This window comes from Strix uralensis, chromosome 14 (assembly GCF_047716275.1).
Source record: "Strix uralensis isolate ZFMK-TIS-50842 chromosome 14, bStrUra1, whole genome shotgun sequence".
Classification (NCBI taxonomy): Eukaryota; Metazoa; Chordata; class Aves; order Strigiformes; family Strigidae; genus Strix; species Strix uralensis.
The window spans coordinates 18,685,272-18,829,450 of record NC_133985.1 but is presented as its reverse complement, the minus strand read 5'-3'; the positions used below and the strand labels follow the sequence as shown (position 1 = coordinate 18,829,450).

The 144,179-nt window shown below is 43.8% G+C and overlaps 2 protein-coding genes across 3 annotated transcripts; both read right to left on the bottom strand.

The window, feature by feature from the left end:
* Window positions 1–26,059: 26,059 nt before the first annotated feature.
* On the bottom strand, window positions 26,060–38,312 carry CLK4 (CDC like kinase 4). Of its 2 annotated transcripts, XM_074883318.1 has the most exons (14): window positions 38,187–38,312; window positions 36,053–36,112; window positions 35,252–35,409; window positions 33,984–34,209; window positions 32,702–32,792; window positions 32,248–32,314; window positions 30,584–30,700; window positions 30,305–30,471; window positions 30,108–30,202; window positions 28,898–29,027; window positions 28,482–28,564; window positions 27,905–27,984; window positions 26,495–26,582; window positions 26,060–26,412 (listed from the first exon to the last, which is right to left on the bottom strand). In XM_074883318.1, the coding sequence occupies exons 2-14, from the start codon at window positions 36,104–36,106 to the stop codon at window positions 26,275–26,277; spliced, it is 1,494 nt and encodes a 497-aa protein (XP_074739419.1). In that variant the 5' UTR covers window positions 36,107–36,112; window positions 38,187–38,312; the 3' UTR covers window positions 26,060–26,274. The 2 variants fall into 2 exon arrangements, with proteins under 2 accessions (XP_074739419.1, XP_074739420.1); XM_074883319.1 differs by lacking the exons at window positions 32,702–32,792; window positions 33,984–34,209; window positions 36,053–36,112; window positions 38,187–38,312 and having other exon boundaries at window positions 35,252–35,316.
* Window positions 38,313–43,589: 5,277 nt separating this feature from the next.
* RASGEF1C (RasGEF domain family member 1C) lies at window positions 43,590–127,101 on the bottom strand. The gene is made up of 14 exons (XM_074883581.1): window positions 126,880–127,101; window positions 78,411–78,593; window positions 76,652–76,774; window positions 73,960–74,097; window positions 68,596–68,808; window positions 66,382–66,456; window positions 62,506–62,601; window positions 61,312–61,414; window positions 61,131–61,210; window positions 60,404–60,499; window positions 55,170–55,265; window positions 53,728–53,851; window positions 51,858–51,930; window positions 43,590–51,468 (listed from the first exon to the last, which is right to left on the bottom strand). The coding sequence occupies exons 1-14, from the start codon at window positions 126,913–126,915 to the stop codon at window positions 51,444–51,446; spliced, it is 1,461 nt and encodes a 486-aa protein (XP_074739682.1). The 5' UTR covers window positions 126,916–127,101; the 3' UTR covers window positions 43,590–51,443.
* Between the last annotated feature and the right edge of the window lie 17,078 nt (window positions 127,102–144,179).

The window sequence follows — 144,179 nt, the reverse complement described above, 5'->3', positions numbered from 1 at the left end:
TTTCCTGAACTCTCAGTAACAATTGGAGATCTAAGTTATTGCCATGCAAAAGAAACAAGTTAAAGCTGTTCAGTACAGCAGGTTCCCATTCACTTTTTGCAGATTTGCACTGGAGTCTGCAGCCTTGCAGTAGGATGCTTAGAGTAGACTCACAGGATCAGAATAATGCACTCGAAGCCAAAGAACGTAAATACTCAAAGTTGTAGGAATGGGGGGTGGGAGGTTTTGTTGGTTTTGGTTTTTTTTAAATACATCACAGGGACACCTCAAATCCCAGCAGGCTCATGGTTTCTACCAGCTCTTCTATGCTGGTGTGAGCCGCAGAGGAGGTGCAGAGCTGGGACACCAGGAGCAGCGTTGCTCCTGCTTCCCTGACATGACTCAGCAACCTTCAAGTCCAGAAGAACCCAGAAAGCAAGAGCAAGCTGGGTTCCTACAGGACCGTTTGCTCATTTGGATTGTCTGTTTCTATGTAGCAGGGGAGTGATGAATTCAAGCTTAATAAAAGTTTCCTTATGTCAGTGTTTGAGATAACATTCCAACATTTTCAAATAGAGTTTCCACCCAATGATTCCGGGGGGAAAAAAAAAAAAGATATACATGTTACACACACCCCAGTTTCTACCAAAATGTAATCAATTTATTTCCTCCAAAAAGTCCCTCCTCCAAAGCAGGAGGTATCATAGACCAGCCCGATGGCTGTACAGGGACACAGCAGGTACTTAGTGGAGCCCTCCAGCCCCCATGAGAGCAACCAGCACCACTGCATTTTCCTAAAGAGGATTCACCGCCTGCCTCGATCGCATCATGTAGGCACCGCATCCTGAGCTGCCCAGCACACACTGCCATTATCCAAACAAAACCAAAATAATTTAAAAAATATACTCCTCACTGATGGGACTACTCAATCCTGTATCTCATTTTTCCTGGTACTTCACCTCAGGTTGTGCAAATAATCACGAGTTTCATTGAGCCTGAGTGAAGACCAGATTTAGATAGTAGTGCCCTTACCAAGAAGTAGAACTAATGACTTTGCAATTTGATAATGCGAACCAGAGTATGGAGGAAATTATTTTGGCAGAAGAGAGTAGAACTAGAACCAAAAGGTCAATCTATTTAAGGAGTGGTACCACAACATTACAGAATATACAGTTAAACTGCCTGCAGGAAATATGATCTTCTGGGTGATCTGTTCAACAAGAAACATTGCAACAATTGAACAAATCAATGCATACACAAGACTAATAAAAATCTCTACGTCCTAATAAAAAACTTTCAATCCTAATAAAGAATAAATAAATCTGTTAACAATAACCAGAACCAATACTGACCAACAAAAGCTAGAACCAGGACTGACTGCAACCCAAGGATTTAAAGTTACATTCCCATTAGGAGCTACCTTAAAATTACAACGGACTTGTTGCATACAGCAGAGAGACATGGGATTAACTCAACAGTGTAAAGTAAGGCAAGGGCTCAGCAAGCGTGGGCTGCACTGATGGCTGTTGGAGGATGATGGGCTTGCTGACTAAATCAATGTCCTTAAGCAACTTGCTGCAAAAATACATATTCCTGTCTAGTTTAGTCACTGTGGCTCTCTCCTGCTCTTTTGAGAGGGCATTCAAAAAAGGGCAGCAGGTACAGTAGAACATTTGGCAAGAGAAGATAAGATGGGAGAGGGGCTGGAGCTGTAGAGCAGGTTCCCTTTCATGCCCAGGTAGTTCACCTGCAATGTTTGAATTACAAGCTACATCAGTCATCTTTCCCCCCAAAGTCCTGTCTTACCCACTGTGTGAAAGACATCTATGATGGAGATTTGACTCCTTTTGTTTTTAATTATTCATATGCAAATCCATTTTGGGAGGGTAGGAAGACCACGAAGGAAATGACATGTCAAGATACATAAACTGGTGAGGAAGACAAGTGAACCATAGAGGGCCCCTCCAACCAAATATATCCACAAAGAAAGAACTTCAGTTTGCTATTCACAATTTAAGATGGATTATTTATAGATGAGAGCCGAAGAGTCACATGTGAACAGAAATTAGAGACTTAAATGATAACACATTAGTGATATTCAACATCTAGGCTGATCCCTAGAAAAAGATACAGACAGTGGGACTTGTTCATCTCCGATGTATTTCTACTAGATGAGCTGGAAGAAGCAGATTTTGGCTGCAGCTCTCCAGCTGATCAGAGCTGTGTGCGATGTTTGGCACTGGAAAGCTTCAGCTCAGCCCCATTTTATACCACTTCTGGCTCTAACCAGCAAACCAGTTTGTGCTGCTTAAAAAAACAAATGCTTTTTGAGAAAAAAACCAAAACGGAACATCCAGCAATGTTTAGCTCTCTTAAAACTACTGGGAAGGACCCTTTCTCTGCAACAGTCCCACAGAGGTGTCCAAAATACAGACCTCCCATTTTCCCTCCCTGGAAATGACAGCCCCGATTAGGACTTGGCTGTGCAAACCCAATGAAGCGAAACAAAAACATTTCACAGCCCACAGCATTCCTGGCTCCCTGTCAGAATGCTGGCAGCCAGGAGAGGGAAATCAAACCCGCTGGTCCTGGGCTGAGCCTCTGTCCCTTCATCATCCTTCTTCCAGCTTTTGCACTTCAAGCTATCAGATAAGTACAAACTGCCTTTAACAGGCATTATTATTCAACATCTCAGGTGCTAACGGCTGTATCATCCACACACCCTGTCAGTGTGTCCTAATTTGAGTGGAAACAGCTTCAGTAAGTGGCCTTGATCAGAGGGGTCTCCCATCAGTCCCCCAGCTGGGAGCTGTGTTTCAGCTGGCCCTGTTCATTAGCCTGTTTGTTACTCCTTGGCAAGGGTACAGCCCAAAGCAGGAAAGATTAATGGCTTAAACCCAGGGCCCCATTTTACATTAAGCCAGGCTATTGCTAACTTCTACCAAGTACTGAGGTTTAAGAGCAGAGAGTTTGGCACCGACCACACCAAAGCTGGCACCCATCAGCAGGGACCTCTGTGCCCACCAGCCCCACCAACACTCACCAGCTCGTGCTTCATCAGCGCAGATGGGCAGTGGAACAGCAATTAGAAGATGCCCTTCCAGACTGGAGCTTCATTTGGGGTTTTTGTGGGGTTCCCCCCCCCACTCTGTGTTCTGTAACACCCATCCCAGACAATGTTTCCCTCATTCATAAAGGTTTGTCTGACTCTACCCTGCCCAAATATAGACATTACACACACACAGAAATATCCCAAATACAATAGTGCAGTCACATAACCGTGTTGGAAAGGTTGCCAAAGACCAAAGCCAATTAGTGTTATTACCAGCTTCTCCCCCCAGCCCATCTAGAAAACCTCTTTGTCTCTAGGAGTCGCCTTTTGAGATTACAAGTACTTCATCTGCTATTCTTATACAAACCCCTCATTCCTGTTCCACCAGGACCAATGACCAGCCTCAGTCCCTGCTCTCCACCAAGCCCCAACCTCCACTGAATGAAATGGAAGCCTGGGATGGAGGATTCCAGGAGCTGCCATCTCAACAAAGTTTCTTGACTACTCAGACACCTCTTCTTTTACAGAAAAAACAGCTGGGTTACAAGTAGTGGCTCACAGGAACCTTCAAGTGAAACCACTTGCTTAGGAGGGTGGGGGAACACACACAGGCTCTGCAGCTATTCCAGAGTAAAAGCAACACTTTACATAAGCCAAGCATTAAAAAAAAACAGCCAGGAAGGTGAAGACCCCTCAAAAGCATCCTCAGGTTTAACATCTTGAAGCTGGGCTGCTTCACCCTTCTATGAAGGATTTCTCCTTAAGGTGCATATTTGTTAGACATTGCTCACATTCACTAATTACAGCATGGTCTGCAACAAGCAGGCATCCAGCTCCGAGGGAATGAGTTAAAACAGACTTCAAAATAACACACTTATGTCCCCAATAAGAACAAAAGCCCCCCTGGGGCAGCATAGCACCTCCTGCCACAAAGAGGGCACAGAGAGCCCTTGCTACAGCCTCACACCTCCAAAATCAAAAATATAAAGGACTTCTCAACACAGCACCCAGGCTGCTTCAACAGCTGCCCATAGACCAGACCTTACAGCTCTTCCACACACATGCATGTACATAAATATACACACACCTCTGCTTTCCTGATGGCTTGCAGTGAGTTTCACTCCACACATCTTAATCCCTCTCCTGTATTTTAAAAGGCAAGAGGATTCAGATATTTTAATGACACTTGTACATAACACTCATTCCTAGGCCAAAAGGCAATCCCAACTAACATCCCAACACCCACAAATTGTCCCTTTTGCTGCATATTCCCAAGAACTGATAAAGCAGCAATTGCCACAAGACTCACCTCAGCCATAGAGAGCACAGAGCCATATCCCACCAGCCTGGAGCTCCATCCATGCTGCTGAAAAACCCCTCATAGCCTCAGCTAATCAACATGAGACCTTCCAGGAATTTAGCGAGCTCACACTTTGCCAGAAGTAGGGGAGGAACCCCCCCCCAGACACACCTGGGATGAGGGTGGTGCATCAGGAGCAGCAGCTGTGCACAGTTACCAGCAGAGCAGGTGACAGCACTGGTTTTAATGAGCTGCGTGGGCAGGGGGAGAGAGCACCCACCAAGCAATGCTTCCTCCTGTAAGAAGAGAGGGAGCAGCCCTATTGCCTTTTCTGTCCCCCTCCCTGAGATATTGAGAGGAGGCAGAGATGCTCCTGATGGCCCCCCTTGGCTCCTTGGGAGGAGAAGCAGCAGCCAGTTTTGGGGTCATTCTTGGAGACAGGAGGGACACGAGAAAGGAATGAGAGAAGAATCTGGCAATACAGGCTCAGTGTTACGGTTTTCAGCCTGCAGACAGTGCCTCTCAAGCTGCAGGCAAGGTGAGGAGGTCCCTCACCCCAGTCCCTCCAGGGTCACAGCCCTGGAGCAGCCCATCCCCACCACTTCCCAGGCTGGCAGTGGGCACTGCTCTTCCTTTCACTGTGAAAAAGGACTCTGAGCTCTACAATTAAGAGAAGAGATGTTGCTTATTTCACACTTTTTAAAAATGCATTTGGAATTTTTTTAGTTGTATTCAAAGCTTCAATATAAATAAGTTTTAAAGTCTACCAAGTATTTTTATTATTTTGCCCTGAGAAGGATGCTGCGAGGCATTTAGAGGTCCAGGGCTCCCTGCTGCGGCTGACAGCCCGTCAACCATCAGGACAGCAGCTAAAGAATAAAACACTCCTCTGTGTGATGATGCTACAAAATGGGATTTTAGATCTTAAATGACACAGCTTCAGTACATGAGTTTCCTCCCCAGTGGGTGCGCACAGTCTTACACCCAGGAAAAAACAAACATTTTCAGCATTTGGTGGCAAAGGCCAAACTCCTCAGGGCATCAGTACCAGGTCTGACATTGCCAGTTGATTACGGTGGCTCTGCAGGGGTCTCCTGCCAGCGGCACCAAACTGGCTCTGTAGGGTGGCTGAAATTCAGGGTAGTAATGGCATACAGACACGCAGCAGTGGTACAGCCATAGGGAATCCCCAGCTACAGCAGGAAAAACATCCAAAATTAGGTATCAAATCCATTTTAAAGCAAAACAGTTCAACAGACTGTTGGGTTCAAGCAACACATAATTACCAGCTTAAACCAGGATGAAGCCACCCAATTTCACCATTCCCCCCACAATGAAATCCCCCAGGGATGAGCTCTCGGCACAGAGCCATCAGTCAGGGCCAATCTGGAGCAAAGAGGATCTAAAACCTGCAATAAGCAAAGCCCAGAATAAAACCCAGTAAAACTCAGTAAAACAGGGTGGGCGTTTTATTCACTAAGGAGGAGGAATGTGTTTGTTACGCCGTGCTCCTCTATTTTCATTGCATTTTGCTTTGCCACTTAATGAGCACTAAAGAGTATATGCATATATATATGGGATTATTATGGGATAGGATATATATATATAAAGCTGCCTTCCTTATAAACACCACCATGGGTCTGAGGAGGTGGTGGTGGTGGAAGTTGGAAATGTCCGCTGACCTGATGGGGTGGGAGGGATGGAGAAGGGGTGCTTCCAACTTCAGATCCCCTTGTAATTCAAAAAAGTGAGATTTGAGGTTTTCTCCTTGCTAAATCCCAAGTCCCTACTTTAACAAAACACAGCCTCCCCTTCTCTGCTTTTTGGTTTGGGTTTTTTGTGTGTGTGTGTGTGTAAAAGCAGAGAAGCCTGGCTTTTATCAAAGGCCTGAATGTGCCTTTGTGTCACTATAACCAAGGGGAACCAAACCAGGGGGGTGATTGTGCTGTTGTTCCTCCAGATACTCCAGACCTCATGTGTCTGATCATCTCCAGCACGGCCGTCTGCCCCCAGCACCGGGGCACGACCGAGCGCCCAGGGATGCTGCGAGGCACTGATGCACTCTGACCTTATGTCTGTGTGAAGAAATAGTTTTAAGGACTGTGAATCTTTCCACTCTGAAATGAAACGGAGTTCCTTAAAGTTTGGCTTAATTCACATTAAAGCAACCTTCAAGAAGCTAAAATACAGTGCTTTTATCCTTAAAGTCAAAAGTGGTCTGCATAAACTCCTGAGTCAGAGTTGAACACCCCTTCTTGGGGAATTTAACCATGTCTTTGGAATTAAAATAAGACTTTCATACAGTCCTGATCTACAAAATGGATAGATCCAAAAAACAAAAAAAAAAAAAAAAAGAAAAGGCAGCAGAAAAGAAAAGCATATGAATCTTCTTGCCAGGGTCAGGGCATCTCTGCCTTCACATCATGCTCCAGCGCGGGATCGACCTGTGCCCAGGACGAGGGCAGGGGCAGGCCCACACAGAGCAGTCACCCCAATAATGAGGATGACCCCTGATTCAAGCCCTTCAGGGGTGGAAAAGCTGTGGTTTAGGATGCAAAGTTTAGAACACAAATTTAAAGAAGCAAATGAACACAAGAAATCCCTGCATCTGGGGCACAAACGAGCATCATCGCCCACACCAACAGCACACAACCCACTATCAACAGCATGTTTCCCATCTAATCCCTCTCCGATACATAACCAGCCATTTTCAGACAAGCTAACAGCAGCTGCCAGTAGCCAAAAAGTCAGGCTTTCTCTTAAGAAATGGGATATACTTTCCTTACAATTCCTTATCAGGACCTGGTTTTGCCCTCAAGTGCCCCACGGATGGCACATTAGTCTCTTGACAGGGTCTCTGCGCAACACAGTTGAACATATTTAAATGTTTGCACAATAGGGACACAGAAGCATGATTATTTGGTAGTAGTTACTGCCAAAGCTTCCCAAAATATGAAGCAGATCATATCAATACCAACTGTTCTCATCTTCCAGACAGATCCGCTGGGGGGGGAAAAAAAAGAAAAAGAAAAATCTGTTCAACATCTCATCCAAGCTCTTCAATCTCTCTTAGCAGTGAAGCAGCACAAACCTGCTCTATCCTCCTGCACCAAGTGCGCCGCGCACTGGAGTAGCACAAATGGGGACTGCTCAGAGACAGCACAAAACGGGGAGAAAACCCAGACAAACTCGAGCCAGAAACATTTCCAGATGTATTGTACTGATAGACCTCATCTCTACTAGTGTTGTTTTTTTAGAAGTCTGACCACAAGCATACAGATGGTTGGGAACTCCATCGAACCTGTTTAATTTTTCTTTGTAAATACTTCCCTCTCCATGACATACTTGCTGGGAAGCCGCCCAAGAGCCGGGGGCATGAGGGGTAAAATTCTTCTGTGGTGCACAGGGCTTGAGTTTAAGAGGTCCACCCAGGGGCCGCTGGCCTCCACGTGCTGCTTGTACAGACATCGACCATGTTCGTGCTACGAAGAGCCAGAAGCAAAGGGAGAAATGCGGGACTTCTTGCAAGTGCATAGGAAACATCAGACGTGGGCTGGAGCCAAGTCCATCACTGGAGTTGTCTTGACATAAATGGTCCCAGTCAACTTGTACCAAAGGGGACCTTCTGATGAATGAAGTCCCATGCCGTCGGGGGTCGGTTGCTCTTGCCATAGGGTCACTCAGGGAGGTTAAAAAGTAATTTGTGTTACCCAACCATCCCCAGGTTTTTCTTGGCCTTCAAGTCTTGTCATGACTGCAGTAATTTTGAAAAAATAAACCATAAAGGGCAGCTGCCATTCAGCAGAAGCCAAGTTCTCTTAATGTCTTCAATAGTTACATAAATACACCAAATTTAAAAGTGTGCCTGAAACATGAACAACATTTTCATATGCAACCAGCGCAGCCCCAGATCCCTACCCCAAGATTCAGTATGGCCTGCAAGACGAATGTGAGGTCTTTCACAAATACCTCCCCAACTCCAATTTGTAGAAAAAGATGGACTTCTGGCACCAAATTAAGCATTTAACCCAGTGACAGGCTCCCTGGAGCCCCCTTGGTGAGCCCCATGGCTGCACTCAATTCATCCTGCACATGCAGTTTCTTCTCTTTCTTGCCCCACTAGGTCACCTGAAAAAAAACAAATGAGCACATACTGGGGGGGGCAGGGGGACATTCAGGACCTGCCATCCCCTGCATGTCCATCAGCTCTTTGCCTCGCTTGTACAAAAGGCTGTGAGCTCAATCCATCTGCCGCAGGGATGAAACCCAAGAAGCACATTGTATTTGCACAGGCTGCCAAATCCGAGTGTCCAGGCGTATCTTGGCACCAGCGATTCTTCTGCCACACGATAAAACAAAGACTGATGGTGACAAACGAAGAACAGGTGGAGGTTTAATTAGGTCACTAAACCACATGAATGCAACCTGCAAGGCGGCATTAACGCAAACGCGTGTGCCCACCATACTCGTGCTCAGGGTGGAAAGCCACAGCCTGCAGAGATGGTCACCTCCCCCCAGGGCTGGGCGCTGCGTACAAGTGGTGGGATTACCATGGGGTCATAGCTGGGAAATGACGAGAATTGTTGTCTCTTGGGTCTGATTTAGAAAAGCAGAAAGAAATCCAGCCTTTTCACTGTCTAGTTTATCATGGCAGGACAGGTGCAATTAAAAAAAGATCAGCAACTGAATCTGTCTCCTCATGCTCCTTCTCCTTGTAGTGTGTCACCACGAGGACCCGTCACTCAGAGACTGGTTGGTGTACCTTGTGCACGTGCGTGGCGGGGTCAGTTCCATGGTGGGTTCCTGCACATCCAGCACCAACTCCAGCCAGGTACAGCCACCACGGCTCTGCCCCCCCCCCCACCCCAGCACCCCAGGGCCAAGGGACCCCAGGGACACCACTGCAGCAACGCTGTCTCCAGACTCCTCACAACCATGGATGGACAAACCCATAGCCAAATCCTCCCCACTGGCTGCTTTTAAAATAGCTTTTCAGTGATTTCCTACAGCCAGACTGGCTTCATGAAAAATGGAGGTATAGGAGTACTCACTCACACGGCTGCAGGAGAACTGCCACCTCCTTAACACACCTGGGGACAAACCTGCTGGTGTCACACTGCCTTCCCATAGAGCAAGGTCTGGGTGCTCGGCGTATCAGACATGATACGTTAAATAATTTCACTGCTGATCTAGTTGCTGCAGTAAAGGTAAACTCTGGATTAAGACTGGGATGCACCAAGATCAGCAGCTACTAAAGACTCTGACAAAAATTTTCATGCTGTGAAATTCCCACTCACCTGGGTTATTGCAGCTTCAGCAATGAAACCCTTTGGAAAAAGAAAATCCTGCCTCCTTCCTTCTCAAGCCAACGTCCCAAGAAGTTGTGTTATAGAAATGTTTCATGATCTAAACACATTTTTTCCCAAACTTTTTGGAGGTGTGACCCACTCTCATTCTTTGCCTTCACTGACTCCAAGCTGTGCCTGGAAGTTATTCACTGTATTTACAGGTTTCCCCCTTTAACCTCTTTGCATCTTCCCAGTGAACTGTGACACATATTTTGAGAAAATAGACAAAAGTTTCCTGCTCTCTCTTTGTTTTTATGTCCAAAATAACACCTGTGGCCTTAAGTATGATCCCAGCCTTCTGTTTGAGGTTGGTGGTGGAGGGGCAAGAGAACTGCAGTGACCCATGCTCATGGCTGGTATTTGGATTCACACTCTGATCCTCATAAGCCAGGCAAGCCACACTTCTCAGTGAGCAACTGTTCCAACATAATTACTTGGTTAAAATCCTATTAGACTCTCAGCTACAGCCAGCTGTGGGTCTCACTCTCCAATTCACTTTCCCCTGAAAATATGATGGTCAACGGATGAGCAAATTTGGCAACATAAAGGTATGCTATTCAGGTGCTGGAGTTCAGAGGAATACTTTCCTTTAAGGAAACTATTTAACAAGAGCTGAAAGGGACTCTCTTGCCCAGAATTCTGTAAAATAACCCAAAAGCTACTGATAGATTTGCCCCTTGGGGATTAATTCCAGCCTTTGTTGCAGTGACACAAGTGATGGAGATTTGGCTTAAAGTGCACTACACCTACTGCCCCTGCAACCCTACAAAGTAAAACAAATGACCGCGTCTTAGAGCAACAAAACTGGAGCAAACAAGGAGCACCAGGGTAAGAGCAATGCTTCTGGTCTTTGAATGGCAAAACAAGAGATAACACCGGGTTTATGGATAGTCCAGGACTTCTCAAGTGGGAAGCCAAGGGCAGAGGTTGATGGGGCAGATGGGGCTGTTTGTCCAGCCTTTGCCTGGGCTGGTGCTCCCAGAGAGAGGCCAGAGGGATGGTTATCTAACAGTATCTGTTGAGGAATGAAGCAACACCCACCCAGTGCAGTAAGAGCAGAGGCGTAACAGTCATACGGCCCCTCTGCTCCGGTCTGATTTTGACTGCCGTTATCTACACGCTCCCAGACGCATGTGCAGGTGATCGTGCTTACAGTGCAGTGTGTATTTGTGCAACGCAAGTCATGAAACATCAGTCTGGAGCTTCTTGGTGGCAGAGAAATCAGGCAGCTCTTGCTTCAGGAATACCTCAATGGTAGCTGACTGCCCAAAAATCATTTCTGTGCTAAAACCTGCTTCTATCAACACTGCATGAATGATAAGATCAACCTAAAGCATGCTGGGTTTGAAACACATTCCCATCCTGTTACACTCAGGATAGACAGGAGACAACAGCACTGCCAGCTCAATGAGACAGCATGGACGTAGGTACCATGCCAAGCGCAATCTATTTTCAATAATCAGTTCTGCAAAGCCAAGTCGCTGCTCACGTGGGTGACATTAATCCATCATTCGAACAAGAAAGAGGAGGAAACCAACTGGAAGCTGATGGGAAACTCCCAGGTGAGTCAGTCCATGAGCACTGAACCAACCTGCTTCAGAGTTTCCTCTCTGGAAAGGCAGCGCTGAAGGGGCTGGCAGCAAAAAATATCTGTGCCTAGATAAATGACTTCATATGTCGAGACAAAGATAAAGTTACACAGAGCCTCTCGCAGAGGATATGGTCATCAGGTTTATTTTTGTAGTTTTCATTACACTCAAAATAACTTTGGCAGACTTAGAAAAAATAAATTTTCAAAGCCTTCTGCCATTGATGTCACCAGTTTTAATTAATTTTTGCTGACGTGGTCTAAAGATGAATGCTGCTGGGAAAGGGCTGGTTCCTGGTGTACTGCTCTGGGCCTCCGTGTTCAAATGCCAGAGCTGCACCAAACGCCACCAGGATAAATACTGCCGCAGTCTCACTGGGAGATGGCTCCAGCCCATTTTCCTGCGCCAGTGGTTTTGAGGCCAGACTGCTTTGTAGCTCACACCTCTGACTCCGTGTCAGAGGCGCTGCCAGCTCTGGGAATAACACTGGTACCACGCTATTTCCTGCCTCGGAATGTCCTGGCCACATCCAGCATTTAATGTCACCTCAGTAGGACATTAAATGTCACTGCTGGCTGACACAGCAGCTGATCTGGTAGGGTATTGTTTGGATGGGTGTTGAGCAGAGGACATGCCTTCCCTCGGATGCCAACGTGCTGGGGAGCTCGGTTTGAGAGCAGTCCCCAAATTCCCAGACTCAAACCTCCCCTTTGCTGCACACCTGGCTGCCGCTTGCCGCTCCCTCCACGACCATGAGCTCCTCAACAGGGGTGCAGAGCAGTGCCAAAAGTGGCTTTGTAATAGAGAAAAGCAAGCCAGCGTGAACAGAAGTCCCCCTGCCACTGCCATGACACACCTGGCTGCTGCCACAGTGCCAGCAATCCTCTCTGGGCACTCGGCAACCCACAGGGCCATGAGAAATCATTCTTCTACTTTCAAGAGGGACTTTGGGCTCCTTCCCCCTTGCTGGCTGGCACCCTCCAGTACACAACACATACACGAGTCATGTGGCTGGGAGGAGATGCCAAACCAAGCAAGACTCCCTCTCCTCCATTTATTTCCATCTATTGCAACCCCCTGACCCATAGGTTTCGATTAACAGAGAGTCCTGAAGCCACAAAATCAGGGCTCCCAAGGATGAGATGGGGGCCCACCACGCTGCAGCAGCTGCTTTCCGGGACCTTCTAGTAAGAAGGTGGAGGGTATCGTGCCCATCCCAGGTAGCTCCCGGGAGAAGGCAGCTGGCGGCTCCCGCACATGTGGCGTGCAGACACAGCTCCAGATGTCCTCGGGGCCTTCCACAAATATCCAAAAGGGACTGGAGAGCGGTCACCAGGAAGGAGCTGATGGAAGGTAGCCAGCAGTGATTTCTATGCTCAAAGAGCATTTTTCCAAAAGCTGCTAAGATCTGCAATCAGTTTGCGTTATTGAAGGGGTAAGATTCAAAAACATGTTAAACAGAAAAGTAAGTACCTGCATTTAAATGGCACCATTTGTCAAAAGTCCTTCCCCGCCAGTTGTTCTTCATTATTTAGATGCTTTAATGCTTGGCTTCTGGCTCATTTTTTAAAATCTGGGCACAGGTTTTTCTGTGCAGGAGATAATTCTGATTGTGTTTGTAAGTTTAGCGCAAAAAAATCCTGTTTATACTAATACTGTAATTATAAAGTCCGAGCCTCCTGCGGGCAAAGTCAGACGGAGAAAGTAAACCCTGCTGAAGCAAAGTGACTGTCAGGGTATGGGAAAGTGAGGCAAGGAGGATTTAGGAAACATTTTAAATCTTGAAGAAGTTGTAAAGCTCTTTGTCTCCTAAATCATAGAAATTACAGAAAAATACTGAGTTTTAATGGCTTCAGTAGGCAGAAAAGCATCTCTTGAGGTGACAGTAAGGAATACCTCAGACGTTTAAGCTCAGTAGATGCAAAGCAACTCAGAAAAGCAGAGATCACCACTAACTTAAAAAATAAATACTTGCTTTCATTTGATATTTTTCCATATCTATTTAACTATTTTGAAGGACTCATGACTCAGATACGCAGCACTACAGACCCAGATAGTGAAGATGTAAAAAGAGAGCAATAATAGAGAGCTGCTATCATGCAAGAGCACGAAACAAAGAGCCAGCATTAACAGAGCTCAGCGCATCCCATTTGGCCTGCTGGAAAACATCTGCCGTTTGTCAGGACTACAAAGCAAGCAGAGCCCTCTCCTCCTTGATCTCTAGCAATTAGGGAAATTCTGTTGTGCTAATTACCTGGGGAGACAACGTGGGGAGAAGGCAGATAGCGAGTGACACTTGAAGACAACATTTACACCAATAAAAATTAGGTAGATATTTCAAGTTGCTAGGAACCACAAAAAGTACCGTGCCAAACTTCCACAGCAAGCTGGAGAAAGCAAATCCCTGTGTATAAAGTTAGGGCAAAAATAATAATAATAATAATAATAATAATAATAATAATAATAATAATAATAATAATAATAATAATAATAATAATAATAATTTTATATATATATATATATAAAAATAATAATAAGCACAGCAAGAGAACTTCTGGAGTTGCTGAGTCTGCAGAGGTAGGGAGGATTTCAAATGATCGGCTTCCCCAACTACACATGGTTTGAATTGCTGAGAAATGGAGCAATCCGCCGTCCTGCAGGCTGGAGTACCACTCCGCTCTTCCCACTGCCAAGCCATTATTGGGAAATATTTGTCACATATTAACTGGAACATCAGATTACTACACTGAACATTTCACACTGTTTTGTAATATATATACGTTCAAAAGCATATGACACTGTCTCGGTGTGAATTCAAGATGAAGACAGGGGCATGCATCATCCAGCAGCCAGGAAATTTGGAGTTAAGGCTCTGGAGCGCAAAGCCTGTGGAGGTGCTGTTAAATAAAAAAGCACATGGAAACACAATGCGTACGTTGAAATACACACTGCAAGAGCAGCCGAAAGAGATGGAGATTTTCACACCCTCTGTCTGCAATATAGCAAGGACCAGCTGCTGGGCAGGGCATTTTCTGCGGACTGGGGCTTGTTTTAAGCCTTTTAAAACTGGATTTAAGAGGAAACATTTGCTCTCAGGCTCTAGCACGGTGCAACCAGCACCTCGAGCTCTTGAGGGACCTCCTCATAGACCCTGAAGACTTCTGGCATGGCAAATACTGTATTTAACGAAAGCCTTTTGCACCTCAGGTTTCAAAAGACTGTGCGTAAAAATACAAGGGGGAAAATAAAAAAGACTCCTTAAAAAAAATAAGAAGGCAGCCAGAGCCACCCAAATGAAAAAGTGTTTTCAAGTGTGGAGTTTTAGTCTTGCTTTCAACCCATCTCCCAGTGCTCATCAGCTGAAGGCTGTCCTAAATGCCATATAAACAAGTGTTCCTGCACCTGCTGGATTTTATCTTGCAGCGAAGGCTGTGCGAGGATCCCACCAGAGAAAGAGGCTGAACATAAGGGGACGAGGTGCCTCCATGCAAAATATTACAGGCCTGTCTCAGGGAATGACAATAATAAAAATATTGAGCTGCTGTTTCACAGCAAGCCAACATATGGGGACAGCCTGTCCTGGGCCTGCCCAGTGCCAGCAGCACGCAACCGCTGCAGCCCCATCCCAAATAGCTGGGGGGGCCAAAAGGCCACGTCCTCACCGGAGCGGGGTCACCACCCCACCCCCCCCCCATCACAGCATTCTGGAGCCCAACCTGCACCTGGTCCAGCTGCTCCAGATCCCCGAGGATGCTTTCCTCTCCCTCAGCCACAGAAATGCCCAAACCACAAAGGAACCAAAGTGACACAAAGTTGTTGTCATCATCTCCCCCATCGCTTTGGTTAAATAAATAAAGCAAAACAACTCAACTCCAAGCAGCACACAGATGCCGAGAGCAACTACGGCGACACCTTTTTGCAGTATCTCCCACATCAGAGCCAGAGCAGTAATTTTTTAAGCTTTTTAAAAAAATTATTAGTATTTTTCTTGGCAATTGAGATATCTCCATCGCCCTGACGAAATGGCTGGGCCCCCTCTGCCGGCCACCACCCCTCTGCCGGCTCTGCGGCGGCTCTCCGCAGTCCTGCCTGCCCCAAAAAGCCCTGAGTGTCCCATTTTAGAAGTCAGTGCTGCTTTGTAACAACCCAGTTGAGCCCTATAGCCAAATAGGTGATTTACTGCAGAGCACAAAACTATGGGTCAGTTTTGGGTTTTTTGGGGGGATATTTGTTTTGTTTGTGTGTTTTACAAACACTGATTTAGGACTTCGCTGTAGTCAAAATAACTTGAGCCTCATTTAACTTTTAAATGGATCATAGTCATCTTGTCCCAAACTGCTTTTAATGTGTAGCAAGTCAATTTTATCAAAGCAGACCCCTAAAAACAACCCCCACCCCCTCAGGCTCCCAATAAACCCCAAATTGACTCACTTCAAGGAAAAACAGGTCTTGTTTAGCACAAGCCCAGCTCGCAGGGCAAGCTCTGAGCACGCGGTTTGCTCCTGCCACTGCCTGTGGGTCTGCAGGGCAGCGAGTTCCCCTCTGCCCAAAGAGGCACCGAGGGAGGGACCACACCGGCCTGATGATGCCCACAGCACCACTGACAGCTCTTCGGTGGGCTTGCTTTAAATCCAGTGATAAGAAGGAAGTCTGCTTAAGCTTATCAGGGTTTCTGTGGGAGGAAAGACCCCCAGCCCAGGCGTTTGGGATACCCACCAGCTTCCAGCTGCCCCTGAGGAGCAGGAGAGGGGCTGCAGGAAGGGCTGCCAATGTTGGCCATGCTCCCTGCCTCCCCCTGCCCGTGGGCAGGGCTGGCAGGATCTCCCCATTTCCCCGTCCCCTCCACGGGGGGATTTTCTTTTCTCCAGGGGCTGCTTTTTTTGGTGCATGGAGGCAAATTGAAGCTTAGCTGTTAGTTTGCAGCCTGGCGTAGCTCTGCAGCAAATGCCAGTGAGGGCCACAAGCTCTCAGGATGTTCCTGAACCAAGCTCTTTAACTACAGACCAGAAGGCAATTCAGCCTTCTTCAGGAGAAAGAGGAAAAAAAAAAAAAAAAAAGAAACACATGTAAAGATCCCTTTGATTTGCTCAAATCTAGCTGAAAGGCTTCACGACAGCTTGGCAGCACATCCTCGCCTTAGCACAGCACTCAGCTCCCCAACGGTGGTAGCCAGGAGCAGCCACTGATGCCACAACATTTCCTACCCACTGGGAAATCACTTTTCCTTCCTTTGGCTCACAAATTACTTTGACATTCATTACTAATGACTGTAACAAGTATTTCAGCAGCACGTGGGAAAACCTCCCCTCTTCTCTCTTCCCCCCCCCCCATGCAGCAATCGGCAAACCCAGTGACCCGGAACAGAATTGGGACTTTCCTGGCCACAAAGGAGCCTCTTCAATCCCAATTGCTTTCTGCAGAGCCTCTTGACACTTAAGCACACCAGTAGTGCCCCAGTTGCACAGACCGGAGCAAGATGCAGCCCACAGAGCCCCGTGAGGCTGATGGACTTGGTTGGGTCTGCGCATCAGAAGGGAGAAAACTGATTTGACCAGTGGTGTCCGAAGAGCTGAAAATAAGCATGATTTGTGTCTCAGCTGATGGGGTTTGGTTACAAGGCAATGAGGCATACAGGGCACCCGTAGGAGCCTTCCAGTAGAAAACCAGCGAGTACAACTACAGCATGTAATGTAAGAGCATCGTTACTGAAATGTTTCCAAGGTTATTGCACATAATCTTATGGAGAAAAAGTCCATCTTTTTTGTCCTGTGAGTATGGACTAACGATGTGTGTTCTGGTAGGATTCATATCCAGCATGGCAGGAAAAATTGAGACTGTCCATTTGCCTATTATGCATCTACATGTAGCATTTAAGGTTTGTTTTTTTTTTTTCTTTAAAACCAGAATTGAACTATTGGCTGCCTGCAAAGCTTTGTAACATGCCTAGGCATTCTCCCTCATCAAAGTACTGCACATCTTTCACCCATCTTTGCTACTTCTGTGAAAAGAAAAAAAAAAGAAAAGAAAAGGCTTCAAGTGCCTCTGCCCAAAGTCATTCATGCTGTTCAGTATGACAGCAGAGCACTTAACGGAGCATTTTTATAAATGAGATTCCTTTACAAACTAATCTAAGCTGTTTATTGTTTCCAAGGAGCATGCACTTCCACAGCAGAACAGGAAGTTTTGACAGTTTAAGAAGTTCATTAAACTCTGGGAGGAAATTTAAACAATCAGTGACAGCTTTCATACAGCAAGGCAGCGCTGGAGAAGTCGCTACCCTCCTAAAAGGCAGAGAGGCTGCAGCTTTTAATTATCACACTTGCATTAAGCCCCAGTGATTTTGTTACTACTTCTAAATTGTTTTGGCCCAACACCCAGGGCTCACAACCCAGTAAAGCTATTCACTCTTTTATTCTTATAGCCAAACATCGCTTTTGTCCAAACCTCAAACTCCTTTATCTGTAACCAGGCCAAAGCAAGGCAATGGAAGAAGTTAACAGTCTCAAGCACAACAGAGTGCTTCAGCTTGGAAAAAAACACTTATTAAGACATTTTCCTTGATACGGAGGAATATATAAAACAGGAGAGGAGGGGCTCAGTGTCATCGGTCCAGCGAGCAGGTGGCTTCTGGGCAGTCTGGTGTTGGCCATGCCGGTACGTTTGCACCTACCTGGGGGGCACATGCAGTCTGACGGAGCCTCTCTCACTGTCCGCAGCTTTGCTAGTCCTTCACCCAGTTTCTGTTCAGAGGAGGAATAAAAATAGCCATTTAGAGAGTACATTATATCTAAATGCGGATTGCACATGCATGCCAACAGCCAAACCATCCAGCATGCTTCCTTCCAGTGAGAGGTAATAGTTTCATCGTGTTGCGTTCAGCCTCTTTGGATAATGCCCCACGCACACAAAATATTAAATGATTCTTAGCAAGTGGCCAGTCTACAACCCTCACACGGGGCAGGCAGAGACTCCTGCACATCCCAAAAGTCCCTGGAGCCAAGCACCGTGGGCTGGATTCATCCTGAGCAGCCATTACGAGTCCCATATTCAGATGTCAGCATCATCTCGGCAGCCCCTCTGCTCCGCCACGGCGGCCCCGACAGTGAGGCAAACACCCTGGGAAAGCCCCACTGCAACCAGCAGCAAAGCTGCTTCCAAACACCCTGGAGTTTACGTAGCAGGGGGATATTTTCACAACAGATGTGACCTGATTTGGCTGACTTTGTACTTAAAATCCATGCTATGTGGAGTAATACAGGTTTCCCTAGAAGATGGATGAGGAGGTGAAGGACAGTGGGGTGGGCACTGCCAGCGAGACTGGGGTGCTCACCCGTCCCCAAGTCCACCCAAAACCCAGTGCTTCAATCTCCGAGGTGAAAAACTTACCAGTGGGACAACCAGAAGAGTAAAAATTCACAAAACTAAAGCAATGTCTACGTGGCATATTGCAGACAGATGTGAGCGCACTCTGCCTGCTCTCTAAGCCAACCGAAATGTTCGTGCCTGCATTTAGGACACTGCCAAGCCCAAGTTAATAAGCCCCGATGACAGGTAAGTTGTATGAGCTCAGGCATAGCGTGTCGTGGCTGGGGCAGCCCAGCAAGGATGGGAACATCCCATCTTCACCCGCAATCATTGCTCTCTCAGTCCTCCAGGAATGCCCTGTCTCACCTAAAGTATTACCAAGAGAGAAACCAATAATCTGATAACTGGAGCCCCCACATTTCAAAGAGAGAAAATTCAAAGTACTTATTGAATTCAGGGTGTTCAGACTTGAATTTTATACAGCTGACAACCTGGTCTGTGTTTAAATATTTGAACACTGTAGACTATTCAGGAATTAGGCTACCTGTGAATTAGGTTATTTTCCTTTTATCCAGGGGATTAAGTCCCCCAGACTGTTGTTGAAATCCTATGCATTCCTTTCTAGCTGCTCAGATGTGATGCAAAGAGGTCCTGAAAGTATCAACATGGTTTCATAGCACCTGACAGAGAAGTTGTCCTAAGGGAAGTATAAATACCAGAGCAATCCAGCTGCCTTCTGCAAAACATATGCTTTCCTTGAGAAAAAGTGGCAAGAAAGTATCTAAAGAGACTTTTCTGACAGCCACTTGCAATCTACATGTTAGAGTCACTCAATTTTTATCTGTTTATTTTTAAAGTAATTTGGATGATGAAGATGCTCGAGGAAATGAAAATAAAATAAGCTCTTCCATCCTTTTAGTTCAGCAGGCATCACTGGGAACAGCAGAGGAGATCTGAATCCTGGAGCGAGTCCTCTGTTCTCCCATTGAATTGTTCTTGTCATGAAACTGATTAATCTGGACACTCTCTGCCTACTGCGGACAATAAATCCTTTGTGAACAAAATGGTCCAGCTTTGTTTACAACAACTGGATGATTCTATAATCCTCCCATTAACATTTTCCCTCCAGTATGAAAACTACACGCTTCGAATTGGGGCTTTTGATGTAGAGCAAGTGGAGATGCTGCCACGTTTGGACCACGCTGTTGGAAATGTTTGGAAGAGCATCACAGCAGGACCCTGCAGCACATCCCGCTAAAGGAACGGCCAAGGGAAGGGCAAGGTCCCGCCATATTAAAATCAGCAATTTTTCCAAAGTTAGATGGATGCTTGTCACAGGGCCAAAAACTAAATCCTAGTTGTCCAAATTGGCTTTCACTGCCTTAACTACACACTCACCCTTCCTTTATTATTTCCTATCCTCTTTTACTTGCCAAATGTTTAAACAACGCTAAAAGGAACAGAGCCAGCATGTTGGTGTATTTGCTGCTCTTTATAGGCAGCTCTGCCATAAATTACACCAGCAAACCCCTAGGTTGGTATATGGTGTAATGCTCTTTGGGCAGTGACAGAGAACAAAGTATGCTGGGTCATGCACAGAGAGCGTATGGAGCTTTGGTTTCGCTTCTGAAATATTGTGGTAAACTTCAAAGGAGGACCAACACAGAATTTAACAAAAAAACTGACCCCAGGCATCAGTTGATGTTCATGATGATGGAAATATTCTCTTGCTCTCCAGAAACTCAGGCACAGAAAGGGCAGAAGCTGCCTGATGAGCGAGCGGTCTTATGTAATGGAGTTTGGTCAAGAAACAGACACTTTCTGAAACTTTAACATAAATAAGTTCATTTGAAATAACTATTAATAGATAGCACAATCACTGCCATGCATTCCTTGAATCTGTTACTTGTTTCAAAATTTGCTTTCGGTATTGACAAAACTTTGGTCATACTAAACGTTTCAACAAGCTCACTCTTGCATTAGAGACCCAATTATGTGGTTTTGCTTTATTTTCCCCTGTACCATCTCCATCTGAGCGTTCCCACTACAAAACAAGCTTTCCACACTTAACTAAATCTCAGCAAGAGGTTGCACATGATCTTAGGCAGTGCCACAGAGACCCGTCCCATTGCTAAGCACATTTATTGGAGTAATTGGAACAGAACCACTGCCACGACTGGCAGGCTAATTCCTGCCTGGAGAAAAGACGTTCACTAGATTTGGTGATTACGCCTCACAGGCACCCCTCTGCTCTGGTATTCAGGGTTTTCACAGAAATATTTTTTCGCATTTCTCTTTTATCGAGGCACATCAATGCAACCAAGTTTCCAGGAGAACGGCCACGCTGCGGCGGTGCCAGCAATACCCTCGCCGTGACTCCAACGGCCCCGCGCGGCACCAGGAACTGTCTCGCCATCCCCCCAGTGCCGCCTCCATCCCCCCCTTGCACCCCTCACAGCTGGAAGGCACTGCACACAAAACACATTTGGGCATGACTGAGGCTCCGTGGCTGTTAATGATTTTAATGCAGCACCGTGTTTTGCACCCCAGTCAGGCCATTAATAAAATCCCAGTGTAAAACCTTCCCCAGATGTCAGAATCGATCACTCGGGAGCGTCCTGCGGCAGCCCCGTAAGCTGAGTTGAATCTTGCTGCAAATCCTGTACTCCTGTTTACACAAATCCAGCAAACCAACTGTGGGGTCTTCAAGTGTTTCCTATGAGTGATGGGAGCCCTCCCCGTTCCCCTTGCCTGTAAAATCCCCAAACCTAAACACCAGAGTTTTGGGAAAAAAAAATAGAACCCTGGGATCAAGTGTAACTTCTCCCAGAGATTTGGTTTAGTTATGCAGAAGGGCATCACTGTGGATAATTGTTCTCTAAGTAGGACAAATCTTTTAGCACAGCAATCTTTAATGAGTAATTTCGGAAAATCCTGGAATTGAAAGTGAAATAACTAGTTGCTAGTCTACCCGCCATAAATCAGTTCAGCACTGCTGGACCACATGATACTCTGTGAGGGACAGTCCAGGTAAGAGGGATGATGTTCATAAATTCATAACGAGGAAATTATCGTCCGTTACATCCAAAGATAAATTGTAATTAAGTACTCGGTTACCTTTACCAGTGAATGGCATGAGGGAAAAGCCGCGTGTTCGCAACCGCTGAACTGCTCGTCTTCCCACCTGGGGCGTTTTATTTTTGTTTTTCTAAATCAGAAAGGCTGCGCCTCGCCCTACAGCCCGATCCACGGAAACGGTCAGAAAAAGGGGAGAAGTTTGGCAAAAGGGAGGAAGTCTGTCCGAAGGGGAAGAGGAGCCGCTGACACACGGAGCGGGGCCCGAAGCGCCCTCCTCGCCCCGGGGCGGCCGGTCGGTCCGGGACAGCCGGTCTGTGGGTCCTGCTCCCCCCCGCCCGCCCGCCCGCGGGCGCTGCGCGGCCGCGCAGCCAACTCACCTCGCGGAAGAGCTGCTCCACGCGGGGCCGCAGCGCGTCCAGCAGCGGCCCGGGGCCGGCGGAGCCCCGCTCCTCCAGCGCGGCCAGCCGGCCCTGCAGCTCCGCCGTCTTGGCGCCCAGCAGCAGGCAGACGGCCACGGCGGTGAGCGAGAGGAGCAGGCACAGGGCGGAGGTGGCGGTGCCCGCCGCGGCGCCGGCGCCGCTGCCCGCGCTCATCGCGCCGCGCTCCGCGCCGCTGCGCGGGGTCCCGCTCGGCTGCCGCCCGCCTTCCCCCGGCGGCGCATCCAGCGCCCGCCCCGTGCGCTGCGCGCCCCGCCGCGGAAGTGGGGCCGGCAGCTGCGGAGCGGCCGCTCTCCTCCGCTCGCCCCGCCGGCCCCGGGTCTTAAACGGAGGAAGCGGGGCGGGGGGGGGGGGGTGGCGGCTCCCCCCGCCGCCTCCCCCGCGCTGGGGAAGGGGGGATGCTCCGAGCGCGGTCCGCCGCCCCCCATGGGGGGGATTACGCGCAGCAGATCCCACCCCGCTGCCCGGCCCCCCGCGGAGACCGCTCCCCCCCCACCTTCCGACCCTCCCCTCACCCCCCCCCCTCCGGGGTCCCGGCGGTGCGGGGCAGGGCAAGAGCCGCTCCGGGGTGCGGGGAGCTTCGCAGAGGCTCGGGGGGGGGGCGGGGGGCGGCCCCGCTCCAGCAGCCGCGCAGGGCAGCGCTGCGGCGGTGGCGGCCGCGGAGCGGGCGCCCTCCAGTGGGACCGGGACCAGGACCGGGAGCGGGACCGGTCCCCCCACCCGCCGGGCCAGCGGGCACCGGGCTCCGGCCCAACACCCCCACCCCGGGGCATCGCGTGGGAAACGGCCTCTCCTCGCCCAACGAGAGCGACCTGTAAGATCGCACCGCTGGGGATTTTTGGGGCCCCGCCAGGACTGGGACCTGCTTTGGGGAAGAGGCCTCAGCCGCCAAGCCCAGCCGTGCCTTGTAACGCACCGATTTTATCACGGTAAGGTGCCCCATCTGCTTTAGGGAGGCTTTGAACGAGAGCAACCACCCACATCTAGAAGTACTTAAGTACCCCCAGACTTTGCCCAACAGCCTTGCTTTTTCCTCGCTGTTAGAGATTCCATCACGTCAACTCCTAACGCACCTATAAAACATCCTCGGATAACTTAATGCCTGCCTAGACTCCAAGGACATAGCCCACATACCCAAGTGTACTCTTTGCCTCCTGGCCATAGACCCTGCCCTTATAGGAGTAGTTCTTACTTCTAGGACGAGTTCTTACTTCTAGAATAGATGAGTGAAGCCCAGGACAGAGATAGAAAATGTTACCAGGAGGGGTGCCAGTGTGTTAATAAAACACACGCACACAGCTAGACTGCCACGCTGGGTACATACGCTGCTTTTTTGTAGCTGCTATTTCCAAACCAGCTCACTAGGCAACTCTATCACAAAGCTTTCCTGCTCTGCCTCATGTGCCTGAAAATAAAACTCCAGGTTTTCGCGAGCAACCTTTTCCTTACCTTTTTCTCTCCCTCTCCTTGCTATGAGGCTGCTAAGACTTTGCTGACAAGTTCTAGATCGATCTGCGTGCACATGGTACCATCACTGTAGGGGAGCTTCTAGGGCGCAAAACATCTTGTCCTAAAATGTGTCCACGGGCCCTGAGCCTGCCTTGCAGCCCAGATACCCGGAACCGTGACAAGAGGAAGGACTGAGCACCACTGTGACAGCCGAGCGCCCTGCCCCACAATTCCAAACCCCTGTCTTGACAAGTTTAACCCGCAGCTCAACTCTTCCCCTGCCCTGCTCAGCTTCCAAAGTTCTGGATCTTGTATGTTCTGTGCACTTCAGAGATAAAGCCTGCTCTGTTCCCTTAAAAAACAGCTTTATTTTGTCCTACCATCCATGTTTAGTTAGAAGTGTATAACTGACCTGTTATGGAAAAGCAGACCCTTGGTTTGCCTGGCCAAACCATTCAGAGATTTATTTAGGTTACAATAGCTAAAAATCTGAAACACAAAGATGCGAACAGATCTTTCAAGTCATTTACCAACAGCTATAGGCACTTAATATTAGCTTGATCCAAACACATAAAGATGACAAACCACCCTGCTCACATCCATGTGTTAACAAGACAACGGAGGGGGGTGTGTGCACGTGTGTGTGTAAAAATCTCTTCCCTTGTAAAGCCAAAACCACTGAGGGCAGCTCAGAGAGCAGGAGGAATCGGATCCGTTGGCACCTGGCAGCTGCTCAGCTGCCAGCAGCGCTGGGCTGCTTCACCGGGAGCCCGGGGATGCTGGACATGTGCCCCTTCCAACTAGAACTTCTTTTGTACATACTCTAAGGCCTGCAAAACCACTTGGCACCTCCCTGCAGATGCTGTATTAATCTTCAGATTGTGTTTTTTTAAAGTTTACTGGGAGAAGGAAAGTGTATTTAAACAGGCTTTTATAATACATTTCTTTTTTCCTAGCAAGTATCTTCTTTAGGCAGTGCATTTTAGTAACATTAACAAAGGCTAGAAGTACTCCTTAAACGGGAGAACACAATCTTTCCCCTTCTAATTTTGATCAAACTGTTTTATAGTTACAGTTTTATAGTTATAGCAGCACATAAACTTTTTCCCCCCCATCTGCCTTTGATTTGCATAGCTCAGCTGATACGCTCAGCCAAGCCCTGGCTTTGCCTCTGAAGGTGTGGAAAGTACCACGGGGAGGAGCAGAGGAAAGAATTCACTCCTGTCCTCCTCAGTCCTGCCGAGCTGACCTGGATGGTACCAGCTGTTACGTTTTTCTGTCATGCAGAGAAGAAACAATGATGTGAACATCAACATCTGAGGGAGGGGGGTGTCTATTATGAGATATAATCAAGCCCAGGAGGTGGCACTGGTTACAGAAGATAAGCTTTCAAAGCGTCTCCCAGCTCTATTCCACCCTCAAGTCAGAGATAGGCATGTCTGGAGCCTCTTGCAAATTAAGCCTCCTCCACATCACTGGAACAAGGACATCAGTTTAAAATCTTCCTGTGCATTAGGACTTACTCAGCAAGCACAAAAACTGAAGCCAGGCTCCTGCGGAGTTGAAACAATTCCGTTTCCTTCCTTAAAGGCTTGCATGGTAAAGTCAGGACTGAAACAAATGGCCAGAACTTACTTACTGCATCTACACTGAGAGCCTGAATGAACCCTTCCATGGAAGCTTCCCATCCTCCTGCTCCGCAAACCATCCGCTGCGCCAAACAGATTAAAAAGCATTGAACAAGACTGAGAAAACATCAACATGGGAGAGCAAAAACTACCCAAGTGCATTAATGGGGCTTGGAAAGTAGGACCATTATCTTCCCAGCTCAGCACCCAAGTTCAGGAGTCACAGCCGAGAACCCTCCTCCTCCCTCTTGTATTACAGTCCGAGAACAGTGGTTCTCAGGTGCCAAAGTTACTTATCAGTAATTAGAGATCAAGCTCCACAGAAATGTGTATTTGAAGACTTCAGAATTATCTTGTTACTATTGCAAGAGAAGGGCTTAAATACACCACAGTTCTGTGGCACGCAGTATTTACCTGCATTTTTCTCCAGGGGCAGTACAACCCTTCCAAAAGCTTTATCAAGAAAATGCTGATCTTGAATGAATCAAAATATTGTAAACATGAAATGTTACTTTTCAGACCTTACAAAAAAATTACCTATAAATACTTAACATTGAAAGCACCAGGCAAGTTTCCAGAGACTAATTAGCCAGCCAGAGCACAATGCATGCCCTTTTAACAGAAAATCTGGGAAAAAGGTGACCCACAAAAGAGATATTTAGAATATTCACTGTTTTCAACCATGTTTCAAAATGCCATCACAAGGTATTCAACAGGATGACTGGGTAGCCTTAACCCTTCAAATCTTTTCTTTATGACTAGTAAAAGGAAGCTAGTTAAAAACATTTCATGTTTTCCAAACTCGTTCAGCTAGTCCAGACTCCTCACCTGAAGTCAGATGCTTAACTAGCCCCATCTGCAAAAGCAGAGGGGGTAGTTTCAAAGAGGAAACTATTTTCAAAAATGAAAATTACTTTTATTTTTCACTTTGATACCCATAAGACTACAACTGTTCAACAAGGTAAACATAACAGTTATACAAAACATATGTAAATATTTACAGACTTAACTGTACAAAATAATTTAAAGTTTACAAAAGTTTCATGCAACCTCTGATGACTGACACAGTCTAGGAAATCTCCTTGAAGAAGCATAAAAGATCTTTGAATTTATTTATTTATTGGTTCAAAAAAAGGATGCTGCAAGGCTTCATCAAGAGTAATTCTTTTGGCTGGATCATATTCCAGCATCCTGCGAACAAGGTCAAACAGACTTTGATGTTCTGTGTCTTGGCAATGCATGAATTCCTGAAAGAAACAGAAGGCAGTATTTGAGAGAGATCCTTCACAAGTGCAAATCTAACCACGTAATACAAGTGTTGTTTCCTACCTTTAAAGGCTTACAGCGTCTCCTAACATATCGTCCCGCGGAACTGTGTTCATCCCAGTCCAATTGGTCATGGTGAAAATAATGCTTTCTGCATGACAAGGAAAATAAATTTAAGATAGTGTCAGTACATGAAGTGGGCAGATGCTTTTCTAAGAAGTTTTGAAACACCCTAAAAGCGTTCCTGCATATCCCTCTGCATTTGGGAGCTAACATCTCTTTTAGCTAATATTCATTCAGAGACACCTGTTGCTTTTATATTACCACTGTCACAATACTTAGAAAACAAGTCCTTCAGTATTCCAATCACCAAAGCAGCCACTGAAAACATATTTTCCACTACTGACATTTAAAGAGATGGATGTTTTCAGGTGTTCCAAGAGAACAACTTGGTCTCATCTGCTAGTAACAGAAAGACAGCTTGTCAATCTATCAACTTTTTAAAAACACTTCTTATAAAATCTGTAGAGTTTAAGTGGTTAACAACTATTTAACAAAATCAGATATTCCCAAGTGTCTTTAAAAAGTGTACTGGCAAATACAGGAGACTACTAGTGCAAAGAAAGTTCTGAAAAATCCACACCTCAGCATCACATTAACACTGCTTCCTAAGCATGATTTTAGTACGTAAATACTATCTGAATCCATTCCAGTTGCAGTTTCCTAAGTTTTTTTCTCATTTTTCAAAATGCATTGTTAATCAGTTGGACAACTGTAATAAACTAAATACATCACCCAACCCAGAATTACTGGAATGCTACCGTAACATGAGTTACAGGATTATCCAGGTCAGCTGGCAAGAGGACAACGTATTTCAGAAAAAGAATGGACTATCAAATCTCATGTGGTCTGTATTTTGGTCATACGGGGGTTAGGGGAGAACCCTGTGCTGGCTGCTTCTCCTTGCAATGGAAGTGGGAAAGTTCTGCTGCACGTAGTTATCTTTGAGGAAGAGGGAAAGATCACTGAAGCACCTGTCTGGGGGATATGATGGCACAGTGGAAGAGGCTGGCAGCTGTATTAGCAAGACAAGACCCTCTTTTTCATCTCAATATAAATCTTCTGATGACAGCAGGTTCTTTATTCTCACGGTTTATAGAAAGATGGGTGTCTGATACTGTTCTGGTGACCATACCGAACTTAGCTTTAAAGACCTAAGAACATTCATACTCAGTTACTGTTCAGGAGACTGGCATTTTCGTTGCTGGCATCCCAGACTAGAACCAGAAAAGGACTACTCACAATTATTTAATTCATCTAAATCTGACACAGTTTCTTGCAATAGACTGATAGGTAACAAGAAGCCTGGAAGTCTCTGTTGATCTTCAGAAGCCCACAGCTAGCAACGGAAACTTTAAAATTTCTTATAATAGGAAAATATTAGGCAACTTACTACTTCTGTAATGAACTTACCTGGATTTCTTGATCATGTGAGATGGCAGAGGCCCCAGTATTCTTTCCATCATTGCCAAGTGTTCTTTACTATCATGCGTCTGTGGAAAGAACAACAAATGCACTTAACACATTTTTCTACTCTCAGCCACTTGGTAACAACACTCATCTACAAACAAGGTGCTTGCCAAAGTACCATCACAGTATCTTTATGCATGATCACCTTAAATTATTAAAAATAAATTATGCAATGCAGTTTGTTATATAGCACTTTCCACAGTTAGAATGGCCCCTGAACAGAGTTCATACAGCAAGTTTTGTAGAAGTATGTTTTCTTTACTCTTAATTCCAGCAGTATCTTCACACTCTAGACAGGCTTCATCATACAAAAAGACAGAACAAATCATCTTAAAAAGTCTGAAGGAGATATCAAAGACATGTTTTCATGTATGTATGCTGTCTTTGCAACCTCATCTATATAGTCCTTAAAAAGCCTGTGAGGTTATGCCTTTTACAGTAACAGTGAAGTAGATGTCATTGAAACACCAAAATCCATAGTCTGTAACAAAAACGTTCAAATTTCACTTTATGTACGTACCTGAAACACTGTAAATCCTAGGTAATACTCAATCAGAATACAACCAATACTCCAAACATCACAAGGCTGGGACCATCCCAGTGCTGCAAAATAGGAAAAGTTTAAGTTTTACTTTTTAATATGTTCTCAAAACCTGTAATCCACAAAGCATACGCCCAGTTTCTATGCATTTACTGATCCCCATTTTCCCCCTCCACACATCTCCCCAAACCTTGGTGGGAAAAAGTGGGAAAGGAACATGTTTGGACTTCTGGTTTTAGAATATTCTTTTACTGTTTACTCTCAAGAATTCTAACACCACCATCTGTGGGAGATGACTGAATTATCAGAACCATGACCAACTACTCCAGTTTAGGAAGTAAAGACATCTGGATGAACTGCAATTAACTGCCAGAAGTTTTAAAATCTTTACTGACCTAAAATAACCTCAGGAGCTCTATAATGTCGTGTAGACACTAATGTGCTGTGATGCTCATCATCAAAAGTTGCACTTCCAAAATCAACGACTTTGATGTCTGTGTTTTTTAAAGTGCGTTCATCTCGCTTCTGCAAGAAAATCAAAATGCTGTTAGTATTTTTTAAAAGCATGCTTAGGCAAAAGGTATTCATCACACTGTATTTATCTTCAAAATACCAGTTAACATAAAATGCTAAAAATTAAAACCTATGTAACAAAATATTCTTTCCAAATACATCAATTCCTATTCAGCTCAAGCTCCAGGAAAGAGGAGTTGGTAACAAAGTGATTTAATCTCAATACTCGAAACAGCTGAGTAAAGACCTTTCTCAAAGTAACAGAGCTCCTCTCCTCTTTTGTTAACCTTCAAGTTAACTTCAGTTAGTTGTTACCTCTGTCTTGGTTTTTTCTGTCTATTGGTGCACACACTCATTTATATAATTTTAGCTCTAAAATAAAAGATAAAATCAAGCCTCATGCATAAACTAGAGGCAGTGGAGTCCATACTGCCTTCCTGTCTCTAACAAGTTTTTATACTCTGAAAAAAGAGCAGCAACGTAAAAAGAAACTTGTATTTCTGCCAGTGCTAGAAGTGATTTGTGCAGACAAGTTCTGACCCTAATGCTGTGTCTCAGTGTTTTCTTAGATTTAAAAGGAAGACACTGGTCAAGAACAGTCCTATTCAGGGCCCATGCCAATTATAACACTGCCTGATGATCAACATCACATGTTGATGACAAACAGAAAATTCATTTTAGCTATTAAGCCAAGGACTGGAAAACTAACAGGCACTTCAGACTCCAGGGTAATCAGAAATCAAGATCTGACATTACTCTCAAAACACAGTGATGCTTTAAAGAAAGGGATTCAAATGGCTTAATAAATATGAAAGAGAAAACCTGGCTAAATTCAAAACATTAACACAATGCTCCCCATGAATGCCAGAACTTCACTGAACAGCAAAGAACTTCAGTGATCAGATGAAACAGTTTAGTTCAAATCAGAGCAAAGTTACTTACTTAGCAGAAAATTAATACACTTCAAAGAGCACAAAAAAATTTTAGGAAACATAACTTATCACTTGACCTTTCTATACTTTTTTTTTCAAAAGTTCAGATGAAGACAGGATTATCCCAATTCAAGTTGGAAGAAACAAAGAGCAAACTTACCATTTTGGCATTGTACTTCACTATGTAATCAGACTCCACAAACAAGATATTTTCAGGCTTTAAATCCGTATGAGTTAGTTTATTATGGTGTAAAACTAGAAGGAAAAAACCAGAAGAGTATTCCATAATTAATACATTAATTTCCTAAAGGGAGAAAAAAAAGAACATATTTGATAAAAGTATTGATGTTTACTTACAGTTTATAGACTGGCAGATTTGGTAAGCCATATTTCTAATGTCATTAATATGAAATGGCAGAAAGCTGTTTTCCTTAATAAAGTCGTAAGTACTAAGTCCCAGTAGCTCAAAAACAATGCAAACATGGCCATGATGATCAAACCATTCCAGCATCTGGACACAGCGGCTTAAAGAAAAAAAAAACAAACCACAAATCAACCCAAATGAAAACTCAGTTGTATTGCATAATTATCTTCTGTAAGTCCTTGGTATGCTGACTATTCTGATTTTATACTTACAAAGTGCTGCTTGGATCCATGGTGTTTAAGTGTTCCAACACCTGTATTTCTGAACGGGCTGCTTCCCGGTATCTACCAACATTTTTCACAATTTTAACTGCTACGTGCATTCCTCTCCTTTAAAAGAAAGTGAAGCATCACAAACTGGATCAATTATTGCTAAATACCTACAACCCCAAAGCAGCTCAATCTTAACAAAAGAAACACAGGAAGATTAAAGGTCATACCAAATTACGAGTTGGATTAGGAGAATTTGGCTTAAGCACACTGAACTTAACCAGGACTCTTTTTACAAAGAAATGTAATACCAATCTTTCCTTTATCAAATACTCATAGCATATGCAACATTAACTACTCAGTCATTATCTCATCTAAGGTAGAATAAATATCAGGAATTCACCTGCAAGATGATTAAAAAAAATTAACAAAGTTCTCATCTGAGGAAAGTACTGAAAAAATGTAACAGTTTTTCATGCAACTTGCACAACTTGTTCAGTTTTTTGTCCAGTGCTTCTATGGAATCAGGGGAATTGAGTAACTTATGAAGTTTAGATTCCGAGTATTTTGTACTAGTGAAAACTGACTGCACTCAGTGTAACATTCAAACTGTAAGGCTATTACTTAAATGGAACACAGATACACAGTTCGTTGCATCCCATTCGCTCTTAGGACAGTTTTTAATTGTCTCTATAGAGCTATTTTGATTCTACTGACTTAAGAATACTGTCTGCCCTCACGACACCATCTCAAGCTCCTGAACAGACTTAGCCTGTGAAACAGAATTAACAAACAAAAGGCAGAGGAAAAAAATACTAGAAGCATGCCACAGAACTGCAGATATAAAACATGGGTTAAAATAATCTGAGTTTTAGTGACTGGCTACTGGAGTACTGTGCAGTCAGAAAAACTTCAAAGGATAATTCTGATTATGGAGATTGAGGAAAAATTTACAGCTCAAGCAATGGCTTTCATAAAGAACCAAAATTACTTTCTCAGCATCTCACTGCATCATCTTTTAAAAGTCAGTCTCCCAAACCAATTCTGTACTCTTTACATACCCTCACATTCTCTAGTTATGGCAACAGCACTTCTAGAACCAACAGAAAAACATAATGAAGCAAAACATAGTTTTCCTTCTTAAAAGGGGCAGATGACATCTGCTCAGTAATTAGTAGTTTTCACTATGTGGTTATACAGCTTGCACAGAAAAAAAGTATAGTCATAAAAAGGGTTATTTTTGAAAAAACCCGCTCCAGGCAAACGTCTCCCTGGACAAATGTGGTTAAGGAAGTTTATTGTTAAAGACAGATTCTCCAAAGCTTAGAGGAAAAACAAAGTATTTCCCTATATACTATCTTGTATAAAGTCAATACCATCCCAAGGCCTTTCACAGAGCAACAGAAGGAACAAAAAGCATTTATAGTATTGGGAGAGAGGACTGAAGAACCATAAAAACAATCGGGGACACACATGGTATCACCAGAAAATCCTTAAAAATTTTAAACCAGAAATGAACTTATGAGGTAACTCTCAAAACCAGTGCAATTTTTTTCTTAAATATACTGCAATACGTTCTTTGAACTGTGACTTTCTTTTAAAGTAAATGTCCATGAGCTAAGTAGTCTTTTTGTCATGAGATCCACTTGAAGATAACCAACACTTACATATCATGATCTATGCACTCCACTACTTTTCCAAAAGCTCCTTCTCCTAAAGTCGCAACAATTTCATCTAAAAAGAACAAACACAAGTTAGAATTATAAAACTACTTAAACAAGAATGAATATTATTAATGTAGATTTAAAAATGTGCCATTACAAAAGCATAATTACTTTAAATCTCAGCATCTGAATGCATTATTTTATTGGAAGGTGTCATGAAAACAGTTAGCCAAAAGACTATCTCTTGTTCTAATCTCAAGTTCATTTACTAATTGGAACTTTTGAACACAGTATTTAAATTCTACAGAAAAGAAGATATGCAAAAAAACAAAAAAGCACAAAAAAAACAGAACAAAAAGAGCAATGAAGATTTCTTTAGCCCCCCTCCTCTGACATACTATTCTAAACAGATTTTTTGCTGAAAAGTTTTTAAAAAGTGTTGAAAAATGTTCTATACATCTTGCTCTTAGAACGTCTCCACTTTCACAGATCAGGTGACCCTCCTCATCATCCTCTACACTCCTGGATCTTTTCCTTCGGTGACTCTTCTGGGAACGGCACCAAGATCGTCCAGCCAATCAATATATCAGAGTGAATTCAGGGCAGAATACGCAATTCATTCAGCGGGGAGATATTCAGGCATTCAGTTACACACCAGGCCACGAACAGTTGGCAGGAGCAATTTCAAATTCAGTCCCCAGAAATTCACAGGGCACAGTTTATGTTACAGAAGAAAAACATGGCAAGGAACAGATTTTCAGATAAATACTTAAAGTGATAAAGCAACAGAAAAAACAACACAATTTTGACTCTCAAACAGTGGCTTAACTGAAGACAGATTAAGAATGCAACATCACTATTTCTAATACTTTGCTAGCAAATAGCAAAACACAGTATTTATTTACATATCTAAGCTTTCAGTCAGGTGAAACATTTCTATTTTTAAAACACACACTTCATATAATCTAAACATAAAAAAAATCATGTAATTTTACTTCCCTCGTGTTTAGAGAGAGAAGAAAAATTATTCTGAAGTCCTTAATTTGCAGTTTATAATCTAATACAACTTGCTGTTTTCTTGCAGAAATGTGACATAAAACACCTGGAGCTGAAGATGTATCAGTGGGCATCATGCCAATACTGAGAAATTCAGAGAGCATGCCTTCAGAGAAGGCAAGCAGCAAACTTATCCCATCTTCAGTAAGACATTAGCTGCCCATAGCCAGGCATGTGGCTTATCAAAGGTTTCTGGAATCAAGCGTAGAACTGTAGAGCTTGTTCTTACCAATTTACCAGACATGCACATTTCATAGTTTCAATTAAGCTCACATTAAAAACGCATGTCACTTCAATTACTTTTACTAATAGGATGTATAACACAGTCTACCTGAAAAAGCATACTTCACTAGGCTGTAACACTAAAGTGACAACTGTACTTTGAAATAAGTTACCTGTTTTTGAGATAACATTTTTCAGATTAATCCCAGTGATCTGAACTACCAGCCACCTACATTCCCATCGTATAACTAGTACTGATGATAATCCCACCCCCCCACCCAACACTCTGATCCAAAAGTCTCAAGAAGACATTTATATGCTCACAAATGGACTCAACTACAAATCCTTTTTTAACATAGTATTTCTTAAAATAACTGTGACCAGGAATTGAAGTTCTAGCACTCACTTAAGTAGTCTATTACCACTAATTCATTAATAATAAAGTTAAAAATTACTCATACCGAATGTGATTGGTGACTGGAGCAATGATGCCTCTTATGCTTCCTTTTATGACTACTTTTCCTGCTCCGACCAGAGGATTTGCTATAGTGATGATGGTGACTCTTTTCATAGTCTCTGTGATAATGCCTGTGGTCATATACTTCACAGAAGTCATTTCTGTATTCCTCAACATATCTCCGGTCATGATGGTCTCTTTCATTTATGGCTCTATCGTCCAAATAATGACTGAAAATATATTTTAAGTGAATGTTCTCCACTTCAAAAACTTGAGGTTCCAACAAGATAAGTGACTTGAGCTGAGTTAGAGTTACATAGTATCTGTCTTTACACCAAGAATGTTTTCTAATTGACTCCCTCCCCAAAAATAGTGGAGCTTTTGATGTTACTTTATTAGGAATCTAACAACATTGTCAGTCTCAAATACATAGCAGCCATCCAGATGAACGATTTATAATCCATCCACAGTTTGCACAGTAAATAAGAGACTCCCTCAAAAAGGAGAAACACTCCCTAAATATAGCGAGCAACTCAATTACAATCTCCAAAGTTACATGATAAAACACTTTCAATACAGCAACAATCCCCTTCCATGCTTTCAAACTTGAAGTGTTAGAAAAGAAAAATAAACCCTGGGACTGAGAGAAATAGCACTGATTTTAATGCTCTGCATCAAACATTAAAAACCTCAGAGAGTATGTGGATCTTCTACACAGGAAAAAAAACCTTTAAGAAAGCTGCTGAGGCAAAAATCCCCCATATTGCTGTACACCTACCCCTTCCAGCATTTTATAAGCATAAGTATGAGCTCTTAAAAGAATTCCATGGGATCTTCTCAAGGAAAAAACAGAAAAACACATCTTTCCAGTGAAAGCAGTGTGGGAGAAAAAGCAAACCATCTCCAAATTAGTAAGAGAAACTCATACTTACCACTGTATTAAAAGATTAAACAAACCTTCTCCTCCTTTTGTTCACATTAAGTAAATGAAAAGGCATAGTTTTTACTTGACATTTAATACTGAATGTATTCAATACCAATACTTAACTGACAACAGTGAAACAAACTAGTAATATTTACTTGTTTTTATTAAAGACCTTCTATTTATTTGTTCAGGTACTATGTTAACAAAACCAACTACCTCATGAGCTTGTCTTAAGTGAGCCAGACTTAAAGAACTGACAATTTTGGGCACTCCAAAACTCTTACCCTGAAAACAGATTTCTTTTGGGCATAAGAAACATTAGCACTACTCAATTCAGAGTCTTATACCTTTCTGAAATGTGATTGGGTTTATAGTGCTTGCTTTCTTGTCCACTGCTGTGGGACCTTTTCCTGCGTTTACGGCTGCTGCTGTGCTTTCTTTGATCCCAGCTCTTTCTGTCGTCCCATTCAGGACAATGAGATTGTTTTGAATGCCGCATCTGCCACTGAAAAAGAAACAAATCAACAAAAACACATAAAAGACGAGAGTATTACACTGCTGTTTATAGGTGCAAGTCAACTACTGTATTTTAATCCAATATGACAGAACTAGAAAGAACCAAATAATTTTTTCCTCAGCTTCCCTCAAATTCTTTTGCTTTGGCCAGTAGACATAGCTTTCTCATCCTAACACTGTAACAGTTACGAAACACAAATCAAGATAAAATGGGCCGACTCATCTTCACTTAATAGCTTCAAACATGTCATTAAAACCTGTTTTAAATAAACCCTCAAGTGACTAAACAGCATCATTTCCTTGAAGAGTCTTCTGTTGAACCTTAATCTTCAAACACCCTCTCCAACAAAACCTGGATTTAGTTCTTCATATTACATTGTACAAAAGTTATTACATGAAAATTAAGTACGTACAACCAGTCTAAAAACTTCTCACAAATCTATTTATCAATCACTGTTAAACACACACTTTTTAAACTTTTAGCAACAATCACAGTGAACTCCAATATATTAACACATTATTAACACATAACTCTGGGCTACTATGAGCCAAGCCACAGTTTTTGAACCCTATTAGCATGCAAATATGTGGGTGTTTTACAATTCAGGTGATTTGCCAAAGACAAAACCCACCAGCTTCCGTTGCTGGATGTTATATGCAGGAATTCTGTGTTCAAACAGGTACATGCACAACTGAAAAAAAAAAAAAAAAAAGGAAAGTAAAGCACAGCTGTAGAATTAAAGAATATAACAAAACCAACCATTATTTGTTTACTCTTCTTTGGCAGGAGTTTTTGAAAATAAGCTTACATATCTATTTCAGTATATTCTAAAGAATTAACTAACACAGGACAAGAAAAAGTTTCCACAGTAAGCAGTGACAGCCAGAAAAGTAGTTTAGAAACAAAGCTAGCACTAAAAAAAAAAGATTGTGTAAATTTAAACAGAATTATTCCTCATTGGTTGCCTCTATACCAACTGGAGGTACTAAAAACTAAACTTTGAGAACATGTAAATGGCAAGCCTGTTCTGATAAAGAGGTTTTCCGATACTTTCATAATATTTGTGACAAGCTAGTAGTTGAAAAAACCCACAATAGACACCTGCACCTTTTTTTTACAGAAACCTATTATTAAAATACAATGCAAACAGCATGGCAAACTGCAAAAATAAGTAATTGGTACACCCTTTGAGTCAACCATGATCTAGGTCTCGCAAATATCTTATTCACTTATGATACATTAATAAGAAATAAAAATACTAATGTATCAAATGACAAACAAAAACGCCTGAGGGATCAAGACAAAATTAAAACCGATTAGTGTTTCATTTACATGCTTGAATTTCTTCTCTTCTTACCCGGCTCCAAAGCCACTTTTCCTCTATTTTCAACTTACGTAACTCAAATTATGAAACAGTCAGGTTTCAGTCACTCTACTTGGAGGTAAAGAGTTCCACACACACATTCAATTATAGGTGAATTGAGGATTTTACTTATTTCCCTTCCCCATTTGGCAGAAAGCAGGCTGCACTAAGGCTCTGTAGTGGACAAATATCTAAATAAAATCACCATTTAAGTGCCCTACAGAGAGGCGCTTGGGGATGGAAGGATGGACATCTGACACAAAAAACTGGAGAAAAGATTCAGCTGAAGAATAACTACTGCTTAACTACACTCAAGTGCACACAGAATTACAGCAATTAAGACGAAAGTTGCCAAGTTTTGTCCCTAAAGGAGCCAAGTAACTGCAGATGAGGAGGAAATTGTTAGAATTGGTCTGTGCAAGGCCTGAAGTGGCCACAATCCATGTTACAGTAGGAGCCACCTTAAGATTTTTTTACTATTATGCACTCCCTCTAAATTTATGCATCAAAGCACTTATGTAATACTGACAGCTGACATGAACATATGCATTCCTGTAGCATGTGGTCCTAATCCATATCACAGGCCACTTTCATTCCCACATTTTGCCATAAGGTTTCTCAAACAGGAGCCATAGACCTTTTGTAAAAGATCCATACGTAAAGCGCCTCAGGAAGGCCACAAAAGTCCTGCCCTAAGCTGCCTACACAGCAATTTCTAAATGTCTCTCCTCGAAAAGTTGGCAGCTGTACGGATCGGAGGAGGTCAAAGGCATATTCTTTTGAGATGACCAAAGTCCGCCAGGCCAGGCCGATATGAGAGCCTGGGGTACAAACACACAAGAGCAGATCCTACAGAAGACACCCACTACCCAACCCACGGCCACGAAGTCCACTTCCAGACCGGTCTTCCTTCGGGGGGGGGAGGGGGGAGGAAGGGGGAGGGGAGGGGGGAGGAAGGGGGGGGGGGGGGGGGTGTGTTAAGGAAGGGCTCATCTCCGTTGCCATCTGGGCAGGCGCCAGACACCTCCGTGCAAGCTGGGCTGAAGAGCCGCGTTGCGCGGCCCCCACCTCCAAAGTACCCACCGCACACGAGGCCCCAGTTATGCCCGGGCCAGCGCCCCCCGCCCCCCCCCCCCGCCTTCGCCATAGGACACCCTGATCGGGGGGGTTCTGTACCGAGGATCCCTCCTCCCACCCTTTTACCTCCTCAATCAACCCCTCACGCAAGGCTCTACGCTCACCCTGCTCCCTGGGCCGCAGAGGCGACGCGAGCAGCCCCCCTCACCAACCCTCTACGCCCCCTCCGCTTTCACGGTGCTTCGGCCCCCCTAGAAACGTAAGGGAAAGAGGAAAATAGAAAAAAGAAAAGAGCCCGAGAAAGAAGGCCGCCTCCACCACTTACAACTGAAAAGAAAAAGGCGAGCGAGCCCCGTGTCCGCCCTGCGCACGCAAACAAAATGGCGGCCGCGACCGAGCGCGGAGAAACTGCTTCCTCCTCTCTCTCCCTCTCGCGGCTTCTGTGCGGCGTGACGTCAGACGCACGGCACAATGGGCGGGCGTAGGACAAAGGCCGCCCCCTAGCGGAGGTGGGGGGAGGGGCCGAGCCCAGCCCTGATGAGCGGGGAGGGGACGGCAGAGGCCCCGCCCCCGAGCCCCGCCCCGCCCCGCCCCTGAGGTGCTGCTGCCGCCGCCACAGCCGCCATGGCGGCCGCTCTGAGGGGAGCGGGGCTCGGCCCGCCCAGCCCAGCCCAGCCCAGCCCAGCCCAGCCCAGCCCAGCCCAGCCCAGCCCGCACGCCTCGGCCTGGACCCTCCCCGCGCCCCTTTGGGGGGAGACTTCTAAGAAGCTTACGGCCGTGAAGGCTAAGGACCCAAATTCAAGCAGCGAGCTCGGGTTCAAAGGCTACCGCCGAGCTGCAGGGCCGCCCTCTGGTGCTGAGTGCTGCTTGGTCAAACAGGTGGAGCGGTCCTAAAACCATACCGCCAATTAATTATTCCCGATGAACTCACCAAACGTTGTGTTTAAGCAGTTCAGTGTCCAGGTTGATCACACTGTTAGGCCTGGCTTCATGCTCACAATGTTTAAGAGTAGCTTGCAGGTAAGTCTCAGGGGAGTTGTTACTCCACGTTGCTAACAGGCTGTACAGTAAAAAGCTAATAAAACTGATTATCCGCCCAAGCCCACCAGTTGTAACCGCCCCGTTCTCCGTGAGTAATTGCTCTGACAGCTGAAAAGAGTATGTGCATTGCTGAGAGCAAGCAAATCGATGTTTCCTAGTTTGGGGAGAGATGCAGGAGGTGCTGCTGGTGCTCCCCGCAGATTTGGGGCCGAGGAACACAGGGTGCTGGGCCTTACGCTGCTGGTGCAAGGCCTGATTCATACCCGTAGAAATGTATTATGGTGAATCAAGCTTAGTCATATGCATCCGGTAGGGACAAATGCTTGGTTGCTCCAAGAAAAGAAAACCCTGGTGCCACAGGTCTGAATTAATGCAGTACTGTACAGTGCAAAAATATTACCAACTCCTCTAGCAGTCACTCAGAGACTTTCATAAACTCAGAGAGATTCTTTTAAAGTAAAGCAAACCCAAAATGAAGGGAAAGTGGAACTGAAACAAGTTTCAAATTTATTAACTCACAGTGTTTTATCTGGGGAAAATTACAAATCTCTGAAGGGTAGTGGATAAATTGAAAAATTCCTGAACTCAGTGACACTTTCTCGGAATAATTTTAGCAAGTTTTACCTATAATACAGCAAGATTTTGCAACTGAAGCAAAAACCAGAGTATCTAATGTATAGCGTACTTTTTACTGAACAAGTGCTGATGTTTTTTTTAATGTCAGTCCTCCAAAGTATTAGCAAATGATACTAAAATGAAGATGTATGTTTGGTTTTGTGGTTTTAAATTTTTCATTAAAATTTGTTTGTCAGTGAGCTTAAGATAAGCATTTAAATGTGATTTGCACTAGAGTGAAAATCCTGTTTCTCTTTTTTTTTTTGAGAAACTAAGATATGGAGCATTAACGGCTGTTTGTTGCCACGTGGTTTTAAAAAAGCTTTTTACCTCATAGTCCTTGTTGTATACGAAATCTGTCAGTGCCAAATATGGCTTTGGTGCCAGTGGTTTACTCTTTCTCATTTAGCATGTAAATGTTTGGTTATTATTTATAAAACTAGCAATAACATCTGCAAAGTGTTAAGAGTTTTCCCAACATCTACTGATACAGCCCCTGCCTGAGAAATCCTCTCAGACTGCAAGCAGCAGAAAAGAGATAGAGGGATAAAATTACATATACAGAGAGCGAACATGCACACGTGAACATGTGTGCAGAAGTGGTGTGAACATGCAGAAAATATCTGTTGACCTGACATTAGCCAACTGTACCAGATAATTACAGTTTCTCACTGATTTCTTATTCCAAGAGGAATGTCTAGGAAAGGTATCTGGGTTTTATGGAAAGTTTCTTGCTGAAAGGCTGATGACAAACCAGTGGCTGGTATCCCTGGCAGGGCAGAGAAGATGGGATGTGACAGGATCACATTACCTGCCTTCCTTGCCTCACTGCCTCTTCTAGGGTTTTACTAGGTCTTACCTGTGCTATTTTTGTCTTCCCATATAAATAGAAGACAGGCCCTCCGACAGTGTATAGCAGCTCAGGGACAATTTGGGGAAGTCCCATTTAATGGGAAAAAATAAGCTAATGATGAAGGCATTATCAGAACTGACTACCTTGAAGCAGGAAAATTTTGCTTCTAGGGTATGTTGGTTCTCTTCTGTCGGGAAGAAGGATCATCAGCCTGCAAAAGAAGGCATGGTAATAACTATTTTTCATTATGAAAATGCAATGAATGGGAGCTAGTAAAAATTTACCATTTTCAGTCAGAGGTTTTCAGCTGACAATTGAAAGAGGAACAAGTCTATCAGAAGTGAAGAATAATTAGCTTTTTGTTTTGAACCTTTGTGAAGAAGAAAAATGGTATATAAAGGTTGTACCACCTTCACATCAAATATACATAAACTAAAGAAATTTTGCTCTGAAGCAAAAGCCTTGCAGCAGATTTTATAGAAAGTAGCCTCTATAGACAGATTGCAAAGCAGTTTCAGCTATTGCTCTTCATGCTAAAGAAAGTGCTTACAAAAATACCTCTATAGACATTAAAAGGAAAAACAGTCTTGAAAGCAGTTAATTTTCCTTCCTGTTCAGGAGGTGGCAGTGGAGACCCAGCAGTAGAGGAACATCAGCTGGAATTTAAGTGGTGTCTCAGAGCAGGATAAAATCAGGAGAAATTTACTGGGCACAGCCGGGTTATATAGTGCAAACAAAGCAACAGCCCCTCTAGAAATGGCCATTTTAAAGAAAGGAATAATCTAACGGTGAAGAATCGAATTAGAGAAATTTAGTCTTTACAAAACTGGGAAGGAAACTCATTTGAGTGTAGTTATAGCTACTTCTGCTGTCAACCCTTATGGTATTTACTGTTGTTTATATGAGATATTTCCTTGTTTAATTAGACTTTAGAACACCAAATGTCTGCACAACTTGAGGAGAGAGTAACACACAATGCAACCATGTTTTAGATTGCTTTGTATAGCAGAATATGTTACAATTCAGTGTAATTATCCTGGCGGGACACATTTGTGCATGTATGAAAAGCTACATTCAAAACATTTCCTTCAAAATGCAATTTTGCATGGTCCCTCTTTCAAATGCTTTACAACAGTAGGTGATCCATCCTCACAGCTGCTATTCAGGAAATGTAAATGTCATTCAGTTTTCTTGTTGTTCAGATACAAAATTTAAAGTAGGGGTTGTCTGCCTTGCCCAAAGCCTCAGAAAGACTCAATGGCAGAGCCAAAAAATCCTGGCTTTCAGTACTTCTGGTGCTGTGCTTGCTTTCTCTTATTTAAAGATGTATTGGTTTTGTTTTCCCTCCCTCTGGTTAGTGTCAGAGCGTGGTTGAATAGTACTTGTGTGTTGCTCTTAGTTGTTTATGGATTTCTGCACTTCCATGGTTTGGTTTTTATACTGATGGAGAGAATTTCATAGATCCCCTCAGCTGGGTGGTACCAGCTGGAGCTTTGCGTGGGAGCTCAGGGACAGAGTAATGACAATACTGGCTGTTTATAAGGGACTGAACTGAATGGGGATGGAAAAACCACCAGGAGCATTTCTAAAATGTATCAGGGAAAATATGTTATTAATTTCACAAATCACTGTAACTACTGATCAAGGGACCTAGTGTCCTAGATTGTTGTGGCATATGTAAATTCAAAGAGATAATAGGAGCTTGGATGGGTGAATCAGCAGAAAGGCAAAGCAAGAACCCACTGACAGTAGTATTTCCACACCATGAGAGTTTATGTTTGAAAGGGGTAATTTTCAAACAGACTGTTTTGCAGATTATGCATTGGAATAGAAAACCACAAATATTCTGCCAGGTCGAAAAGAACAAGACATGGTTATGGCTCAGGGACACATTTTTCTTGTTAATGAGTTATTAGAATTTTTCTTGGAAGAGCAGTGACCTGGAACCTTTGTGTGGGTGTGGGCACTTGTGTTCATTCACATGTGCATTGGTGAAAAGTTGTGGCCAAATAACGTGATGGTTCACTCTGACCTGTGACCGGTGGGAGATTGGAATGGCCTACACTGCCCTCGGCAAGTCCATACATTGTATTAAGATATTAAGGGCAATCGAAACACAATCCCTTAAATGGCTGGCAGATTGCCACTCAGGCAAGATGTTTTCGATCCAGTGTTTAGACTGGTTTTTACTTCAGTAATACACAGTGTGATTGTCCAGCTAGGATCACCTTGGGCTGAGCTGACCTGATCCATTCCCTTTTATTGCAAGGCTCACAGGGACGGCTGAAACTTCAGCTCTTCTCACTCGGCGGCACAGCTGAGCTTTCTGAGGATTGAAATGTTTTAGCCTAATAAAAATTTGGGGGCTTGACACTGGTAAAGCTGAATAAGCTACAGTTTACAAGGCAGTTCAGCCAGATGACATAACAATCCCTTTTGGCAAGAGCTCCGACACTGTGAGCAAGACTGCTGTGCTGAGAAAGGGGGTTGCACGTCACACTTGTGCAAGCTTTGGAGTCAGTGGCACTACTCACGTAGAGCAGAAGTCCTCACTTGATAACAGCAGGCAGAACCAGGCTGTGCTGAATAGAAACAACACACTCACAGAAGCAATGTGGTGCAGATGCCCAATGTTACATCAAGAAAACTCCACCACTTGAGTTTCACCTCTGGGCTGCTTTCTGCTTTATTTAAAAGAATTTTAAGCTACTTGAACCAAGGATGTCTCTTACTGTACATTATTACAGAAATGGGTCCCTATCTCACTAGAAGCTCTCGGTTTACTGCCATACAAATAATAAAAGAACACATTTAAACATCAGTTGTACCACGAAGTTTTATAGGAACAGACTAAAAATACTCAGGCCCAGACTCAGCTTTTTCCTCTCATTATAAAGAATTGTTGAGTCTATGACTCGTATCTGGAAAAATACTTATTATGGGAACTGAGAGAATTTGTCTCTTTTCCTTGCAGTGTACGTGCAGTGCAATGTTCTGAATGTGTGAGGATGAAGAGAGAAGCCGTAAAGTGGAAACAAGAGGAACAGCAGAAACCACAGGTACTTTTGCAACTACATGCATATTCATGAATTGCCATGCAGTCAGGGACATCTTTGTATTTTTGGAGTTTCAAAGCAACACAAATTTCTTTACAGCCTATTCTGTAGATTTGTAGTTGTTGAAATTGCTACAACAAATAAAACCAAAGAACAAAATCCACACAGCTGAGCCTTTTTTTTTTTATTATTATTATTCTTATTTGACACTCACATTACAAAATTTAGAAACCATAGACAGTTCAGGCAAACTGTTAAAACACAGTATAAATTAGGGGGGTTTAATATATAAATTCTATACATAGGTAAGTTAGCTTGAACATGACTGACAAAAGGATTTCATAACAATCTTACCACAACTGTATAAAAAGGCATGGGAATAGGATGGGCACTATAATCATGAATGCAGGTTAAGACATTTTCCACAACAGCTATAAAGCGTAACAATGACCATGCTATTCTTGCAGTGGTTATGTGGGGTACAGTATGCATATTACCATTAACATTTTGCAAGATCTATGTACAGTCACAAAATCATAACAGCCGCTTTCAAGTAACCTTACTGTTTCCTGCCTGTGCAATTAATAAAGTGTCAGTATTTGTTCCGAGGACTTCTAACAAAGCTACGTGGTTTGAGTATTATGGATGGTAGAGGGATTTCCATTTGACCTGAAAATGCTAATCATAACATGGAATTGCTTAATTTAAATAAAAAGATACAGGAAAAGCACAGCTCCTTGTTACCATCGTTCACATGATCAGTATATACCAGTCTTTTAATCTGTATTTATTTCCTAGCTTGATTCTTTTTAAAAACTAAAATGATAATTTAGTTCCCATTTTGCTAAGCACAGTTGTTAAAAGGAGTTACACCAGAAGAAATGTAGAACTAAAATTTGGATATCTTTCTGGGGTAATTTTTTGAAAGGATGTGCTTCCCAGGGAATCCTGGACATGTCATTCAACCTTTGAATTTCTCAATCTGAAAATAAGGACAGTTCTGCTTACCCATTTTTACTCTGTGTTTTTAGGTCGGTGAATAAATGTTTTAGAATAATATGTTCTTGGAGTTTAGGTTTAAGACAGCTGGTACTGTCACTAAAAGTGAAAAAAACCTTAAAATCTGATTTCTCACCTTTATAAGCTGATGAACACTTGCTAACAGTTCTAAAACCCAGAGGATAAATTATTTTCCATCCGTGTTGCGTACTAGCAATAGTCTTCTTACAGACAGACTCCTAAGGGAAGTACTTGTACATTTGTAAGAATCATTATCTTGAAACACTTGAATTTAATAGCTCTGTGCATACACCTTTCACTAAGTTTTAATAATGAGGAGGATTCTGTCGGAACAATTCCTTCTAGTTCAACATGAGGGCAGACTGTAAGTGATAACCCAGCTTGGGCTGTTACAGAAATACACATGATGTCAACTGTCGAGACCACAACCCCCGTTTTCTAAACTCTGTTTACCCATGGGCCAAACATTAAGAAACCGTCATATGTTTAGTGGGTTCAAAAAGACTGGAATTTTAGAAGCATAATAAAATAATGAGAGCAGTGATATAGTACTGACCAGTAACAGTTCACTGAGGAAGTCACATTTCTCTGAAAGGTAGCTGGACTATGGAATTTTCTGGTCAGAAATCTGCTAAATGGGCTTTGCACATTTTAGAAGGAAGTTTCCTGTACAGATACTTAACTTATAGGACTCATGAGCTCAGAACTCAGAGTCTTCTGCATTCAGGAAGGCCTGGGAACATTGCCGTACTGCAGTATTAGTCTGGGTTGGCAGTTTTAGGGCCACAGGGATGAAGGGAGAAGGACTCCTATTCTATTATGACAGCTCTGGAGGATGATTATAGAGCCCTTGTATAGCAGAGGACTAGAAAAATGTTCCTATGGCATTCTGCAAGAGCTGTTTATGGAGCAAAATACCTCTTCTGTGGAGGGAAAGGCATCAAGGGAAGAGCAAGCAGTCTAAGCAACTCAATTTACAGCATTACAGTTTGCGTCTGGCCACAGTGCAAGGCAGGGGATCTAGACAGGAGTTACTCATACTTAGCTTTTTTCTGTAGCTGAGGTTATAGCCTGAGTTTCAGTGTCTTGCACCCGTGCAGAATGTATGAAATACCACCCACACAAGCTATTAGCTTCTTATTTACATCTTGCATAATGTAAAAATGCAGGATGTAATGCCCTGTATGAGCATTAGCTTAACGTCTAATATTTTTTGCATATCTGAAAACATGCAAAAAGAATTGTAAAAGAAATTAATACAAAACAGATTAACCTCCAGGTATGTTCCATCAAAAAAAAAGTAACTTGTTTGCTGCCTCCTCTGCTCAGCTCAGCGCTCAGCTGCTCCACAGAGAGCAGGAAAGGGACACACTAAGGCAGCGTGCTCTCCTTCCAACGTATCCAACATTAAAACAAAAGTACTGATACAGCTTTCTAGGTCAGTACTTCACTGTATTCTCTGCTGCCTTAGCCTGCCCATCTGCCATTGATAATTGGAAGATTGCACAGGTATTTTGTTCCACTCTGCTGCCATGCTCTGAAATACGAAAGTTAACAACCATCAATGTGTTTCTCAATCTTTTTAAGTATTTACTTTTCCATGTTGCTTAGATCTTAAAATCTCTGTCAACTAAGTGACAGATTCTTCACTGTTTCAAGTCCTCTAGAGGAACGAACCTCTTTTAGTTCAAAGAATTTTCTTGTAATCATTCTGTTGGATGGATAAGGAAGTAGGCTTTGTCCCAGGTGAACTTCCAAGAACTTCCCACCTTTCAAAAGGGATGCATCCCAGCATCAGAAACCTAGGAGTGCAGGCTCAGATATGAATTTGCATGTCAGCTTTGTACAGGATCATCTAATCATCTCTGCATCCCCCTGTTAGTGTATGTGCTGCCATATGGACACCAGATACGGGTGTGCTGTTCCCCAGCCACAGTTCAATAATGCCCTGCACCAACTACTGAGGTAATTTCACTCAACAGATTATGTTAAAAAGGACAAAAGAAAAGAGAGTCTTTGGCCCACAGGTGAACCTCTGAGCAGTGGCAAAGGGGCTTTTCCCTGTTTCCTTGTCACTCCCTAATCCCATTCTGCAATTACAACAATGGAAATAATCAGTTCACAATCAAAGGGGTTTTAATTTCCAATGGAAGAGACACCTGAGACAGTAAGGCTAATTTCTACCAGTCTAAAAAGAAAAAAAAGGTTCTTAAAGCCAGAAAGTCAAATTTTGCTCTCAGACGTGAACTAATTCATTGGATCAAATTCAGTCGTTGAATTTGCTGCTGAAACTTCAACAATGTCAAAGAAAACTTTTGCCTAGGCTGGATTTTCACCCTATTAAGTGAACCTGCCCATTTGAGAGCTGCACCTGGCTCAAAAGAAGGGCCAGGGACTATACCAGTTGTCAATACAATTTAATCCCTATGAATAACTTAAAACTCTATTATAGCTAATAATTGTAGGACTGCTCCAAAGCCCATCAAAATCAATTAGAGTTTTTTCTCTGGCACGTTGCTGTGCTTGGGATCAGTCTCATTCTATGGAACAGTCATTGTTAGGTCAGATACTGTTAACTGTGTAACATTTTTACACTGATACACATAACTATCTTTTCTACTAACATGTCTTTTTATTGGTAACTCCAATTACATATTCAGTGATCTGAGCTCTGTTCTAAACTGGACTTTGTCACGTGCAAACCAGTGCTCATGTGCTTTAAAAAAAGGTGCGTAAACTATTGCAACAAAATATGATGAAGTAACCAAGGTATGAGTAAGGGACTGGCTTGATTTTAAGGGAGTGATTATCTTATCACCACTGACCACATCATAAAATATTTTCAAGCTGAGAAAAATATCTCTACGCTTAAATTGTTTCTTCTTTGAAGTGCTTTAGCAGCTGTGTCCACACTTTGTTAAAGTGCCATCTCGGCAGTGGCTGGGATCACAGTTTGCTTCCAGATCTGCATGTCCTCTATCCACATGGAGAGCTTCCAGCCAGCTGTATGACAGGATTGTGTTAACTGCCTAACAGAGGGCGGAATGATAGCCTAAGCTCAGTGTACTCTTGTGCGCAGCGGTCTTGTGTGCTAGACTCATTTCAAGAGTTTTTTGCCCTCAAAATTGTCATGCCCAGCAGACCTACATCCATCAATCTTTAATTAGGTAATGTGATTGATGCTGATGTGAAATTGAGGGCAAGATTGTATGATTAAGTGTCTTTTGAAAGGCATTGAACAAGTTCATCTACTGACTTCAACACAAGCTGAAGGCACACAATTCCCTCATTGTTTTTCACTGGACTTTTTATCTAGCCCCGCTTTGCAGAATGGCACACTCAAGAAATGAAAACATAGGACTTTTGCTACCACTCTGATTACACTAGAGGAGGTGCAGAAGTGATTTCATGTATTTGGGTCTTTTAAAATATTGCTGTATACACAGAAGCTAAGTTAATGCTTCTGAAAGACTCTATCATACAGTCACATCTTACTAGCTTAGGGTTTTGATACTAACACTACAGACCTATAGGTCTAGTTTTGCTCTGTTCTCTGTGTAGCATTAATTCAAGCAGCTGTCAGGGAGGCCAATCCACTGAAAAAAGTGGAATTAGAAAGCCATGACATTACTACTAGTAACTTGTCTAGATGTTAGTCTAATAACTACATGCCTTACAGTGGCTTAGTGCTTGGTGTTAAGTGATACTGCTTTCTTTTCAGCATGGTAGGAGTTCTTTACACATTTATAGCAAGAAAACATTAATTACTGGAAGTGCTTTTTCTCATTTTTGTGTAATGTTAATACATTTTTGGAAGAAATTTATTCCCCAAATTGTCAGCCTTTGTTTCAGTTGTACTCGCGCTTTGTAAAACCTGTTGGTGAAGCAAGGCTCTAACCACTCTCCTGTCAGGAGTTGTACACCCTAGTCAGGCCAAATACTAATTACAAATGCAACTGAAAGCTGTAATTCAAGGCTCTACACTGCTTCTATTTAAATCAATAGGATTTTAGGTAAGAAATCATATGAAGACAAGCTATGATTCCTAAAGTCTGTTTTTTAAAAAGTGCTGTCTTCTCATTTTAAGTTGTTCTGTACTCTCATCTCCAAGCCATTTTGCAAAGAGCAGCCAGCATCTCTGGAGATCAGATGCTACGGATCAATATGCCACAAACCTCTATAAACCAATAAGTGCCTCGGTAGTCACCAAGAGATGAGGATGTTTAGTACCTCTGAAAAAAGACCTTTTAACTGTGTGACTACATAAAGGCTTAAAGATAATTTGGTGCTTCTGAAAGTCCCACTAAGCCCTTAATACCTACCTAAATCTGACCTTTATGCTTCCATTTTAAGCACTGAAGTTTGAAAGTTTTGGACTATGAAAGTGGTTTAGTTTGCAACAGTGAAAAACTTTATAAGATCTACTTTAACTCATACTTACAAAATTGCCTGAATTCATGGAAGGTGCCCAAGAATATATAGTATTATCACAAGAAATCACATTTTGATTCATCTTCAGGGTGTTATAATCTCAGCTGTACCAGCCTCTATTGGCTCATTAGGAAAGGAGTGAGGGTTTGCATTTTAAGAAGCAGGTTTGAAGAAAGGGCCCATCCACTTACATTGGGTTTCAGATAAATAAAAAAATCACTTCCAGTATGAAGTCACAGTGTGCCTATTAAAAAGATGCAGACATTAAGAAAAAAAATGACCATTTAGCAAACACACTTAGGCATTAGCATTGTTGTAGATAGGTTTATGGTTATTGCTCTGGATTTGGTTGGAATTTAACAGGCTTTTAATGGAATCATTTTGGAAATGGTCCTGCTTGAAGGAATGGCTTTGTGTGCACGTTTCTCTCAATAGCTCTCAGCTCATGCACAAAAATTAACAAACAGCATATTAACAGTATCACCAGAATAGTGATCACTGCCTGACTGGAATGATATTGTACCATCCTTACACTTAGTTCTTCCATTCAAAGCTTGAATAAACACATGACATTTTTATGTTCCCCCTGCTTGAATTTATGCGCTGACAGACCTATATGAAAAGGAGAATTGAAGTTCTGCCTCAAGCCCCTACGTATGCAAATCTAGAAGAAACTGTCCTGCTCATCTCAGCAACTGCAAGAGCAGTAGATTCCAGGTGGCTATGATCCAGACTGCACAGGTTTTCACAGATCATAACCCAACGTAAGAACTGCACTGCAGACACTACAAACCTTTAAAATATCACATAGAGCATGTCTCAGGCTGCTGCACTCCCGATCACCTCAACTGTCAGAGCTGCCTTCAAACACTGGCTCACCAATGCCTCACATTTCAACAACTCACTCAGGCATGGGTAACTTTTGAGGCCTGGTGGAGGGCAGGAACAGTTCCAGTTTTCTGGCTAAATACACAGGCCAACACAGACAGGTTTTGTGATTAGCCTAATTTTTCAAACCACTACAGCCACTTGGAATCCCTCTGTACTGAAATAAAACTATTACTGATCTCAAAGAGAGGGTTATGTCCTTCTGTTGTAGACAGAGAAAGACTGGAACATCTGAAAAGGCCAACATCAAATCAGTAATAAAATGCAAAGTTCAGTATCATGTGGCATTTAGGTTTCATTTAAGCTTTCTGAGGTCTCTTCTGGGGCAGGTAGGAACATTCCTTGCACATAACAGTTAGTCTACTGTTAGGGCTTAGTTTTGAATCTAATATCCATATAGTTCATTATCATTTAATATAGGAGTTACAGTAGCACCTTGATTATTGTACAACTTTAAACACAAGACATAGTCCCTACTTCATATTATCTGTAAGGAAATGGTGAACATGGTTTAGATCCTAAAAATAAAGAGAAAAATGGTTATCTGCTCCTGAATGACAAATTCTTTAGTGCATTCATTCTAGTCTGAAACCCTCTGTCTTTTCAAAGCTTATAATCTAGTTCCCAAATTCAGAGCAATTAACCCCTCCTCCTACCCTCTTAGTATCATGTTGCAAAATAAACAGTACTGTATTAATTGAAACCCGACAGATTTTTTTTTTTCAAATAGTAAAGCAGTATCTTTTTTCTTTAAGTGTGATAAAACCCTCTAAAAGATGCAACTCAGCATCAACAAAACTAGGGAACAGACTACATACATTAAATAGAGGTAAGTTGAGTCCAGAGTTATTTGCTGCTTCAGTTCAGCTTTAGATGTGGTGGTGGTGGGGTGCCTTTAAGCAATACTGTCTACACTCTGTGCCCTCCCCAGATCTGCCAAGATTCACAGTAAGAAAAGCAACAACAGTGGTGGGAAGAGTAACTAAGCAATAGTCATACTTCAGATTGTTCTCTGTAAAAATTCACGGGGTTAGTACGACTGTCCCATGCTGATGTGGTCTATACGTGACATACGCGTATACATACGAGTGAGTGATGTCAGTTTTCATCCGCTGGAAGCTTATACCTGTAGCAGTCAGTGCTTTGTTCAACAAGGCTGGGGGACTGCTAATGTAAGATTAAGTTCTTTCTTCATTCAGCAATTAACCAGATTGCTGCTGTGTCTGTGTTTGATTTAATTTTACAATCCTCAGAGGGTTTAAAGAGCTGCTGTCTGAAGCACCTGCTTCTGAAATATTCATGTGTATTTTTTGCTTTCCTTTTTTTATACTTTTCCATTTTCTTTTGCAGTACCATGGTTCTCCATGCTCCTGATTTTCTTACGCTTTCCTTCAGAGGCAAAAGTTACAGTGATCCTGACGCAGTTTGGGCACAGCCACAAATAGTCTGTTTGTCCTTCCTCTCTATGTCTCATAGTTAGAAAAGCGTCATTGTGCACACAGTTCTTTTGATTTCAGTGGATGAATCCAGTTCATCCATCATGTTAGGCAGTCAAAAAACCCAACAAAAAACTCAAACAAAAAAATTGTCTAAATCCCAAACAGGCATCTTTGGAATCAGTAGTGCAAAATGTTTGCGGATTTCTTTTCCTTGACCTACTGCAATAATCTCTTAATCTTCAAGTCTTTCCTAAAATAGTGGATCTGTAAATTTAAAACAGAAGAACAATGAAAAAAACCAAACACAAAGGTAGGTTGTTTTTTAAAAAAAAAAAAAAAAAATCACTCTCTTCAGCTTCTCACTTACACCAAACCATTATCCAGTTAACCTAGGGCATTTTCCATCTACATCAGCCTCTTTTGCATGGGTGCAGCACTGTATGAATGCACAAGTGGAGGGTATTCTTTAAACAGTGGATAATTTGAGATTACAATTAGCTTTTATCAGTGCAGCCTCAGTTCTGTAGATAAGTCTGAAATGGAAAAGACCTCTATCTGAGGTCACATTTTAAATGCCAGCACTTTACAAGCTTTGACTATCAGTGCAGCATTTTGGAGGTACTTTAGAAATGAGTTGATAAATGAGTGGTTACCTCAAGGATTTCCACCTGTCTTTTTCTGTCTGGTTTTCTGGACTTTCACTTTCATAGGAAGCCAGATACAAACCTGGAAAAAGTAAATATGTGTTATTCCAACAGCAACAGTAGCCCCCTAGCTCTCTGCATTCTTGTATGTCCTATATTATACCACACAGCAAGAGAAACTTTAAAACTTCATGGTCCCCCAGGTAGCTGGTAATCAGTAGAACACTGATGTTTAGCTCACATGTCTACCTTTGGAAAGCTGTTAAGTTAATTTTGATGGAACAGTAAAGGAGCCCAGAGTTAAATGGATACAAAGCACCCTCACTGCAAGAATGAGTTACAGAAACCAGAGAAGGAACACAGTAGAAGAAAATAAACAGGCCTTTTTTTTCTGCAAAGCTTTGCATTGTCGGATGCATTTTATGACACCAAAATGTGTCTAGGCTATGGAGTCTCCTCTGCAAAAGCTGGCAATGCATTAATATCTCACTGTCTTCACAGAATTTTTTTTATGTAGGCTGTGATTTGTGTTCACACACATTTCCTCATTTGACTGTTTAGCAATGCTTTATTTTTTAATGCTGGAACCATCTCAGTATTCAAGTCTGTGCTACAATTCAATTGCATTTTAATATTCAAATATTGGCCCACTGTTCCGCCACGCTGTGACAAGCATAGTACAAGCTGCATTTCACATACCACTGCTGCATCTCTCGAATATATATTCTCCCACCTTTTACTCGGTGCAAGTCTTTCTGCTCTGCACTTCCCCTGGGTACAGGGGAGGCCTCCTGTGGCTTCTGCAAAGGGCATCTCATGAAAGCAGTATGAATATAGGGGAGGGCAGGAGAGAAAAAATCTGCAAACAATTAGTGGGTTGAGGTCACCCTTTCTTGGTCCAGCAGCCTGAAAATTGTACTTTTATCCCTGACTTCCACTTTCTGTCCATTTAGAGCCTAAAAACAGAACAAATGCCTCCATCCTATCTCCTTTTGATATGTATTACTTTAATCACATTAATTATTCTATTTTGGCAGTCATTCTTCTTAGGATTTAGGCAGGATTTTTGAAGCAGTATTTTGTGTTCTGAAGCAGTCTGTGAAATAAAACTGCCTGGTCTGATTAACTTGGATTAGTACAGAAAACTGCATATAGAATCAAGAAAAAATAAACCAATGCCAGTATAGCTTATGGGAATATAGCTACAGACAATTCTGTGCATGACAAGGTACCAAGAGGCAACTGACACAAACTAATACAAAATGACAGAGTCTGACATGCTGGATACCAAATTGAAGAGGACAGAGAAGTATAAAAAGACAATCAGAGAAATAATTTCAGAAGAGGGCTTTCATAGCTACAGCTTAAATTAATTACTAGAAAAGATTTTCTTAAAAATTCTTTTCCGTAGACAACATATTTCTTTGCCGTAGTGGAGGAGGTCAGCTGGACTACCATTGCCTTGGGCTATGTTCACTGAAGAGATGACAGTGTTGGTTTGTGGAAGAGATTAGTTCTGGCTCCATCAATCACAGAATGGGTGGCTAAGGGACAGCTGATATTCATAGCACTCCATGACATGGTTGTGTGGCCTCTTTTCATGACTACAAAAATAGGGCCACAATGGCAACTTTCAAGACGTGCCTTATAGAGAAGTTATGGACAACAGAAAAGCAATCAGGCAGCAGCTTCATGAGCTAAATGGTTTTATTTACAAAAACACGTTGACAGACTAGGGATAAACAAGCTGCATGACAGGAAAGCTAGGAAAGAACTGGGACTGGTCAGTGAGAGAGATCACCAAAGCATGGATCAGGGTCTTAATTAGTAGTGACGAAGAGACATATTTTCAGTGATTAGAGATTGTACACAGTCTTACCATCTTCAGTAAAAATGGGAGCAGTATGCAAGTAGTGGATGATGTTAGGGTCTTGTTCAAAGGGACATTCCACTTGCTTCCATGTTATAAATTCTCCTACTTGCTTAGCCAGTTCCAGAAATTTCTGTAAAGATAAAACCACTCCACTCAGATCCAGTAAGATTATCTCACTAAAACAGCCACATCCAAGCAGAAGACCTGGATCCAGGATCCCTCGTGCCAACCACAAAGACATTAGGAGAAAATAGCCTTGTATGTTTTAGACGGATACATTTTCACAGTTCTTTCACAGGGGAAAGAGAGAGGAAAGGCTGTGCTATGTTTCTTCTTACAAGCTGTCTCTGTACCTAAATGAAAATGTATCCATGAACAAAGTTATGGGTTTCACATATGTACTTAAGAATAGGGGACATAAACCTGGTTGTGACAAGAGGGAGCAGAATTCGATATAAATTACATGAAGTGGAGTGACTCCAACGCCTCACAGCTCTTTAGGCCTTCTAACAGTTCTGATATAATTTAAGGTGATGCCAGGCTCAAGTGTTTTATGCATCACTCACTATCTCACAATGCCAATAACCAAAGGAGAAATTTAACGCAACCAAAGTGATGCTGAAGAAATGATTTGAGAGCTCAAGAACTATTTTCTCACTGATATGGGGCAGTTCTTTTGGAAGCACCCCATCTCTGCCCCTCCAGCCATCGCAATGCACAGTACGTACGGAACACCTGAGCGCTGCACACCGCCACTAGCAACAAGTTGTACTAGTGCAAAACCACCCACTCCAGCAGAGAACTGGGGTTACTCAGGATATGTGACTATACTACCTAGTGCCAGGGTTGTGGGGGAATATAAATCCTTCTACTGCATTTATCAGAAATTCTCCTGCCTGTAGGTTTAACAGAGAAGATTACACATTCAAATCCTTACACCAGTGGCACGACATTTACCTCACGGACACAGTGACTCCATACTGCATACGTAATTCTGCTTGTATTTTAATTTTTCTTTAATGACCACAAGTAATTTCTGTCTTACTTTGCCAAACCTCTTTATTAAAAAAGAAAGGGCTAAAAAGACAGATAACAAAGTATAAAGCATTTTATACTGACTTGTTTACGTAAGTACGTAAGAAAAATAGTTTTCCATATTTCCTGAAAAAGTCATTTTCCCCTCCAAACCCTAAATATAGTCATTTATACTGCTGACACTATATTTCTAGCAGCCAACTGACATCAAGCAAGTTATGCTTGTAATGTTTATATAAAATATGCATATTAATTATTTTAAAAAACGTTCTGGGATTGGTTTAACCTTCACGCAGTCACTTCAGATCATCCATTTTGGCATATTCAGTCTTTGGTTGTCTGTACTGAAATCGCAGGCAAACGGTCTCAGATAGTGCTATCAGAATGGGATAAAGACATTTTTCAGATCTTACTTCAAAGTTGACATGTCCATTTGGAAGGCGATTAGCACATCCTTCATTCAAAAAATAAATGTCTTTGATCAATAGGCTGAAGAAGGGGATCACAATCTGTGAAGAGAAATGACATACCTATTATCTTTCCAGTTCAGTATTTTCTCTGCTTGAAAGGAGAACCCAATCAGGACAGAGGAGAAGAAAGAAATACTAACTTTTCAGTGTGCTATGCACTCAAAAAGCAGTACAGTGACAGGCAAGCAAAAGGGCAGTAGGTTATAGAGACACCTTCAGTCATCAGGAGAACATACGCTGAAATGAACAATGTTCACTGTGCAGAATAACATGACTAAGAAAATGCTAATAACTTATTATTGTTATTATCAACAGTATCACTGTCTGATGACATGATCAGACAGCAAAGAGCAAAATAAAATTGCAGAACTCTTCCCTTCTCTGTTGGGTCTTTATAAGTAAAGGCGTTGCATATAAAAACTGAGCAATTTAAAGAAGCTGGGAACCAAAGAACCAATATTGTCCCTGAACAAGGAAAGACAGAATAAAATTTGATGAGCAAGGACTTGTCTACAAACAGTTAATCAGGAGCTGTTTCATTTTCAACAGCTCAATGCATGGTTATCTCTTGAGGCATGTAATTTACTTCCTGGTGCCTGATTAGTACAACCTGCTTCTCCAAATTAACCTGCAGACAGTAGGATTGGAAATATTAAGTTAGTTGACAGGAAACTGCCAACAGTAGCCAGAGAGATCATTGTAGCACCCAAAATAAGCCCTGGGCATCATCCAGGGCAAAGTGGCATAGAGCAGTGATCCAAGCCTTCTCTCTAACCTATCAGTCAGGTCATAATTTGCTATGGAAAAAGTCTACTTCTAGGTATGACTCTTGAAATTAATGGAATTACAGCCGGCATAAATTTGATGCCAGATGTTCTACAGCAGAACGACAGTGCTCCTGAAGTGCATCCCCAGCACTTCAGCAGAGACCCAGAGTGCAGCAGACTCCCTCCAGGTCCCCTCGTGCCACAACTGAAAGGGAAAAAAACCCCACCAACCCCAACCCAGGGCTCCGGGATTCAATATTCAAATCTGAGTCTACCCACCTCTCCAGCAGTGGCACTGTGATAGAAAAAGGCCACTTTGAGGGTTTGAGCTATAAGGTCAGCAGCAACCTCTGTGAGCATTTTTCTGTGGCAGCAACACCTTTCTTTTAAGCCACTAAGAATACAGTTAATCACCATGAATTAAAGGAAAGCACACCGCATGGTAGCATCCAAATGCTTCCACTCGTCTATTTGTAAATTAACTGAACTGTAGCTTGTAAGTGTGCACCAAAGTTAAAGTGCCTTCATGGCATGCAAGACCAGTCAGGGGAGCTGGTGACAGCAAAGCAATCCTTTAGTTAAGTATTTAATGTTGTACTGTTACTCCATCTCATGCTGTGCATCAGCTGTAACGGGATATGAAATGGACCTAGAACAGGATTGGCAGCTGTTATTTTCCAGTCTACAGCCTTCACGATGCAACAGTGAGTGTGAGTAGATGTGAAAACACTCACTGAGCAAGGAGTCTACCAGCCAGTACCAACTCTTGCTGTGAAAATGGAAGTCCATTTCTGTTTCAGCTAAAACACCACATGCAGTAAACTGCTAAAGATCTGCTTCTCTGCTGGCTTTTTTAAGGGACAGCCACAGATAAACTCTGTAATGTCAGTGCAATAGCCATAAAAAAGCCTGGACTGACACTCCAAGAGCCACTGGCATTATCCTGATACATCCCACTGATATAATATAGGAATGGAAACAAAGCACAGCCGAACCCCTCAAAAGCCTTCCTATCAGGGTGAAGTGGAGCAATTTCTAGTCAAACTGAGCTAAATGTGTTTCAGGATTCATTTTTGTATCATCCAAACTAGCCTGATCAACCTGAAATAAAGAATACAGTTCAGTCTACGTGGTTTGTTTTCTACCAAAAACAATGACAACTCTGTAACCAGTGTGGTCTTATAAGGTGGAAAGATACAGAGAGCTGGAGCCAGACACTGATCCCCAGCTAGAAATTACTGCCAGGTTCTGTCTACATTATTTTTTGCAGGCAGATGCGAGCTTGTTTTGCCCTGCTCCACACTGCCTGGGAGCTAGGTCACCATCATTAGTGGTGCTAAACATAAACGAAAAGCCTTGCTGAGAGGGAATGTATATGAATGTGGGCTCAGTGCCATGCTAATACAGCTACAAAGCCACCAGTGAGCTCAGAGCATGGGTAGAGCTTGTTCTCATCTGCATCCAAAAGGCGTCAAAGACATACCCTAGGATACCAATTCTCTACACATTTCCAGGGGATTTCTGTCTTTGGGTCACTATTTATTTCCCCAATAAAAATATGTTACCCTGTATGTTTTGTTTTCCAAATTTCTGTAGGAAGAACAACAAAAGTGTATATAGTTACACTCTGATGTTGGCTTCAATCCAGGCACTTTGCTAGCATAAAATCTGGGTTAGTGCCAGAAACTCTTATTTCACTCCCTTTTGATTCCCCCCCGCCCGCGCCATCCAACCCACCCACATGCTGAAGGACAATTGCCTCCTGCAGAAAGAAGAAAGCTAATGAGATCAGACATGTTCTTCCTCCATAGTATCAGACGGCAACAACACGCAGGACTGCACTGTACATACTCCCAACATTTCAAAGCCAGAGACATGTCATTAGCGGAACACAGGGCTTCCCAGTGGAATGACTTAATTTTGGAGGTGGTATAAGTCAGCTGACTGCGCAGATAAAACCAGACGTAGTTCCTAACAAGTACATCCCTCTGAATTCTGCATGAAACATCAGCCCTTCTTCATTACCAGTTCTCTCACCCTGCACTTTGGCAGGTTTATTTCTGCCGCTGTATAGCATCTCTCAGCTTTGAGTGCTGCCTCACTGTGCCTTTTTACAGGCCTGCTCCTGAACAAGTAATGAGTAGTTATAACTATGCTGTTTACACACTGAGAGAAGGGCCAGATCACAACAGTGCAGTCTGAGGTCAGGGGATCATCCATGGGTACACTGAGACCCTTCTCCTACAGCCTGTGCTGCAGTCTCGCACCAGCACCCTGAGGATGAGGGTGGAGCAGGCAGTGCTCGTTGTGCCAGAAGGCCGGTGTCCCATGGGGGATTTGGTGAGAGGTGTGCACAGAGCAGGAGGAGGGAGGGTGTCCCAGGTCACTGGTTCACCCTGTCTCCCTCTGAGGATATAATTTCCCTGAGCTGTGCTTCTGTTCAAGTGCTGTGCAAAACTCAGCAGCCAAGACACCAGCCCTGAGGAGAGAAGAAAGCAACGTTTCTGGTGAGTCTGCCAGTTAAATATTAGCTCCTCTGAGCATACGGGCAGTTTTTCTTCCTGCGAGATGTAACCCAGGGCTTAGTCTGTTGGTCTGTGACAAGAGCGCTCCTTCCAGAGCACCTTCCTTCTCAAGCAGATGGACTGAGGCCCAAAGCCTCCATCTGTGCTTCTGGGGTGGCCACTTGTCGAGAAGAGGGGCGGAGGGGATGGGGATCTCAAATGCCTGTAAGCACAATTCAGTTTGAAGATAAAAATTTTCTTCAGAGTGAGCTTTGCTACAAGTTTGCCAAGAAACAACGTAACATTTTGTATCAAAAGAGTAATCATGTTCTTTCAATTGTATTCAAACTCATTAAAACAAGTAACTGATAATCTTGTTATAAAAAGAAACAAAATTCCTTAATTCCTACAGCAAGAATTACATGATCTGCTGTATCTAACACTGTAAAATACCCAGTATGAGCAGCTACCAAATCATATCCTTGAGCATTTTCTTGAACCAATGTTATCTACACAAGGGAAACAGAATATGGGCTTTTTCTTACATAAAATAGATTCCTTTCAATCTAATAACTTCTCTGCCCTCAAACTTAACCAGCTAGGGGTAGAGAAATGACAGAGATTGCTAACTTCCACAGGAAATGAAGTCAAACAATAAAACAACTGGTTTGAACATGTCTGATCGTCGCAGAACTAAACTGCAGAAGCATCTCAGACTGGCCGGTCCTCATTGTGGTGTGTGAGAGTTAAAACAATTTGTCAGTCACAAAGATCCAAAGCTATCATCTCTTCTTTGCACAGAGAAGGGCTTTTCAGAGCAACTCAGAGTACTCCTGTTGCAGCTGAGTCAGCCTGTGACCAGATGCTGATCTCATTTCACTGTTAAGTGCTGTGAGATTCCATTAGCTTCAGCAGATTTACATCAAATTTACAGGGATGTGAGATTAGCATCAGGCCTGGCTCCTCCAGCAAATGAATACTAAATTCTATATTATGCTTGTTCATGTAGTATCTACTGTACCTTAGCCATGCTCTGCACAGAGATTACCTATTTATGACTACGTGCAATTGTAGTGTTAAAAACAAACCCTCTTTCATAAAACAAAAAAAGTGAGGATTGACTGGAGAAATAAGAAAATTAACAAGAAAGACACGGGGGCACAAAGCAGGAGGATCCTGCATTAATCTCGTCAATCTCATTTTTGCAGCATCAGTGACATTTCAGAAAGCTACGTATCTGCCAAGAACACTGATAAAATACTTCAATTCTTGCTCACCAAGATGGCAGGAACAACCAAATGAAATGAAAATTCACGAGGACAGAATTTCACCCCAAATCTGATGCAATGGATTCAGACCAGACTTCTTTGCAGGACTTGTGGTAAGTCATCTTTCCCTAATATAAATGGAGAACAACCTCATCTCGGAGTGCTGTGCCCTTTGCTCTCTATCTCAAATCACACACTACACAATAGGGGCTTGTCTGCACAGAGGCCTGGCTGGCACAGTTGTAACAAAAGCACAGTTCCACCTGGGCCTGCCAGGCTGACGCTTCCTACCAAAATAAAAGTCATTTTAGTCTGGAATGCCTGTTCCATCAGGTTTATCATTCTAAACAATGTGAATTTTCCAGGGATATAGAGAAGCTTGCAACTGAGTCCTCCATGCTGTGTGTCCTGACCTCTCCAGCTCCCCAGTGTCTGCGAGCAAGTCCACAAAAGCCCCGTGACCCATTTCAGACTCCTTTCAGCCACAGATTTACATTTCCAGTTGCATTTAGCAGTTCTCGAGCCTCGTGCTGGTGACCCATGGAAGGGAGGAGAGCATTTGCATCAAGCCTTTGAGCCACCGACTCCCAGCAGCACACACCATCCATTTGGAGATAAAGGGATGTGGTCACACCTACCTTCTCCCTGTTGCTGTGTGCCGTGAGGGATCTGTGAGCAGCCCCCCGCAATGCTGTTCTGTAGTTATAGAAGTTACCAGTAGGGTCCATCTGGTGCTAGATACACAAAAGAGACAAGCTGGTTAGATAGATAGCGACCTGCATTGTCTGAAGACAACTCTTCCCTCAGTTGTAGCAAACCCTGAACAGAGCTTAGCTTACAGCTTCAAAAATCCACATACACACAAAAACCCATGAACTAAAGATACAATGAGAGATCTACAGACCATTGCTATTTGGTACCTTTGATTTTTCTAGTAACAGCTTACTGAGCTTTTATGTGAAGAATAAGGACTGCACATTTTATATATGCCAAATCCTGGAATCCTCAACACAAAAAACCACCTTGGGCCTTGTTCACTCAATGTCCAAGGTATAGCTTGGGAGCTTTACACTCAGCATCATGTCTGTGGCCAAACAAAACTGTCATCAGTGGAAGCACCATGGCTTCCATATAGGTTCATCTTTTTTGTTTTTTCCCTCCTATTTGAGTGCTCCGATTCCCCTCTACATATCAGCAGCTTCACACCTTCCTCACTACACCTGGGAAACTTCAGCCAGAATCTGGTCCTCTGCCTGCGAAACATGTCTGTAAGCATCTCATACCTGGATAACAATGTGAAAATTCACAAGTAAAAAACATCCAGAACATAATTCAAGCAGTGTACCAGCACCTTTTTTTTTTTACCTCAAGAATGAAAAATTTGGCTGTTTTCACTTTTGACCAAGTCTTCTTTAGCCTGGAAACTGGACTCATGTTCATTCCAGCTATGAGTGAGAAAGAATAAAAGAGAACCATGGATAAGAGTTGGGTTTCCTTTTTCATCTGTGACAGCTCATGGAGAGACCTGGTCAGAAGCTGTACTTACAAATGATTGCCATCAGCGAATTAAAATTCCCTATGTTAAAGCACTCTCGGGCAACATCAATGAAGAATTCGATGACTTGTGCTCGCTGTTTCTTTTTTGCAGGCTGCAAATTAAAACAAACGAATATCAGTAATAAGCATATGCAGAACTGGAGGGCATCTTAGGTGTTTGTTGCATAAACGGCAGGGGTCCGTGCACAGCTTGGGCCATCTGCTATCAGTCACTGACCCTAATTTTGTTCCAGCAATCCAGTGGATGCTGGTGACTGGCAGTCTCTAAAATCAAAGCTTTCATTGCAGTGACACAGAAGAAATTCACGGCAATTCCCAGGCTCGCCTCAGTTAATGTCTTAGCACTGGAACAGGCAGCCCAAACAGCCCTGAAGCAGCATCTCCACTCCCTGCTGGCCTCCCTCAAGTCAGCGGGCACATCAGCACAGACTTTCCTAAGGGCAGGATTTCACACCCATATAACTGCAGCGTCTTTGTCCCAGAAAGACTTTGTTTCACTGCATTAATCCCCTTCCCCTCTTCTGGCCCTCTGAGCAATATGGCCAGGCCAAATGGTAGCTTGCATTTTAAATACACATTTTAATTGAACTGGAATCACCCCACCTTTATCAAAGATGATCTTTGATAATAATGGTAATGCTTTTGAGTCACAGGCTATCTGGGCTGTTTATACTATTACTATTCCTCCCTTCCACACCCTTTTCAAAGTAGAAAACATAAATTTCATTTTGATGGGGGCCAGGTTAAATAAACGAAAACCAATACCAAGTTAAAAACCAGCTATAGTAATGGGCAGCAGGACAAAGAGCCATGCAATGGGAATTCACAAGCACAACAGAGCTTTAGGATGACAGATAACAAATACTGCTCCACTAGAATCTTTTCCAGCAGAAATCTCACAGGATAATTCAAGGCATTTTTTCTTCTCTTCTTCCCTGCAGGGTTCATTATTCCACACTGTGCTCCTACTACATCAAGAGAACAGGGTATCCCCCGTGTGTTGCCAGCTCTGTTTTGTAATATGTTTGTCATTTATCAAGTTGGTTCTGCAAATGCAATATTACTAAAACTTACCGTCAGATGCTTAGCTAGGTCATAAGAAATAAATCCCCAGGTTTGCTTATTAATGTACAAACTGGTACTTCAGGCATGTGGTAAAACACGCCACCTGCTTTTCACTTACCATGCAAATTTCTGTTGCTACCAGATAGCAGAGTCTATTGAACCATTTCACATAGGCCTCAAGGTTACTTGTCTTCTTCTGTTCACTGAAACAAGTCTGGGGAGAGAAGAGCACAGAAAGATATGTAACTGTGTTTCAGTAGCTGCCTGATTGCCAAGATAAATACTACACCAAGGTAACACATCTCTCATGCACATGGAAGACTGTGCATTAAGGGGCCATTCTGAAGTCAGTGGGTAGGTGGGTGGCTGGCAGGTGCACAGGCTCTAGCTGAGTGTTTCACACTGCACAACTCACACTAGGCTTCAGAAAACTGCCCCATTTTGCCTGCAGCAAGTGTTCACTAACACAGTCTGCACTGACCCTTCTTCACTGAGATATTAACAGCTGGGGCATTGCAGGATTCAGACAGCAACAAGAATATGCAGAAAAAGTAAGACAAGCACAGTCTTCCATGGCATGCTCAGTTTGTGCCTTTGATTCCAGGACTTCCTTCACTTCAGTAAATGCAATCACCCACAGCCCTTTTCTGGAGGGGATAGACCATAATTTAGTGAAGCAATCAAGAGATAAGCAAGAGAAGACACAGTTCTAGTTGCTTCTTTATGGAAAAAAAATATTTCCCTTACTGAGTTTCCAGGATAATAGGCTCTCTAGTGATGAGCTCTGCCTTGATGGCAGCTCTTGAACAGGTCACTAACATACCAGAGATGTTTCACTGATAAGAGCCAGTAGAAGAAGCACATTTTTCACTTTTTTATGTGAAACTTACCATAAATTCCCATAACCAATACAGGCTGTGGGAGCAGATACTTGGCTGAACTCTTCCAGTTCCTTTAACATCAACAGATAATTTGACTTCAGCAGAGTGACAGGGCAGTTCACACAGCCTGAGGATGTTGCCTGGGATTATGAGAATTCAAGTCCTTTTCCCAGCTCTAAATTCTTAGACACACTTAGACATCTAGGACACACTGCTCTCTAGAGTTCACGTGATTTCTTTGAACATTCATTAGCATCCGCTAGAGGGTATCAGAGAATACTGATTTTTTTGTTTTATTAAGATCATTTCCCAGAGCTACCATAAATACACGCCACTAAGAAGAAAATCACAATGCATAAACACAGATCCATTAGTGTTAATGGGATTACCCATATTATGTAAGTTAAACAAGTGCCTAAAACCCCTTAAGAAATGGGGCTTAACATGATTCCCAAGGTAATTCAAAGTAAGAAAATATTCACCTGTGATGTGATTCTGTATACAGGCGTGTTTAGAAACAGAAATCACAGTACCATGCTATAGAGCACATCTTAACAAGCCTGAAATTCCTAGCCACTTTATGAGACCACATATACAATTAAAAAAAAATATATTTTCACAGAATCACAGAATCATCTAGGTTGGAAAAGACCTTGAAGATCATCTAGTCCAACCATTAACCTAACACTAACCATTCTCAAAAAATTTAAAAAAAAAAAGAAAAAAAATAATTTAAAAGCATATTTTAAAAGCATCTCAAAAGTAAACGTCAGCAAGCACCCTGTAAATATCAAACAAAACAAAGGAAACCCAAAGCAACCCCAGTCTACCCATAGCAGTTGCTTGTCTTGCGCTCTGTAGTATTTTTTGTTCCTTGTTATAGCAAGAAGTGCACGAGAGCTAGGTTTTCTTCTGAATATGGTATTTCCATCTCAACACTGCTGTCCTGTGCCAGGGCATAAGAACCACAGCTAATACCACAAAACTTGTGAAAAATGTGCAACTGTTAAAAGTTGAAACAGACTGCTTTTTAAAGGTTAAGCTTTATAAACGGCAACAATATTTAGCACCTCCCTAGCATCTTCCATCTGCAACTCAAAGTGCTTGATAAACATTCATAAATGAAGCCTTTTGAAGCCCTTGTGCAAGAAAGATGTTTAATATGATCTCCAGCTGGAGGGGATTCAGACCAGACCCAATTCCCTGTGGTTAACAAGGGTGCTCTCTACGGGTCAGGGGACGATATGTTGCTCCACGTAAGGTTTGTGCCGCTATGTACAATGTTTTGCCAGGTCCCACACGATCCCTTGGCTATACCTTGCTGTGGTGTGGAGGCTCTTCTAAATCATTGCTGGGACCTCTGCTCAGCACAGGCAAAGGGTGAAGAAAAGTTCCAGACTGCCTCTGCTTTCATCAGCCTTGCTGACTTGAAGCCCAATAATTTGTTAGTGCCATGTCTTGTGTGAAAATGTTATGGCAGTTTTGCTTTAACTAAGTAGATCCTCCTGGGGGAAGACATTGCCATGAATTTAAAAGGCAATGCAGTGGTGCATTCCTGCTTTGCGCCTCTTATTTTCTCTGTTATTATGCACTTCATTGAAGTCACAGAACTGTTACTGGGCAGCACCTCCATGTTCAGATTTGCATTTGAAGAACATGCATAACTGTCAAATAGCTCGTCATAGTCTGTCAAGATGATTTGCTCGGATTTCCCATCCTACCATTATTTTCAGGCTCTCTGCCTCTCATTTTAATCCTTCCCATCCACCTTCACTGATGTTTCTGTATGTTCACTTGGTAACCTCAGTTTCTCTTCACATCTTTGTGCTATTCTGTGCTGGCCCGGCATTTGCAATTCCAGTCACAGCTACAGCCGTTGTGAGCACATTAGTTTATTACTGAACATTTCCTTCTTCCTCTTAGCATCCCTTCCCCTCCATGGCTTTATGTAATTTGATTTCACTCACTGCTGCCTCCCTCCCACTCTTCCCAAATTCACTCAAATTTAGTGCCCTCATTTGATCTCTTTCATTTTACTTCAATACAGATAACGAGGACTGTTTATTTTCAGTCTTGTCCCTCATGTTTGCAGCAGGTTGCTGAAATCTCACTGTGGCTGGTTTGATATTTCATATTTCAGACACATCTTTGCTACCTCAGTGTTCCTTCCTAAAGGATGTGATCAATGTACAGAATACTTGAAACAGCAGCTCTGTCCACTCCCCTCTCCCTGAAACCAACTGCAGAATCTCCACAACTCCAATAAGAGAAGGAAAGAGCGCAAAATTGCCCTTTTTATCCATCCATCCATGCATCCATCCATCCATCCTTTCACCATTACAGGCTATTCTGGTGCTCTTTGGGCAGCACTATAAACAGAGGTCTTCTGTTATGTTCAGCATCCAATGATGAAATTCTGCCACTGATGTATGATCTCAGTGGGAGCCCATATGCAGTTCTGGGGAAGAATTTTCCACCCTCTTTGTTTCTGAGAGTATGTGAAATCTCCGACTCTGTCTCTCCAGCCAGGAAGTCTCTTTCCTTATTGAGGCACTCACTGAAATGCTGCTTCAAACCCCACTGGAATCAGTGGAAAGACTCCAACTGGCTTCCACAGACTTTGGATGAAGCCCTGATCAGGCACTCCATTCCCTGCGGTGCTTTGGGTTAAAAGCTATTGTGTAGAGAGAGAAGAGTATGTTGATTCATGACGCACTGACTCATTACTGTGGTGTCTGGGCACACACTACGAGCATTACATCACATCCAGAGTCCTTACGCCTTCAGTGCTGGGAACAGACATTCCCTGGTTGCGTACAGCCACAAGCCATCTGCCCTGGTCAAAGCAGGTTAGGAGGAACAAGCCAGGAAGCAGAACATCAGGGTGCTGGCCAGTCTCAGACTAGGACATACTCTCACCAGCAAGGAATGGCAATGACCTGCCAGTGCAAGCTCTACCAACAGGTCCCATCCTTGCCGTGACCATACAGGTCATCAGTTGGCCTGGCCACAGTCAACACGTGCCCCAGGCCCTGCTCTTATGGATCTCATCACATCAGTTCATCTAGAACAAACAGATTGCAGGAGACACTTTGCATGTGGACAAATCATACCTTGGTGCCATCCAGAGGGTCTTTGTGTACAAATGCCTGCACAAACTCCTCAGGTCCAATGTGACTTAGCCTTTCCTATTAGAGTGGGGGAAAAAAAGAGAGAGAGGAAGAAATAAGAAAGCACCCCAGAATCTCTTCTGTTTCTCTTGGTAAGATATCCCCATTATCTGTCAGCTCTGAATGGCGTTACTGAACTGGTAGACAGCCAGCTAGCACCAGACATTAAAATTCATAAGAACAATTAGAGTTATTTCGGCAGAAAGAAGAAAACGAGAATAAACTGTCTCATTACTGACAAGCCACAGTAAGAGCCCTCTCCACTGTGCAGAGAGAAAGGCGCTGGACACACAAGGACCCATCTGGGAGTCAGCAGACCTCAGTTCTGTGCTTGGCGATGGCCACAGACCTGCTGTGGTCCAGCATTACTCAACAGCCTTGTTTGCCAGCTGTTAAAGGCTGTGATCTGGCAACCATAGCCATCCATTGCTCATCTGCACACACAGTGCCCTGACCCTGCCTCCCTACCCAGCGAAGCCTAGGTGATGCCCTGGGGTGGTGGCTCTGTGCCGCTGGGGAAGGGAGGCACTGAAGATACATGTGCTTACATTAAAGGCGTTGCTTACACTGTAGAGTGTCCCAGGTGTTCACCAAAACAAAAGTCAATAAAGCATCCAGATCTCTCTCAGTAAAAGACAGGCCATCTCTACCAGCTCCTGAACAAACCTGGCAGTTCCAGCCCCACCACTGGCCTTCTTAATAGGCTTTTCAATTCCCTTAAACACGTTTATTAGAAAAAAAAGACATTTTCAGTAGGTTGCGGGTCACAAAGGTATTTCAGAGGAGGTATTCTGGAATTCCCACAGCCCAAACTTAGGACACTCAAGCAACAATAAAATCAATGGTAGTTTTGCTTAAGTGAAAATTTTATGGCTATTCCCATGCTATTTCTCCTTGGCTTCTCACCTTGCCACCGATAACTGTACAGGACTCTTACTAACAAATAACTGTTATTAAACAAGTAGCAAATAATTCTTACTAACAAATAAGCATCAGACACTTTTAATGCAGAGTAGTTGGCGTACTGGATGCAGTAAGTGAAAGAGAAGGTAGAGACCACCAATTACAGCGAAGTGGAATGAAAACCTCTGGTTGCATCAGTTTTAGAAGTGCAGTAGTGCCCTGGTTACAGGGAATCCCCCCTTGGAAGACAGTTGTACTGTGGAGGAAAAGAAAAGCAAGAGAAGAACTCCAGGCAAAAGGATTTCTCCTCTCTGGCTTAAGCTATATAAAGCAAAGAGAGACAAAGTTGCATGTTCTGAAAACTAACCAAGGTGAGATGATGATCCTAAATTTGGGGTTTCTGAGCTATTCCACTTCTTGACAAATAGAATATCAACTACCTTCAGAATTCCCAAGGCTAATTCCATGATATTCACTCCAATCCACAGTCCATTTCATAGTTGGTTTTTCCAGCCTTCCTCTCAAGGACGAACACTGTCTACAGGAGGACAGGCAGCAGGGAATCATTACAGCATCAAGAGATCTGCAGATGGCAGCAATGTTTTGTTTTCCTGTGAACATCCAGGAGGTCTACGTGGAGGACCTGAACCTGGGAGAAGGGTGTGCAGCACAACAGCCTGTCCAGCATCTTGGTGCTGCAATTGGACCAATTACCATCAAAAGCTTGTTTGAGAGTGGACTGCAGTCCAACGAGGGAAACAGCAGGACTTCGTGTGGGTGGTATTCCCACACCCTTCTATGTCCATGCACAAAGTCCCAAAGGGAAGAATGAAAAACACATCAGACAACTCAGACGCTTTGTGTATCTGTAGGAATGGACCTGAACTGTTAAAATTTCTTCCAAATTAATAAAAGGGCTAATGACCAGCCATTTCAATAGCACCTTCAGGCTGTGGGGCTCAGAGCACCTTACAGAAGTGAGAACCCCTTGACTTTTCTGGGACTTGCATTTCACAAATAAACAAGCTGAAAAAGTGAAGTGACCCACCCCAAGATGCACAGGAACACTCTGATATACAGCTTGCTTCCCAAGCATCTCTTAACCTGTCAAACCCTGCCTCCTGTGCAGTGCTGATACAGCACAGGATGTGCTGCAGCAGTGCAGACATTTTTTGGTTATGTCTGGAATACTTAGCAGCTGATGGCTTAAAATAATATCTCTGACTGCAGAAGTTGGGAACCATTCCCACTTACCAGCTCCACATGTGTCAGCTGCTGAGCCAGAGTGTAAGGGTCACTGCAGACGCTCAGGATTTCTCTCTGAATTGACGGAGGTTTACTTTTAAAGGCAACCAGCTTATCAGAGACAGCAGCACTGATCTTGACAATCCCTTCTTGCCCATGGCTGAGGGTTGCAAGCTTCTGATTCAGGGTTTGCAAAAGCTGATTCATCTTCTTCCAGTAGGCCTGGAGAGACAGGGAGAGAAAGAAACATAAACCACTCACAAAACTTGACAAAGGAGTGTTTTTATGCTGAATTTTCCCTTCTGCAAAATACTCCTAAGCCAGCAACAGGTTACCATTTTATTTTCAACAAGCCTATTTCAGAATAACCAGTTGGCTTAATTACAGTTCTGTGCTCTGGACCACAGAAACAGACTGCAGTCAAGAGAAGAGGCAGGCAGGACTGGTGGGTTGGGCTGGCACTGATACTCACATATTCCTGCCAACATCAGGATCAGAGGAGAGGTAATGCTACAACATGAGTTACTGCAGCTTTCTGGAGCACAGCAGCATTCGGTACCTATCCTTTATGTCAGCTATGTGTTGGCTGAGAACTCTACCTGTTAGTGGTGCCTAGTCAACTCTTATTTATTAGGAATGAGAAATGTTTCTAACACTACGCTCTCCATCCTTTTGAGCTGAAAGTAGAAGCATGCTGCTACTTGCTACCCAGTTGGAGTGGTCTGAGCATTGTGTTTGAGGATTTCATATCCAAAATGTTAATCACTACTGAAGGAAGCTCATATCATATTCCAAGCACAGCCATGTGCTCAGCAGGATGATCATTACTAAGTTGCTCAGGTTGTTCTCAGAGCTGGAGCAGCTCTTTACAGACAATAAGTGGAGCTGCTGGCCATGGAGAATGGGCAGAAAGAAATGTCTTCAACGGTCACTTGGGAAAAGACTTTGCAGGCTGGCCTACTACCAGCTCCTCTTCCAGCACAAAGACACACAGTGGAGAAATCCTCCGGCTGCTCACAAGTGGAATAACTCCTCACTCCCCATCCAAACAGAATTTAGTAATGTCAAGTTGCCAGTAACATCAGTTTGTAATCTGTCAGTGTGAAACCAGAGCTGGCAAGGAGCCCTCTTCTGTTACATCTGTACTGCGCAGCAGATGTGTACCCTGGCACCCTCCACACAGTCCTCATCATCGCAACAGGGACTTGGCCGGATTGTGCCTTCCCATGAAGGCCAACACACACCTGTGTCACATCCCAAGCTGGACACCACCCAAGTGAAGTCTTGGGAAGTACTCCTGAATCCCATGGTTTAGATCCAGCCTTCGTCTGCTTCAGACTTTTGTAGACTGTGTATAGTCTTCAGTGTCAAGCGCTGACAGCACTCATGTTTTAGGTGTTCAAGATACCAAGTGCTCTTCTCACCTACACAGGGTCCCATCTGCACACTGGAAGTAGCATCTACTACTACTTCACAGTGAAGGGTATCATGCTTATGTCTACCCTGCTTCCATTACAGTCTGAGGCTGGAAACCTTTAGAACATCCCAAGTGCTTCAACATTTGCTGCAACACTTTGTATCTTTCATACAGGTTTTCTAGCAGAAGGTTTCACATTGCTGAGGAACCTCTCATTTCACTCAAGGAAGATGCTCTCAGGCTGGGCTGGAACACGGGCCAGATAAGCAGGATGTAGTCAGACTTTTTTGCAAAATAGAGCTGATAAGTCTGAAATGAAACAAATACCTAGAAGGCTGGAGGGACTTGTCTTGAAGAATGACAACACGTGTTTTATTTGGAAGCAAATCACACAGGAGGAGTGAAAATTGAGTAAGGAAGATGTAAAAAAAAAAAAAAAAAAAAAGAAAAGAATTTTTAGAAAATAAAAACCCCATTCTTTTGGTTTTCATCTGTTCCTGATGTATACTAGCTCCAAGCAAGAGACACTACTGGCCTTCTTCATGTAAATCCTCATTCAAACAGATGGTCACGCTTTTGATTTACAAAGACTGCTGTGGACCCAAACCACTGACCACCATCTAAATATTTCTCTGGTTTACATCCAGGTGTGTTTGCAAACCTCAGCATAGCTTATGAAGTGCTATGAATAGAATGTTATTTTTTAGTGGAAACTCAAACAGCAACATATTTGGTATTTTGTGAACATATTTTGTAAACAGGGGAATTAATTTTGGGAGGCTGGAGGGCGGGCACAGCACTAATATCCGAGCTTTCTACTGAAAGCATAAAACATTTAGCTAAAATCTTTTAGCTGAAAACCCAGTTCTCTTTCAAAAAGGGGTTTGGATGAGAAATCTTTGGACCAGCCATGTCTGTGCAGTATCAAATTCTTCACTGTTTGGATGAAAAGCCAAAAAGCAGCATAAAATTGCTTGAAAGACATGCATATTAGCCAATCTTTTAATAAATCCTTATCACGAGATCTAGGTTCACCTAGGTTTGTAGTGAATATGACACAAAAATACAGACAGTAGTAAACAAACACTCAGTAAGCCAAACACCTAATCAAGAATTAAATAAGAGACACACTTAATGGACACAAAAAAATGATTCAGAAATTAGAGCTCTTGAAGAGACTCACTGAAAATCAGTTGGGTACACCCTTGCCTAGAAAGCTTTTCTGTGCATGTTGGGGGAGAAATTTTAAAAAAAAATAAATCCTGCTTTTGCCCTTTTAAAACCATTTCCTGCCTATGTTCACTAAGTGAAGACAGCATCATTCATTACCTTCAACATGCTGGTAATTATCCTGCCATGAAGTGACCCCCCATTGTACAGGGGCTGCATGCTGGACTCTATCAACCAATGTCACTTCACTGCCACATTAACAGTCAAAAGAAGCATACTACTGTTCAATATTTAAAGAAAATGTTTCGTTCTTAACTGGGAAAGTTCCTCTGAAGACAGCAGGCCTCAGCAGGTGGCTTAGGAACTCAAATTTTAATTAAAATTTCTAACTCTAAATGCAAATCACAGCACTTACTAAGAAATGCTTCTCAGCATGGACACCTTTATAAGCACATCACAGAGCCTTTGGAAAGTGGACTCTACAAGGACAGGAGCATACACTGCAGGGGAAAATCCTGCATTGACCTACATGGACTAGATGACCTCACAAATCTTTCAATCTTTAATTTCTATGATTCACAACAGGAACAACTTTCTTCCAAACAACTAACAGGCATCACCACTCTTTTGTGCTGTCCCTTAAGAAAGAAAATTTGCATTTGTAGGATATGAGCTGTTTCTTAAATTACTTTACTGATTTTGTTCAGGCATAAGTGACTGTCCAAAACCAGAATACAGTGCCTAGTAATATTTGAAAAACAATGATTTGAACCTAATCTAGTCTGAGGCCCCCCGGAGCACCTGTAAGAATTGATACACAGCTGTGCACGCTCCAGAGCAGAGGTGCACCACTTGCTCAGGTTAGGCAAATAAACTATTGTTTTGTATGCAAAATGTTGATTTTTAGCATTTATGGCTCTTCACCAGGACAGCCACTGCTTTTCAAGAGCACCCGCAAAGCCCCTGTTCTCTGCACTTTTGGCTGGTTCCTTCTTTCCAGCGGGCATGATTTTGGTGGGTCTGTATGGTTTCTCTCACTTCAGATGCTGAAGGGCTGCAAAGCACCTTTCTTGGTGGTTGGCAGGAGAAAGTTCATTGCCTCTTACCCTTGAGGAAGAAGTTTTATTGCTCCTGCCAATGGAATCGAGGCCACCTTGGTTCTTTCTGATAGCCCTTTGTGCTCCCTTCACCTCCATCAAAGTGTCCCCATCCCACCCCTTCTCTCACACACACTGGCCAGCCCAGTCAGCTGATCCATTACAGCCTGAAGATACCCCAAAAGTGCCAGCCATGATGCCAGCCCAGCCCAAGAGCAGCTGTTTCCATTTCTCTTGTGTTTCCAGTGGGAAGGAGGGTCCAATTTCATTCCCATTGTGCTGCAACCCTGCTGATTCCTTCCCTTGTCTCTCCACCCCTCTCTTTCTCAGCCTCATGGGTATGTGCTGGTTGTTCCACTGAAGTGCACCCATCTGTGGCCTGAAGCCAGGCCTTGATGTAGCCAACGGAACTGAATTCTTCCACATCCCATGGTTAACCTAGAAGTAATTAGAGACTCTCTATGTACTATTTGCTCTTATTCTTATTATTTTCATGGACTGTGTGGTATTTTTTCATGTTTCTGAATTAATTTATGGGGTTCACCCACCTGAATTTGCAAGCAGGTCTGAGAGACTCCATTCACTGTGTCCTACTCTGCCACACCCATGGCTCACGCATATGAACACCAAGACCATAGAGCCATCTAGACTGAGTTTCTGCCCAGCAGGCCACACACCGCTGTCTTCTGTCACTTTCATGCTCCCAGAGAGGCTACATGTCCATAAATATTTGTATTTTCTTTAAATGTAAGGACCGTCCCTTGCTATGTCACCATATCAGCCAAACAGGCTGGATTCAACAGGAGCTATCGCAGCCCACAGATCCCCCTTTGACGGGGATTCCAGTGGCATTAGTAAAACAGTGATCAGGGTCTGCTGCTCTGTGCCTGCTCGCCTCCTGTCTGGTTCTCTGCTTTACAGTAGCAACCAGCCCAAGCATAATCCCTGTGAAATCTTCTACACAGGACAGGAAGGAGTAAGCCAAACCCTTGTTAGATTCACAATGAAAAAGATGCAAAGATTGTTTCAAAAAAATTACCAGATTGAAGACATGTCAAGTAAGGAATGGAAAATTAGATTTTGGCACAGGTGAGGAAGGACATAAACAGATAGAGGTGAGACAAAAAAGGACCATGAATGCCCTTAGAGAAAGGAAGCCATCATCAGGTACCTTCAGGCAACTGATGATCTTTTTTAGCTCCCCAATGCTTGACAACTGCCTGTCTACTCCACTGCTCATTCACTAAACACCCTGGAGCACTTCTTGAGCCACTGCTTGGCCAGGATGGTTGGTCTCAGGTCACGATACTTCACTCTGCTAGACTATAACTTGGGAGATCACAGCTCTGTTCCTATTTGAATTGTGACCACCATATACAATCTATGTTACGCCTTCAGATCTTCTGTCTGTAAAATGGGAATGTTGTTATCTTACAATTCGATATGCAGTAGATAGATTCCACTGATCACTCCGATGTGTCCCCATGTCACTGCCACAGGAGTACCTAAACTGAGAGATGTGGCTTTCAGGGAAGCTACTACAGGTTTTAACCACTAGAGGAGAACAAACCTGTGAGAGTATCCACGAAAAGGCATGGAACAGAATGTGGCAAAAGGAAGAAAAGGAGGAACCAAGTGGGAAAATGAACTTAACATCTTCACACAACATCCCAGGTCAGACATCCTCACCTCATCACACGGGGCTATCCTGTGAATCATGTCTTTCAGATGGCCAATCATCCGCTCTTCCTGAAAGTCATACGGGAATGTCTCTGTCCACTCTGTCAGCAACTGTAAGATTTTGGGTCCAAATTTTCTGATCCGAGCCTGAAACGGAAACCAGAATGATGGACAGTGATTGAAATGTGTTTACTCATTAAAGTCTCCCAGCAAATATGTATGTCACTGAAGAAGGGGCCAGATGTTCAAAGAAGGCACTTAGGGTTGCACCTGCAAAATCTGCACACATGCAAACAAATAGTGTGGTGCACAAATGATACCTTTTGGCATGGAAAATATACCAGAACTTCAATGCATGCACAGCTGCCTGTTTTACATGCAGATTCAAGTATTCTGCACATGCAGTTGGCCAGTTTATGGTTGGATGGACATTTTGTTGGTGCAACCTTTCTACCTTTTTTGAAAACATCTGGCCTTTTTGCTGATTTGAACCATATGTTCTTCCCTTACAACCCTCCTACATTTTCATCCATCCCTGAAAAACTGATTGGAATGTATTTCTTGACCAACAAAGAGGCATTTTTTGCTTCTTTGCTTTCTGGCTGTATGAAAAAACTGCTAAGTGACCAGTGGCAGATGTAACATGAGAAAGAAAAGACGGACAAAACACCAGCACTTCAGTAACTTTACCTGGGCTACTGATAATGTTGCTCTCTTCCCACATGAGCTCAAGGTCATGATAGGACAAGGACACCCACTCACATAACACACAGCTGATGCCCACTTTACTTTTGGTGTAGATTAATCTGAGGATGCAGCAGTGGGGAATAGTCAGGAAGATATGGGGCAAGGAGGCAAATGTGGGGAAAGGCACCATTGGTGCATTAGTGTTATCTCAAAAGATGGCCAGTGCAGCTGCTTCCAAAGCTTTCATCCTCCATCATCCAAGAACATGTGAAAAGGAAATTGCGTTAAACAAACTGCATTTTTATTTACAGAAAACACAGACCAAAACAAATAGCCTTCTTCTGCATCCTACATACCGTAGCTAAAGTGTACCCTGTAATCAGGAAAAATTATACTCTTGAGCTCCACAGCTCTCTGCTTTTCAACCAAGGTGGTTAAAATGCATATTTCAGCTTTCCACCAACAACAGGTTTCAATGAACCACATCTCTAAAAATAACTGCTGTCAGCTAGCATTAAGCTCACGCTCAAAGACCAGCAGGTGGCTGCTAAAGGGAAAGCTTTATTTGAAACTACAAAGGTCTGGGGAGACATTTGCTCCAGCTGTGTAAACTGCTATTACGATTTGAAGGAGAGGACTTTGTGCAAGTCACAGGACCCAGGGGATGGGAGGTCGCTTGTGCGCAGTTTCAGTCAGCCCCACTCTCAGAAACACAAAATCAGCTGCGTCCCACCAACTCTGTGTTACTACAGGCCAGTCCAAAATGCAGATTCACTTCAGGTGACCGGGAGTTCTTCATTATAAGATAATGTTTCTCATTTCTTGCAAAGCTGATGAGCAGTGACACTTGGCAATGCTTACATTTTAATCCTCCTAAATTTGCACCTGCCATCGCATCAAAGAACAGAACTCATCACACCTTGGAAAAATTGTTTTGCATGGTGCACCTCCTACAGGTATTTCTATTAATACCGACTGTATGGACAACACAAGGATCAGATTTCTATGCAGTCTGGCTGATCGCTCTCCATAGTGGGGGCAGCACTTGTTACTTGTGCAACCAGTTGCCTGGCCAAAAGCAAGCACATGTGGTCAGACGTTGGTGATTCAGTATTTGATGCCAAAATCACTGTTTCAAAGCTGGAAAGGCCGATCTTGAGAAATATTTCAGAATTTTGGGGTTTTTTGAAAGCTGTAACTAATGCACGTTCTTCTCCCCTCCACTGCACTGAAGATGCATCTCCTAGATCTACTAGACAGGTCTTCATCAATGCACCGGGCAGAGCTTGGGTGGAATCCAGCGGGATCCATCTCCACCGCAGTGTCTGTGGGACTGCCAGAGGATGCACATGTGTTGTTACACACTGTATCAGTCTGCACAGTCCCTAGGGCAAAACAGGAGGAGTGCCGAGGCAGTAACAGCTTGGATTTTCTCATTCTGTTAGCTTGTCACAGCCTCACTACTGCTTCAACTCGTTCCTGGTGTGCCAGAGTGCGCCGCTCTGCAGCACGGCCGTGCGGACCATCCGTCAGCGCCGGCAGCGGGAGGTTAGTGGGTAGCTGCATGCTGTTACGTAGCGTTCAAAGTGACAGGTAAGGCCAAGAGGAAATATTACTGTACCAGAAGCAAGAAAGCAAAAGGGCAGACGCATTAAGTAAAAATGGGAAAGAGAGTGGTGTGTTGACATCTGCAGTTGACAGTGTGTGAGGTTTATGTCCTACCTCCTTGCATCCCGCAGGCTTCATCAGAGCCTTAAAGAAGGAAAGTCACCTGGGAAGACTGAAGCAGGGGAAAGGGAAAATTAGAAGAAGATCTGAAGCAACTAGTGCCTGGGGCACTGCTCTTGGACATGAATACTAGGATACCTCAGTGTCAGGATCGCAGCGGCAACCATCATCCTTTATGAGAAAGTTTCATTCATTCCAAAGGGAGGCAAAGGACACACACCAGAGCCCCAGAATTCTCTGTGCATTGAAAATACCTCACATTTTTCTGCTGTAAAGATAAACTAACCTTGTCCAGCACGGGGTCGTCCAGCCGCTGCTGCTCAATGCACTTGTGACAAACTCGGGACAAAAGCTCATGGGGTTCGATGAAGAGTCTGGAACTCAGCAGGAATGTAAAGATATAGGCTTTCTGTGGGAGAAAGACAAGCAAACCTGCTGTAAGCAGCTGCACAGTGGGTAATATTAGCCATAAAAGCCTCAAACTCCGCAGTTTTTACACTTTCACTGGGACAGACCTTTATGTCTAAAAGACATAAGGATTCCTGACCCTGAAAATGAAACTGGTTACAGTGGGTGCAAGAGGCAGCAGCATCTCCTTCCTCCACAGCATCCACGTCCAGCCTTCGGTTGCTCAAACCCTGTACAAACATCCAGTGAAGCCAGTGCGTAGGTCATGCTACAGGAGTGAGCCCAGGTACGGGAGACAGCACCACCAGGGCTGCATGGAGGCCAGCAAAAGCAAAACGTGTAGACACTCAGGCATCTCTGTTGTACTGAGTTGTGAGCTGCAGACGCCCCCAGATTAGTCACATCTTGCTATACCCCTGCAGGTCTCACCCAGCCGGTTTTAAGGAATATTTCATTTATTCTACTAACTCCCCAGAATTCATTTCCATCATCCAAGCCACATCATATGCAGTCCCGCAAGTGTGAAGCTGTGGAAAGCAGGCCTGTTGGATAAATCCCTGGATTATTTAAAGTATTCCAGCAGCGAATTTAAAATATTTGCATGAATCCTCAGTTGTTTGCATCCTGACCCCTCCTGGTGCCTGAATTATCTTCTTTCCCCCAGACCTAGCCATGCTCCTGAGCAGCGGGTATAATATTACATATCACACATTGCTTGATGAAAATCTCACAGTCTTATCTGCCCATTACTTATTTTTATTGCCTTTCTGTTCTTTCTTTTTAATTGATATGCTTCTTTATTACTTATTTTTAGCTGATCAGAAACTGAGCTGCAGGTAATTTAAAATATGCTGTCTGCTCTGCATTGATAACTTTTGTAGTTTTCTGAACTGCCCAGAAGCCAATGCTTCTCTGTGCTTCGAAACACAAGCCTTTCCATAGAGATAAATTAACACTTAAAAGTCTTCCAGTCAAGCTCCGTCCTGAATTCCACCGGGATGTGCAAAATCCAGTGAAGTCAATGGTTCACAGAACCATAAATCTGCTTCCAGTTTAGATCCTCACACTGTCGGTGAAGAAACACTGCACATTCACTGATGGAGCAAGGATTAGGATCTGGACTGTGCTGTCCAGTGACTGCAAAGTTGGTGTGAACGTAAGCCCAGGTAAATGATGAACCCATCAGAAGGAGCGTCTCTGTTGTCACTGAGGGAATGCTTTGCACAGGCAGACAAACCTGGATGACTTCAGCAGCTACTGGAATTCAGCTAATTTAATGCTAGTTCAGACTTGAAGTTTTTTGCTTCAGTCTTCATCTAAACCTCTCTGGGATGCACTGCTGTTTTTGAAGTGCTCCAACTGCTATATCACCAATTCATCATCACCACAGCTTCTCCTCCCCCAACCCCCTTCTCTTATTTAAAGCCAGTATCAAGTTTGGGATCTGCTTTTTCATGGGAACAATTATAGAGCAGTGAAACAGCGTTTAAAACAACGCATCAATTTACCAAGCTTTAATTGTATGCAGCTTTTAAATTAGCCCTCTTAATTCAAAATTTAACACATTTTCACTTTTGTGTAAAGTGCTGCCCCAATTCATCAAAATTAAACTGTTTATTATACTGTGAATTGCTTACTTCAGGGTAGTAATCAGTGGTAGGTATCAGATGCTGGATTAGAGCATCCAGAGATGCTGAGGTAAGGTTTCCATCCTGGAAGATCAGTCCTCCTTGTTCATCTTCTTTTGAAGTATGTAGATGAGGGCTGAAGCCACATGGGGTAAACATGCTGGTAGAACTCAGCGTTTGGGGCATGCCTTCCTACAACAGAGAGAAACTCAGGTCAGGGACAAGATCCATCAGATTCACAGCCACATCTGTCTTCTGGTTGATTTGAAAAACACAAGCCACTAATGAGAGCTTCCTGTTCACAAAATTAACATGATCCCTTCACTATAATCTCTTTTATTGTTGTCATTCGCAGATCGTGCCTGTGCGGGAAAACACACAGGAAAACAGGACATTTTGATTTATACTTTTGGGGCAGAAAGTGATGGCAGCTACTTTGGGCTCCCACCCCAATCAGGAGTGTCTGTGATGGTTCCCTTTTTGCTGCCATCCCTGGTCAGTCCCACGTAGGAGAGGCAAGATACTCGGGACTTGAATTCAGCAGGTTCCTGAGCTGTTCGTTTGAACCTCTGTCCCCCTGAGAATGAGGCAGGGAGAATTTAGGGTGAGAGAGGGAGATAAAAAGGGGTGCCACCTAAGGCTTGCTCAGGATGGACCTTCAGAAATGCTCTGTGGCTCCCACAGGACAGAAGAAGCATCAGAGTGAGTGACAGGGCAGAAGCAGGAGCAGAAGTCAGCTGGAGGAGGATGGAAAAATGAAGGGAGTTGGAGGGAACAGAGAGCATGGGAACTGAAGAAGAGATTAAAGAGCAAGGAAAAGAGAAATGAGGAAGAGGGAGAAGGCAGACACCTGCACTATTTTTGGAGCCTGAAGTTAGTCAGTCCTAGATCTATACTTAGGTACTAAATAAATGTTTCAAAAAGATCCTGAGCTCTCATCGACTTCACTAGAGATGCAGTCCTCAGCACATTTGAAAAGGAGGCCAGGCAAACTCAAGAGCGTGTAGCCCTGTTTCAAGCTCCCCGTATTTCAGTTCTCTGGGTTCTTTGGGTTGCATTCTAGGCTCCATCTCAATTTTGTGGCTTACAATCGGCTTTAAATGTTTCTTCTGCTGCGTAAAGTTGTTTTGTTCCTGAACTGGTGCAGGGGGATGACAGATTCTGCCTTGAGAGCTTTAAAGCATCTGCAGCTGCCTCCAAAATCCCCCCTAGAAGCTGCTCCACTCTCAGCTAGAGGCAATATTATAGGATGTGGACTGGGAAAAGAACAGTGCACGCTCACTCCCAGGACAGCAAATGCATCATCCAAAGCAAGGGACCCTCTGTGACTTCACTATTTGCTTCTAAATTTGATTTTACTTTGTGCAAGGGAGGATGGGAAAGAGATGACGGAAGGGAAGAATCCTAAAGCCAACCTCTACTCCCCTGGAAGAACTTCTCCCAGGACTCCAGCTCTCCCTCCCGAGCTTAGCCCCTCTCTGCTGGAAGAGCAAGACCTGCACCCCACAGCCTGCTGAGCTGGCACCGACCTCCCACGTAGGAAAGCACAGGGCCCCACGCTGACACTGCCTGCTGCTACGCCTTAGCCTGCTGGTGCTCAGTCACAAGCAGTCAGCAGATAGCCCTTATTTTTTGATATCTCTCTCTGCCCTTTTCTGTATCCTGTTGCGTCTGCTTTTCTGCCTCTTCACCATCCCATACAACTTCAAAAGCTGCCCCATGGATTTGGCTTAAAAATTTGTGTTTGCGTTTCTCCCTCATGTATATCAGTAGATGCACTGTGACCCAGACAGCTTGGCTTTAGTTACACATACAGCATGTTGTAATTACTCCTGCAAAAGCATCTCTCTGCCTGGCACAACCCATCTACTCCCCCCAAGCTCAGGCTGCTGCAATGTGCCAACTCAGATCAACCCTGGGCGGCCGAGGATGAGAAGGGCAGTGTGCCTGTAAGCCAGGCAGGGTGTGAAGCCCTGGGAGAGGCTGGGAGCCGGGTCCCAGCACTGTGGGAGATCAGGCTTTACGAGCAAAACTTGGGTGACTTCATCCTTCAAAGGAGGGACTGTTCCCCAGGAGCCAGCGGTTTGGTTACTGTGTCTTATCTCCTTCTGAGAGGCTCACACGGGCTGGGAGTGCGGGCTGCCTCCGTGATTTGCAATCAAAGGAAAAGAAACCAGAATGTCAAAACCAACAAATTCCCGTCTTGACTGAAAAATAAAATAGATGTCAGGGATTTTAGTTTAGTTTAAAGACCAGAGTATCCATCTGAACGTCATCCCGGCCAGAATGGAAGTTGAAGTATCTAGTTTTAATGAATGTGCAGATGTGCCTGTTAATAGGGCTCCAAGAGCAAGTAATTGCTGCTTTTTGTACACAGCTCAGACTCTGTGTAGTAAATGGGAAGGACTGCCAAATCCCATTTGTTACTTCTAACACACTCTATGTTACATCTTGTTTCTATGGCAATAATCCCAAGAAGGATTGCATATCCATATAGATCAGGAAATAAATCTCGTGGACATATATCTGTCTAGATGAGGAAAAGAAAAAGTTAAAACAGCTGTGAACTTACAGGACACATCCTGGTTTCAGCGTGAAACAGAACTCAAAGTATTAATTTATTCAGTGCAATCCCTCACCATCAATGCCAGTTTTATTATCAAATAGAAATGTATCTAAACAGGATATTGCCTGAACTTTTGTATCTCATTACATGAGAAATCTTGCCGAAATACATAGTAATGCTTCTTCAGAAAAAGTTACCTTTTTTTTTTAAACTGAATAAAACCAGCTGTACAACTGTCACCGAAACATCCCTCCTGGGTATTGTTAAGAAATTAAATTTGACTTTTTATTATGAAGTTCCTGGTCTAATCTCAAGTTTTTGGGCAAGGCCCGTGTCATATCTGAGCTGGTGTCTGGTTGCCACCGAAGATGACCTGAAGGTTTTAACTTCATGTCTTTTTGCTCCTTGTTAAACGATACTGTTACATTCACAGCAGGATGAAGGCCAACTGTACAGAGATTAAAAATCTCTTGCACTGCTAAGCTTGGTAATAACTAACATTAATATCTGGCAGACAGGAACTGAAGACAGCAAGTTCTCTGATCACAACACCTAATTTCTTTTTCTGTTCATGCAGTTTCCAAAGTACTCTTTTCAAAAGTACTAAATAGAAACAAGATCTTGTTTTAAAAGAGTTCAAATGTGTGATTGCCTGCAGTAGGTAGAAAACAAGGTTATGCTGTCAATCACTTGCAGAATACAGAAACAACAAGGGAAGCACTGAGAGAGGAAAACAAACAAGCAAACAACCTCAAGGAGATTTGTCTTACTGTACCGACGGTGGTTTGGATGATGGAAAAGGTACACAGTGTAGACAGAGCCAGACCCTTCTCAGAAGGGCACAGTGACAGGATGAGAGGCAACACCCCCAAGCTGCAGAAGGGAAATTCCAGTTGAACATAAAGAGAAAATCCTCCCCTGAGCACTGTGTGAAATTGGAAGAGGGGCCAGGAAAGGATGTACAATTTCCATCCTGGGAGATTTTTAAAACTCAACTAGACAAGGACCTGAGCAACCTCAGCAAAATCTGAAGTGAGCCCTGCTTCAAGCAGGAGCTTGGACAAATGACCACGAGAAGGTCCCTTCTGATTAACTTTTCTGTGATTCTAACACACATCTTTCTCCTACTGTTGCAGTACTGCCCCATTCTGGACTTTCTAATATAAACCATGGCAAGTAAAAACTGACTCCAGATCATTAGATATTTGTAAAGAAGTCCATGTTGGGCGTAAAAACTTTTTTCCAGTTTTTCTGGAAACAATAGCTCACATGTGGTAAAAATGGCCCAAAACCTCACTTGAAGACCACTTGGACTGAACCTGAAGTCAGTGAGATTTAAGTATGCGAAAATTCAGCAGGTAAGTGCTTCTCTGAACTTTAGTCCAATCCAACACACAATGTTTTGCTGTTCCTCTTGTTTCAGAAGGAAATCAGATGCCAATTTTAACTAAAATTTGCAGGATGATAGAGAGATCTCAAAAGCTGACTTCCTCCACATGCCATAACGCTGAGCAGCTGGTAGAGGAGAAAGATCCAAATTAGTGACCTTCTGGGCAGAGAGCAGCAATATGAGCTGACCCGTTACTGGACTCAAGAGGACTTACATGGAGGTGAGAGACCTTACAAATACATCAGCTGAGGGAACGGCATCCACCAACCTTGCTAAGTTTGGTGAAATCTAATCATGAAAGAAAAAGCCTAACTCCCAAGTTTCACAAGTTCTGCTGCTCTTATGTGTACTAAGACCTAGAAATTTCCATGTACTGGAGGGCTGGTGCCCAGACTTTCCAAATAGATACACACTGGTCCCAAAAACAGACTTCATGCTTGTGGGTTCAGAAGGAGCAGAGATGCTTTGCTAACAGCACACAGGCTCTGGTGGCATTGACAAAGGTAAAAATATAATGTGTGCCTTGAAAGACCACTTTGATAAATGGTGCTCTGGAGAGTGCTGCTGGTGAGGAGATCTCAGTGAAAGACAGGCTTCCACACCCCGCCGTGCAAAATGACTGATGATACAGGTGGCTGCACACATACAGCGTTTAAACTGTCTCTGTGCTCTAAAGGACTGAGACCTGGAGATGTGAAAATGTCTCTGCACCAGTTAAAAAAAAGAAAAAAGAAAATTCAAGGTCAGAGTGTTTCTGGGACTGGTCTCCATTACACAGGACCTCCCATGTGGGAGAAGGCAGGGCATGTGGCTTCTTCTTTGCCTACAGAAAACCAAGGTAATAAAATAGAAGAAAAAACAGACTGGACTCAGCAATGACATCTGCACAAAGGCAACATAAAATGCTATTGAGCTGGTACGGTAGCATTTTGCATTAATTTTACCAAAACGTTATCTCCACCAGCAGTGGCACAGTGCAATCAATAATCCCAGCTCTGTGCAGGTGGTGCTGAGCAAAAAGGCACAAGAAAGGTCCCTCCTCACTTGTTGGGGCACTTTGCAGTAAGGTGTCCTCGTGACTCTCTAGCCCCAAGAATGAGGAGGACAGCAGTGTCACACTGGATCATAGTGGGCTCCTCAATGCTCTCCCAGATCTTGGGGTTGTGCGTTCAGCCAAGGATTCTCTGGTTGGGAAATGCAACAGCTCAAGCAACAGCTTGTTCAACTGTGGCTTTTTTGGATGATAAAGGTGGGTTTGCTGGAGGTGAGCCCATTGCCACTGCAGACAAAATGCACTTCTGGGGTGTTATGGTAATTACTGGAATAGGGAATCTTCTCCTGCCTTTATTTCTACATCTACTCTTTTTTTGCAATTCTTTCATTTAATCACTCATCATTCTTGGCTTTTATTGGCTATTACAAAGTGCCTTTTCTTTATATGTTTTTAATACATTTCATATGTTCATAAGATTGGGAAAGAAATTAAAAAATAATGGCAATACACTGCTTTTTAATCTTTCTCCACTGGCCAGGACAGCTCAGATTCCAACAGTGATGAAAACAGGCAATCCATAGACACTTCTCACTACAAATTATGCTGCTTACACAAAAACGTTTAAGGACTCAGTTCCCTGAGCCAAAGCATGAAACCAAAGGATCACCAATGCTTGGGAGAAAAGCCACCCACAAACTATGCACCTATCTACATCTGCGAGTGCCCTAAAACCTCTGGAAAACCAGTGCCCAAACCTGGAAACTGAGCAGGGCATGGCTTAAAGAAAGGACTGCCTAACCATGCACATAACATGGGCCCACCAACCCTGCAGCAAGAGAGGTTCAGTGTGCTGGAGGATGGCAAACAGGCTGCCAGCTCTGCCTTCCTGGTGCCAGCCAGGTGACCTGCAGCAGAGCCACGAGGGTAAATACCCCACCAGCACTCCCCAGCTCCACTGCCTGCTGTTACAAACGTCCCCATGGCAAGTACAGTTAATGCTTACGTGGACATGAAATGTTCAGGAAACATTTAATGTGTTTTTCAGTGGCTTTGATGTGATAAGTGTTTTATCCTTTATCAAAAACTTAATCATGCTGTTTACTTTTGATCTTCATTTCATCTCTGCCTTCCATCTGCTCTGCCTCTCTCAAGGGGAAACAAGAGCTGGTACCATGTGACGAATGGAGCAGGGCTGCAGACTTATCTTCCCACCCACTTAACTTTCAGATTAACAAAATAAATAAAACCCTTCCCACTTCAGGGATGAAAGGCACAAGCTTTTGACAACCTCCCACCAGAATTACAGGAGCTAGAGAGGATGGTAAGGGAGGGTGTGGAGGCTGGGGTGTCCATCTGTGCCATGAGGGAGGTTCCAGTTTCACTCACTGTCCTGACTGTGACAGTGGGCTCCTCCGTACAAGAACTCAGGATGTGCAAGTTAGTGCTCAGTGAGCATGAGCAGGGAATAAATCAAGGGTACAGGAGACTCAAGGTCAAGCATAATTTGGCAAGTCACAGACTTCAACAAGTATACCTAATCTAGAGTGAGTTGGACTGGTTCCTACTCCCATCCAGGAACAGAGTGGGAGATGTCTCCCATCCCATCTCATCCTGTAAAAGTCTATTTTGACTGAACTTTCACCAAAACCAGAGTTCAAGGAAATTAAGATGGTTCACACTAAAACATTTTGGAAAAACATCTTGGAGAATTCTTGGCCAGTGTTAGTAACCAAACCTATTATCCAACCATCACTAATCTCTCTGTGGGACACTGGAAGAGATTTGCTGAAGGATTTGCTCTGCTCCAAAAGCATCAGGAACTAAGGGATGGAATAGCAGGAAAAGAGAAAGAATCATGAGCAACCAGCATCTTCTCTAGATGGACGTCGGCCCAAACAATCTAATTGGGCTCCAGCTCAGAGCAGACACAGATCTCTTCTCCTTCAAAGTTTAGTTGCAATACCACCAAACCCAAGGCCCTGTTTGGTCTAATTCACATACAGGTGAATCCTGCCCCAAACAAAAGTCACTACTGTGATGGACAAACAGGACAGGAAACTGGAGCCAAAGGTGATCTGCTTAATGCCCCAGGTGGAAGAACCACAACTCCCAGTCCTATTCACTGGGCTTTGGGGTCCAAGCTATAACCAGAGTTACCATCTAGGTAGCCTGGAAAGGACTTTGACTCCTAAACTGAGACTTATATTTTTTTTTAATACATTTCATATGTATTCGGTAATGACCAAAGGAGCAGAAACAACTGCGCTGTGGAGCGGGCTGCACACCGAAGGCGAGTTTTGAACCCTCCCCATTGACAAATTCACAGACAGCCTGAACACACAAACCACAGCCAGAAGGATTTAGCTGTTTGTAGATGCATTATTTGGCATGAAGACACTTTTATCAGTGATGCTTCTTGTCTCCGCCACACGCTCCCTGCGGGTCAGGGCACGGTGTGAGTCCTTCAGTTGTTCCCCACGAAGCACTCCCTTTCTGCCCCATCCCCTGGGGAACAAACCCCAGTCCATGCTCTCAGCCAGGACAGCATGAGACACAGTCGAGTCTCATCTGTCTCGGTACCTGCCCACTGCTGTCATATAAACCCTAAAAACCGGTGGGCTTAGCAAAAACTTCAATAACAGATGCTCATTTTTCTTTACATTACTTCCAGTAATTTTCCAGCTATTCATCTTTGCAGACAAAAAAAATTTCAGAAGATAATCATAATGAGTTAAAATTCAGATTCTTCTCTATTTCTTTTGTAGGGAGGGAAGCAGAGGAAAGAAAGAATTCTAATGTTTCAGAAAACAAAAGGAAAACCACTGCAAAGTAATTGCTTCCAGTTGTCAAGGCCATGGTTATAAACGTTTTTTTCAGCAAGAGTACCTGGCATTAACAAACTCAATGCATTTGATGCTAATGTAATTAGGAAACTGGTAGCAGATGTAACTTTCTTTTCACCTTTTCAGCAGGCCATAAAACATTCAATTTACAGTCCATGAAGTTGGGAGATTGCAGAAAACTCAACCTGTCAATCCCAGTACTGTTGGAAATAGTTAAATGAGCAATATAAGGAAGCTACACAACTTAAAACCACAAAGGAATCACAGGGGAAAAGAACTGTGGGATGGGAAAGGTGGGGAAAAACACTTAACTGCAATATTCTCCTAACTCAGTAACAACGATTACATCGCAATGCAGGCTGGCTCCCTCCCCTTTCCCACCCATTCCTTGCAGCAGCTGAGGCACTTTACTGAGATCCCCATGAACGAGTTTGCAAGAGCAAGTGAATTTAAGGGGTTTGGGTATCTAATCAGAATTAGACAATTCTATTTCTTTTGATCCCACCTCGTTCTCAGCTCTTACTCATCTCCCCTCCCAAATGACTTCCCTAAAGAATTCACCCCCACAGTCCTATCCGGTGGATGTTCCTTTGGATGTTGGAGATCAGGGGGGGAAGGAAAATTCCTGAAGAATCTAAACCAGCAATCACAAGAAGCAACTTTGGGTGCAGTAAGGAAAAGGAGAGCAGAACAGTAGAGGGTCAGAGGACAGCTCTACGACGTGTTGTGGTGCACAGCACTCCAGAGCAGGGCAGGGATGCGGGCCAGAAGCCTCAGAGTGCCTGGAAAACATTTTTCTTTGTCTTCTGTAAAATTTCTTTCGGGGCAACAGAATTTCACTACACGCCTGGTTTGGCCCAAACTGAAGTGCTCCAAACTGTCCTGGGAGTTGCTGGAGCCTGAAGTTCAGGTGAGTGCTGCTGCCCATCCCCGTTCCTGGGGAGGAGGTGAAGCCTCAGCCCTCAACACAAGATGGGGAAGGGGATGCGTTGGGGAACTCTGACCAGGGCAGAACAGGCTACAAGAGCAACTGAGCTGCCGCCCTCATGGGGCACTGGGGAATCACCTAAAGCACAAAGCCTCTTCATCCAGTTTTTCAAGGAAAAACCCAAACCAAAGTGACCGCTGCTGTAAGAAGCGGCTATGAACTCACACACTAAGCAATTCTTGACAGGTTTCCAACTTCCCCATGAAAAAACATTCTAATCCAAAAGAGTAATTCCAAAGATTCAGACCAGAAAGTGGACCCAGCACCTCCAAACCAGCATTTACATTGCCCCAGAACATGCAGAGAAGCCCTCAGGTCTCCCTCCTCTCCCTGCTAGCACTTGGGCGAGTCACGGAGCAAAGGCTAATGTTCATGGCAGGCACAAAAACGATCCCGGCTTCCTCCTCTGCAGCAAACCTCCAAACCAGAAGGGCCCGGTGCAAGTGGCGCCTGCAGCGTAACTTCATTCCCCTAAAGACATTGCAATGTGACAGGAAAAAGATTCAACTCAAACCCCACAGAAATTACTGGGCTCTGCATCTCATGTATTTACTCCAGGCTAGAACAAGAGCTTTTATTCTCCGAGATATGCACATAGCTGCATTCAAAGCCAGCCAACAGGACAGACACGTGTACATCTACCAGCTGAATTTTTTCCATCATGTCAGTAAGAATGATCACAGCTACTCTTGTACTAGAGGTTTATGAGAAATATCTTGCAGTCAAAACACTACAGTGAGAAACCAACTATGCTAACCAATTACCTTGAAATCTGACTGACATGCCTCAGAAAGAGGCCCAATTTATAGGTAAGGAGGCATTAAATCAATTACCAGCACGGTGCAAGCAGGAACAAGGTCACCTTGCTGAAGGAATATTTCTGTTTATGCTCATGTCGGAGTATTTTGTTCGATAGAGAAAAATGAAAACCTGATTATCATGAATTTGGTAGACTGGTCTGAAGTAGAATATAAATCAGAAACGAGAAGATTTATGGCCAATTAAATTGAACTCCAATCAAAATCCCATTCAGGCAACAGTTCCCTGGGGGCTTCAATTTGTTAGTGCCACATTTTTTTAATAACTTTCTTTTTCATGTAACATCAGCAATAATAAAAGCCCTTCAATAACAAGCAGAGCCACAAACACATTATTTATCTTAAAACGCCATCATTGCCTGGAATCAGAAAGCATTGAAAGGACGCACCGTAATCACTCAGGAACAACTCCCCATAAAACTGCAATGGGTGTAAAGCTTTCTTCTTAGTCTCGGAACAATTTCTCTTTTCATTAATCTGGTTCAAGTCTGAAGTATTTCTCCTGAGTAAGAGCGAGTTGGCATTGACCCTGGCATGAGACTGAACGCAGCCTCTGATGTCTCAGACCCCTTCCCAATATTACGTGTGCACGTGAAGTACAGGGCCAGCAGCGTATCTGTACCTCATCATTATCAGATATTTAATATTGTTAGAAGGAGAAACGCCTACCAATATATTCCAGATGCCCTTGACAGAATTCAAATGTACGCTAAAGGCAGCAGTCTGGAGTTCTCTCACTTTAGGCTAGGAAATCTATTTCCTGCTCTAATGTGCCTCTCTCCCCTTATGCCTCCCCCTTCCTCCTGAGTTCCTGGTAAAATCCTCAGACAATATAAAAACTATTCTGGGGTAAAGGATTTTTTTTTTTTTTTAAAGAAAAATCTATCTTTTTTTTCCTCAAGGAAAAGAAGGATTTCCTTTTCCTTAAGGAAAGAAAGAGGCTAAATAGAACATAAACGGAACAAGGAAAATTAGAGTGCTTAGAGTAGGAATGAATTACTGTACCTTTTGTTAAAACACAGACTTGCAGTATTTGCCCCAAGTGAAGTCAGAGCTCAACCAGGCACGGACAGAGAGGGAAATCCCGGAACAAAACCATGCAGGCAGCGTTCCCAGAAACCACTGACATCAACAGGAGCCTTTTGGCTCAGTTCAGTCGTCACTGACGGGCCACCACTGTGACTGCCTGGAAATCAGTCAATGCTTGGATTTTCATGCTTAGACAGTAGAAGTTATTTAAGGATAACTAACAGTTGTCAACCTGAAGGGCTGTGCGGTTTTGTAGGGCATCCATGCTGCGGCATCATCAAACTCACACTTATAAACAAGAAAGCTGCTGTGGGATTTAATATCTAAATACACAGGCATGACATCACAACTGCCTTCAGACCTCAGCAGCCGCCTCCTCTCAGGAACAGCTTCTTCCAGGCCAAACCTGGAGAAATCAGAGCTGCTTAAAAGCAGCATGGCAGAGCCTGGTCCCTGCAACACTGACAGCTTTGCATGAGCAAGGACGCCTCTCCCCATCTAAATGAATGCTGTCTCCACTGCATGCTGTCAGAATTACAATGGAAAGCCCGTAAATAAAACAAAAATGCAGACCTCAGTCCTCCTCTCATGACATCTTGGTGAGAACAAGCCCTGACAGGAATAAAAAACCTCCCACACTAAGCAAAGCAATTCTGCTATTTATGCAGAAGGAAGAAGGAAAGCTGTATATCAAACAAATAATTACAAGAGCAGCTTTATCAGTCCCTGCTGATTACTCTCAGCTCGGTTTGATGATTCTGCCAGCGCTCCGCAGGTTGTTCAGAGAGGTGCATGTCACAACATTTCATTTGCAGTTCTTTCATTTATTAGCACCTACTGCTACCTGTCTCTTAGTCAAAAATCTTGGCATACATTTAGAAATTGGTCTCCTGGAGTCTGTCAGGGAGGTTTAAAAACCTATAAATCATATTTTTATATACACACATACAACCTCAGACAGACTCCGCACACGAATATGAATGTGAAATGATGTGTTTTGGGTGTTACATATGTATATGCAGTTATACAGAAGCACACACATTTTTATGTAAGTCCACCTCCCCTCCCCAATATGTAAATACAGGAATTCAAGTTACTTGCTTATCACTGCTTCAGTTTGGGTGGGACAACATTTCATTTAACTCTTTTTTTCTTCCCAAATTTGCTAAAATATTCAATGCAAGAGGGTCTAATCTTTATTTCAGAAAACACCAGTGCCTTCTGAAGGGCAGCATAAGCTCTGACTGTCACCAATGTCAATTTATCACCACTGTTAATTACACTGTATTTGAGCAATGCTCAGTTACCAGATTAGCACAAATGCCTCTTAGATTTTGCTCCTAATTGCCACAGTCTGCAGGCATCCCCGAGATTTACATCCCACTGCAAGGCATCCTTTTTGGCAAGAACCTCTGTGCTTCGCTCTGCAGTGCCCAGCCAAGGGGATGGACAACCAAGCACCCCATTTATGGTGCTCACATCCCCTATCCTCAACTCACCTTGAAGAGCTGCACACAGGATTGCAGATGGGAAAACTGAGAGGGCAGAGCTGAGCCCATCAGTGATGGATCCGGCCACGCAGGCTCCCTAGCTAACTCCTCCCAAATACGCCCTCAGCCCCGGGCTGGAGAGGCACCGCTGATGACACTCGAACACAGGACTTCACTCCCTATCAGGGAAGACCAACAAAGCACAGGGGATACACCAGTACAGCCAGTATCAGCATCTGGTCTTAGCTACAGATTTGGGTTATTTCATCCCAGCATCCCCAGGGTGCTCCAGACTGATGAGCAGGTTCTTGTGCTCTATGGATGACATATGGACGCGTCTCCCTAAATGAAACGAGCTCATGAGTTTCTGGATTTCCCCTTCTGGAGCACCATCTGTGCCCGCTCCCAGCCCTACCACCCGCTACCGCAGCGTGACCCAAGGCAGCCAGGCACGCGCCGGCGCTGGGGCGCTCGCCAGCCCCGCGCTTCTCGCGCAAAGCGAGAAAGCAGCAACGTCATCTGTAGCTGTCCCCAAATTTAAACATGTTCACGCTGGAATATGCTCAGCCCACTCAAGTTCAGCCTTCGTTTGGGCAGGCAAGGAGACTTCTGGTGATAGATTTTCTCTGGCTGCGTTATGTATTTAAAAAAAAAAAAAAAAAAAGGAAAAAAGAAGAGACTCTGCTGACATTTAGGATAACACAGCAATTCTGTAGTTGGAGAATAAATCCCTCAACTCCAGAAAGAGGAAATTTCAGCTGCAGCACAAGCACCGCTGCAGGTGAAGGCGCTGGGCCCACGTGGGTCCTGCTGGGGCTCCCACACCCCAGGGAAGCACCGTGCTCAACCCCGACCACCTCATCCCCAGCAGGCAAGGGGCTGGGGGGAGTCATCTCCGAGCTGACTAATTGCTCATTAGCCAAAATTAACCCTGCAAGACAATTCTGTGATCACTGCTAAAAGTCTGTCATTAAAAGGGACCGCAGACATTAGTTCTTTGCTTCCTATCAAAGCACCAGCGATGTGATGCTCTGGTTTTGGGATCAACAATCTGCTCTTGGAGAAACACAGGAATCGAATCACCTGTACCAAGCTGCCCACGGCGCATCCAGCTCACCTGCCTGCCTCTGACACTGGCCACCAACGGCTGCATCACAGAAAAGGACATTGAATGACTCAAGCGTGTCCAGAGAAGGGCAACGAAGCTGGTGCAGGGTCTGGAGCACAGGTCTGATGAGGAGTAGCTGAGGGAACTGGGGGGGTTTAGTCTGGAGAAGAGGAGGCTGAGGGGAGACCTCATCACCCTCTACAACTCCCTGACAGGAGGGTGCAGAGAGGGGGGATGAGTCTCTTGAACCAAGGAACAAGCGATAGGACAAGAGGGAATGGGCTCAAGTTGCACCAGGGAAGGTTTAGACTAGATATTAGGAAGCATTTCTTTGCAGAATGGGTTGTTAGGTGTTGGAATGGGTTGCCCAGGGAGGTGGTGGAGTCCCCATCCCTGGAGGGGTTGAAGAGTCAGGTTGACATAGAGCTGAGGGATCTGGTAGAGTTGAGAACCGTCAATGTTAGGTTAATGGTTGGACTAGGTGATCTTCAAGGTCTTTTCCAACTGAGATGATTCTGTGATTCTGAGCAAGGGGCAAGAGCACTGCAGAGGGCAGAAGTACAATGATTTGCTCACTACAGCAGCCTCTTTCTGCTTGCAAGTAGTTAGAGCCTAGTTCATACCCTGAAGCATGAGATTTAACATCCATCCAAAATCTGCTGTTGTTAGTTATTCTTGGTGTCCATATAAAAATTATAACCTTCAGGAACCAGCAATCAGAAGACTTCCTAGAGCTGTGATAGGGAGCTCAGTGAAATACACGTGTGTTGGAGGAGCTGACCTTAAATATTAGGAGATTAATTTTTTCTTGGCATCATTCCACTGATTTTTGTGGTATAAAACCCAGGGGTGAATATGGTCCAAGATATACACAAAATGAGCTAAATTCTGAACTGCACTTGCTGACCTCATAACTCTTCAGCAGTTGAAATGTGGGTTACAAAGCCAATTTCCATAAAGGACATGTTCAGTTAACAGTGGGAGACTGTGCTGACTCAAGCTGTGTGAGCATACTACTGAGATATTTCCCACATAATCTACATTCATTCCATACTTTTTGGAAATGCTCCTCAAAAGATGGTGTCAAGGGTGCAAATCCTATAGATCAGAAAGATATGTGACCCGTCAGAAAGCACAGAGCTTTTTTAACTCATTATTCTGGTGCTTTGAGAAGCCACAAACAACACACATGGTTTTTCTTCCTCCCTCAACCTCCGACGCTGCAGGGTAGCGGCTTGTTTAGCATACAGGCAGCCCAGACGGGGACACACAGCCCCCCCTCTGTAGTACTTGAAAAAGGACATGCTATACAGGGACACTGAAAATCCCAACTTTTGTCTATGGATAGGGCCCAACATAAAAAGTTATATTCATTCATTCATTTTGCATATTGCTTGAGCAACAATGGGGTTTTTAAAGCAACAACTACCATTGTTACGAAATTGTACTATTTTAATAATATAATAAGCTACCTGATACAAAATTTGAATGTACACCAGAGTTGTTACCCTGTGGCTAAATGTCTCACCCTTATTTAATCTTCTAAAACTCCAGACCTGCACAGACAGAGACATACCCAACAGGACTTAAAACACTGTAGGGGAATTTCTGGTAAAATTATGCATGTACAGATATGCAAATATGTAGGATTTGCAAACTAAGAGTCTAATGCCACCTGTAATCTCTCAGGCCCATAGATTTATACATGCAATTGAAGAAAACCCTTGACTTGCCACTCTGCATGGGAAATTGGATGAATCACATGCTCAAATTAGGTCTGGCATTGCCACATAGCTGGGGCCATATTCTAACCATCTTATTTCTGTTTGGTGGCCACAAACTCAACAAGCCCTTGAAATCAGTGTGACCATTGATAAAGTATGCTTCTGCTTCATGTGGATAAGGGGAGTCATCTCTGCTCCCCATACATACAACTGATAGCTCATGTAAATATTTACAGCAACAGGTTAGATATCACATTTAAAAATTAAGTCTCTGGTATTTGCAAATTTTCTAGGAGTACCAATACCAAAACCAGAAATATGCAACTTGTCTTGAAACATTTATTCAGCTAAATAATAATTTCAGTTTGAATAATTCTAAAGGAGCCGAGCCAGCAGGCTGTTTCAAACAAAGAATATTGATGGGAACAAGCAAACACTGGCTTATGCTCAATTTAAGGCAATAACTAGAAGAAACATACAGCCCATTGTCAACTGGATATAAAACAAGTAGGAATATGCGATAGGAGGGAGAGGCCTCAAAGGGTACTTTAGTACCACTTAGAATTTAAGTAACAATAGATATCAGTGGTCAAGACATCAGCAGCGTGTCCAAATCTTGCACGGATGGGTTCCCAGTGTAAAACACCCTGCACGGACCCAGTCTTTGGGAATAGGACTCAGGTTGTACTCACACAAACACTTACTGTTGCGGGAGTTTGCAGAAAGATGGACACGGGACAGATAAAGATTTCATTGCTAAACGCTTTGCTGGGATGTCCCCAGCTGCAGCTACGATGGACACAGGGTATGAGAATCTGATTCAGAAACAATCTGAACTCCATAAAGGAAAAACTGTGGAAGTGAGGAACATAATGAAGTGTGCAGCATTCAATGCAACCAAGACATGGGTTTCAATGTTGGTTTGTAAACAGTACTAATTAGACCAGAAAATATAAGAATGGCAGAGACTCACACAAGCCTTCGTTAAAGTTTTCAGCAGTACAGCTGAGTTGAATCGCCACACACAAACAGCAATGCCCCTCCTCCTGGCTGCACCACAACACTACACCTTAGACGCAGTGTATGGTTATTGTTCTCTGGGATGGCACTTTAAGATCCAGGATGCTTTCCTTGCATTTCAAATCCCCATTTCAGCAGTCCCTGCTGTACTTTTTGATGGCGCTGAAATTTCACAGTCGATATTTCCTTAGCGACACACAAAACTACTGAGAGAATCCATTTAGGAGGGAACCGGGGAGGTAACCAGCTGGAAACCCATGATGAAGGAAAGACTACTTGTTACCTCCCTGAGGGAGATGGAGGAGAGTAAAAGTTAATGGAAGGATAATCAGGAACTCTTCAGGGATATCAGTTTATAGGCCAGGAGCATATATAACTGAGACTTGTTTGCATATCAAGAGACTCCAGGAGAAGGTGTGACAGCCAAATGCAGCTTATGAAAATATGGCTATCTGTAAAGCCGATAGCTTCCTCGCATGTGAAAACACAATCCTAACGCTCAACTTGGCAAGTGAAGGCTAAATAACATCAATATGTCTGTTTTGGGCAGCCTGTACAGTGAAATCGCTTATGACATTTACAGTGTTTTCAGCAGACATGCCTGGGACTCACAGAAACAAGCTGGGTTTGTAGGGATTTCAAGGATGCCTGCTTAAAATATCTACAAAAATGAAATACTCAAGCTTTAAAAAACATAGTGGAAGTGGGTGCTTTTAAATGGTCAGTGAAGAAGAAAAAAAGCAACTCAGATTCTTCAAATCCACCACATTATGCTACAAGAACAGGACAAGATCTAATTCAGCTTTAGACAGAGCTCTGGGTATTTAAGTTCTTCAAAGAGTTTTAACATATTAAACCAGAGAAGCTGCAGTGTCCAAAAGCACAGCAGTGATTGCTATTTACCTACTCTGCAAACACCAAAAGCAGCAGGTGTCTATGGTCATGCCACCTCACCTGGAGACCTCCCTGAACCTCAGCAGGGCCAAGAATCACCTGTTCATACTGGCATGGGAGCCCTGTGGGAAACACAAGGAGTTCACACATATCTGAATTCCTCCCATACTGTAATAAGCATCTCTAGAAGATAATACTTGAACAAAGTATCTGTGAAGATCCCCCCCTTCAGACCAATACTCCCCCTCGCTTCCATTCTGCACATTTAATAATCCCCCCCAGCTAGTTCCTGCAAGTGTCACCTTACCTCGGCCAGATCTGTGCCCTGACCTTCCTGCCAAGGCCAGCACAAAACTCTCCTCCCCTTCCTGCTCAGGACTGGCTGGCAACATCACTACAGCCTATTAAACAGTATGAAAAGGAAGGACTGCTAAAAGCCTTTCATTGGGCTAAGCAATAAAACACAGGATTTTATTATTAGAATTTGTTTTGTCAAAAAGGAGGATATTGGCCAAGATTATCTCAGTCTGTTTTGTGATCATTTCAGTGAAATCTTTCGTGTCGGCCAAATCCAGAAATGTGTGGGAAATTACGTTATTAAGCTCATTATGTCTCTTTTACCATACTAATGACCAATATTATTCTTTATTGTCCAGGGCATTTTTAAGTGTGTGCCTGTCATTCATAAATATATAATTGCTTTCTTGTTTATAATTTTTATTAACATAGGGAGTATTTAGATGGCTACCACATAATTACCTGGAGAGAAAAAAGCAAAAAGTTCCATCTTATATATGGTACAATTCACCAACATTTTCCAGGTCCGTAGTCCATTTTACCAGCCAAGTCATTACTCAGTGGGAATTCAATTCCAAAATTCCAAAATCCTCTACTTTTAAAGCATCCCTTTTCATGTCACATTTGCTCTTCATTCCACTTCACTGCCACACCACATACGACAAGAAGATGGAGTCAACAGGTTATTCCGGAGCTCAGTCTGTCGTCATTCAATGCCCATTTCTACAAAAGCCTCCAGGAGCTTCCAATTCTAAACGACCCTCCCACAAGGAAAGGTTTTGGTCCAGCACAATGCCTCCATCCTCTCTAGAATCCTGTGATTTTTTTTTTTTCTCTCTCTCACATCCACAAAACTTTGATAATTTTCACCTCCTCTAGGCAGTTCAATGACATGTTTGATTTGCAAGTGAGTTCAGGCAGGAATTTTACCACATGAGTAGTTTTGCTATCTGCATGCATTTTGCTATCACATCAGTACTGGCTTTCTTCTAACCAGGAGACTTCGAAGACTCATGAAAAGGTCTTTGTATTCAGACCAAGCCTTCTGCTGAGCTGTGGGCGCTATCTGCAAAGTGACTCTATGAAAATGACATCATTGTGTGGCAAACGTGTTCTTCCTACAGTAAATTTGTTTGGCATGCAAAGTCAAAACTGAGCTTTTTCAAATTGTCAGCATCTTGAGCTCAGTCCTGCAGCTAAATACCAAGTTGTACTCTTTCTACTTCATGTCTCGCACATCAGCAACAATACAAACTCGGCAATCAAACCTGAGCTGGCGTTTTTTGTGATGACTCACAGAGCTGCTTAAAATACAATGGCTCTCCCAGATCTGGGCTGGCTCAAAATGGCAGCAAATGTATCAAAGAGGTGTCTCTTAATTCCCCACCCTTTGTTCAGAAAATTAAACACACACAGAGGAAAGACAGAGGCTGTAATGGAGTGTGTGTTTTACCCTCGTTTGTAACCGGTCGAGCTCTTAACTAATGGGGCTTAATGTAGTTGTACGTTATGATTTCAGAGGGGCGTCTTTACTCTCGCTGAGTTACGCGCTCCATGAGTAGCAGTAACAAAACTGCTCACTTGCCAATGGAAGCACTAAGGCTGGAGTGAGACTCTAAGTTAAAATGACATTTAGTAGTGTAACAGCCACATAATCTCACGATAGAGGCTCTTAACCCATAGTAGGCTTATTTCTAATGCTGTGTTTGTCACAGGTGACATCAAGTTACACGCTCCCCAGACAGCAGTGACACAATAGAGAAACTTTCAGTCTCTCTGAATGCAAAAATATTTGTCCTTGTTGCCCAGCAAAAGATGGCAACCCCAGCCCAGCATGTGTTGTAATCACACCAGCACAGCGAACCAAGGGAGAGGAAAATGAAAGCAGCAAAGAGATAGTGCCTACCTTTTGAATCAATTTATCTTGGGGCATGCCTGTAGCCCTCCTCTGCGAGACGCCACTGCTGTGCACTGGCAACATCTCTAAAGCAGTCAACAAATATCGACCTCTAAAACACCAGCCAAGCTTTTCTGTATGAACCCTGGATGTGACTCAGCGTGGGAATACATCTTCAAAAGCAAGAGTTTCAGACAGCATTCTCTTAAAAAAAAAAAAAAACCAACCCTCCCAAAGAAACAGCTCGTTTCAAATCGCTCTTCCTTCTTCCTTTTGTTTTTATTTTTAATTGCACCAGGAATGAGCTTTTTGGGGCTACTATTTTAAAAGTCTAGGCCTAGGAGAAGTTCTGCCAAGTCCTAGCAAAACATAATGTAATTTTAAAATTACAGTCTGACAAACTGCTGCCTTAAGAGAACGATCATCTTCTAAATGACTGGGCAGGCTGTCTCAAATCGCTGCTTTACATGAGCTAGAGAAGGGGCCGCAAGAATGCGTAGTGGTCATTGCTCTAACTTCGTGCAGGCCCCGGACTTCAAAGACATCTGAACATCACTACGTTGCTAATGAAAATCCCAGGGAATTGCTCTGCACTGTCCTTGCTCAACCTGAATTTGGTGAGGATGGTACCGAGGTAAGTCTGTTCGTGCCTTGTTACAGCTCCAGATTGATACTGCACAGCTCCATCAAGTAACAATAAATCATGTCTCTCAGATATGATTAAAATCCTTTGTGTTATTTAAATCTGAGCTGGACTGAGCACTAGAGAATAGTACACAGAGACTGGGCACACAGAGAGCAGCAGCGATCACCTGAATGAGTCTGATGCTCTAGACAATAATCCAGATTCAAGCTGGAGGTGGAACTGAAAAAGCAGTGACATATTATCTCTGGGTCTCACCAGAGATGGGAGAATCACCTATTTTCATTCCTCCAAACCCCTTGCAGCTTTGAGACCTGCCAACAATAAAGCACTGCCAGCAGGAGCAAAGTAGTCCAGGATAACCCTACAACACAGTTCTTCCAAACAAAGGGAGGTGATGGGCAATGGCACCTCCACTATCAACCCAGGCTCTGGAATCCCACTCAGCATCTCTGGGACCACAACATGCGGGGAGGACTTGAGGAGCTGTCAGAGGGCAGAGGAGACACAGCACTGCCTGCCCTTTGCTCCACGCAGCTGTAGTGCAGGTACCCAGAGGATGCACAGGACAGGACACGACCATAAAGAGCCAGGAAGCAGCTGGCTGAAACTGAACCCAAACTTGAGAGAGACATGATGCTACTCGGCAAAGAAAAGCGGTTTGGACAAAGTTCCAGCCACAATGCTGTCTTTTAGCCCAAAAGAAGCCTGTGCCCTGCAGTCATCGATCCTGGGTCCAGGCTGAGGGACAGCGTATGACGTTCTAGCCACATTGTCGACAGCCTTGCTGGCAGGCAATGAACAGCTTTTTGTTGCTGGATGCGAACCCACGTCCTTCAGCTGACTTCCCAGAGGCCTTCAGACTTCAAACCTGTGTATCACCATGTCCCTGTGGCCAAGCCCTGTGCAAACCACCCCCAGTGCCACCTCCCAAGGTGCAGGACCCTGGAGAGCCAACACCAGCAACGCAACCTGGGGCCACCTGCACCACAGCTGCTGCCCCCAACCAAGCAGGGTGAGAGGGCAAAAAGCAAGAAAAATACGAGCCTGGGGAACATTTGATAAAGGCACAACTCTGAATTTGCCTGGGAGGGAAGGGCAAATTCACTGTTGATAGTTTACATACTTGAAAAAAAATTCAAACACAGCAAGGCACTGCAACCCAAAGCCGGCATGTGTCCCTGTCTTCCAGCTTTAGCAATCTACAGAGCTCTACTTGCTGCCGGCTGTAACCTAGAGCATTAACACTGTACAAGATTTATGTTTAAAGCATATTAGTAACACTTTTTAATGATGAAGGAGGCATTTTAGCAAACAGTAAATTCTGCAGAAGCTCTGTTTGGCAGAGTTATCAATAATCCTATTAATGACAAGGTGCAATTTACAGCAAACTGGCAGTGGAAAGGAGATACAGGACTTATGTGAAACAAAAAGATAATACAATATTATTCCATTGACTGTGCTTTCTCTTAATTGCCTTGTTATGTACGCTCGGGGCACACAATCTATCAAGGATGAAGTTGTTTGTTCATAAAGCAGCACGCAAGAGGTTTTTAATCCAAGATCCCTCTAGCTGCATTTCAGGATTTATTTCAAAGTTGTCCTTAATTTTTCTATTTTATTTAAGTTTATCCTGATATTAGCAAGCACTCCTCTGAAAAGAAACTGCTGTGCTCAATTGTGCTACTTGTTCCAGATTATATGACCGCTTACTAAGGCTTTACTCAGTAAAACTGCACAAAGAGACATAATTTGCAAACCAGACTGCAGATCTCGTGTCACTCTTCTCTGTCCCCAGATTTGCGGAAGGGCTGCTGGCCCTCAGGACAGAATCCAACTAATACTCATTTGTGCGTGTCCAAGTGACCCGTGTTCAACGTGCCAGGCTCAGTGCACATATCATAACCAAGGCACCAGGAATAACCTTTGCACAATTATGAAGCAGCTCTACCAAACTGAATGCCATAATTTTAATGCAACAACCAAACTTTACCATAAGAATGTATCTATCCTATTAACACATGAAAAAAACCCACACTGGAAACTTTCAAGATTGTAGAAAGATGCATTTGAGGTTTTAAACTTGTTTAAACGATTTGCTTTCTTTTCAACATTAACTCATCTTCAGGTGTCCGTGTGGGAGGACAGACAGATGGTTACTCAGCTGAGGAACTTGAGGCTGTTCTGTCCTTGTACAATTGTTAACAACCAGCAGTCTGGAAAGAAGATGGGCTTCAGACCGGGCCAAAGTCCAAATACAGGAGAAGAGACTGTGGAAACATTTAAGGGAACTGCTCACATCTAGCTTTTGTGTGGTTTTGTATCAGCTTCGATTCCCAAGACTCTCACAGATGGATTTGGTCATTATGCCATGAACAGCTAAAAAGCCCAAGGTGCACATTTTTATACCATATATAGTGCTAAGAATGTAAGCTACGCTGGGAATGAAGATGATGATGAATGAATTTATTTTATTTGTAGTTTTAATTATCGGGTAAATTCCATTTACCACCTAGAATGTGAATGTTTTATTACAATAATATGCCTCCGGCATGAAGCCAAGACAGAGCTTCCAAGCAAGGGGGAGGGGGCATTAAATTGTGCTGGCTGGTGTTGAAAGCACTTGACATTTCTCCATTTCATTTCCTAGGTGCAACATCATAAATAAGCTCAATAAACTGTTGCTTACAGCCCTGGCCAATTTGAAACCCTACCTGATAGATTTATTTCAAGTATACTCTGTCCTCCAAAGCTGCTAGGAAACAACAACTTATCATTGCCAACCTGTTATTTCTAGACCCGACATTGTCTATAGCATCAGCAAAGCCATTTCCAGTGCTTGTTTGCAAAGCTGCTGAAAGTGACTGGAAGCTGACGGTTGCCTGCACTCATTGCTGAGGACACAGCAGATAAGCTGAGTGACATTTAGCTGTCCTACATCACTTGCACTGCCAAAAATGGAGACCACAAAAATGCAGAAATAGATTTGGATTTTTTCAATTCATATTCCACAGTTCAGGAGAACTAGACAATTATTCCTTGCTTAGGATAATAACATTGACCTTTTTCTATAGCTCTATTCACATAGCAACCAAGTTGACTTGCACCAGAATAATTCAAAGTTTCTCAGCGCTTTCTCTTATAAAAGCCATCAGCTTGGCATTACCTGCCTCTGGCAAACACAGAGCAATAATCAGCTGAGGGTGTTTCTACAGGTGCGTACTTGTTGAAATACACACATGTGGCTGGCATCCTCCACACAGATGACTGATGTTAAGAGGACTGGGACTTCCCAATTTGTGGAGAGCCTTAAAGCAAACTGCAAATGAGCCAGTCACAGGCTGCTCTATTAGTTCAGGTACACAGTGAAATCAGTGAAACCAATTCAATCCTGGGATCTGACACCCTGGTGACCAGCAGTGCAATTGCTCTGTAGAGCTGATGCAAGCTGGGAGCTCACACCACAAGAAGCATTTGCAACACACACCTATTTTTGGGTTCTCCAACTCAGAAAGCTATTTCACACTCATGCTGTTGTGCTGCTGTGGCTGGTATTTCAGTTTGCAAATCAAACCCTACCCTGTTCATCCCCTGACAAGGCCATTTGCCACCCACCACCCTCTGCACACCCGGAGTCCTACAGCAGCATTTCCCTCTCACGCATTCAATGCAGCAGTTTGGCCTCTGATCCCAGCTGGAGCTGCTGGGCAGAGGGAGACAGTCCAAGAGATTTCCATGTTATCATGGCTCTCCATGAATGACTTCAAAGGAACACACAGATCCTATCTTCTGGAGATTAGCTGGAAGTGTACCGCCTGCGCAGGCAAGCTTGTTCCAGTCTTTTATCCTGTAACTTGCAGGATCTCCATACAGCAGAGAGAATTCAAGACCACATTTGCCAAAGCCTCCTACACTGGGTCTGCAGGATGGTCATTTCCAGCTGCCAGAGCTATAGAGATGATGGGACAAGACTTAGAGCCTCTCCTACAGGACAGAGGTGTTTATTCCAAGGTACACAGCAATCACCATTGTTTTGGTTAATAAGCATTCAAATCTTGTCCTGTTTTGAGTTCCAGAATTACTTTTACTAGTTAGTTTACACAACATACATAATTACATTTCCATGAATACAACCCCCATTTCCTGTCGTGCCTTTACATTCAAATAAACAGCTCAGCGATACATAAATGCACATCTGAAGGATAGCAAGTCACTGGGAACTTTGGGTGCATCCTCACAGGAAGGAGCTTTGCCTGAAAAGTGGGGAACAGGAGCTGCACCTGCCATGAACAGTAAACAACACTACTTTGAAAAAGTATGTGTGAGTTCCTGTGTGCAGCTGTGAAGCCCAGGGGAAGCTCCATACGCTGTTAGATCTCTACTTAGCGCTGTCAGACACAAGCTGCTGTGAACGGAGCTGGACAGTCCCCGCTCACAGCTCTGTATGAACACAAGTGCTCTTCCACAAGTCAGATTTCCAGCAGCATTGCAGCTGCAGCAACTGCCAGAGATTCAATGAAGTTACCCACACTAATGCTTTTGGGTGCACTTGTGGATTTTCCCACGTGTCTCCATGTTTGACAGACTCTCTGGATTCCCAAACATCCTACCAGGACAGCACTGGAGAACCAGGGACAGAGAAAAGGCACATTCTCCATACATTTCAGCCACTGGAGAAGTTATCAGAGGGAGCTCAGTGAAGGAAACATAAGCTGAGCTTCACCCCCACATCCTGCTCATGCCAGCTGGAAAAGAAAGGATAGGGCAGAGAGAGAATAAAAATCACATGGTTGCAGTTTTCTCCCAACAACTTCAGCTGGGTGTACTGGCAGGCTCCAGGCTGGGCTGCTGACTGCCACCCCAGCTCCAGGAGCCAAACTCCCTTCCCTCCTCCCAGCCCGTGCACACTCAGGGTGCCTGGCAAGGCCTGCCTGCGGGGTGTTTCTGTTTCCTCACGTAAACCAAAATGTAAATGAACCTCAAAGTTGCAGGGTGGCAAAGATAAAGATGGTGCAAGTTTCCCCTCTCCTGGATGAAACCTTGAGTCGTGCCAACTGGTGCTGCATTATGCACCTCTCAAACTGCTCCAGCTCTGCATTAGCATTCTGGAGCACAGCTTTATCCTCCTGCCTCAGAGACCAGCCCCTGCTTTACATAAATCTTTAATGAAATGCTCTGCCTCAAGCACTGATGCCTACGAACAAAAGGCAGAGTTGAAGGAAAACACAGTTTCACCTCTGAAAAACCAGAGCAGTTCTACAGATCGCACATGGAAATTACACTTGCAACACCTCTGTGGGATCCCTGAAGCACCACGGAAGAGAAGATAGAGCATCAAGAAAAGTGAGGAGCTGGGAATAATTGTAAGTACTTTCCAGAAAGGCAGGGAGGAGAGTCATTCAGCTGTGGTACATGCTAAAACACAGCAGGACTGATCCAGTCTCCCACGACACACGTCTGGTTGATGGACATGCGGGAGGTTGTAAGGCTGTGTGTGCCGGGTCGCCGGCATCGAACGCTCCACTGCAATGAAACAGGCTTCCCACTGATCAGGAGACTGATGTTAAAACCTCGAGACTTAAAAACACACGCACAAGTCTATCAACTTTATATTCCCTCTGGGATTCCAAGTGATTATAGTTAAAGCTGTCAAGTGTTTCAAGTGCTTCTTTCACGAATTTAAAGACTGTAAATGTCCATCTCCCCCCACAACACAAAGTAGAAATAAGAATAGAAACTGAGAGTGTACTGTTGTCAATCAGGACTAGGAATTGTGATTTTAAGATAAAACCAAGTACCATGAAACTAAAGATAAAATTGCACTGGCTGGCAACACAGTGCAATAAGCACAGTTACAGTCCTGATGCAAAACAGTGACCAGGAGATGTTACAAGGCCCACAGAGCTGAGAACGCAGGCTGCAATGCAAAGACATCAAGCATTTAGGGCTTCATACTGTAACACTTGATTGATGCTTTCCAAAGCAGTCTACAGGAATTAGAGCCCGTATCTTCCATTAATCTTAATGGAAAATGTTTGTTTAAATCCCCAAGACTGCCTCGGAAAAGAAGTGTCTCAGCTTCACAATCTGGATTGGATGCCTAAATTTTCATTTTTAATACTCACATCTGCATAGAGGCCCCAGGCCAGTAAATCATTTAAACACATGCTTCAAAATGCAACAGCCAATAAGGCTACTTGTGCTCAAAACTAAGTAAACATACAGATGTCCCATCCAGCAGAGCTGGGATTGCTCACATGGTTCTGTGTTTTGCCAAACTGGTGCCTAAAACCTGCCGAGAGGCTGCCATAAAGAAGTTACCATTTTGCCAACAAATGCCATAGTGTTACCATGCTTATTCAATCAAGACAAAAGCCAATGTCAGAGTCATACTCTGAGACAGACTAGTGTCTTTGAGACATCAATTACTTGTGCACCTCAGCCTTTACATACATATTTTGGGCTCCCAAATCCAGGAGCTGAACTAAGTTGAAAAACTGGACCCGACTGAACATTTTTCAAAAATCCCTTTAGTTTTTCTGTATCACATAAACAGCTATTGTGAGGATTAAAAATAAAGCAAGAAAACCCTCCAAACCCCAAACCCAATACCTTAAAGGAACAGCAATGTGGTAAAGAACAAACCCTCCTCCCCAGCTAGATTTCAAATACACAAAATACAGAGGGCTTTGGCAATTCAAAATCCCTTCAGCTTTGGCTCCCCTTGCCTCTGCAAGACAGCACAGGATGACCAGGGACAGGAGCTAAACTCAAGAACTTGAGCTGAGTGCCCAAACATGGGCAGGGGATTGTTACGGCCTTTGGGATAAGGCATTTTGGGAAGGATCACCATGAACATTTGGACCTCATCTCCAACTGGGGAACTGAGGGCTCCAAAAGCGTGGAAGTATTTTGATCCCATCATCTGATTCTCACTTACCCCAATCCTCATAAGACTCTGACAATAAATTAATGACTTCATGCACACAACATTTTAGCTTTTTAAAGCCAAACAGCTATTTGTGGCTGCATTTTGAAACTCGGAACCCAATAATAATCATATAAAAGCTCAGCAGCTTCCATTTTCAGGCACATCCAAGGTAAGCAATAAGGAGGTAAGACGGCAGTTGGATGTTAAACTTAATCTGGTGCAACCATGCACATTGTGAAGAAAAGATCCTGCTCCCCCATCGCTGGCTGTTGCTTTCCTCGCAACAGAGACAGCAACTGGCAGACAAGCGGGGTGAGTTTGTTCAATCTGCCGATCTAGCAGAAAATGAACACACCGAGAGGTAAAAAACCCTCCAAGGACTGCTCTGCCCCTTATCAAAACTGAACACTGCCCACAGGATAAGCCCAAGGAGTCTGCTCCCATCGGACACAACCTGCAAACCCAAGGCAAGGGAAAGCGAGGAGATGCACAACTCCAAAAGAGGAAAGAGGCTGTTCCTTTTGGCATCAGTTCATGAGTAGGGTAAAACCTTCAAGCCACGCTCTTGGTGAGCAAGTGGCATCCAGCACATGTGGGGGAGGAGACAAAGTTGTGGTTTTTTGGGGCTAGCCAGCAGAGGCAGATTTGTAGAATAATACATAACCAGCACACACAGAGATGCGCACATAAAAATCACAGCACGCGCTGGCAATCTGCATGAGATTTTCTCACAGCTGTGCCGAGAGGCACACTCAAATGGAGGGTGCACATTTTGCCTCCCCGCCGTACAGCTGTAAGCCTGGACGAAGTCCTGCTAAGCACAGAGAAGTGCCATTTTTCATACCAAATCCCTCCCCCCTCTCTGAAATCCTCCGTGTATTTTTGTAATTTGGAAGGAAGAGCACATGTGAGAGAGAGGCATGAGGCCTCACCTACCCAGCATGCGTTCATGGTTAGATGCTGAAGGTACGGGGACGATTTGCATGGGGGCAGCAGGCTTGTGCCAGCAGGTACCAGCCACAGCAGCTCACTGCTGGACAACTGCACAAACTGCCACCGCCCTCCTCGGGTGGCTGTCACAGTCTGAGCTATGTCCACACTGTCCTAGAGGGACACTCAGCTAAACCCAACCGAAACAACCTTTTACTCATTGCACTGGTACTGCCAGCAGAGAGAAAGCAAGCTCTAGTATTTTCTGCAGCCCTTCACCCATCATCTCTCTGGTAAGGTTATCACCCTGGCTCTTCTGCAGGCAAACACCTTTGGGACCCACATCTTCCCAAATATACACAGACCCCCTACTCCTACATTACGGCAAGACAAGGACTAATGTGAACAGGTACTCGGAGTCACAGCATACCCTGCATAAAGAATGGAGTTCCCCTGAACTCATTTCTGTGTGAATGACAGCATCATTTTCAGAAAAAGCATCTCATCTTGATCCCTCTGAGTAATTGCACTGATTGGAGTCACCGGTAGATTGCTCTATGGCTCATTGATTACGCTCACTTTGAATAATTGCATTACTAAAATAGACTGGCTCAGGCACCACTTGAAGACAAGTCAGAGCAGCCAGGGATGGCAGAAGTGGTGCACCCACCTGTACGAGGGCCACCCGAGCAGCCTGACTCCAGGACAGTAGACAGTGCTTGTACAGCTGCAGAGAGCTGACCTCCAGAAGGTCTGCAGCTCATCTGCTCTTCCCTATGGCTGTATCTTGCTCCCGAGTGGATGGGCCACTTCATGCTGTGGTCCCAGACGTGAATTTAGTATGCATGACGGTGTTCCTGAGGGCAGCGCCTACGCGAAGCAATGCTAAACATGCTGACAAAGGCAAGGGAAGTGACCTGGAAATGACAAAGAGAAGCAAGGCAAGGAGCAAAGATGAGGTGGCCAAGAAGAAATGTTTGCACGGTTATATTGATAAAGCCCGCTGAGGAAAGGTGATGAGTTTTGTCTGATAGAGTTGGTACAGAGCAGGCATTGCTAGGTGTCTCTGGTTTGGGCAAAAGCTCTGTAAATTGGCAGCCAGAAGATTAATCTTGTGCCGCCCAGAAGTGGTGGGGGCTACACACAAAAGAAGAACAAACTGCTTTAGTTTTTCATCACGTAGAATATTACATCAAACGGCAGAGACGCACTGTCCTGAGCACAGTTACAGCTTCCTGGCAGCAAGCACAGAGCTGCCACACAATTCTGAGCAGCTTAAACTGTAATTCTCAAAGCTGAGGTCCCTTTTTCATAACAAGCAGCAGCAGAAAAAAAATGTTTCTAATATGTAGAAGGAATCACTTGTAAAATCAGAGATCAATTCTAAAAAACCGAAGAGCTGCTTTTCATGACAGATGATGTTTTAAACACTGCAAGAGAAAAGAAACTTCCCTTAAATAGGTGCCAGTTAATTAATGAGATTTGGTAAATGAGTGCATTTTCTGCGCAACAAACTACAGATTTCCACTTCCAAAGTACATTATGTTAAATTGGACAAAGACCCATTATTCTGGAATAAAAGATTGCCCACTGGAGAGTTCACACTAAAATAAGTATTCCAAGAATATCTTCATCCAGGAGTACAAGCAGTGTATTTGCAAGTGGAGACCAAGCAACCTTTAAATACACTAAATATCTCCTAAAGGAATCAGTACTGTCAAAGATTAGCACTTAGTAGCCAAATTAAACACGGTAGCTGGGCCTATTGGTTTATACAAAAGCTCAGGAGACAGAGGGATGAGCTGCCTCTTGTGAATATAAGATCCTCAGGGCAGGTGTATGCTCTGTAGTATAAAGTCATGAACTGGCTCTGTACCCTGCACTACAGCACGCAGACATCACATCTCTCAGCCTGTCTCGGTACCCTGGGACCACAGAGTACTTTTATTTAAACAGTGAACTACAGTGTGAGCTGGTTTGCCTGGAGTTAGCTTAAGCATTCAGGCACCATGCCACGTTGTGGGGCATGGACAGGACAGGGTGAGCGTCCCTAGCGCTGTGCTGAAGTCCATGGTGGACTTGGCCATTATCATCAAACAGGTGAGCCCATGGCTTGAGCACAAGATAGTGCTGGAGGCCACAAATGGGATGTGTGCTCCCACTCCACACTGGAGGACACAGACATGGCAGCTTTCCATCAGAGTCCCCTCAGACACCCTAAACCTGCTGAGAGATGGCAGAGGTGTCACTAACAAAGTTGACAGAGGAGAGACCAGTCACAAGACCAGTGTGGTTTATAAGGACTCTCCCCAGCTCAACCTGTAACACTGCCAAAGCCAACTCCTCCAAATTCCTCCCCAAACCTCGCCTATAAAAGCTTTACACCAGCAGGGCGCTCAGCACAGATGAAGGGATGCTCACCAGCAATTCACACAGCGGGCCCCTAGGCAGGTAAGTCATTTGGGATAGACACCATCTCAACCACACACTCCAGGTGTCCGTTCCCTAGACCAGCAGATGATAATCTTTAGCAGACTATGTACTACTGACACAGAAAGACTATGCAAGTTATTCTCTGGAATAACAAGCATCAACCTTACCTCCTCAGGAGCATCCCTCTGAGCTCTCTTACTACAAACAGCCAAAGTCAACTCACCAGGATGTCAAGCTCTTGACTTTCATTATGGTAAATTATTCACAGCAGAGGTGTCACTTTAGCAGTGCAAAATTCCTTGCCATTATAAATATTTTCATATCATGACTTTCCTTCTCTTATACCTGTGGAGTCTTAGACCACACTGGTTTCTTCGTGCTTAGACTGTGCATAGCTGTTCCACATAGAGGACAGTCCCCATCTTACTGGAACACAGAGCAAAACTCACAAGAACCCTCTCTAGACCTTCAGAAAGAAGCATTAATATTCATTTCTTACAGCACTTTCAGTGATTTTTTCCCAATCCCCAAAATAAACTTCCCTTTCCTACCAGAAGACCCAACTATGCACACACTCCACCTTCAGTATAATCAATATATTGATACAGAAGTGAATGCCTTGCAGTACATCTTTCTACTGCTTTAATACCCTGACTTTTCCCTATGGCCATTTGAACTAAATCCATTCTAAACCTTAACTATATTTCTGTGCCACTAATTCAGAATTCAAAGGCTTTGCATTGCCAATTACACACATGCACGCACATACCTAGATGTGCATCTTCTGTTAATACTTTAAGAGATACTTGAATCCTTTAACGCTCTCTTCAAGGCCTTTTGCTATTTCCCCACAATGCTATTTAGGCTACAAATTAACCCCACTGAAACATCACTGTTGCCTAATGCTTTTATAACAGCAGACAGGACACTCCACCTTCTCGTACACAGGTATGAAGTCCTGGCTTGCCTATAACCATGTTTTTGCTAACTTATCTAGGGATGAAAACACACAGTTATTCACAACTCCACTTACCCATGTCTGTTTCGACAGTTCAGAGCAGGAGTGCTGAGCCATGTTACAAGCATCATCACTTTTTCTTCAGTGATCTGTTTGGCATTGTCAGAGCTACTAGTTAACACAGATTTTGCACACTAATAGAATGACCAGGACTGTACAGCAGCAGGACAGCAGACAGGTATACTACAGCAGCTAGGACACATCATGCCCCTGATCTCCTGTAACATGCCACCCCTGAAATGGTAGCAGGGAGGAGCACTACTTTCCATTTCCAGACCTGGTTTCATGCTGTCACCCACCCCGAGGCGTGGACGTGGGCAGCAGATTAACCTGTCACAGACAGGATATGGCTGCAGTCTACAAAGGGCTTATCCTCCCCACAGCTTGTGCCAAAATAGCTGGGGAAACACAGTGGAGACTCCAGCACCTGCATGTTCCCCAGAACCTCAATTTACAGCCAACCTTCCAAGAAGCTACTTGTATATCTATGAAGTCTTCAGGACCATATTGACTCTCACCTGTAGGTGATAAAAGGAAAACAAGAGTAGAAATAGTCCCTTCCACAAGCCCTGGCTGCCCAGGTATTCTTGCTGGTAGCAAATGTTTGACTTCTCAGTCTGGGTGGTTTTTAAATTGAAGTCACCTGCAGCATCCTCTTTGGGAAAGCATTTCCTAATGTGCTTTTGTCCATTGGGATAAATGCACATTTCTGTGCTCTGGTTAAAAATTGAGACTTTTTCCTAATGAAGAGAACTGGAACTTCTATGTTGCATAAAGCACTACAGAAATGAAAACACACGTTTCCTATTATGAGCATGAAAAAAGAAAAAGAGAAACCTTCTTACATAAACATGATAGAACAGATGCCCAAGTTGCATACTAAGCATTTTACAGCAGTTTGGGAAAGAAAAGAAATACAAAATTTGAAGTTAATATTCCTCACGGAATGAGATTAAAGATATTATTTTATGCCCTACTTGAAACATCATAGTAATTTTCATCTGCACTCATAAAAATAAATCAGAAGCTGATCTTCCATGCATTAAAATTACCATTTCATGCAACAGTCACAATGTTTCTGAGATGTATGTGCCCTTTGGAACTCCTGCCACAAATAGAGCTGAATTTAGGGACTGCTGCATGCACAAATTTATTACATCAATTCTTTCCAAAGGAGGATATTGTTGTGTACAAAGTACAGTGTGGGCAGCTAGAGAAAAGCATCCAGCACTGAGTAAAGACTCTTACCTTTCAAGAGGTAAATAATTAGAACCAAACTCAAAAAAAAGATCCAACTGCATGACACTGACTGTTGGGTGACTAGCAGAGCCCTGTCTGGAGCACACTCGCTACCCAGACATGAATTAATGAATTTGCAAGCAGTCCCCCTGTCCGCAGCTCAGCCTCTCACAAAGGTGCTCATTTGCAGAGCAAGATACAACTTGCTGTTAGAGAGAAGTTCAATATTCGTTAACCAAAAGAGCCCCCACTTCACGCTGCTGCCTGCAGTACAAATCATCTGCCCATGGGTTTTGTCAATCCCATCACCTGCTGTTTTGTGAACGCTGTACCTAGAGACACCGTGCAATGCATCAACACTCCCAGCCTTCAGCTGGGGCATTTTCATAGCCAGAGTCCAAAGCTGGGAATCAACCACTTTTTGAGTGATTCAAATAGAAAATGCTGGTAAGACAAAAGGTTTCATCTCAAATTTGCATACAGCAACTCATCCTCAAAATGGTTCCCTCTTCGAAAAAGAGCTACATCAAAAGGGAGGCCCGAAGCGGGCAGCTGGGAGATTTACTCCAGGTCCTCCCAGGGAGTCTACAACAGGCTTGCAAGTGCATGCTATTCTTTTTCAACCCAGGACAATAATACATTCAACTGTGCTAAAGCAAAATTGTCAGGCACACAGATTTAAGGAGATAATACCGTGAAGGCTCAGGGACTAGATATAATCATAAAAAGATGCAGGCAGAAGCTGCTTCTTCCTCGCTCTTTGCTGCCAGTTGTCTCCATCGTTGTATTGGATGGGGAGGGCATAGCACAACTGATTCAGAGGAACAGGCACCTGGGGTAACCTTTTCCTCAGCCGCCTGTGGCATACTCTCATGACCCAAATCCAAACCCAGATTGCCCCAATCACCTCTGCTCTTCTGGCTCAGAAAACCCTGGCTCTGGCCACCAACTCAAACAGCTGCACGAGGTGTGTGAGGCACCAGATGTACAAGGGTTCGCTCTGCTGTAGCCAACACTGTCAGGTAAAAGTCTAAGTTGTTTAAGAGGTCTAAGATGACCTTTCTTAGATTCTTCTGTGCCCACATTTCTACTACTGAGCTCTGCAGTAAGTCGTGGCAATGTGCAGATGACCTGAGCAGCTCAGTAAAGCCATGGATGGGAAACACCTAGGTATAGTAGAGACCCAATACTACACAAGCTGTCAAAAAAATCTGCTTTCAAATTTCTGGAAGCCATGTAGAAAAGACCTTCATAGCCATCTGTTTGGTCTCTGTAAGCACTCGGTCCCACTGGAAAAACAGATCTGGCAAACTGGAAATCCCCATAGCCATCTTTCTAACAGCACATGGGCTGAAGTCAGCTACCCCAGTGCTGGTGACACTTGGTCACACATGCTTTTCTCTCTCAACTGTATGCTGCAAAATGCTCTGTTTAAGACACAGCTATGTCAAATAGTCTTGTCACCATCTTCCAAATAACTCATACGAATGTCTCGCATTTTTCAAGTGGTGTCATAAAACGTGGGGCTGCACATGCCAAACACTGACATATTTCACTAATACAATCCAGTAGCAGCATATGGAGAATATTTATACAGCTCTTTATTATTTTTTATGAAAGGTAAACGACCCTTTTGGTGAAATGGTGACTTGCGCTGACAGCATCTTTGTTTTTATGAAAAAAAATACCAATGGCAGGAGGGTCGGGGGGGTTGCAAATCTAACTCATGGGTACAAATTCCTCTGATCCTGTTGTAGGAAAAACATTCTCCTCTTCCCAAGATTTTACTATCATTTATCTTTTAAGCTGGTCTTGCTAAACTAGTTACTTGACACAGTAATGAGTAGAATGAAGAAGATACATATAAATAAAATCCAGATATTGACTGAGTCTTGAAACACAAGTTTCCATGATTTAAAAGTCACGTCCTTGACCTGCTTTCATATCTTAAGGTCAATTACTTCTAAATGAGGAAATGAGTGATTCTGCTCATTTGGGCAGAGCTAACACTAAGCAAAGTTCACTGCATGCACTAGTCTGCCACAGCATTCCCAGGCCCAGGAAGCAGTAAGATTTCAGATGTCTTCCTAATTGCTGCTTTACTAATTGGGGTGGAGGAGTTTTGTCATGATCTTAGCTGTTGACGAACAATTAAGTAGTATGTGGCATTAATTCCTTCTTGATCTACTGAGGAAAGCCAACACGCGTTCAAATTCAAGTGAGAGAAACCAAAGCTAATCAGAGTAATGCAGTATTCGCACACGTTGTCTCACCAAGTGGAAAGCCAAGGAACCAGCACCAGCTCCCTGCAGTGCCAACAGCAAGGATCGCTTCAGCGCTTCCAGCCCAAGCTGGTAAAATACCAAAACCCCAAGTCTTTGCTCTTGCACTCTGTTTGCTGACAGCGATAACTCTAGACAAGTCCCATAATCTCACTGTCCCTCTGTTTCCGTCCAACGAAAGTGGATAACAGCCTGTCTCTAATGTGGAAGGACGTCTTGATAAATGCACTAATTACCACCAGACACCCCACCCAGTAAGTGAGATAGAGGCCATTTATTTGCCTAAAAATCTTCTAGTTATAAAAACACTGCCAGAAAACTCTGCAAATCAAGACCCTGGAATATGATTTAGTTAAATCAATGAGAATTATATAATTAATTTTTAAGAAAGCTCAAAACTAAACAGGAAATTGTTTATATTGACCAGCATACAAAATGCTTTCATGTGCAGAGAACAAATGCAGTTTTATTATTCTTAGCACTGCAGAAGACTCTCATCGAGCCGCTGGGCAGTACCTCCGCTGTCGAACAGCCCATGCAGCCCAGCTGTACCTCCGCTGCTCCATTTGTCATCTCAATGCACCATTTGTTCCTCAGAACACAGATCATCTTACACAAAGCAGTTGTCATGTGTCTTCCCAGTCCCTACCATCTCAAACACTTTACACATTCCTCTCCACATGTGCTCATAAAAATCACTTACCATAAGAGTTTTAAACGGGGCTTGTCAAAACATCAAGATAGAAGGTGTGCAAGACAGAACCTCAGATTTCTTGTGCTACTTGCTGAAACACCCATACACACAGCCTTATACAATAGGCTTTTCTTTCCACAACATACCACAGAGATATTTGGACGTGGCTTATAAAGGAGAAGAATCCTGCCGGGAGGGGAGGCGAGAGAGACACAACAGTCTTAAAAGAAAGCTTCACGCATGTAAAAGTCTACAGGAAGTAAAACCTGGCTATCCGTAACAGAAACGATTAGAAAGTGATTTAAAGCAGTTTGGAAATACTGTTTCAGTGGTTGGTTGAACACCACCTTTAGAATACAAACATTCAGCACACTATTTATAGTCCAAAGGGAAAAACTCCTGATTTCCCCTACCCAAGCACAGCAGGCCAGTCTATTCTCAGTGAAGAACATAAATTTTGAGCAACTCCAATGGACATGAACAAGTCACTGGATTTATCTCAATTTAACTGATTTCAGGAAACTTTAGAAGCAATACTCAAGACAAGTGCTCTCAATCTCAGAGACACTCAAACTCCTACTAGACCTGCTATTGTGTAGATAGCAATTGCTGATTTATTGACTGCAAAATGCCATGGATCAAGCCTTAGTATTTGCCAATATCTCTGCTGAAATTGGCCTTTAATGGTCCAATCCAACTCCCATTAATGAGAAAGGAACAACACCTATTTTCTTTAATGGAGTTGAATGAAGTTGTAGCAGTTAGCATCGGATCAGGAAAAATAAAACATTTGGACCAATTAGTCTTACTGGCTGCATTTTATCTGATATGAAAACTTCAAATCTAGGGCTACAACACAGAAATTATACTGCTGTTTACAAATTAAAAAAAAAAGTGCAGAAGTAGAAATCCACCTCTCGTTCACTCGGGTGTAATTCAGAAGTAACCCTGGCGAAGCCAGGGCATCTCCAGGAACATAAATACAAAGTGACAGGGAAATCCAGCCTACTATTCACATCACATATTTCATGCTTCTTTCTATTTCACAGTAATACACCAAGTTAAGCTGCTTATTAGATGGGCACATTCTCCTAGCCGGACTTGTATTTTATGCTGGGCTCACCATCAGTACCAACTGCCCTTTAATCATAATTTTGCTGTCATTTGTGGTTCCATTTCGGAGGGTACTTGTTTTAATACACAAACTGGATAGCTGTTTGCACTGCTATACCCCAGGAGAAAGAGGCGCATGAGTAATGCCACGAGGACTTAGTTGTAACCATCCCTATCTATACCAATCTCTTGCACATTTTTCTAACACACTATACTCTCAAATATTTCTGCTGGCCTACATGACACTGTGGCACGTGCTTCCAAGCCCCACAGCACATCAATTTGCAAATAATGACCTTCCTGAAATGACCTAATAACATCTAGTAACGGAGAGAACAACACAGTTGTTGCACAGAAGGTCTTTCACAGAATGAAAACCACCAAATTTTTACTAGCAGAATCACAAATGGACACATGGTTCTCCTCTGATCTATTTATTTTTAAGAAATGCCTCGTATCAGTTAATGAAGTTATCCTAGGAAACAAAAACAAGCCCAAACCAGCAATTTCAAAACACACACTGCTGTCTGGCAGCTTATGAATGAAATGCTCCATAGGTATGCGTGTACATTTATAATTTACTACACCACATTAAGAAATAAGACAACTGCAAACGACAAGCTGATGCTCTCCCAGCTGTGTACACTACGTAATATCTTCTATCAGGGCTTAGCCAGCCTCACAACCAACTTCTCACTTCTGAGACAAACAGAAGGATCTAAATCATCTCCAGCAACCGAGTAACAAATGGCAGCAACTCTGCCTTTATAAAGTTTGTATTGTGGGTGCTTTAAAACAATACACACTGAGCATCTGAAATGCTGTTTAACAAACGCACACGCCAGGAACAAAAGCACAAATCCTGTCCCTGACGCACAGAACAAGTATACAAGGCTTGTGCTGGCAGCCTCCAGAGGCTGAAATGATCAGAAATCTCTCCTCCCTCCAGCTCTTGGCACCGCAGCAGCCAGGAGAGAAGCTGCTAACCTTGTCCTCCAGCAGTGCTTGGAGATGGGGAGCACTAACTGCACCTCTCCCTCCATCTCCTCTCTTTGAAGCAGGACAGAAAACGCCAAGGGATACTGCTCCTTAGGAGGGACAAATATCATGGCCTATTGCCTGCTTCTCACCTCTCACATCTTGTGTGCACAAGGCACAAGTGGTCCAGCTATGCCAAAGTTCACCCCAGGTCCCAAAAGAGAAGGGTCTTGTCTGACCTTGAGCTACTCCAGACCTTGCTTTCAACCTGCATCCTGAACTTGTATAAAGTCCCTGCTAATCTCACACAGAGGCAGACAGCTCGTGTAGGACCAAAGAGCCAAGTACTCGACACGGCAGTAAGGAAACAGCTAAATAACTTACAGCCTGTAGCCTTGATCTGCAAACACCCAGGTTTAGATACTGTCCCTACTGACTTATGAAGAACTGCTCCCATGCCCCAAATTACTTAACTATTTAAAATATTTGCAAGATTACAGGTTTAATATACATGTCAATTTGTCATGATAATGTATTTTAAAGAGAGCAAAGTAAAGAAAGTTCAAACCCTGATCTTCCAAACCCTGCTTGCTTCTTGACTTGGTTGTGTTGGATGTGATTGACACACTAATCATTCTTAAAGTGACAAACTCATTTATAAAAACAAAACCAACAAAAAACCCCAAACAAATCACAAAACAACGCCAAACAAACAAAAAGACCTTCAGCATAGAACTACTTGATTTACTTGATTCTGTCAGGTCAGGACTCTGATCATGTACCATAACCCAAAAGGATATGTCAATAAGCCAAATTAACTCCTCTACCTGTCTTTCACTTTTCCTTTTCTCTCCCCTCCCCTTTTTCTGCCAATAGGTATTGTAGCTTATCCTGACTGAGAAAAACAACGGACCCCAATTGTGTCTGTGACCAGGTGACAGAGGAGGTCATGTTAGAGACACCTAAACATCTCCAGCTATTAAAACCACTGGATTTGCAGCAGCTCCAGATGTTACACTGCAGGAAAGAAACAGGAACAAGCTGCTACTCAAGTAAAAAGTACAGTCAGTTCATAAGTGAAGAGGCAACACAAAGATTTTAAAGCTTCATACCCAAATCCAAGGGCTGCTGCTTTCTGAAGACATGATAGCCAGAACATGATGGTGCGACTGCAGGATCAGCCCCTCTGGAACACGGCACCAAACTCAGCCAGCCCCACACTTAGCTTTAAGCATGCTCCCAGCTCCGGAAGAAAACTCTAGATACAGTTCTAAGCACATAACTAATCCTATGAAATTTAGGGAGATGTAGGCTTTCCTCTAAGTACTCAGCAGGAGTAGACTCAATAGAAGAACTGCCTTGCTGATTCAGGCCTCACGCAGTGACTCGGTCACAGGATAATTTACACAACACTTTCACATACTCTTGATCTTTCAAACTGAATTTCTCTATTGGAACCACCTGCACCCATAACCTTGGTGAGTTATTTCACACTGTGTTATCAAATGGCCAAATCATAAGTGACCCACGTAATTGTAATCCCAAACTCCTTTCTCTGCATGTGGATAAGGAAGCTCTTCAGCATTTCAGTTCCATGAACAAGATGACAGATTTGAATGAAGTGATGGAAAAAAATCAGATCTTAACAGCCATCTTTGTTCTCTGCAGACCCATGGAGTACACACAGCATCTTGCCTGTGATCTGGCTTCAATACAGCTAAAGTCCCCTGGCAGCAACTCAGGGACAGCCACTGAGCCCTGGGGCTTTCAGAGGGCACCTTCTCCAGCCCACAGGGCAGAGCAAGGGACTGTGTGAAGATGCTCCTGAAGTCCGCTCTCTTGCCCGACTTCTATAGCCCTGCATGATCCTCATTTCTATACCCTCTCCTGAGCCCCAGCCCTGCAGAAAGCATCAGGCCTTTTGCCAGCACCAATGTGGAACACTGCAGCTTCTTGTGGCTTTCCCTTTTATCTGCTTTAATTTGTGGAAGATATGTGGAATGTGAGCCCCAAGCCCAGCTGACCAGGCTGTACATAGTATATGATGTTTATACACATGCATTGGAACAGACTATATGCACACGTTCAAAATTGCTGTAATCAGGAAATGAGCCATGAAATGTGTAAGCGATGGCACATTAATAATCTGTTTTATAGCTTAAATTAGAATCTTTGGAATTTCACAGCCAGAGACTTTTAAATAGGTCAAAAAATGTGGTAATCACACTTAATGATCACACTGTGATACGCACTGCATCAGAGCTAGGAGTGAGGAAACCTGAGCAGAATGGATATGAACTACTTGCACATTCAAAAAAAGCATTTAATGAACCTCAAGTGATTTTTATACCAAAAACAAAACACGCAGCCCAGGCAAGAAGTTTTTTGCTTTTGGTCCTGCTCTTCAGAAGTGAGCTGCAAGATTCCATATGATCAGAGAGATCAAATGCTGTGCCTCTACACCTTCCTTTTAGTGGGCATTGAAGATTAGCAAAGGCTCTGGACTTGACCACTTACAACTAGTGAGCATTTAAGTGGTGGAAAGAAAGCCTTCCCCAGCTGAGGAAAACTGGTTTATTACTGCACTTGCCCATGCACATTTCACCCCAGGTAAAGTTAAAGCACATTCCTAGGTATGAGCTTTTTGATTTCTTTTAAACAAAAGAGCAAGAATCAACAGACCAATCACAGTAATCTAGGCTCCAAACCAGGGAAACCCTTCACAATTTTTCTAAGTTCAGACACATGCTTATGTTCTCTTTACACCAGTTTGACTTTAGGTACAATAAACCTGATGGAAAAATTGTGGAAAGAATGAGAATTTCAGCAAAATAGACAGTTGCTGCTAATTAATCCTGTCCTGTCAAGCTGCTGACACAAAACCAAAAAGGTAAACCAAGAAAAAAAATACACCAGCTATATTCTGTGGAAACAAAGTCAATGTTTGTCTACTGTGAAAGTACAAAGTCAGCAGGGGAGACTGCTTGGAAGCTTGTAAGAAAGCAGGAGAGAAATGTTTTTTTGGTTTCTTTTTTCCTCTAGTCAAACTTGGCTTCTTCTAAAAAACAAAGCAAGGCAAAAGATGAAAGGCCTTCTTTTCTGAAGCCAAAGATGAAGGATACAAAGAATATTAATGACTAACAAGTCTGTCTGTAAATGCCATGAGCTTAGCTGTAGTAGGGACAAAAAGGAGGAACAGCACTGCTATTAACTAATGAAGTTTCTGATCTAACGAGCAGTGATAAAGGCTGATTGGGTCATTTATGGAAGGGAGTGTTAGTGCAGAAGAACACAGGTTCCCTACGGAGGATAAAAGGAAAGAGGGAAAGATGCCATTATATACATGCAAAAGCTTAGGATGGTTGTGGTTCATTCACAAAGCACGTAAAGGTACTAAATTCCCAATTAGGGTTTGTCTGTCCCTCATGCACGTTTGTAGGCGCAGGTACATGAACGGCTCTCCTGCAGGGAAGCTCGAGAATTGTTGCAAACTTGTCACTTGCCTTCTATTACAAAACATTGGATTTTGATGAATCACATTTCCTAAAGGAAGACTTCAAAACACACAGAAGCTTGCCTTTGTCGTGGTTATTGGACCCGGGGCAAGCCTGCCGGGCCACCGCAGCTTCCCAAGACCCCTGCATGCCACAGCGGTCCAGGAGGGTCTTACAGACAAAGGACAGAGCAGCAAGGGAGGCAGGCGCCAGCCTCTCGTCTCCACACTGCCCTGCAAGATCAGTGCAAAGCACGTTCCTCCATGTTTGAAGTTTGCCCGTTCTCTTTCGAGAAATTCTTCTAACTTAAAGAGATGAAGCACAATATAATCAGGAATAAAAAAAACAACTCAGAGCCAAAAGTGACACGACGCAAACTTCAAATTTGGAAACTGATTCATTTGCCAGCTCATAGGCATACACACCTAGCGTGTCTATATTTATATGCATGGACTCAGGCTCTCTGCTCTGTGGAGGCATTCTGAGTATTTTTAAATCAGTGAGAAATCAAGAATCGCTGCACTTACAGGAGAGAAGATGGAAAAATCACCCTTTCTCTAAGTTCCAACCATTCAGGTTACAGGAGTCTTGACACAGCAGGTCTCCTTGCAACATCCAGCAACACTAAGAGCCAGGACGGATACAAAATTTTCTCTGAGATTCTTTCCCTTGACAGGCTCGCTCCTGCAGACAAACTGTATTTTGGATTGAAGTCTGATTCAGTAGACGATATGAGAAGCCTTTGTGTTGGGATGGAAATCTGGGGAGCATTCTGACCGTGTGAAAGATGGTAACGTTTAACCAAGTACTGCCAGAGAGCTGTGCTGGCTGCCCCTGCCTTACAGGGCTGGGAATTAAAAGCTGCAAGTTCAATGCCCACCTTTGTCCATAACCCACAGTGGTCTCAGCAGATCACCAAACTCTCTTAGCATCTCCTTCTAGAAAATGGGGGATAACAACATGTATCAGCAGCATCACAAAGGTTTGTTAATGTAAGCACTTTATAGATAAGGTACATCAAGACAGCAGTTAGCAGAGGGATTTGGGGCACAGACAGACGTAAAGCCAAAGTACTCCTATCATACACTCTCTTTAGACAAGCATAGCAGCAGATCAGCTCCCTGCATTTAGTGGTTGTGGGTTCCATCCTTTCAACATACTGAGCACTCTGCCTTTGATCCAAAAAATGAGTCCGAGGAGAATATTCACATATTTCATGTTAATCATATGCTTAAATCCTCTGAATCTATAAAGAGGGTAAAAGAGAAAAGCACTCCTTGGCTCCAAAACAAACACAAATTCCCAGAAGTTATATTTAGGACATGAGCAAACATTTGGCCAGCAAAGGAAAGGCCTTCACTACACACCTGCTAAGCTTCTGCATCCCTGAAGAAACCTGCAGGTGGGAAAGGTGTCCGGAGTGAGTTGCTTAGACAAAACATTTCTAACATATCCAATGCGATGCAATTAGAGAGAAGCACCCCAGAGCATCTGAACTACTATTCCACAGGCAGAGCAGACCTTGAGCAAGGAAATGAGAAAAAAAGAATAGTTTACTAAGTTACCACACAGATTTAAACTTATGGTTATGAAATCATTTGTTACTATTAATTCCTTCATTTATTAGCTGTCTACTGTGAGAGTACAGGCACTGCCACACAGACCTCACAAACACCATGTGCCTTGCAGCAGCCATCAGCAGCACCTAGAAAGCATCTTCTCCTAACTCGGTATCAGAGAGCAACAATACTAAGCAGAAAGGCACTGGACTCCCCTTAAAGCCTTGTCCATTCTAAGTACACACTGCTCCCTCTCATTGTAGCTATCTGAAACATCTAATTCCTTTTTACATCCTTCGCTAAACTCCTGGCCTAGCTAATGCCCTGGGGCTATGAGTCTCCTACTCGCTGGCTGGGGTGTCCAGGAGTCTCTGCTCTGGCACCAACCCCACCTTGATTCGTTTCCCACAGGTGCATCAGCCAGCGGAAGGGACACGGCGCTCCTGGTGCACAGGTGAGCTCAGCACAGCGAGAGCTGGTACCTGCAGCATCAGGGTGCACTGAGCTCCACACAGGCACAGACACGCTCCTGCAGAGCAAAGAGTGCTTCAAGCCGCATCCATGACGGCAGCGTGGACATATCCCTGACCAGATCAGCATCTGCAGCCTAAACAAGTGATTGACTGCCAGAGATTATTTTCAAAACTCTGTTAAAAAGCATGTATAGCGAGAAAAGCGTGAGGCAATTAAAGGACCACCATCCAGAGCCTGATTGCTTTAGCAGATCTGTAAACATTATCCAGCTTACTCACAGCAACATCACGCTTTGCCAGCGATGCGAAAAGGACAAATCACTCTCTCACCAGTGTAAATCACCCAAGATGCTAAATAAAGCTGCTAATTATTTCTAAGGATTTTTAAAGAATCCTTTAAGATTACTGTCCCCAAATTTGATTAAAACACTTTAAATCTTTGCAACTGAATATCCTTAGGTGAAGCTGACTTGATGTTATAATAGAAATGTTTTCTCCTCAACTGTCTTTCTGTGGAGTGTGCTGTATTTTAACAGTACTCACCACTGTGTGTATTAATATTTAACCTAATAAACCAGAGGGAGCTGTATCAGTCACATCTTACAAAGGGTTAACAAGGTAATTACCTTCCTTGGTTGGCTGAATTAGAACTATACAAAATGCCGTGCCTCAGAGGAGGCAGAAACATATTCCTATCTTCACCTGCTGTAAACCAAGAACGACAAGGGATGGAATTACATCAGTGGGTGAGGCTGTAAGAAGTCCAAGGGAAGTTAACACAGCAGCAGAAATGCTGGTTTTGTTTCTCCACCTCCTTTGCAAGACCTTTGCTGTCCCAAGGTTTGTAGGTACCACTGAACACCACAAAGTTCACTGCTATTGCAACTCATCAGCGTGGGCTGGCAGGCCCCATCACTGGGAAACCCTCTGCAGAGGGCTGAATGCCCCAGAAGACAGAACCATGACTTCCTTTCTCACCATTTTCCTGGGGGAAGCAGCATTGTCTCTCATGATGGGGTAAGCAACAAGGCATAGCTCCAAGACAGTGCAGTCTCAGAGCATCTCTGACAATAAGCTAAGACCTCTTAGACATCTCTAATACCACCCAAGAGGACAGCTTGAACAGACTTCACTGCCAGGCACCTTCCCCCGGCTCTACCCACAACCACTAAATGCAGGGAGCTGATCTCCCGCTATGCTTGTCTAAAGAGAGTGTATGATAGGAGTACTTTGGCTTTACATCTGTCTGTGCCCCAAATCCCTCTGCTAACTGCTGTCTTGATGCTCCTTATCTACTCCTCTGCTCTACCATTTCTTTGTTATAATCTATAAAGAGCCAGAGGGTAACAAATGAATGCACTCCTCATCCTCAGCCCTCTACCCTGTCATCCTTCTCCATCCTACACAGGCAGTGCACTCCTCCTCCCATCCTTAACAAAATAAGCAAGATTTAAAGAGTCCTGGAAAGCAGGGCATCAGCAAGGTGCATCTTGCAGTGCCGAGGGCAGAGACCTCTCCAGGCAGGAGGTGCCACGGCCTGCATCACAGAGCACAGGTATCCCACAGCAGGAGCTGAACTTGGGTAAGGACTGCTGGAATACACCTTTTGTGCTATATCGGCTTGAGAGCAATAATTAAATTCCAGCCTAATTTCCTTCTGATCTACAGCTCTAACTCCTGAATGACTTCCATTAAGTCAGTTACCAGTGTGGTGCTACTCTGGATTTTTGCCTTAAATAAGGAGCCCATGAAGCTACTAAAGCAATGACAATTTTTTATCTATGAAACTCCTGCCCAGGAAATCTCCTTGTGGAATATAAGGGTCAGTATTTTAGGTTTAGATGTGCCACCGCCACCCTACTCTGAAAACACAGGGGCAGGGAACTCTATTAAAGGACCATCAAGTCTAGAAAATACAATCCGAGCACAAATGGTTCCTCCTCTGCTCATCTCCGGGTGTTTCACGCCATGCCAGAACCTCGCTGAGGGACCAGTGCGGGTCCTCACACAAGCCACCAAAACACCCCAAGCTATACAGCGTCAGCCAGGAACACCCGGGGTATTAAAGCCATCACTGACACACGCGGTCTGGGCAGCTGCTCCCACGTCCTCTTAATTAGAAACTACGGACACGCTCACGCTGTAAGCACATCTTTGACATAACATGGCATGACAATTTCTTCAGAGTCACCGAAATGCAGAGCATACAAATAAACCTGAATGCTGAAACCATTTCATTGTTCCTAAGAATATGCACGTTGCACCTGTTACGACCAAGGGCACTGCCTGTGCCTTGGAGCTGATTATTTCAGCCTCTAACAAGCCGGTCTGGGAGGACTGTTAAATTCCGGGAGTAAATAAAGCACAACAAAATTATTTTAAAAGAAGAAATCATTACCGAATACACAGAGCAAGGTCTTCAAACCCAAGGTAAAGGAAACAATCCTCAAACTGACATTTTTCCCTGAGCTTCTTACAGCCGCTGAGTCAGTTTAAATCAAATTTAGCTGAAAGAAAATAACTCCAAGATTGCTATTGCTGAAGTCCTACCCCGAACCAAATGTTTGGGAGTCCAAGCGCACACCCCCACCCCCCCCGGCCCAGGACTCCGACCAGGGAGGAAGGCAGGCGGGACACCCGCCGCGACACAACCGGGGAGCACCCCCCCAAACCCCATCCCGGCAGCAGGGACCGGCCCGCTGAGGCGACGCTCCCGCAGCCCCCGGAGGGAACCGGAGCCGCAGGGAGCAGGTGGCCGAACCGGTCCCTGCAGCCCAGCCCCGGCGCCGCCGCCGCCAGCCGGGGCCCCAGCGCCAACACGCGTGGGGCGCCGGGGGGGCGATTTTTACGCGGAGAGAGGGAAACGGAGGAGCGCGGGAGAGGGAAGCAGCATCCCCGGCTGCGGCAGCGCGGTGGCGGGCAGGGCGCTGGGGGAGGGGACCGGCACCGGCCGCGGCGGGACTCACCGAGCTACGCGCGGCTGCTGCCCCCGCTGCCGTCCATGGGGGCGGCGGGGGGACGGGAGCCCGCTGCGGGCGAGAGCCGCCCCAGGATCCGCCGCATCTGCCCGCCGCCGCCGCGGAGGAGGAGGAGAAGGAGGAGGAGGAGGAGGAGGAGGAGGAGGAAGAGGAGACCGCGCCGCACCGCCCCGGAGCAGCCCGGCCGCAGAGCGCCGCCTGCCCGCCGCGCCCGGGATGGGACCGGCTGCGGCGGGGGGGGGGGGGGCGGCCGCGGGGGCAGGTGCAGCCGCCGGGGGGGCGGCGCGGAGCCGGGCGCGGCCCCGGGGCGGAACGGGACCGGCTGAGCCCGGGGCGGTGGCGCCGGCGGCCGTACGCGGTAAATGGAGAGACGCGAGGGGGGGGGCGTATCTAGAAGCGCCTGTGCATAACGTGGCCGGGTGTGAATCCGCCCCGCGAGGGCTTTTAATGAAGTACAGATGTTCCCTAATATAATTATATCGTCCTCTTCCTGATAATTGGCTCTGGCAGTCGTGCTGATCGAAATCCCCCCTCCCCACGCGGCCCCTCCTGCCGCTCCGCGGCCGCGCAGAGTCGGAGCCTCCCGTGGGACCCGCAGCTGCGGGAGGGCCCCCCTTCCCCCCCCCCCCCCCCCCCCCGGACCCAGGACCCCGCTGCCCGAACCCCGCATTTAGAGACCTGTGATTCCAATGGAGCCTTTCGGCTCACAGCAGGTGAAAATAAGGGGCAACATGTATTTGCTTATTTCTTAAAGTGCACGGCCTTGGAAAGCAAAACGACTGGGCTGCTTGTAGGAAGGGAGGACAGAACATCCTACTTGTATAAATGAAAGGTTACGACAGATGTTGGCGAAGGGCCATCTTATTGAACAGGAGCGCAACACCGCTTTAGGATGGCAACAGAGGATGAGCAGGACCAGCACCCCCCCCTCCACTGCTCCTTCACTATACCTGCGCTCTCAACGGGCCAGGTGAGCTGCAGCTGGTTAAAACACTCCAGTTCTCCTCAGTTTGGTTCCTCTTTAGAGAAATTGCCAATGAGGACACGCTAATACAAGCCAGATGTGTGGGCGTTTTATGCATGTATGTGGGGAAAATAGATCAAGCCCACAAATTCATCTTGCAGAGGACAAGCAGCCAACGCAAGGTAATGATTTCTAGTCACTACAGGCCTCAGACCAGACTTCTTTCACCCGATGACTCAAGGCTGAAACGCAGCCGTGCCATGCCTGCTGACACTTGGGCACTGTGAGGAGTGTAAATACTGCAGATAAGCAGGATTAGGGAATTCTCCTAGCCCAGGGTTGCGGAGGGAAGCAGCAGACCGCCTGCACATCTGTACCTCTCTCTATATGTCAGCCCAGGCAGTGTCTACGGGTTGGGCATTCCTGCGTGTTAACACAAAATGCAGGTTGGAAGTGAGCTCCCCCACCCCTGAAAGAGAGCAGGTCCTGCCTGCTCCTCTTACACGGTCCAGGATCTCAGCCACCAGCTTCTATCGACTGCTTTCTGTTTTAAGTGAAGGCAAGTGACTACAGTCCTTTCAAGCAATGACCAACTTCTCAGCCCAAGCCCACAACAGTAAGTCACCTCCCATTTTATATTTACCACTGGTATCAAGATAACACCTGTGGACTGAGAATCATTTTGTACCTATGCAAAGGACTTGCTCTACCCAGAAACTGAGGCTACCTCAGCATTAATTCTGGCCTCAAGCCCATGCTCCAAGTCTGTCCCTTTGCAGGTTTTTCCTCTGGAACAAACTAGCCTCCAGCCAGGCAAGCTCAGCTCCAAGAGGGTGGCTCTGCAGGCCAGGTTTAAAGACAGATAGAGACACACTGAATTGCATACACAGACACCAGCCCTCTGCACATGGGTCTCTGCCTTTTCCTCCTCAGGAACAGTAAAATGCTCCTTGGTTTTGCATCTGTGCTCTGCAGATTTCTGAAGGACACAGGCAGATGGGTGTGTGTGTGTGTGTGTGTGTCTCACAAGCTGTGTGTGGCATGGGGCATCCTTGGTTTGCCTTCAGTTGGGCCCCTTTGGGGTTTTGCTCACCCTCTAATACCCCCATGTCTGTTCAGAAGACAGGGAAGCTTACATGATTACAGAGATGTAAGTGATGCTGTATCTTCCAGCCACCATTTTTCATACGCCTGCTTTCTGCAAAGGTGTAATGTCAGAAGCAGCTGGGTGTATTCCCTGAGCACAGATGCCACTGCAGCGGGTGGCTTAGGAGGCAGGACAGGGATAAAGAAGCTAAGACTATCCTTTCCTCCAGTTTCACTTCAGCCATGTTAGAATCTTTTCTTAGAAGGATATAAATACAGAAGAGGTGAGGGAAGCACAAAATCAACGCAACCTGGAACAACATGGCTTGATCCAGAGGGCAGGCAGCCTGACAGACTGATTCCACATTTCTCTCTTAAGGTCTTTTATCTAAATGTTAGCTTTTTTACTTTAAAGACCCATCATTATTACAGGCGCTCACTCAGACTTCCCGATCTTCCTCTAAAACCAACATAGAAATAGCTTCAGAGAATTATCTAGTTTAATTTTCCGTCAAGACAGATGCAGGAAAACATTCACCCTAAATGGGGGAGTCCTCCAGTTTATGAGCTGTTGAGTGAAGATACAAGTAGACTCACACACTTACCTTATTGGCAACATTCTTGTTTTTCTTATGCTTCATGGACCTTTCAGCAGGAGTCTTCTCCTCCCCCCCAGTTCTACAGATCAGTAGTTTTCAGCTGTTTCTCATCGACTTAGTTTTTCTACCATCTTTCCAGGTGTTAAGCTGATAAGTGTGATTTCCAAGGATCAGCTTTGTCGAAAAGAGGAGGAACAGTATACTTACTCCTCTCTGACCTCTGTTATATTTCCCCGTCCTCCACCCGTTATTAAAGGTAGATGGTTCAGAGCTGGCTTCAACTTGTTCCTTAGATATTCCAGAGTAATCTTCTTCAGGCTTTGCCCGTTTCAGTGTACCTTTTGTTTCTGTGCCCCTCTGCAAGTAGGTACATGTTGTTTCCTGGAGCTGTTCTCCTGGAAGTAGAAAACAGGGAGGCTTACTGTAGAATTCAACCAATAACAGGTCAATCATTGATTTTGCTCTTTATTTCATTCCATTTTAAGAATAAATGCTTTCTTAAAAGAAACAAGGTAATGTAACTGTTTGATCCTGAGCAAATAAGAACAACGCCTTTTTCCTCCGGGTATAAGGCACCTGTCCAACATTTTATTAACTTTGCTAATTGCATTAAGCATCCTGCAGTGCTGAACAGTCCTCAGCTGTTAATTCCCAGATCACTATAGTTTAGTTGACTGTTGAATGAGAAAAATTCATAGCAGGGGAAAAAAAAAAAAGACAGACATTTTAGACCCACAGTAGCAACCAAATGATCATACAGTTCTGAACTGCGATCAGCTCCTAGAAGTGATCATATTTTATGAACTACTGGAAGATGATGTTAGGACTCACACAATAAATATGACACGCTTCTGAGCTGTATGGGTACAAGTGAGATTGATTGATAGATCTTACATGTTCAGACATTTATACAAACAAGAAAAATTAGGTTTCCATATGTGAATATTTTATGCAGATTTTTATGCAGATAAATTGTATCTGCTCTTTCATTTTGTTACCCCTAGTATTTCATGTGAACATAATAATAATCTGAATTTACATACACAAATTACTGGAAGGTCTGGATCTGGCACATTGGGGAGTAATTTCTGGCTGGAAACATTAGCAGCGTGATAACTATTTAGACAACTATATGAAATTAAATAAGCACTTGTCAAAGGAAAAATGCATTGTTATGAAAACTGGAATTGGTATAGTCTCAAATAAAAATGTAGTCTGTGAAAAAGAGTTAATCAGAAATTCTCTGCTGCCACTCTCCTGCCTTACTACTTTTCTTATTTCTTTCCTCCTTTTCCTGGGGTGAAATCCTGCCACCCAGAAGCGGAGAGCTGGGAAGGCAGCAGCAGCTGTACCATGCTGCAGAGGTGGAAAAGCAGTAAATCACCGCTCAAAGCAGAGGGTTGGCAGGCTCCCTGCAGCCTGGGCTGGTGGCTCTGCCTCCAGGGATCAAACCTGCATGTGCCAGAGGGGCACCCTGTCCACGATGTGTGTGCACCACACACACAAGGACTGGTGGTGCGTGCACAGTAGGTTTGACATGGGAAATGTTGGACTTCATTATTTTGGTCCTGGCAGTAAGTCAAGACCTGAATTCTGCTCAAGAAGTAACAGAAGGAGAAGCAAGGTTAGAGGGGATGTATGGAAGAAGCTTCAACTGTCCTGCAACCACTGTCAGGCAGTGGTTTCCAGTTGACATGTAGCCACATTTTCCATTTTTAAGAAGCACAAGGGCCTTTTGACCGAGGTTTTGTGAAAGGAATATTATTTCTGCCTTTCCTTGTCTGATCACCAGGGAACCCATTCTACAGCCAACCAGAAGAAATCTAGAAGGAAGCAGGAAAAAAAAAGAAAAAGAAAACAAAGCCAGTCAAGCTACCGCTAATCATATTAATTTATATATGTTGTTTATAATTTTCTTGTTTAAACATTCATTTCCTTTCTTCAATAAAGACCGTATCTCTCCGGACCCTCACCATGTCCACTGTCTTTGTGACAGACAGCAGAGATAGGTACCAATTACTCAGCTGTTATTTAGTAAGTACTTTGATGCAGTAGCATTGTAAATTCTCAGTAGCAGCTAATTGTCTCATTTTAATTCATTTTTAATGAGACACCTGGGAGAATGAAGAAACATCACAAAACCACAAAAACCCAAGAATATTTTTGAGTGGGTTTCCTAGTCCCTTCTTATTTCTGCCTTCCTGAAAAAAGACTTTTTGGTATTTGCACACAAAGGTGCAGCCCCTTAGCTTCACCCAGCTGTGTGACACCATCGTTCTCTGCCACATCATAACCCATCTCCCATGTGCAAGGGAGGACGATGGTAGAATCTATAAAACACCATGGAAGGAATGGGAGGCCTCAAGTCCTCACAGGTTCCATGTCACTTCTGTCTCTCTAAGCAACCAAGCCGTATTTCCTACATTTCCAACAGGCTGCAGAAGGAAGGGTAAGATTGTTGCTCATCATCATTTGACATGTAGATGTGATTCTCAGAAAGAAAGAAAGAAAGAAAGAAAGAAAGAAAGAGGTGGCAAAAGGTTATATTTTCCTTATCAGCAGCTGACTCACTCCATACTTTTTTGTGAAAGGTGTCCTGTGACAGTCACCAGCTTGGTTTCCTTGGTTAAGATAGATACGCACCCTCTTGATTCTCACTTGCATTAGCGTTATGCTCTGTGCTAACTTCAACATACATGGTTTATTGGCTCAGCCGGGGAGTTAATTCCAGTAAGACAGAACTGCCCAAATCTCTGTCAGCAGCCTGGTTTCAGGAAGTCAGTGACACAGCACCCCATTGGTATCTGCTGCTGGAGTGGCTGGAGGAGAAAGGAGCATGCTCCAAGGCAGCCATTAACCAAACCACACAGGGAGCTCATAGATCGAAGCCAGTGCTGCGAATGGCACCCAGGAAAGGAGCACTGGACATTGAGAAATAGATGTGGTATGTTCTCAGTTTAATTAGTAAGGCACCTATGGTGACACATTGCCTATGTTTTCACTGAGGGATTGAAAGGCACACCCAGTAAGCCATGTGATTTCACTAAGATATTCCCCTCTCATTTTTGGAAAATACCTGCTCTTTTGTTAGTGTTGTGATATTTTTTTACCAGGTGAGGCCTGTCAGCAGTCATAGGGCAGGTGCAGCTGGTCCACAGCCACCACAGGAGTTATCATCCAGGACCAGCATCTTCACTTGCTCCCAGGGACAATGGCTGGAGCCCCTTGTGGTGGGACTAAGCCCCATCCTTGCCCCTCATTTTACATGACAATCTCTGCCTTTAGCTCTGACATCTTAATGAGGATCTAACAAGCGGTCAGGTCCATAGGAAGACCCACAAGTTTCAGTAGCAGCTTGAACGTAGCTGTGGATGCTGTCTTAGAGAGCACTAGGGCTGTGTACTCACAGACAGCAGATGTGCACCTCTGGTTAGTGCTGGCCTGCCCTGATGCCATAGCCAGCAGTCACTAGCTGGTTTCAGCAGGGGAGAATTCTGTTCCAAGCTCAGTATCTTTGACACTTAATAGTATAATGACATTTAATACTATTAGTATGCCAACAAACTGGCTGCTTCTTTTGTATGTATTTTAGCTGCTTAATTCATAAAGGAGCTTTGCACATTTGGAGTACTCAGACAAGGGGCTTCTTGATTCCAGCAGAAGAACTCTCGAGCCTGTGCTACAGCCATGGTAGAGTGCCTAGCACAAACACTCAAGAGTTTTATCCTGCACAGCTGCAAAACTCTCCTTGAATTTTGCTGTTTCTGGGAAACGCCTAAGAGTGAGGTGAGCTGGCTCCTTCCACAGAAAGCTGCTAAGCTGCTGAATTTGTTTGAAGCAAGGGGCTGAGGGTCATGTTGCGACCATAGGGTCATGTTGTGACCATACGGTCAGGGAGAGCATCACTTTTGGGAAATAAGCACTAGTGTATTGAATCTACTATTACAGAAGAAAAACCCTGCTGAAGTCCAATAGCGTTTATAAGAGTCCTTTGTTGATGAAGATTATTTTGACAAGACCTCCAGGAAACTTACTTTCCATTCAACCCATTTTCAGTGTATTTCATGTCTTTTTCTACGATGGATTTTTTTCACCACAGATGAGATCCCAATTTCTTTCCAGACTTGGACAATGGTGCAGTTGAGGAGGGTGACAACAACAAGCTTCTTCTCAAACTACCACACAAAAGACTTCAGTCAGGATATTTACAATAAATACAGGCACCAAGTGTGAGGACTCTCATTTCCTGGCAGCGTTGCTTTACACAGTGTTTTCTCTGGAAGGAATCTATTACATCAGTGGCCTCGGGAATGTATACTGAGATGGTTTAATCAGAGTTGAAAATCACAGTACAGAAAGGGACTTCAGTTCTACTGGCTGGACACAATGTGCCCAATTTGGGAGCCATTAAGGAATTTCACTGATACCAGACACATTCTTTAGCTCATCTTCGTCCAGCGTTAAAATGGCTGGTGGCAGCATTATGGCCCTGATTCAGCAAAGCACTGAAGCACATGCTAAACTTTAATTTCTTCAATTAGACTTAAATATGTGCTTTGGGCTGAGGATATGCCACAATACCCACAGAAATCACAGCGCTGTTCAACAGGTAATTTGTTTTGGCCAGGGAATCCCTCTGTAGATAAAGGTTTTGTCAAGTTTCCCGTACTCCCGTCTGTTGCTTGGATCTCTTTGTTGACTTTAGTCTTACATTGCTATGCAGTCTTCCAGGACACAACACTTCCTCCTCATTATATATTTGTACAACATCAAGTACAAATAAGGCTGTAGTTTCTATAGCTCTCATAACATCAATAATTACAACAGGAATGGATTTAAGCACGGGCTTTATTGTCCTCCTAAATGGAGGCTTATATTTAGAGTTCTTATCTTTCTTGTGTTTTTCTCCATGTGTGAAATGGGTCTTTACTCAACCCAGCTTGCTTTAGATCCCCATGGGGCAAAGTGTCTGTGGGTGGAACGACATCTATTTGAAGGGAACAATATTAAGTGAGGCATAAAGATTAAAAGGTCTGGAAAACTTCTAAGACTTCAGCTGACATGTTGAGTAATGACAAAGTTGTGGCAAGATGACAGAAGCCATGCTCCTATGTGGCTTGGAAGCTATGGAAATGCAGAATGTTTCTGCAGTAAGTTAATCTGCTGATAAGAATTTAAAGCGGTGGTTAATTAGAGAGCAAGTTCAAGGGAAAGCTCAGCTGAGCCTACAAAGTTATTGCATCAGTGATACAGCATGAGGTTTGAAAGGAAGTACTGAACGTAGGCAGGTAACCTGCAAGAGATGGGCCCAAGCCCACTCTGCTCCAGCAGTGTAAAACTGACTGTCAGCAGGAGCAGATACAGGCTGATAACCGTCAGTAAGTTTCAGTGAACACTGGAACTGGCTGCTTAATTGCGTGAGAGTTGCAAGAGAATAATAAAGCTGGATCTAACTCATTATCCAGGGACAAGTTCTAACACTGCTGGACAAACATTTTGCTGAAGGGTCTTTCTTAAGTATCAGGTTTTTATCTGAATTCTATCGACTGCATTCCTAGGAGGAGGAAAAAAGCCTGCAAGAGCAAACACCAAGAAAACAGTATGTATTTGATTGACAGTCATGTACTTTTTTTTAAAATTAGATTTTTTTGGAGGGGTAGGGTCAAGGGCTTTCCCTTGCAGAAGATCAAAGGTTATGTCCTTTGCTCATCTAAACCAGCTTGGCTTCATTGACTCCTTTGTTGATTTGTAGCAGCTGAGTGTCTCTACCAAAAATACAGACCAGACACAGAATCAGCAGCACACCCTTGCCTGCTCTCCAGTCATGAAATAAAACATGATCCACACCCCAAGCACAGGAGAAGTGGAATGCAAAAAGCAAACAGAAGACAAGGTGAAAAGTAATTACATTCCCTTAATTGCAGATTAAAAAAAAAAAAAGTGTAACACCAAAAATTGTTCATTAGACTCTTTCTCTTTAAAAACTGTAAAACATGAAGGCAGGCTCTTTACAGAATCCCGTTTTTTAGCAGAGAAATAAATATTGTGGTAGGAGTTACTGGAACATGCATCTAATTAAAATCTTGAACCAAATGCACTGTTAATGTAAGAGCTATTAAGCTGGGCTGAAATATATAGATCATATTTAAACAGAAAGGAGGTAAATAATCCATTGCTCTTGTGTGATTGCCATTGGCAGAAAAGGAAATAATGTGGAATTATGATAAACGGTGCAGCCAATAATGGAAGCTGTGGCTAGCGTCCCTGAAGGAGACACCACCCAGAAGTGGTGAGTAAAGAAGGTAGTAAAGTAAATAAAGTAGTGGCAAGATGGAAAGTACAAAATCTATTTTGTAAACCACAGGTTTGAATGTGGAGAGTTCCGTTCCAATGACTGAAATTGCAGGACATGAGGGTAGCAAAACTTTGTTTAACCTGACATTATGATTTGTTGTCATTTAATCCTGCTGTGTGACAGGCAGGTGGCTGTATGTGTGTGCGTATTGGGGCATGGACTATTCTCCATTTTCAGCCCAACCTGGAAGGTGACGGTTTACTTTAATTAGTTTTAACTGGTTCAAATTATGTAAACATTAATTTCACACTTACAGGTTGAGATAATAGATACTGTCAAAAGAAAAATTAAAAGAAAAATGTGTGCACAAGAGTAGAAAGAGCTTAGCAGCACAGAGGAGAAGAAAACTCTCTGCAGAGCTCTGCAAGATGAACAGAGAAGCCACCTTGACCAGTATTACCCCATAGGAGCAAAGTATTTCTTTAGTGAGACCAGAAGGTAATTTTTATTTTTGCCACAGAAGACATTTAGGCTCACTGTCTGTGATGGAGTCTGTGTGACTTGAGAACCAGCAGAGTAATACTCTGTGTGTCCAATACCATATCACAAAACACAATTTATTTGTCTTTTCCATCAGAACACACTCAGTTCCTGTGGGGGCATAATTTTAGAGCTCAACTGTCATGCTGGCTCTGAAAGCTTCCATTAAGACAGAAATCTCCCAGATAATAGAAAACTGTCTTAGGCCCATTCTCTTGCATCTCAGACTTTGTCTGTCCGTTCAGAAGTTTCTAGCCAGCTCATCTTTGCAATAATAGAGATACTTTAAAGGAGATCTTAAAAGGTCCATGATTTCTAACAGCATCCCTGTCCCCCTTCCTCCGCTGTTGTCTCTTTTTTCTCCCTCGCTTCTGACAATCAGTCATCACTGCAGGTCAGCTCTGGTAGAGAGATCTTGCACTGACTTTGGAGGGTGTCAGGATTCGATATCATTTTGATCTCTTGTGGCAACGTGTCCTGCAGCCAAAGGGTCCCTTCCTGGCAAGCTCTGCTCTGAACGGGCATCCCACCAACACCATCTGTAATGCCATGTGGATTAGTGGTAACGTTTGGTCTTGAATGCAAAGCTGGTTCCCGAGACACCTCTCCAGAGCACCTCATTACCACACCAGGACTGTCCACAAGAGCAGCCGCTGCATTTCCCCAGCCTCTCCTCCGGGTACCTGTGCTGCGCTCTGATGCTTTCCTGCCGGGGACAGCAGCTGCTTCTGGTTGCACAACAGGAACCCACTACCACAGCCCTGAGCTGCTCGTTAACAACCTCTTCACTGTTTCACATCCCCCCTATAAGAGTAACACTTTTTCCTAGAATGATGTTCCAGAGGTTCAGACAACAGTGAAGAGTCTAAACTAGGAGTCCTGAACCAAACCTACTCCATCACTGAAGCTGAAACCCCCTGGCAGCAGTAGTTGGTGCCCCCACATCTCCCCCGCTGCAGCAGGGCAGCCAGACCCACATGCCAGGCTTTCCACAGAGCAGTAACCTCCTACTGCTTTTCCCCTAGGAGGGGATCACAGACCTTCTGTTTTACAGGAAGATGAATAAATAAAAGAGAAAACAGAAATACAGCAGGCAGCTGCATTTCATTACTTTCTGATTTAGTCATTCAGAGAGTTATACTTACAAGGTGGCAGTAAACATTGTTATCTCCATGTACTTGGTGAGTGTGAAATATAACTTGAAGGACACACTCTCAAAGCTGTTATTGGCTTGCTTTATGCTGTAGACTTTTCTAATGGAGCTGAATTAACTTCTCTGTGCTGTACCACAGAAGGACACTGCGTTTATTTAATATCCAAAGACACTGGCCCAGACAGGTGGCAACACAGCGCTCCATCAGCAGATGGAGAGGAAAAATACAGCCCGGTTCTTTAGTAAATTTGTTTTAACATTTTTCATTCCCAGCATTCAATTAGTCAGCAAGGTTAATCTTTAGCTAGAGCTCACTGCAAGAACTGTGTTTCTTTCCTCCTTTCTGCTGGAGCTCCCTGTGCATGGAGCCTTGAGTTTATACATCTGCAAGGGTAAGGACTGACCTGGGGAAAATGCAAAGTTGTCCCCTTCTCCCCCACATTCTCCCCGGCTGAGCAGGCAACGTGAGGCTGCATTAGTACATCCCCTCTGTTGCCATGTTTCCTGCTGACCCAAGCCTACTCCAAAACAACAACAGCCCCAGCCAAACCACCAGTGATGTTATATTTGCTCTTAAATGTCAAGCTGAGGAATTTGCTCCAGTCATGTCACTTCCCGTGCCGAAATCGAATTTCAGCAGCCGCACTGTCCGCACCAGTCAGAACTAGCTCTTGATGTGTTTCTGAGTGGGTTTATTGCAGCTCAAAGCTGTCAGGAGAGGCAGAGCAGAGCCACTTCAGGAAAAAAAATAAAAATTAACAGCAGTCATACTTCATACATGAACTCATTTTTTCTGAAGAAGAAAAAAAATTGTTAAACCTCAGAAGAAAAACTCCAGATTGTGAACTTCAGATCTCTTCCCGGCAGAGTACCCTTATCTTGCCCCAGACTGAAACACGAGCGCAGGACAGCTGAGATGTGATCACTCCTTTTCCTTTCGTTATGCGGAAGTTATGGGAAGACCAAGCCAGGACAGATGATTTGTCTGTGTGTTAGTCAGCCAAAGAACTCGTACTCTTGCAAAACAAAACCAATACCAACAATAATTCAGGCTCTCCAAGGAACATGTCAGAGAATGTAAAAGCTGGAGACTGAGAGAAGAGTTGGGAGGAGGGGGAATACTTGCCTCCCCTTGACATGAGCAAAATAGTCACGTCAGTCATACCCAGTGGTGCACCATGTCGAGGTCCATGAGCAAGCTCTGAGCAAGTCTGTGCTGAGCACAGCCCTGGCTGCGCAGGGCTGGGCAGTGGGGCAGAAGCACCTCGTGTTAGTGCCATACTAATTGCAGAAGCTGGAAAACTCCTGTTTGTGGAGCTACCCCAGTCAAAATTAGGTGAGATAACAACATCACACTTGATTGCACAGTATAGACGTGCACCTTTGTATCTCAGAAATGCATTTGGGGATTTATCTTCCTTGATACTTTAGAAAAATAAGCTCTGCGAGACATTGCTGATTACATACAAATGCAAAATATTGAGCAATGGGAAAGGATTTATAAAAGCTCTTTACAAGAATAGGTCCTCTAAGCAAGAAGAATAACTGGACTATGAAATAACCAGTCAATATAAAAGGATACAGAGAGGCCAAAATCCTAGTAATAGATTTTATCTGTCCAGGCAAACTAGAAAACACCATCAGGGAAAATTAGATTGGAAGTCTGTTTGGTTTTGGTGCTGGACTGTGTTTTTAGAGTTGAAGTGTATCCGACGGGGAATGAAGTTGTACAAAATTTGGTTAAGCAATACATGGGCTAGACTGAAGTTCGGCAGAAGGGGCAGAACAAAACACAGGCTAGAGAGATTTTAAAGGCAAAGTGCACCAACGGAGAAAACCAAACCTCTCTGAATGGTAAGCAGGCAGGCAAGATCATTTTCCAAAGTACATTATTCTGCAATTAGATGATAAATGTAGGCATGACGTTATTTATTCCTGACAACATCCAAAACTTTTGTCTACATTATTTACAAAGTCCACAGCTATTTGGCAAACAGGACAGAAGGAGAAGTGTCAGCTGTAAGGGGCTCCTGCTTTGAAGACAAATAGATGAGCAGACAAAGAGTCAAGGAAAGGCTCTAGTGTTTCAGCTGCATGGCCGAGAGCCACTTCTTCGTAGCATATGGCGTACACTAACAGGTTTATTTTCCCTGAGGAGGATGTATAAACTGTCTGCAACTGCTCTTCACACTTGTCACTTTAAGTCAGATAATTTTTCCAAGGCATCCTGCAAAAACAGCCCCCCAGTTGAAGCTCAACAAAGAATTTGTGGATGCCTTGCAGGTCATTTGGGGAGTGAAGGGCTAGTCTGCACAACCAGAGTGCGGTAAAGCACACGGGAAGCCTGTCAGAGAAGCTGACAAAGGCAGACGGACGCGATATGAAAGGAGAGCAATTAAATGAGGAGGGGCAGGGCTGGAGGTGGGCACTGCTGGGAAGCAGAGTTAAATTTGGGTCAGGGAAGAGAAGCAGCAAGTGGCAGCGTGTCTCTGCAGCTGTCCCAGCCGTGCTGCAGTCCCTGCCCAGCGAGGCCTCGTCTGCACTGGCGGCCCTCGGGCTCTCCCCCCGCGCCCGGTGGGTGCGAGGGCTGGCCAGCACCTGCTGCCAGGCCCACCGAGCTGCAACCTGCCCCAAGGCCCATTAGACACCGTGATTAACATGCAGAGACCAAAGTGACTGGCAAAGATAATTACACAGCGAGTCAATTGGCTGGCAAAGTTAATTATGCAGGGAGTCAAATGAGTGGCAAACCCAAGTGACTGAGGCAGAATAAAGAAACATTTGGCAGTGACAAATGGCAAAACAAGTTACTCAGACAGGGGGTCAAGTGGGCTGGACACTGGACGCGTTTTCCAGCAGCAGAAGCTGGCACAGTGTCAGCGAGAGCTCGCTGCCTGGCGGCGTGGCTCCCAGCGCAGCCCTGGCTCCAGCGGGACTCGCACCTCGATCTGCCTTTGCTTCAATTACTCCCTAACCTCAAGTCATTTAACTTCCCTCCGCCTCAGGACTGCTCACTGTCCCCATTGCACCACATGAGGAAGTATTTTGCATTCTCTTCAGCCGAATATAAAGCAGACGTATCGACCTGAAAGGGAAAAATATTAACTAACCCAGAAGCGAATTGTATGTGTGCTCTTGCGTGCATTCTCAGTGCCACCATCAGCAATAACCTCCCAGCACACTCAGGAGCTAAAAGGAAAGTAACCGTTTTTCTTCTGCCATTAGCAGTCCAAAGGGGAAAAAACGCACAGGCTCAGAGAGAGACAGGTTTTTCCCAACACATAGTAACAGGCCACATCTTAACTGGAAACCAGCTAGATTTCTTTCTCCTGACTATGAGCAATGGCATATTTTTTGAGGGTTTAGTGAAAGAAGATGGCTCAGAGCTTTGAGATCCCTTTGGGAAAGGTTACGTACTTTATTTCCATATATATATTATATTACAAAAGTAGTAAGAGCCCTGAAGGGACCTGCAAAGGGCTAAAGGGAGGCAGGTAACTGTGACCTTTTTATTCTTTACAAGATATAACCAAACCCAGAACTGTTGAGATTCTCAGGTGTTTGGTTTTGTTCCTTGCTTGTTTCTACATTAGATATCTCACATGAATGTCAGAGTTAGAGTCCCAAAAAGTTATGTTATGCCTAGAAATTACAGAAACAAAATTAAGCAATTGAAAAAAGAATGTTTAATCCCGCTATCTGCAATAATTGTGGGTTTGTTAGTATTTACTTAATTCTGCTGGCCTGTTGGCACAGCTGGACAATGGAGAGCTTTGAGACCACATCTGTTGGGAAAGCTCAGGTATCTATAAGGCAAATTTACACACAAGTTCTCCAGTAAAATAAAAGAAATTAAAGCCAACTTTTCTTAATTGCTTACAAAGACAGTTTTTCCAAACTATACCTAGTGTTTGCCAGATAAACTCCATTCTTTACATGCACATTTTCATCTTTTACTTGAGCATTTTATTTGAAAGTAACATAGTTCTTTTGAGGTGAATTACACTACTATGGTAATGAGAGGTTTTTTTTTTAAAAAAAAAAAAGGAAGAACAAAAAAGAAGGAAAAGCAAGCCCAAAACACTAGGTAGTTTAAAACAAAGAAAACCAAATAACAATAGCAAGGAATCAATGTGGTACATGAAAAATAAATCCTTTCTAGGTCATGCTTAAATTTGCATTAATGGCCTTCTTGTCAAATTATCTCAGGGGAACTTTGGATTAGCATGCAAAAGAAGCATGACACAAACTAGAGCAGTAATACTTGTTTTATTTACCAGACCATTTTCTCCAAAGGAACTAAATACGAGAATTTTGAGGGATCTGACTTTCATCTTTTATAAAGGAAGAGCAGTCAGGAAGAGCTCACTGGAATTAGCAGCTAGTCAAATAATATATAATTCCTCCCTATATTTACTCAGCAGTGTGTACTTTAATAATGGAAAACATTAAACTGACCCTAGCCATCTCCTTCTATATATGGGTTCAGGAGCATATTTGTTCAGTTCTTGGATCAGCACTTAAGAAAACAAATCTTACCAAGCACACTTAAAAGTAAACAGAGGGTATTCCCAAATCTGCATCTGAAAACATATTTGATAAATAAGAGAGTGGAAGAAAAAAAAAAAAAGTCGTAAGCATTTCATCTGCCAGTCCAATGTGTAAGAGAGGTGAGGTCACCTAAGGGCTGTTGCTGTTGTTTTGAAGTAGCAGGGCGGTGTATTGACAAGATTTGGGAATTAACAGAGAGCCTGGCTTTTATTGTCAGCTGGAGTCCCAGTGAGTAGTGAGTAACCGGGTATTCCTGCTGCTTCAGCAGGTCGTGTGGGATACTCACCACATTGGAGTTTTGATCCACACGCTCTATCAGCATGAAATGAGACCTCTGACCCTCATCTTTTCTTCTTATCATGCAGCTGTACAGAAAGCATTTATTAAGGACACTCCACATCTCAAGTAGGTGGAATCTGGAGGTGGTTTTACACTGCTGTCTCTCGCCTGGCAGGTCATGGTACAACCCGTCAACTAAGTTTTTGTTTAGCAAATCTGTTAAGGTTTACTACAGAACCAACCTACTGCTTGCCCAAAGGGAGCCCCGAGATAACAAATGGACTTCTGCACCCAACTCTGAAGGGCGTGTGAACACACAGATATAAAGGCTGTCTAACCTACAAAGGGGCTGTAGCAGGGAACTGCACCAGGAAGCCTTTTCTCAAATGCTAGAATCTCACGACTGTCCCAGCAATATACCAGATACAAGAACACTGCTGTTATCATTACTTCAGGCTGAGAAAATCGAAACAAATCTTTTGAATTAACAGTCATCTTTACAAATAGCCTAGAGCTGCCAAGTTATTGGACTTCCTTGAAACTCCTCTGAATTTTAAAGCTAGTCAAGACTTTGCAGCTGAAGTGGGAGCAGATAATCCACTGCAGACACTGCTATGGGAAAGAGACCCAGGAGGGCAAGAGAACAGACATAAAACACTGTGGCTGGCAGAAACTATGTACACCCACTTTATGAAGTCACCAATTGTTCCAGGGTGCACAAGGCAGTAGAAAAGTCATGCCCAAAGAAAATTTAAGGCAGCCACAGCAGGACACAAGAAAGCTGCTGAAAACCTGTTTTTAAAGGTTCAGCACTTACAGCAGTTACCTGTTTTCATCCTGGTATATTCAAATGCTGAAAATCAGATTTTCAGAAATGTGAGTCCCATGCAGTAACATGGTTTGATCAGCAGTTTTACACTGCTCAGCCATGGCTGCTTTCATTATCTGCCACCCATCTGTACTGTTGGTATGCTTGGCTCTTTTACAGTGTTGATCATGTCTGATTTAACATGCCAGGTTACATTAACAGCTCTGAAACCCAAATGGCCACACAAGTCCTGAAAAAGCGGCTGGGCTGCTTTGCTGTTGTTACACATTATATTCCCCTCCTCATTGTCACTAAATCCAACCTGAGAAGCACTTCTAGGAGGAGACCATTAGCCACCAAACACCCCAGGGCATCGCAGCAGCCCACAAAGATGATACTTTCTGCCAGCCGATCAGCAGCTCTAAAATGTGCAGAGCCTGTAAGGTTTCTGGGCCCCCCTCCTCCCCCCAATTAGTCATACCAGTGACTTCTCTGTACAAGGAACTAGGAAGAGGAAAAAAATTAGCTTTTCCTCTGGCTTCCAATTTAATGAAAGGCTTAAAAGTTCAGTGAATTCTGAGAATGTAACCTTTGGGGCTCTCATGAAGAACAATGGAAATAATAAGAAAATCTAATGTTTCTCATATAAGTATATCCCTTAAAACTGTTAGAAATCTCATCTTTTTTAGCAGAAACTTAAACCAGAGGCAGCTCAGAGTCTTGTCAGACTGCTATGAGATTAAATACTCTATTAATCAGAAATCAGATTAACAACACTTTGTTAAAGCTAATTATGTGAGGAAAGCCAGCCTCTTGTTGCGTTGCCAAAATATTGGATATAATTTTTTTTTCTTACTCATAGCACCATTTTAGACCAAATGTTTTGGCAGCTTAATTAGAGGCAGGTGGTGTCGTTGCCATAATTACATAGAAGTCCTCATATTTTGTCATCATGCTTAATTAGAGCCGTTGATTCAGCATGAAAGGGAAGCATCCTGGCCAGCCAAATATTGCAGCACTCTTTATGGGAAATGCAATGCACCTTTAGATTAGAGCTGCCTGGTTTAGAGGATGCCAAATATTTATTTCAGGTTTGGGACAGTACTGCCTTCTCCAATATGAAATAGTTAAATTAAACCGAAAGCTCTCAACACAAACCTACTGCAGTCAATGGCAACATTCCCGTTGACTTAATTGGGACCAAAACCTAGCTGGCTTTCCTGAACAGGCTAAGACTGATTTATTCAGGACAAATATGGGACAACTCCACAAATATAACTGAGATCAGAATTTGGCTCGTTAATCTCACAGGAGTTGGGCTGGCTGTGGCCAGGGAAAGCAGAACTGGATTTGTCTTGCATAAGACCTCAGGATCACAACCCTTGGCTTGCTCTGCACTGAAAGGGGATAACGCTTTTCTCATGAGGTCCTGGTAAGACTTATGCTGAGGCTGTAAAAGAGAATGGTCATCTTCAGTGCAAGGTCATAAACAGAGCCTACAATTCATTCACGCAGAAGTCCGAACAAATTGATAAAGCTTCAACTACTATTGCCACCTTCACAGATCTCTCCAGCTAAAACAGTCCTGAAACTTGCATTGCACCAGCTGGTATGAATGGGAAATTCACATCTCATGCCTGCCAAACGGCTGATTTTTCAGAGTGACAGAGCAAGTGTAGATGGCAAAGTTACAGTCTGTACATCCCTAGGAGTCAAATAATCTCTCAGCCTTCGATGGTCCTTGTGCGCTAGGGAAAATGTGTCATGGCACACGAAGAAGTGGTTCAATCTGCATCACATCACAATTTTCAGCACCCCAGACTCAAGTCCATTCAGATGTACCAGGGTAACAACCCAGAATAACATGTCTGAACACACAGCATGCACCATGACTGATCTTAACTGAAACTGATCTAATAGATAATAGATACCTGCATTTTTAACACCTTTGCCCTCTTTCCCATTTTGGCCATCACATTTTTTACAACCACATGAATTATCTTTTGATTGTGCCCCTTAGACTGAGCTCTGAGGTCCCTGTAGAGCTCCAGTGTGTGGAGCTCCCTCTGATCTGGATATGGTGTTTCTAGCATTAGAGAGCTATTCATCAAAATCAGTGCTACGAAATGTAAGTAATAAAGTCCTTTAAGCACCACATTTCCCTTAAGCCTTCTCATTTATTCCTGAGCTCTTACACTGCCTGTTCAAAGTTAGTGACAGGACTCAATTTCCCATCTGTGCTTGGGAATTTCTTGCTGATCTTAGAGGTTTTAGACCATTCAATCCAGATAGCTCTTCTATGGGGAATGGTGCCAAACTAACATAACTCAAAGAGCAGACCAGGAAAATCACTGAGGGAAGAAAATGCCCAATCCCCTGTGACTCCTTGGTCATTTAGTGTGAGGAAATCAGTGCTATACTTCCCTCTGTTTCTTTGAATTTGGAGCCCAACTCCCAGTTACGTGAGGCGCAGATCAGCTACCAACTTAAATGGTGTTTTGATTTCCCTGTCTCTGGCTCTTTCTGTCAGCCCGATCCTGTTAGTGCAAAACTGATGCGAGCTCAGCTTCTTATCAGTGAAAAGATCAGGGTTTTCCCAGTTCATCTGGGCACAGTGCTGTCTTAAAGAATGGTGCATAAATTCCAGCATAATCAATGATACATTTTATCCCATTTCTAATATAGACAACAATTTTAAAACCTTGCAGCTACTATTATATCTAATGCCAATAACCTAGCAATAATCTTATTATAGCTGCAGCTTCAATAAAGTACTTAAGATGTCACAAAGTCTCGTAAAGTGCAATCAACTCAACAGCCTGAGTAAAGATATTGCAGATTATCTGATTTTAGGGTGTTTTCCATAAACACAGCTAATAAATCCTGAAAGGTATTAAAAAAGCCCAACAACAAATAAAGATTATGAGGCTCTAAAAGACCTTGTTTAAGATATTTTTTGTAACTAAAAGACCCAACAAATGTGTCCTGGCCCTTTGTGTAAACTCTGAAGCTTGCAATGAAGAAAAAACCTCATAAAATTAATCCCTGGACTTTTAAGTTTTCAAGAAATAGAACAAGCTTGTCTGACAACATTTACCTGGAATGAGTGCTCAGCCAAAAGGAAAAGCAAGACCAAAGGCTTGAGACCAAAACTTGTGTTGCTTTTTGTACAGGGAGAAGGGACGGGAGGACAGAATTGAGCAGTTGTCAGAATCCCAGCTTGATTTGTATTTCTGCATTTCTGTTCTGGACAGACTCCAAGCTCCAAATGAAAATGCTCTGCCCTATACTACAAGGGAGTTTTAATCCACCCCAAATTTAGCAGTGGCAGCATCCCTTCCCCCATGGCTATGAACATTTGACAGAACACTACTGCAGTCATTTCCCTCTTTTCCAAATCCCCCGCTACAGAGAAAATCTCCGTGTTTCATTTTTATTATTTTCCAAATGAAATGGCAGGGAAGTTTCCCCAAGGGAAAACTCGCCGCTCAGTCCTACAAGCTGGCTGGATCAGCATGCAGCTGAGTAGCAGCAAAAACACAGTGAAGACTCCAGCAGGAAGAGCAATGCCTATGAAAGGCTCAGCCTGTGCTCCCAGACACACTGGCACAACTCCACTCGGTCGGGTATTGTGCTGAGGCCAGGCTAGTTCAGGTGCTCCCAAGCTGTCGTCCATGAAT

What these genes read in the sequence shown, in the direction of transcription:
- CLK4 (XM_074883318.1), bottom strand. Translation starts at nt 36,106, where the DNA reads ATGTACCTGTTTGAACACAGAATTCCTGCATATAACATCCAGCAACGG. An exon ending in AGACGTTCTAAGAGCAAGAT is followed by an intron (nt 32,315 to 32,701) that starts GTATAGAACATT and finishes TGTTCTTTTTAG; the next exon opens with ATGAAATTGTTGCGACTTTA. An exon ending in GACGCTGTAAGCCTTTAAAG is followed by an intron (nt 26,413 to 26,494) that starts GTAGGAAACAAC and finishes TGTTTCTTTCAG; the next exon opens with GAATTCATGCATTGCCAAGA.
- RASGEF1C (XM_074883581.1), bottom strand. Translation starts at nt 126,915, where the DNA reads ATGAAGCATAAGAAAAACAAGAATGTTGCCAATAAG. An exon ending in AGCTGACACATGTGGAGCTG is followed by an intron (nt 66,457 to 68,595) that starts GTAAGTGGGAAT and finishes CCACTCTAATAG; the next exon opens with GAAAGGCTAAGTCACATTGG. An exon ending in ATGGACATGTCAACTTTGAA is followed by an intron (nt 53,852 to 55,169) that starts GTAAGATCTGAA and finishes TTATCTTTACAG; the next exon opens with AAATTTCTGGAACTGGCTAA.